Source organism: Vulpes vulpes, chromosome 13, assembly GCF_048418805.1.
Source record: "Vulpes vulpes isolate BD-2025 chromosome 13, VulVul3, whole genome shotgun sequence".
NCBI classification, from domain to species: domain Eukaryota; kingdom Metazoa; phylum Chordata; class Mammalia; order Carnivora; family Canidae; genus Vulpes; species Vulpes vulpes.
In genome coordinates this window covers 53,120,276-53,264,454 of record NC_132792.1, presented here as the reverse complement: position 1 = coordinate 53,264,454, position 144,179 = coordinate 53,120,276, and the positions used below count along the sequence as shown (strand labels likewise).

At 35.7% G+C, this 144,179-nt stretch overlaps 1 protein-coding gene, 1 non-coding gene and 1 pseudogene across 6 annotated transcripts; 1 reads left to right on the top strand and 2 right to left on the bottom strand.

Annotated features, from left to right (window-relative positions):
* Positions 1–32,635: 32,635 nt before the first annotated feature.
* Positions 32,636–130,447, top strand: PKIA (cAMP-dependent protein kinase inhibitor alpha). Of its 5 annotated transcripts, none has more exons than XM_026012796.2 (4): positions 32,646–33,015; positions 98,612–98,732; positions 123,749–123,926; positions 126,933–130,447. In XM_026012796.2, the coding sequence occupies exons 3-4, from the start codon at positions 123,776–123,778 to the stop codon at positions 127,010–127,012; spliced, it is 231 nt and encodes a 76-aa protein (XP_025868581.1). In that variant the 5' UTR covers positions 32,646–33,015; positions 98,612–98,732; positions 123,749–123,775; the 3' UTR covers positions 127,013–130,447. The 5 variants fall into 5 exon arrangements, with proteins under 5 accessions (XP_072590544.1, XP_025868581.1, XP_072590546.1 ...); XM_072734445.1 differs by having other exon boundaries at positions 32,944–33,160; XM_072734446.1 differs by lacking the exon at positions 32,646–33,015 and adding an exon at positions 75,142–75,229.
* On the bottom strand, positions 58,504–58,609 carry LOC112932668 (U6 spliceosomal RNA). Its single transcript, XR_003237525.1, has one exon. It is a non-coding gene; the product is annotated as a U6 spliceosomal RNA (small nuclear RNA).
* On the bottom strand, positions 69,873–70,023 carry LOC112932578 (U4 spliceosomal RNA; annotated as a pseudogene).
* Positions 130,448–144,179: the final 13,732 nt, after the last annotated feature.

Here is a 144,179-nt window from a genome sequence, read left to right as displayed (position 1 = left end):
CTTTTTTCCTTACTTGGGAGCAAGAAAGAACTTTTAAGCAGCCTCTCTATCACTCTGGCTTATTGATCAGAATCGTGTCACAAGTCCATTGCTGAACTAATCTCTAGAGAACAGAATCATTGCAATTGGCTAAGACTAATTGAGCTTCACTACTAGGGGTGAAGAAAGGTCCTGAAGCATATGGCCTACTGTCAACTGAACAAAATGAACATTATTTTATCCAGGAAAGGGGTAATTGACAGTGAACACTGTCCAACACCCTGTCATTTAGTAAGGAACCCCTAGGAACCTATCATTCAAATGTTTTTAATGTGCATATTTTATAGTTTTAACAATAACCCAAAAAAGTTGGTGTGATTTTTACAGATGAAAATGTTAAAACCAAAAGGTTGATTACTAGTACACAAGGTAATATAATTAATGACATGGCCAAAGTCTGACTGACTTAAAAATCTGTTGTTATATTATATACACATTATGATTCCAATAATAAATAAAATTCTAATAATTGTCCACTAAAATATTCAATTTCAAATGCTCCATATTTCCTATTCAATAATCAGTATCTCCTAAAGTTTCCAACAAAAAGATAGATGCTGGTAAATATATATTGAATTTCTATATTAGCCATATAACAGTAAGTTGTTTAATTTATAACAGGCAAATTATTTAACCTCTCTATGTCTTATTTTCCTTATCTATAACATAGTTTATCTTCTTGGTCATAGGTTTATTATAAAAATATAAATGAGCCTGGCACAGAATAACAGCTTAATATACATTAGCTAATATTCCCAGCTCAAAACTGATGCCTGTTAGGTATTAAGCAGTGTTAGGCAGTAAACAAAAACAAAACAAAATAAAAACAGAATTATCTTTTTTTTCCTTTACCTTGCTTGCTGGCTTTTCAAATGTGTTCTTTGAAGTTTTCATTCATAAGAACAACCTTTTATAGGATTAATGTAATAATGATATTTAAATGGCCCCACTCTTTTGCCAGCTTTATTTAGGTAGTATTGACACACTACTCTCTTAAAAAACATTCAAGTATATAATACAGTACTGTTGATCATAGTCATTATGATGTAATTAGATTTCCAGAACTTATTCCTCTAAGAGCTGAAAGTTTATACCCTTTGACCAACCATTCCCCATTTTCCCCATCCCCAGCTCCTGGCAATCATTATTCTACTCTATTTATTTCTGATTTCACCTTTTTTTAGACTCTGCCTGTAAGCGGTATCATATAGTATTTGTCTTTCTCTGTCTGATTTATTTCACTTCACATAATACCCTCAAAGTCCATCCATGTTGTCACAAAAGGCAGAATTTCCTTCTTTTGTATGGCTGAATAATACTCCATTATATATGTATATTTTCTTTATCTTTTCATCCATGATAGGAACTTAGATAGTTTCTATATCTTAGCAATTGCAAATGATGCTGCAATGAACATGAGGGAACTGATGTCTCTTCAAGATTTTGTTTTCATTTTCTTTAGATATATACCTGTAAGTGGGATTGATGGGTCATGTGGCAGGTGTCAGCCTGGTGCTGAAACGGGCATCTCTGAGGTCCAACATGAAGCTAGGAATTCACTTTTATTCTCCTCTCCCGAGGAGATGGAGAGCTGAGCTGCTTCCTCCTTGCTGAACAATTGGGGCTTGGTGGGTTAATGGGAATAGTGTGAAGCTATCTTTCCTACCCTCCTCATTGCATCCTTTCTTATTTTTGTATTTCACCCCAGATGCTGGAGTCCATCACCTGGAATCCTTGGCTTTTGTGAAGATATTTTTGTAAACAGATAGCTATTCAAATTGATGTTTCTGGCAGGTGAGAGGGTGCAGGTGGATTCCTAGGCCATCAGTTTTCTGCCCATACCTTTACATAGGCCTCATTCTGAAAGCTGAGAACAAAGTTGGCAGCTACGAAACAAGCTCCTTCCCATCACTTAACCAAACCCTAGCAGTTTATTTCCACTTCTAGCACTTCCTTCGCCTAGAAATATGAATGTTCCATAAGGATGCACTCAATTTGTTTGTGTTGTTTTATGACACCATTAGTCATTCAGCTGTCTTTAGCCATTTCCTTATTTTCCTACTGACCCATTACTCAAACCACCAAAACTCATTTCTCCCACTTTGTTCCTCATTGTTTCTTCTATTCTTTTAATACATTCCAGACCCACATTTTCTGTGTTCTCTGAATATACAGTAACAGCTTGAATTCCAACCACAAAGACAATAGCAAACTTTCAAATGGACAAAGAAAAAATCCCCACAGTTGTGTCTTGTTTACTGACTTTATACTTTGAATGGACTCTGTAGGGGATTATTTCTATAAATCCATTGCATAAAATATCGAGTTTTAAGGTCACTAAACACTATGATTGACCGTAGATAAACTGAACGAGACATGTACTTTGTTTTTCTTGCCTTTTAGATCCAATATTTTTCAGTACTACTGTCAACCAACTATTGTCCTCACTTATGTATCTCACTGCTTCAAAGGGCCCTTCACCATAGCATACCACAAGCCTTTATTGAATGTTGTGTATCTATCTGTGGCCAGTGGCAGGACTACGATATCACAATTGGCAATATGCATGTAATTTATCAAAAATTACTGGTTGGGGCTGCCCCGGTGGCACAGCGGTTTAGCGCCACCTGCAGCCTGGGGTGTGATCCTGGAGACCCAGGATTGAGTCCCATGTCGGGCTCCCTGCATGGAGCCTGCTTCTCCCTCTGCCTGTGTCTCTGCCTCTCTCTCTCTCTCTCTCTCTCTCTCTCTCTCTCACTCTCTCTGAATAAATAAAATATTTGAAAACAAAACAAAACAAAAATTACTGGTTGTATCTCATTTAATCCCTACTATCTGAATAAGACAAGTCAAAGAAATTAGGCCAATTAAATCAAGTTTATCCACAGGTTCTTGTGGTATCTTCCTAGACGTTATTTTAATTTTAAGAGGTGGTCTTTAGAAAATTTAAGTGCCTAGGGTGCTTCAGTGGCTCAGTCGGTTGAGCATCTGCCTTCAGACCAGATCAGGATCTCAGGACACTGGGATGGAGCCCTGAGTCAGGCTCCCTGCTTAGCAGGAAGTCTGCTTCTCTCTTTCCCTCTGCCCCTTCCCCTGCTTGTGCTCTCTCTCTCTCTTTCTCAAATAAATAAAATATTTTTAAAAATTTGAACACAAGAAATTTTAAGTACTCTATTCTAGTCACTCAGGATCATATAAGATGGGAAAGATAGGATAGTCTTTGGTACTCATATCTAGAAGCAGGGCCTGGAAATTTGCCATGTTCTTATTGATTATAAAATTGTATAACCATCACTATGCTACAGATGTGAGTGTGAAATTAGCACAAATCATATTGTAGGATTATGTGGATGAGAAATATAATAAAACACAAACTCAATAAGGTAAATCTGGGAAGTAGATTCATGTAATAAGCACACTATGAAGGCTCAAACACAAGTTGTATCTTTTGACAATGTTAGCTTTGTTCAAATAAAGCAAAGTTAATCACAATTATGAAGCAGGTTCAGGATTCCAAAGTCAGTGACATTTCACCATATGATTAAACTTGGCTTCTTACACAGCACACAGAGCAGAACATAAGACAAGCCACACAACAGCAAGATAGCAGAGGGCGTACGAAGTTAAGGAACCAAAAGTGAAGTCAGTCTGTGGGCGTGCAGTTGAGATAAGGCCTCAGTCCAGTCTGGGTCAGCTCTTGGTACTTACTGCTTATTACATTCAAGCAGTGAAGGATCTCAGTTCTGTTCAGAAATCAGTCAGAGCCTTCCGTGGCTGCTGCCTTTTTTAAGTGGTCAGACATAGAGGGGTCATGTCTGAAGAGTCTGACAGTTTGCTGCAAAAATCCTCTCCTTTTTAAAGGGATTTAATCGATGTTGGGCCCCCACACACCTCCTCTGGTTCTGTTTGTTATCAGTTCTGGGATGCCAGCTGGTCCTGACGATATCTCCTAGCTGCAGTACCTCAACTGCTTGCATCATTGCTTGACACAGACAGCTGCCTGACACAGGCTCCTGCTTGACAGGAGACATTCTATTTTGCTCTCTATGATTCCCTCTTCAGAAAATGAAAAGTTGTGTTGGGACCTGCTGACTATGCCATTATTTTTAGGGAAATTAATAATTTAAAGCTATGTTAACAGGGTAAATTGATCTTCAACACCTTCAACACAAGGACACAATAATGTCCTTGATCTTCAACAAGGACATTATTTACACGTTAAAGGTAAGTTATTATAAAGAGACACAACAGAAATTTCTAGAGTCCTGATAATATTCTGTGAAGTCACACTGATCTGTACTTTATAACTTGTATGTCTGTATGCATGTGTATGTGTGTATATATATATGAAGATATTTTTCCATGTCAAAAGCTTTTTTATTTTTTTAAAGATTTTTATTTATTTATTCATGAGAGACACAGAGAGAGAGACAGAGACATAGGCAGAGGGAGAACCAGGCTCCCTGCAGGGAGCCCAATGTGAGACTCAATCCCAGGACTGCGGGATCATGCCCTGAGCCAAAGGCAGATGCTCAACCACTGAGCCACCCAGGTGTCCCTTAAAAGATTTTTAAAAATGTGACAAGAATTTTGAAGTGATGTCTTGCTTTTTGTCTCTTTTCCATGAAATTTTGGCTTATTCATTCTAACTCCATATTCTTTTTAGACTCTATTTTCAACCTGGGATGTTTTGTTCTGGGGTTTTTCTTTTTTTTTTTTTTTTTTTTTTTTTTTTTTTAGTTTATCCAATTCTGAGTAGGCAATAACCTGGTTTAGCAGGTTTACCAAATGGAAAAATCAATAAAATACACACTAGTAAATCTGCCCAGACAAGATAAATTCATAAACCATCACAGCCTCTCTGCCACATGAGGCAGCCCTAATATGGATCAGTGATAAGAACCACTTACACCTGAATGCAATAAAAACGTTTTTACTGACCCTCAACTGTTCAAGGTCATTCTACTTTTTCCAATATAAGTAAGGGTAAAAACTAAAAGTCAGACAAACTCATAGGAATTGAGAATTTCAACACACTTAAGAAATAATTAATTTCAGCTCTTTCGTTTCATAAGTAAATAAACAGTAACCAAGAAATTAAGTGACTTGCTCAATTCTGCCAAATAATTAGTGATAGAAATGAAATCAAACCTCAAGTCTCTTGATTTCCACATCAGTACATTTTATGTCTCTAAGCTTCAAGAAAACCTCTTTTATAATCAATCAATGTTTGTGTGTGTGTGTACTTCTTGGCCTGTCCTTAGGTTTTTCATGCACTCACAACAGATTCCTCTTTAATAATAAAAAGCTTCATTGCCATATAATTATCTTACTAATCACTCTTGAAAGAACTCCTATAAAATTGCTATAGAGCCATTTTAGCCATTCAAATGTGCACACCTCTGACTAGTAAATAGCTGTTTTAATCATGTATTTTATTCATTTACTAAACATTATTGAGAACTTAATCTATGTTAAATACCACAATCAATGCTTGGTATTCAGATATAAACAGAGAAGTGGTATTTGCCCTTGTATACTATAGGTCAAGTGAGAGAAATGGATAGTAAAATAATTATCATAAAAATAAATACAGGTAATAAAGAGCCTGACTCAATTTTTTATGTTGGATTGTTGACAACTTTCAAAATGTACCACTTTCTTTTTCCTTTATTCCCCACATCTGGGCAAGCAAATAAGAAAGCCCCACTGCTTCCTCCTTTCTTAATATTATCTCTATCTATCTCTAAATCTTTCTACCCATCTATACGAAAAATGTCAACAAGAAAAATGGATTTTATTTTAGCAACCACTCAATTATTTCAGAATTCTTATTGAGTATCTCCTCTGTGCTGGAGACAGTACTACGTACTGACAATTAAACGGTAAACAATACAGACATAGCCCCACCCTTACATTCATTTCCACACGTTTCCCAGATTTATGCTTATATACATTAGAAAATTCAAGTAGTTTTTTTGGAGTGTAGCTCACCTCCTCATGAGTCACACTTCATACCTCACTTTTAGGAACCTGTTGGGACTTGAGTCTAGTGTTAAAAAACAAAATTCAGCTGAGTAAATTTAAAGATCTAATTGGCTCTAAATTATTCATGGGGCAGCATCCCACTGAGAAAGTTGAGGGGACCTCTACGGAGCTGTACAAAATGGAAGGCTTCTATAGGCAGAAATGGGGAGGAGGAAAATGTTATTAGAAAAAGAAAAGACATTAAAAAAAAGAGAAGAAAGAAGAAAGAAAGAAAGAAAGAAAGAAAGAAAGAAAGAAAGAAAGAAAGAAAGAAAGAAAGAAAGAAAGAAGGAAGGAAGGAAGGAAGGAAGGAAGGAAGGAAGGAAGGAAGGAAGAAAGAAAGAAAGAAAGAAAGAAAGAAAGAAAGAAAGAAAGAAAGAAAAGAAAGAAAAAGGAGATCCCTGGGTGGCTCAGCGGTTTAGTGCTGCCTTCGGCCCAGGGCGTGATCCTGGAGTCCCAGGATCGAGTCCCACGTCGGGCTCCCCACATGGAGCCTGTTTCTCCCTCTCCCTGTGTCTCTGCCTCTCTGACTGTCTCTTTCTCTTACTCTCTCTCTCTCTCTCTCTCTGTCTCTCTCATGAATAAATAAATAAATAAATAAAATCTTAAAAAAAATAAAAAAGATAGGGGACGCCTGGGTGGCTCAGTGGTTGAGCATCTGCCTTTGGCTCAGGGTGTGATCCCTGGGTCTGTGGATCGAGTCCCGCATCAGGCTCCTTGTGAGGAGCCTGCTTCTCCCTCTGCCTATGTTTCTGCCTCTCTCTGTGTGTCTGTCATGAATAAATAGATGAAGTCTTAAAAGGAAAAAGACAGGATTATTTCAGGTCAGGTCACCTTCCTTTGGAGAAAAAGGATGCTATTATGCAGATTATTTTACTAATTTGATCAGGAAATTTCAAACTGGTTAAAGGTCACATTCCTACAATTAAGTCTTGGTTTGCCATCCGAGGAGCAAGTGATTCCATTTTGGGCCCTTTTTTTTCTTTTTCTTTCTTTTTTAATATTAGTTACAGACCTAAAAGCATAAAGGGATGGTATGGGTAGATCCTGAAGAGAATCAGCATTATTTTGCATGGCAACTGCCTCAAGGGAGGATATTACTGTTTCCTCAGGCAATGCAGAATTAATCCCCTCAAACAGAAAAGTCCCCTGCTACTGGGGATGGGGAGACCTCTTCCACAGGCAAAGACTACCCATCATAATTTAGGATTCAATGTCCCCAGCTTCATCACAGTCCTCCCACATATCTTCAACACAATTTATAGATACCATATTCCCCCAATCAATGCCCTCACTTTAACAGTAGGCACTCTAGAAGTGGAAGCTCAGGTTGCATTGTAATTGCAATCACAATTGCCAATCACAAGATGAGATTCTGCATCTGGTTTTCAGCAAAGTCAGTCCTGTGATTACAAAAGATAAGACTCTGCCTCAGAGTACACAAGGAAGCTCTTAGGTCATCGCTGTGGCTTAAATTGGGAATTTGAATAACGAACTTTTCCAGAGGCTTTAGGAACAACCAATGTCACTATTTTTCTTAGTTTTCCACAATGCTCAGAAGTAATAATATGGAGTTACTTACATAGTTCCTTGCTTCTCAAAGTGGTGGATCACTAGTAATCCATGCAGTTATTTTGCATATCTCTAAATAGTTTAAGCCATGGATTATTGGTGCTCTTCTGGAAATGGAATTATTAGTTATAATGGAGTCTGATTAGTTATAATGGAGTCTGATTAGATCTTTAAATCTAATCAGATTAGAAATAAGCCAATTCCAAAAACTCCAGAACCAATTCAGAAAATTCATCCTTAAAATTCCATTCTTCTAGAACCACTCGTCATAACAAAATCTGTATTAGTCAAAATTCTCCAGAGGAACAGAACCAATAAGATATTGGTATGTACAGCTAGATAGGTGTATAATATAAATAATATAAATATATGTAATATAAATATAAATGTATGTAAATCATGACTCACATGATTAGGATATTGTGAAGACTGAGAGGTTCCACAATCTGCTGTCTGCTACAAACTGGAGGCCTAGGAAAGCCAGTATTGTAATTCCAATCCAAACCCAAAGGCCTGAGAACCAGGAGTGCCAATGGTATTAGTCCCATCCTGAGTCCAAAGACCTGAGAATCAGGAACACAGATGTTTGAGGCCACGAGAAGATGGATGTCCCAGTTCAAGCAGAGTACATTTGTATACTTCCTCTGCCTTTTTGTCCTATTCAGGCCCTTAATGAATTGGATTATGCCTGCCCACAGTGATAAGACCACTTTTTTACTCAGGCTACTGATTTAAATGATAAGCTTCTAGAAACATTGTCAACAGACATACCTAGAAATAATGTTCTACCAGCTACCTGGGCATCCCTTAGATCAATCAAATTAATCACCACTTGTAAATACTTGAAAAATTATAAAAAGCATAATGAACAGAACTGCCTACTCAGCGGAGGTTGACAGCTAAATAAAATATGCTAGAAGATATCTAGGTTTCTGAGAACCTCAACAATAATAAAGTCTTAGAGTAGTCAAGACAGTGAAAGCAATATTGCAAAGTTCAATATTATTCTTAACTTTTAAAAAACTACATTAGTATCTAGGGGTGCCTGCCTGGCTCAGTGTGTGGAGTATGAGATTCTTGATCTCAGGGTGGTGAGTTCGAGCCCATATTGGGTTAGAAATTAATAGCCAGGCATTCATTTTGAAATAATGTTGTAGACAACTGTAATCAAAATCATTTTCCATATATTTCCAACATTGTGCTTGACCAAATTTTCTTTTTTTTTAAAGATTTTATTTATTTATTCATGAGACACACACACAGAGAGAGAGAGAGAGAGAGAGAGGAACAGACACAGGCAGAGGGAGAAGCAGGCTCTATGCAGGGAGCCTGATGTGGGACTCGATCCCCGGTCTCCAGGATCACACCCTGGGCTGAGCTAAACCACTGAGCCACCTGGGCTGCCCCCAATTTTCTCAAAAAAAATGGCATTTATAATAAATTTACAAATATAATTTTTCTAACAGATTGTAATATTATCTGCATACTAAAATTTGAAATGTAAATTAAAAGAAAATTCAGTGCTATGTCTCCTTTATTCTATTTTTTAAATATTTTGTTTATTTATTCAAGAGAGACTCAGAGAGAGAGGCAGAGACATAGGCAGAGGGAGAAGCAGACTCCCTGCAGGGACCCCCATATGGGACTCGATCCCAGGACCCTGGGATCATGACATGAGCTGAAGGCAGATGCTCAACCACTGAGCTACCCAGGTGTCCCTCCTTTATTCTTTCCATTGTTTTTCCTTCTTTAATCCTAGAAATATATTTTCTATATATTTGTGAAATATATACACGTTAACTGTTCCTTCTGAAAAAACTAGTGGCTAACCATTAAATGCAGCGTATCTATAAACCACAGTATATTTGAGAAAAACCAATATTAGCAAAATCATTCTATTACTAAATAAATATCTAACTCTTTGTGGGTATATTACCTTTCTTTGTGTGTCTTTGAAAGACTCATTAATAAAAAGGCAATAAAATTTTGCAGACCTATTTTACAAGATCAAGAAGTATTTAAATTACAATGAAACTACTGACAATTAAAGGACATAATAAAAGTTTGATAAAAATTTTGAGCTCTGCTTTCTTTTGATTCAACTAAGATTTATTTAATTGTTTGTGGTATTTTTATCTTTGTTGGTCCAGTGAATTCATCAGAGGAACAATAAACAAGACATTTTATCATGTATTTATCAAGACAGTAATGAGTTCCCTTATTGCTCAGGACATAAATTATGTGTCTTGTAAAAGATTCATTGACAAATGTATGTTAGCTTTTCTGCTTTATTGACATGTTTTTAAATGTAAAGCAAAGGTTGTTCTCTAAAATCTATATTTTGATTTGACAAGGAAGAATAAGCTCCATTAAGTTAAAATTTAAAGTTATTTTCAATGGTTTTAAGGTAAGTTCTATCCACCTAAATAATAAGATGGCAGCCCATTAGAATAGGTGGAAATAAAATATATCTAAACATTCACAATTAAATCAAACATATATTTATACAAATAAGCATATTTTGAAATAGCACAATAAAGATAGATAAAAGATGGTAAAGTTTGTCTATTATAATACTGTAATTTTTCTTTTCTTTTTTTTAAAGATTTTATTTATTTATTTGAGACAAACATAAAGATAGTGAGAGAGAGCACAAGATAGGGGCAAAATGAGAAGGAGAAGCAGGCTTCCTGCAGAGCAGGGAGCCCAAACTAAGACTTGATCCAAGAACCTTAGGATCATGACCTGAGTCAAAAGCAGATGCTTCCCAGATTGAGCCACCCAGGTGCCCCTTCTTCCTTCTTTTTTTTGTTTTTTTTTTTTTTTTTTTTTCGGTTCAGATTTTATTTTAAGTAACCTCTACACCCAGTGTGGAGCTTGAACTTACAATTTTATTTTCTTTTAATAATTTTATATTGAATAGGAAAATGCTTTAGTGCTTGTGAAAAAGCAAGTCAATACGAGAAAAAAATCTTGTAATATAAATTATAATATAAACCCCCAGTATGATAATATAAATAATAATATAAACAAAACTCACGTAAATTTAACCTTGCACAAATATAATCATGTACAGTCTGCCTAATGCCAAAGGAAAAAAATTAATGATAAGAAATTGAATAAACAAGAATTTAAATCCATCAGGTCATGTTGATAAACATCCCTTGGGTAGAACAATAAAGTTGTTTTAGCGTCATTTACATCCATGGTTATAAGCATCCCAACCTTAAAAGATTGGTGATTAAAATATGCAGTGCATAGGGCACCTGGGTGGCTCAGTCAGTTAAGCATCTGACTTGGACTCAGGTCATGATCCTGAGTTCTGGGATGGAGTCCTGCATCAAGTCCTGCTTTGGTCTCCTTACTCAACGAGGAGTCTGCTTTTCCCTCCCGCTCTGCCCCTCTGCTCCCCGCTTGTCCTCAAATAAATAAATAAAATCTTTAAAATAAATAAAGCTCCTTAAAATGTAATAAAACAGTATAAATAATTTTAGTGGTATGGAAAATGCAAAATATCAGCTGAAAACTTGGAAAAATTATGGAGGCAACATAATCTCATATATTTTAATATACTTCTATATATGAAATTTACCATAACTTTAGCCACAAATTATAGAAACCTCAATTCAAACTATCTGAGGTTATAAGGAAACTATTTCTTTTACTTAAGGGGAAATTCAGAAATATGGCAGACTTCTGATTCAATTGACATACTGGGTTAACAATGTGATCAAACCATGTAGTTCTTTCCATTTGTCACTCTGACACTCAGCTAGTCATTGTCTGATGACTGTCAGCTCCATTCCTACCTCAGTACTCTCCTCTATGTCACAAGGGGCTCGATGCATCAAACTACATTTCCAAGGTATACATGTCAGTGCAAACTAGTGGGAGATTGTAAAATGGGAAGAGAAAGAAACTGTTTTGTTTCTTCTGGTGACGCTTTTTGATGTAGCAACCTCAGTGAGTGGCATTAGAAGAGAGAAGACCAATGCAGAAAATTTCAAGTTTTATGTAGTTTATGGTCAGTACAGGCTCTTACATTACTGCTCTGTGGCACTAGTACTGCCTTCAGCGAAAGGGATGGCACATGTAGGGACAAGGACTTCAGCCAAAGTGTGAGAGCAGCATTCTTTTCTACCTTTTGTTCCTCCTGCCTTGCTCTTTGCTACTCCAGGACTTTTAAAGGCTTTGTAACTAATTTCCTGCATTAAATCCTCCTCTGTTTGAGAACTCAGTTCCATTTTCCTGACTAGACTCAGACTGATAGAGCCAACTTCAATGATGACTACATTCTTAGGCTGGAGCAAGATGACAACAGCACCAGGCATCAATCCAGGTATGACAATGTTCACAGGAAGGTGTGTGTGTGGGGGGAATCTTTTAGGAGTGAAGATCTCTTCCCCAGAAAACCCACATCCTATAGCCCTGTCACATCTAAGTCTTAAGCTATGTTAGTAAATTAGGCTGCTTATAGCCAACCAAACATAATGTTTCTAAAGATAGACTTGTTTTGTCTCTCACTTAAGCATATAGATAAAGACATATTGAGACTAGTGCAGTGGCTCTGGTCTTGTATAAAACAGAGTCTAGTTCAGTTTTTTACTCCACTATGCTTAGGATGTGCTCTGTTCCTCACAATCCAAAGATGACTCTTCCTCTTTCATACCCATATTGCACCAGGATGGAGGAAGTGAAGAGGAAAGAATAGGATCTTCACTTAAAAGAAATACCAGAACTGCACTTCTGCTTCTGTACTGTTGGCCAGACCATAGGCACATGGACACATCTAACTAAGAGGACTGGCAATAGAAAATATCTTTATTCTGATTATTTCTGCAAGTAGGTAAAAATTAGGAATTCTATTAAGGTATAAGAAGAAAATAGATACAATCTGAAATCTATAAGTCTCAGCCAATCTGCCCATTTGGCCATTCAAATATCAATATGCATCCTTCTTTCTACAAAAAAAGGAACATTTTCACCATCTTCCAGAGGGACAAGCACAATTATTAGTGCATTTAGTAATGGTTCCAGGATCCCTTAGTAATTCAATCCTCTCCTCAAACTGCAAATGTGGTTTCTCACGGACCAGTAATCTATAAACTAAAATTATCTCCTTCCAAATTAAATAATATATAATAAGAGCTTGGAAAAGTTCCATAGCAATTTTTACATCCTGCTGGGCAGCAATAGCAAACATGCTCTTTTCTGTAGGTAAGAAAAATTCCTTCCTTAGCCAACCTGGTAGCTGCTGGTTTTGTTCTCTGCAAAGAATTCTTTGTCCATAATCCTCCATAGTTATATTTGACATGGACTTTAAAGAGAATGGTATCCTTTCAGACTTTTACAGTCCATTTCCTGCTGGTGCAAGTTAGGGACCAGACATTATTTCAAGTCAGGCTTGTGGGTTCTTTGCAAAACAAGCTCCTCAAAAACTTGGTAGAATTGAGGTTTGTTTCCAATCAGCCCCAGGTGTAGGTTACCACAGACAAAATTCTCATCTAGCCAAACTTTTCAAGGTTCTAATATTGCACCAACTGACTTCTGTATTGTGCTCATTGCACTCTATCTGAACTTACACTCTCTGAAGGCCCTATTCAAGTGTGGGTTTAGCTGGTGTTTTAGCCAAGGTCTCTCTCATATCTAACACAGAGCCAAGATTTTTCTTTTGTACAAGTAGTTTATTTGGGAGTGTGTTGGCAGAGAACAGGCAGGAGGTTCTGGATGTTGAATAGGGAAGGAAGGAAAGTGGTTTCAGTATGGGCATGGCAGATGATTGGTTTATGTGTGACTTTCTAAAGAGACTTAAGAAATGATTCTCAAAATTTTTTGGTTGAGGAGACATGAAAGAGCTTTCAGCTACTGGCTCACATCCCCCATTAGCTGAGGATCACCCCAATTTCCCTGAGTTATGAGTACTGAGGGGTGCCACTATGTCCCATGCCAAAGACTTAGAAAAGCCCTGGAGCAGAAAAAAGAGAAATACCCAGTACGATACTCTGAGGTAGACTACTGTCAGGCATAGAATTAATGCCTATATTAAAATCTTTAAAAAATAAATAAATAAATAAATAAATAAATAAATAAATAAATAAATAAATAAATAATAAATATAAATGGAGGATCCTTGGGTGGCTCAATGGTTTAGCACCTGCCTTCGGCCCAGGGCATGATCCTGGAGTTCCAGGATCGGTCCCACAGCAGGCTCCCTGCATGGAGCCTGCTTCTCCCTCTGCCTGTGTCTCTGCCTCTCTCTCTCTTTCTCTATCTCTCTCTCTCTCTGTGTGTGTGTGTGTGTGTGTGTGTCTGTCTCATGAATAAATAAATAAAATCTTAAAAAAAAATTAATGCCAAATAGGACTTTTCCCTATAGCTGTGGCTAGAACCAGAAGTGAAGGAGAGAGGAAGTGGGGCAGTATATATAGGATGTGACTATACAGATTGAAATATATTATCCTTAATCTAATTTTTGCTGCTGGACTGCTTCCCATTGTCTTGCCTTAACTTTTAAAGGAAGATGCTTACAAAAGACTTGAGGTCACAGTCAAATCTCCTTTTGAAAAGATCACAGCCATGTCTTATAACTGCTTCTGCCGTCCCAGGTAAAGAAACAGTTGGATTTTTCTACTTTGCATGGTCCTAACTTATCATACCCTCAATCAGTTTAGATTACAGGCTACAGGTAAATAGTAATATCCCCTTTATCTCCATTTGCAGGTTGGCTAACTCTAGCCTGAGTTCACCTCTCTTTTGAAAAATATACTGAAAGTAGCAAGAAAAACAGCAAAATGATAGCATTCTGAGCATCTTCTTCCATATATGAAATATAGGTTAGGTCAGCCCATGGATGCCCTTCAAAGTACAGGAAGCATTAGTTTTTCCCAATAATTTCCACCCAGCATAGAAAATCTCACTGACTCTCCAGGACACTGCATGGGTTACATTGAGCAGGGCCCCTAGATAATAAAAGAAAAAAAGAGGTCTAATATCTGGAAGAGGAGGAGTGTCTGACACAGAAGATCCAGACGAAATGATTAGTGAGGTTGAAGAGGGTGGTAGCACTGAAGCCATAGGTAGCCAGTGCTCAAAGAGGAAGAGATTGATTGTGTCAAATGCTCTGAACAGGTTGATTAAAATGAGTTCTGAAGACTGACTGTTGGGTGTAGCAGGAAGATGACCATGAGTGACAATGATGGGAAATGTTTTTTTATGAAAGTAGGTCCCTAGGCAACTTGTTTTTCAGAGAGTGCCCATCAATCCCACAGGAACTTTCCACACAGTCTCCATAAAAATAGAAAAATGAGTCCTTGCTTTTTAGCATAATAAAGATGATTTATTTGGAACAAACAGCACTGACTAACAAGATTAGTAAAAAGTAGGCCACTCCTCAAAACTAAAGGCATTATTCACTCAAAATATAATTTTTAAAGTCCCATATATTTAAAATAACACTATTGTTTAGTACAATATTTTTTTATTTATTTATATTTTTTAAGATTTTATTTATTTATTCATGAGAGACAGAGGGGGGGACAGAGACACAGGCAGAGGGAGAAGCAGGCTCCATGCAGGGAGCTGGATGGGGGATTCGATCCTGGGTCTTCCGGGTCATACCCTGGGTAGAAGACGGCACTAAACCATTGAGCCACCCAGGCTGCCCTACAATATTTTTTAAATAAATATTTGCCAATAATGGGAAAAAAGCATCAACTTCTAATTCTTACAATTATAAAATCATTATTTAAATGTCACAGGAACCCAATCAATAATTAGAAAATAAGAGTTTTAGTAATAAATAATGTTAATGATTTTATGAAGAAAGTCAATGAACAACCATGTTCCTAAATTCTTATTTTCTAATTTCCTTAAGTGCCTCAAGGTATTGTGATAGTCACAACCAATTTTTTCACTTCAATTAAAAATAACTATCACTACTCTGTATTTGGAAATGAAAGGGAAATATGTTACTACAAGGAGACTAATCAAAGAACTGTAGCTAAAATTTCTTGTTAGCATTATATATATTTATATAATTACATTTATATAATTACATATATAATAAAAATTATAACAGACTTTGAACAGAAGCTTTAAATAAGCATGATGTAGGCAGTTAGTAGAACTGTCCTACTATATGCAATTGGACTCCTCGCTCTTCTTTATAAAGGGCAGACCAGTTTCTCCAAGGGGAATTTTAAACTCATTAGATATGTGAGATTCATTATAATTAGTTTCATTTAATACCACAAAAAGGACTTGTTCACAGGCTATTTTACTCTCTTCTTCCTCAATAGATGATTAGCTAGCTTCATTTTTAAATGGAAGATATACTCTAGATACTTAAATGTAGGGCATCTCTTCTTTTCAAATCTCAGAAAGAAAGGTGTACTTCAGTTTCCCTATAGAAAGTTCTAGTATTTTGCCCCTCTTTTGAAAGAGGAACTAATCCTGCTTTCCCTATTCTTCTTTGGCTTCCTTCTTTCATCTGCATTGAGCCTCTTTATCCTTTTTCTCAGCCCAAAGGATAATTTGTCTCATTCCAGGCCATTCAAAAATTGTACATTGGGAGGTAAACAAAAACAATTCATCTTTAATTATAAAATAGAACAGCTATGACATTGGTTCCTAAATAGTATAAAATTTTGATCCCTTAGTACATTAAAAAGTCTTAGGGTTCAATGACAGACAATAAACAAAAATGTTTTGGTGAGTCATTTGACATCTTTACTAATAGGTTATTATTCATTATGGTGAATATAAGGCACATATTTGTGTTAAGCAATTAAAGTGAAATAATTGCCTTATTAAGATTAAAATGTAATTATAATACCAACTAATGTTAACTGGTAGCTTTTTAAAGTGCCCAACTAGGGCAGCCCTGGTGGCTCAGTGGGTTTAGTGCTGCCTCCAGCCCAGGGTGCGATCCCAGAGATCCGGGATTGAGTCCCACATCAGGCTCCCTGCATGGAGCCTGCTTCTCCCTCTGCCTGTGTCTCTGCCTCTCTCTCTCTCTCTGTGTCTCTATGAATAAATAAGTAAAATGTTTAAAAAAAATAAAAATAAATAAAGTGCCCAACTAGGTACTTATATGAATTGTTTTTCATTAACTCTGAATATGAAAACTTTATAAATGAAAAAATCAAGGGGCACCTGAGTGGCTCAGTGGTTGAGCATCTGCCTTTGGTCCTGGGGTCCTGGGATTGAGTCCAGCATCAGGCTCCCTGGAAGGAGCCTGCTTCTCCCTCTGCCTACATCTCTGCCTCTCTCTGTGTCTTTCATGAATAAATAAATAAAATCTTAAAAATAAATAAATAAATAAACAAATGAAGAAATCAAGACTAAGAATTGCAAGCTTGGGAATCCAACGGATCTTGATCAATCAATAAGGGATTGGCAACACTGAAGTTCCATGTGGTGCACAAGGCTCTAATCAACAGTGGACCAGCATCATACAATTGATATGTAAGACAAGTGTCTATGGCTACCAAATGTGGCATCAAGAATCAATAATAGAGGGATGCCTGGGTGGCTCAGTGGGTGAGCGTCTGCCTTTGGCTCAGGGCATGATCCCAGAGTCTCATGATTGAGTCCTACATCAGGCTTCCTATGTCTCTGCCTCTCTCTCTCTCTCTCTGTCTTTCTCTCTCTCTCTCTGTCTCATGAATAAATAAATAAAATCCTTAAAAAAAAAGAATCAATAACAGAAAGGAACTAATCAGAGTCCATTCTTGTCACACTTAGATGGGGACTGTTACCTCCTTGAGCTGCATAAAACCCAGAGTTTTAAGATCATTTATAGGAGAGGGTTTCCACAAGAAGGTAATATTGGTATGTGTGGTAATCTGGCAACAGGAGCTTGAAATCATCTTAATGTAATGAAAACAAAATATTTGTTTTAGTATTTCTTCCTCAAGTTAGTGAAGAGTTCAGAAAACTTACCATATAATGCTCTCACTGGTTCCATTCTTTACAACTTTTGCTAAATTCTGATACAAAAGAAAAAGTATATGTCCATCTACATTTCTTTATTTACAAGTATTGCTTGGAAGGAAATAAAGTGATTGGATAAAGACTGACTAAAGGGAGAGATGGAGAGTGGCTTGTTTTAGAAAAGTTTCCAGAAAGGTCTCTAGGAGGAAGTGCCAACAAAGCTAAATTAAGAGGATGAAGAAGAAAGAAGAAGAAGAAGAAGAAGAAGAAGAAGAAGAAGAAGAACAACAACAACAACAACAACAACAACAACAACAATATAAGAAGAAGAAGAAACTACCTACTCAAAAGCTCTACATGAAAAATCTCCTGCTATGCCTAGGTAAATGATTGATACCGGTGTGAAGGAGCTCAACATAAGAGAGTTGATCAGATTGATAGGGACCAAAATCTACAAGGCTAAGGATTTTATTTTATTTTAGATGTAAGTGAAAACCATTAATGGTTTTGAGAAGATAGTGAAATGATTAGATTTGCATGGGATACTAGAATGTTTAAGTAGAATAAAGGAGAAATGACATGTGGCTTAGATTAAAATGGTGGCAATTGGCAATAAATATGAAGAGAAATACACAAACACACACACACACACACACACACACACACATTTGGTGGTAGATTCCAGAGCACTTATTGATGAAGGCTATGCAAAAATTGAAGAAAAGTAAGGGATCAAGTGTTATTCCTAGGTTTTTGCTTTGAATTAGTATTTGAATATTTGAATCATGGTGGCATTCACTGAGGAAGAAAATATTTGCAGGATGAAACAGTTTGGAAGAAAGAATAATTAAATAACTGAAGTTTTCATTTTAGACATCTTAATTGTAGAGATGTCAACTAGTGTTTGTCAAACTTACCCAATGAAAAGAATTACCTAGAGAACTTATTACATAGATGGATTCTCAGTTTTTTCTGCTAGAAATTCTGGTTCATTAAGTCTGAGTTGAGCACAAAGCACTGTATGTTTTTTCACATTCTGTGGATATTGTGCAGCTATAAAAAAGAAAAAAAATGAAGATCTCTATCGATTGATATAGGGTGATCTCCAACATACATAAAAGGCAAAGTTCAAAAGAGTATAGTATGACAGTTTTCATGTAAGAAAGAAGGGACTATAACAAAATGCACATGTATCTACTCATCTGTGCAAAAAGAAATACAGAAAGGATAAACCAGAAACTAGTATGATTAGCATCTACAGGAAGCAGCTGGGAACTGAGCCAAAAGAAAGGAAGAATGGAAATGGAGTAGAAGGGATGAGAAGCAGATGACAGTGAGCATGTCTTTTTGTATAGTTCCAATTAAAACTATGAATATTTTTCACATACCCAAGTAAATAAATAATTAAAATCAATCAGAATTTGAAAGGATCCCCAAACGGAACATAAATAGCAACAAATAAACCTAACTTTATTACAAATGAGTAACAAAATCACACTGAAGGAGATAGGAGAGAACTAACTTAAGTAACTTTGGAAAATAGTACCTTAATTATATTATAATTAAACAAAAACAGTATATACTGCAAGGCTAAAGACAGAACTAACGATACACAATATTAAACTACTTAGTTTATTTTTAACATGGATACAGGCTAATGATTTTTAAATATTTTATGTGCATTCTCAAACTGAGCAAAAAATAGATAGTGGCTAATGAGCATTGCATTTTTAATTATTAAAGAAAGGAGTTACTAATAAGGAAATGGTAAGAGAGGCTGGAATAAGTCCTATGGTATTGGATTTGGAACCATTACATTAGTTGAATTCATGCATCAATTTGAACTTGTGTGTGTGTACACACCCAGATAGATAAATTTAAAAATAAGCATTTATTTGCATATGTGTATGTATGTATTTGTATATATGTTTTTACGTCTGCCTGCTCAAAGGGCAATAGGGTAATTTGGGTAGCAATGAGCACACCTCATACCAAGATGCTGATTTCTAAATACCATTATTTAATACAAGGAACAAGAACTTTATGGAAAAATGACTGACTCAAGGCTGGGATATATCTGTGTAGAAAAAATATAGGAGACAGCTTGACAGAGCACCAATGACCAAATCTGGAAAAATTTGAGAAACAAAATAATGAATGATAGCAATGGATTTTAGCCCTAAGAATAAAATAAATATCCACAAGTTCATACTGATATGTATAAATAAATAACTGAATAAATACATAAATAAAGGAGAAAATACAGCTCTTCCTGTCAGTCAAACTATAACTACTAAATGCAGAAGAAATGATGGGAACATAAAATGATCATTTGTCAAACACCACAGTAATTGTTGGAGTCAGGGATTGTTGATGGATGTTAAAATTAGTATGGGAAAATAAAACAAGAGGCAGAATATTTGAGCAATCTCAAATAATTACAAACAAAAAAAAAATAGTAACTTTGCAGTTATCATTATCACCAAGCCATCAAAGTTAGTATCAAAGTTAGTAGCAGGACATATGAATTTCTTGAACCTCCTGGAATGGAGCACTTATAAGGGCATAACATCATTCTATGGTATTCTTATCAAGAAATGCATAACTTCAGTCTAAACATGAGAAATTATCAAACAAATCCAAATTGAAAAACATTCTACAAAGTAACTGGCTAGGATTCTCCATTAGTTCAAGATCATAAAGATGCAGAAACACAGGAACTATCTTAGGTTGAAGAATGAAAGGATATGGCAAATAAATGCAACAAGGGATCCTGGATATGAACATGACTGCAGGACAATAGACAATAGACAATATTCACATATTAGTCTAAAAATTAGTTGAAAACTTTAGTCATTGTAAACTTTCTGGTTTCAATAATTGTGCTTTGATAAAAAAAAAAAACTTAACATCTGGGGATGCTGGGTAAAGTGTACATGGGAACTCATGCTTCCATGTTTGAAGTTTTTTAGTAAACTAAATTTGATAACACAATTTTGTAAAAACTCAGTTTAGACATTTCTTCTTTCAAATTTCTTTATGAAAGAAATCTCCCTGTTTAGGGATAATGCTAATTCAGTGAAGAAGATAAGATTTGCACAGAACAAAGCTTACTTAGCACTCATAAGGTATGGCACAGGAAACAACTTTGAATGGCCACTTAAAAACATCATATATTTTAAGTGTCACAATGAGTGGAATATTTGAACGACACAACTTAGGAGGAGTTGGTGAACAATAGAATCAAAGAATTTTCTCATTGTAAAAACTCTTCTTGGGACACCTGGGTGGCTCAGTGGTTTAGCGCCTGCCTTGGGCCCAGGGCATGATCTGGGAGTCCCACGTTGGGCTCCCTGCATGGAGCCTGCTTCTCCCTCTGCCTATGTCCCTGCCTCTCTCTCTCTCTCTCTCTCTCTCTCTCGGTCTCTCGTGAATAAATAAATAAAATCTTAAAAAAAAATCTTCCTTTTCCAACTTCTTAGCTTCAATCTCTGCGAAAACACTTCAGTGACAGGAAGTTCATTATTTTAAAATGCAATATTGTAAAATGTCTCTTTTACAGTTGAAAGGTTCTACTTGTTAAATTGCTCATCCTTAAAAAAATAAATAAATAAATAAATTGCTCATCCTTTTATCAACCTAAACCTGATTAATTGATCTAAAATCTTCAGTGTGGAAAAGACTAGTTCTTTTTATAGGACAACTCCAATAGCAGATTAGAGTCATCACCTTTGCCTCCTGGTCTTGTCTCATCTGATCTGTTTCTACTCCTTCAGTTACTTCTTACAGTGTTTAGATTCTAGACACTTGACTGCACTGATCACTTTCTTGAGCATAATAACCCATTTGTTGAACGTGGTATTTTAAGGCTGAAAGAAATTGTTTCTTTCATGTAAAAAATTCAAACATAAAATTTCCAATCAATAATTCTTCACTTAACATGATTCATATATATGAATTGATAAGTACAATGAGAAATTCTGGATTATTTCATTTTTAGAGAACTATTGTAATAGATACTTATCTGTAATGTGCAGGCAATGTGAATTATCTTTCTGTGCATCTATGCACATCTGAATGCTGCATTTGATGCTGCTTAATGATGATATGAATGTGAAATCCTGTTATGTATGAAATTGAACACAAAAAAATTCTTTGTTCCCAATTAGACATACATATACAAATTTTTATGATCTATTTTTAGTGTATTTCTCACTTTCGTTATTCATTTTTGGCACTTCAGTGCATTCACCATACTATATCATAAACATCAAAATATATTACTTCACTTTACCTTTTATGAGATTACTATACTTGCCAACCAATATTTGAGATTTTAAATACGAGCAAATCATCCTAAGCCAGTTAAGCACAGAAGAGTCTCAGTAAATGCAGTTGAAAGTGTACACACTTAGGTTTGAGCAAATTCTCTAAGCCTTCATTTTTATTTGTGTAAGATAATAACAATATTGAACACATAGGTGGGTGGTAGAAAACCAGCTATACGTAGGTGCTACATGTAAAGTTTATTTGACTACCTGACAATAAATATTCATTAACTATTAACATGATGATGATGATGATAATGAAGCTACTTGCAGGTGTCCTTCTTAGGCCTGTAAGCATGGGTAAATAAACCACAAGATCATGTCCATGTACATTTACTAAAACTAAACTGCCTTTGCCCCCTTGCTCTCAGCTCCCACACTCCATCTGTTTAAGGACCTCTCAAGACAGCTCAGGCCTCTCTTCTATGAAACTTCTGTGAACTAAGTTTTTAGAATGAACTTCAATTATGTTGCTTGCACTTATATCATGCACAAACTTCTGCAATAAAATTTATAACACTTTATTGCAATTTTTGTCTCTATATCAGATTGCAACTCTTTTAAGGAAATAAAGTACATCTTATTCCCAGAATCTGAAACAATGTCAAGCACATAGTAAATATTCAATAGTTTTTTTTTCTTGTTATTTTTTTAATGAATGAAACGGTAAAGAAAAGAAGAAATGTTTGTTGAATGCTCTTTTCTCTCTAGGAGCTGTGCACACAGTCTTAAGAATGGACTTTCTCATAACTTGTATTATTTTGTATTTAGTAAGTGAAGATTAATCAATGGCAGGCTTTCTCCTACTTCTATTTATATAATCATTAATTGAAGAAAAGCCATTTCATCCTTCTCAGTTAAAACATTAAGGATTTTAATATTTAAATAAAGATCAGACTAGCTTTCTTCCATAATTCTGCATTCTCATATTTAAGAAGAATGTCAAAATTTTAGCTTCTGTGACCATCATCTTACAGATTGAGTGAAAGTGTCTTCTTTTTTATTTAAATATTTATTTGAGAGAGAGAGAGAGCATGAGCATACCTAAGCAGGCAGGAGGGGCAAAGGGAGAGAATCTCCAGCAGATCCTTGTTGAGTTCGGAGCCCCTGCCTGAGACTCCATAACGGGGCTTGATCCCACCACAACTCTGAGATCGTGATCTGAGCTGAAACAGTCAGATGCTTAACTGACTGAGCCACCCAGGCACCCCAAGTGTGGTCCTTAACATAATCACAGATTTTGAAACTAATAGAAAAGTATTCAATATCTAGTTGTTTCAATTTCTTTTGGTCAATTTCTTGACATTTCTTTAAAATTAATTCCCATTGAACACAATATTTGCATTTTCAGTCTTTTTTTCCCCCTCTAAAAACAAGGAAAATTCCTGGTGACAGTTACAGAATCATCCACGAGGGGGCAAACATGCCTCATATACACAGTGAGAGGAAATTAGCAGTAATAAACTGCTTACATTGGAGGAAGAAAAAAATGGAAGTGAAGTCAGTAATGAGATTTGGCCCAGATTAGAAAAACAAAACAGGGCTACATATTTCTTAAAAGATACGATGTTTGTTTAATTTCTGCTTTTTGTTCTTATTTCTGATGCTAAATGAAGTACATCTGAACATCAGAACCAGGAGTAACTTGGAAAGCACTAGAAAACACTGCAAGCTCTTATTATACTTATTTCTATCATAGCATTGTTAAAATTTAAAAAGTTTTTAAAAAATTTCTGAAAGACTTATCAAAAATGCATACTTCACCTTAGATGATGTCATTAATTTAAGGGTCAAGAAATTACAGTCAGGGGATCCCTGGGTGGCGCAGCGGTTTGGCGCCTGCCTTTGGCCCGGGGCACGATCCTGGAGACCTGGGATCGAATCCCACGTCAGGCTCCCGGTGCATGGAGCCTGCTTCTCCCTCTGCCTGTGTCTCTGCCTCTCTCTTTCTCTGTGACTATCATAAATAAATAAAAATTAAAAAAAAAAAAAGAAATTACAGTCAGGAATCAAGCTGAAACACACACTGTGTATTCTTGCGTGATAGAGTGAACCATGTGGGTTCTAGTTATGTTTGCTCTTAACTTACCACCATCAGTCAGGATTTTCAGCTCTTGTGATCCAATATACAGTTAAAAGCAAGTGTGGTGCTCAAGGTCTAATTCCTCAGTTCCCTGCTTACCCCAGTTAGACTCTATGGTTCATCACTAGAATCACTCCTTCCTGTAACCTCTGAAGTCCCTTGGCCCTCATTCTCAGTTGGATTAGCTGTCGAAAATGTCAGCTGTTGCAAAATAGAAACTTATGCCAGTTTAGCACCTATGCCAAGCAGCTAAATATGGCTGAATTAAAATAAGCAATCGCTAGCTGGTCTCATTTAATTCGTAATCACTAACCCTATGTGAACTCTTAGTATGGACCAGAAAACTGACTAATGAATTAATTTCCTTTCCCTCTTTCTTATGTGACAGTTTCACAACTTCTCTTTCCTTACATCTCCAACACCTACTCCTCTTTCTAAATTCTCAGATGCTTCCTATTTCACTGAGAATACAGGTGGAATCAGAATAGAATCTTCTTAAGCTCCAAACATCAAGTCTACCAACCTCGTTGGGGCAACCAAGCCACATGCTCTGCCTTCCCTCCCTTGGCAGAAGAAATATATGTCCCCTGATCTCAGGCCAAAACCTCCACTCTGTGCTGGATCTCTTTCCCCTTACCTAATTAAGGATTTCTTTTCTACTGTATCCCCTCTCTCCCACTCATATCAATTATTTGTTCTCTACTAGATGTTCCCATCAGCATTCAAAGATGTAATACCTCCCATCTTAAAGGAAAAATACCTTCTTTGCTTCCATATCCCACTCTAATCAGTGCCCCCATGGCTCTGCTTTTTTATACCAAACTAGTCAAAAAAGATAGTTCTACTTGATGTTTCTACTTCTTTCCTCCCATTTGCTGATTTTTATCCTCTCCATTATACAGAATCTATTCTTGTCAAGGAACTCTATGTTGCCAAATCCTATACTAAATTATAAGTTCTCATCTTAATCCACTAGCAGCATAAAACTAATAATCACTCTCTTCCTTCTACTACCTTTCCACTTGGCCTCTGGGACATTTGGTTTTTGTTGTTGTTGTTGTTGTTGTTGTTGTTGTTGTTGTTGTTGACTTCTTTTACCCTTAACTGGATCTTCCTAGATACTTCCTAGTGTCCCATTGCTCAGTCCTCCAACATCAAGTATGCTCTGCCTACATTTACTTCCAAAGTAATTTCATCTGGTCTAAAGACTTTAAATACTATGATGATTCACAAATTTTCTGCTACAGCCATGGCATCTCTCTCCCTGTATTTCAGACTAGTATATCCATTGTCTACTTCACATCTCCCCTAAGATCTGATAGGCATCACAAATTTAGCATGTCCCAAAACAAACTTCTAATCCCTTAAAGCTCTCTCTTGACCATTGTCCAAAAGGTCCTAACTTATTTTTCACTCACCTAACTTTCTAACCTCATCTTCTAACAATTTTCCCCTTTGAGCAATTCACTACAAACAAACTAGCCCTTTCGTCTAGAACACATAAAGTATAAGCCCACCTACCTACATATGCCAAACTTATTTTTCAATGTAGGGTTGACCCTTGAACAATATGGAGTTAGGGATGCCTATATCCTGTGCATTCAAAAATCATGTGTAACTTTTGACTTCCCCCAAATTTAACTACTACTAATAGCTTACTGTTGACTGGAAGTTTTACTGATAGCATAAACAGTTGGTTAACACATATTTTGCATGTTACATGTATTACATATTTTATTCTTACAAAATAAGCTGGAGAAAATGTTAAGAAAATTAATTAAGAAAACCATGAGAAAATACATTTACAGTAGTACTGTGCTATAAAAAATACACCTATAAGTGAACCCATGCAGCTCAAATTCATTTTGTTCAAGGTTCAACTGTATTTCTATTGCTTGTTCCTAGACTTCTTCCAAATCTCTGCTCAAATGTCCATGGATACCCTATATAATTGGGACCCTTGCATCATTACACTGCTTTTTCGTGGCTCTTTCCAAAACTAAAAAGCTACGTTTATCTGTTTATGGTCTTCTTTCACTGGAATATAATATCCACAAGGAAGAGATTCATTTGTTCATTTCTGTAACTCCAGTTCCTAGAACAACAGCATGTATTGGACACTCCATCAATACCTGCTGAATAAATATCAACTTCCTGCTGACCATACACAGTTCACAGAAACCTGTATTTAAGTCAAATTTAAATTTCCTTTTTTTATTAGCCTAAATTGGATTTGAGGAACTGAATATTCCCTTTTCATGAAAAAATGAAGAATTATAGAAACATAATTCTTTATAAATACTATTTAATAATCCATTCATTAAAATAGGAAAGTTTTTATTAAAGAGTACTTTCTGGGATGGCTGGGTGGCTCAGCGGTTAAGCGTCTGCCTTCAGCTCAGGGCAAGATCCTGGAGTCCCAGGATGGAGTCCCACACTGAGCTCCTTGCATGGAGCCTGCTTCTCTCTCTGCCTATGGCTCTGCCTCTCTCTGTGTGTCTCTCTTGAAAAAATAAATAAAATCTTTTAAAAACTAAAAAATAAAGAATACTTTCCTCAGAAGGGATTTATTAGTTTGGTCAGATTCTTTAAAAGATTTGAAGTCAAAAAAAAATTTAAAGAGCACTATGTAAGTAGATTGTTTTACTTCATGACTTCATAATAATGATTTTTTTAAAAAGGTTCATTTGAGAGTTACTTACATCACACTATTGAATGTATCATATGCCGTCACTAAGCAGTTCACTTAAGCCAATATACATTTCACAATTAAATACAGGGTTCCGATTACAGAATACTCCCTGTATTATGTTGATCTGGTATTAGATGTCAACTCCTTACTGGTAAAAACAAGGTGAATTTGTAGCAATGTCTAAAGAAACAGTTTCTGTTCTGTTTGTGGTTGCTTTCCCTTCTTTCCATTGTATCTGCTGATACTGTTCATTATCTAATACCAATCTTTTTATACGTAATTGTTATCTTATACTCTTGCATCAGTGTTTTCATATTAATGGAGGAAATCTAAAACTATCAATAATTATTTGAATGCAACTTTTACTATAAGTACAGCTTTGCTACCCTAAATTACATTTGTACATGTTTACATGATATATTTTCTGACTTCATTGAAAGAGATACTTGTCATAAAATTTTAAGATTTCTGTGGAGCATGATTAGTCAACCCAAACCGATCAGCCACCAAACACACTCACACAGACACACACACACACACACACACATACTATTATTATTATTGAAATTCTCCTACCCTTACGTATAAATCAAAATTATGTGAAGCAATATTGACTGTCACATACTAAATGCCCAATTCTTTCCTAGTAAACCAAATTCCCAGCGTTAGGCAGACTCCTATGGAGTGATGAGAGCAGGAGACCTGGCAAGTCATTGGGTGACAGATGCTGGAGCCAAATCACCCTGACAACTCCTCTCCATAATAAATCTGAGAAGCTAATCTCTGCTAAATTGTTAATGGCTGCTAATGAGATACTCTATACTTGGTTACCACTCCTTGACAGTGTATTTGCATTTAAATGAGCCCCTTCTGGAAGGACTCCCTAACCCAAAGGACTGGTTCCACTGCTGACAGCTTCAGGCACACAGGGCCTCTGGCTCTGGTTTCACATTGTCCTTTGCTGAGACTCATGGTATCATTAGGCCATTTGATCTTTAACTCCAGAATATCTGAAAGGAAGAATTGCAGACTGCAAAGTCATGAGCAAACGATTATTTTTTTAAAAGACCATGCAATGAAAAGTCATAGGGTAAAAAAATGATCTTCACCTTACTCTAGCTTCCACTCATTAATTTATCTGGCATAATGGTGTGTGTCAAGTTCCAAGAAGACAGATTCAAGCTCTATATGTTGACATAAAACATTTCTCATTTATTATTCCTTTTCTCTCTAGTTCCCTTATGCCTCTTGACATGGTATAGTATCTGAACAGTTAATTTCTGTCTTTTTTTTAAATTTTTGTCTTTTGCCTAGTACCATCAATACTGATTCTCTGCCATGAGTAAAAAGCACCTGGCAAGAGTGCTTTGATGGATGAAGGAGTCTAAATTATCATGAGAAACTATCTATGCTTCCAGTGAGTCTGGCTTTATAGAATGGAAACTATACCAGGAAGGACAGCAGACTATGCTCCAGGACTGTCCCAAGTCACCACATTTAATCTCTGCTTCAGACAAATTAAAGGAAAAGACCAAATATCTATTTTCACTCTTAAGGACAAGCCTATATAATAGCCATTGTTCTTCTTATTTCAAAAATGAGACAAAGTCAGATCATGAATGAAAGGATCCAAGCCTGTCTGTTCAACTACAAAACCCCTGGACTTCAGAGCCACCTCAGTCTTCCGGTTCCCTTCACCTACCCATCCTCCTTTTCCTTAACATTATATAGACTTTCACCTCTAGCACCGGGTACCTAGCAAACCCTGCATTTAAATTACAATGTTTTTAAAGATTTTATTTATTTTAGAGAGAGGAAAAGAGAGAGACCGTACACACACACACAAATGGAGGGAGGGGCAGAAGAAGAACAAGCAGACTGTGCTGAGAGAAGAGCCCCACATGAGGCTCCATCCCAGGACCCTGAGATCATCTGAGCTGAAGTCAAATACTTAACTAACTGAGCCAGCCAGGCTCCCCTAAATTATATATTATTAACCACAAGATTTAGCATATTGTCTCTTCCAAGGTATTTAGAAACTTAAAAGCAGGTGGAAGCCTGCCCAAGTGGCCAAGGGTACCATTTGTCAAGCACAGGCTCCCCCTAATGCCTGCACTGGGCAAGTCACATCATTTCAGTATATCCTCAAAAACAAAACAAAACAAAACAAAACAAAAACAAAAAAATCTTCTGTGGTTGAGATCCTAACCTTTTTACCACGATCCCCTTTGACATTCTGGAACAGTTTAGTTAACTCTTCATAAAATAATACTTTGGGGAGCCTGAGTGGCTCAGTTTTTTGAGCCTCTGACTCTGGATTTGAGTTCAGATGGTGATCTCAGGGTCCTGCGATGAAGCCCCAAGTAGGGCTCCATGCTCCTTGGGGAGTCTGCTTGAGATTCTCTCCCTCTCCCCTGCTCCTCTCCATGTTCTCTCTCTCTAAAATGAGTAAATAAATCTTTTGTAAAAAGAAGAAGGAAAAAAATAACACTTTTAAACTCATAAAATATATTTTATTTCAAAGGAAAAGAATTAGCAATTTTTAAATACAGTTATTAAAATATTTAAGAAACCAAATTTGTGATATAGAAATGCACAGGTATTTAAATTCCCTAAATAACAAAATGTAACAATGGTTCTATTAATTAAAAATATACTTAAAAATAGTGATATTGAGGTAATGGGTTAACATTATTTTGCAATGCATGTGCACTGGAATGGAACAATTAAGCAAATGGATGAAAGATTGTTGGAGCCACATTTCTTACTGTTATTGTAGGAATTTATGGATAAGCAAGGGGAGGAAGCTAGAATGATCTATGTATTAATGGATTACACTTAAAAACATTAATATGAACTCTTATTTAGCTCAGTATAAGTACTGATAGTTACATACAGAAATATTTATAGCTATGTACACATGAATGGGTTAGTGAAAATATATATTTATCTGCTGTTTCCTAGAGCCTAAATAAATGATAGCCCCTTGGCAACCACCATACCTATAGCCCAGATCTTGCTTTCTTTTCTCTTCTTCTTTTTTTTTTTTTTTAAGATTTTATTTATTCATGAGAGGAACAGAGAGAGGCAGAGACATAGGCAGAAGGAAAAACAGGTTTCTCACAGGGAGCCAATGTGGGACTCAATCCCCAGATCCGGGATCACGACCTGAGCAGAAGGCAGACACTCAACCGCTGAGCCACCCAGGTGTCCCTCAGATCTTGCTTTCTTTCTTTTTTTTTTTTTTAATTTTTTTTTTAATTTCTATTTATTTATCATAGTCACACAGAGAGAGAGAGCGGCAGAGAGAGACACAGGCAGAGGGAGAAGCAGGCTCCATGCACCGGGAGCCCGACATGGGATTCGATCCCGGATCTCCAGGATCGCGCCCTGGGCCAAAGGCAGGCGCTAAACCGCTGCGCCACCCAGGGATCCCCAGATCTTGCTTTCTATTACCATCCTCCAAGAAAAGGGATCAGGGCTTCTTGGAGAAATGGCTGATTCTAGGACTGGGGTAGGAAAATACAACATGGGAGCACCTTGTAATGCCAGAAAGTAGCGAAGTAATACACCTACACACATCAAACGGAGTATGTCATAGGAGCATAGAAGCCAACAAAAAGAGCTCCCAATGGCTAAGCTGGAACAATTTGAACAAAATAAAGTAACATTGGATTATGACTCAAAGTATAAAATAAACATGAATGAGTCTATACTGCTATAAATAAATAATTGCATAAATTAATATTTAGAGGAGAAATGACAATCTCCTGTGCAGAAGAATTTCAAATACCTTATGTACATAATCTGCCCTACAGAAGGTGGAACATGAGTTTACGCATGAGCTTCACATAGTGACTTCCTTCCAACAAGTACAGTATGGAAGGGATGGAGGAGTAACTCTACAGTGGAGAAATCTGAGATACTACCTCAGTTAGGGGATCAAAGTCAACATCACAGTCAAAAAAAAAAAAATCACAGTCGAAAATCACATTGATTGTACATACTCCTGATGTGATGTTATGAAAATGGCACTTTATCTTGTGGTCGTCCTCCCAATAAACTATAATCCGGGTCTTATCATGAGAAAAGCATCAGAGGGTTTACAATAGTGAGGCGTGCTACAAAATACTTGACCACTATTCCTCAAAATTGTCAAGGTTATCAGAAAACAAGAAAAATCTGAGAAACTACCACAGCTCAGAGGAGCCTAAGGGGACATGACAACTATAGGTAATGTAGTGTGCTGGATGGGAGCCTGGAAAATAATTGAAGACATTAGGTAAAACTGAAGGAAATTGTACAGATTTCAGTTAATATTAATGTAGCATTATTGATTCATTAATTGTAACAAAGGTACTATAGTAATGTTAGATGTTAATAGAAGAAACTGGGAATGGAATTTTTGGGAACCCTGTACTACCTCCTTATATTTTCTGTATACCATTCTAAGAATATATAATCTATTAAATAAAACCAAAAAAAGGGTGATGATGTTTGATTGTCACATCAGAGTAGTAATTTTGAGAGATCTATAAAAACTGAAATAGGAAATTATCTGGGACTTCTATAGGTGACAAAGTCAGTCACAGGTATAGCGAATGTTATTGTGGTTCACTGTCTGCATTTGTATTTAAAGGAAAGGTTAAATGCTAAATTTCAGTTATAGGTTAGTAAAACTAAAGATGTAAAACCTCCCATCCACATTCTACATACCTTTTGATACAGATTAAGAACCTCCCAGTTTATGGTGATATTAATGACTTAATTTTATGAAATTGAGGCTCAGAGGCATGAATTAGGTTGCCAGAGCTTCCAAAAAACATTCATTCTAGGGCCAAGAATTCTTAATGATTTTTGTTGGAATTCTATTTGTTACACTACCTCTCAATTTTGGAACTGGGAAACAGAGGGATGGGAACTCTTCATGGATCGAACGTGCTTCCTTGGCTTGCCCAATGCACTGCTTAGGCTGCTATTCAAATCCACAAGGTGAAGCCGGCTTGGACCTAGAGATGGGAATTCTATCAGTAGGAATGTGAAGTTAGTTAAGTAAGTTAAGTAAGTTAAATGAGGAAACCACACTCAGATTGAACTCTAGGTGTCAAAGAACCTCTCTGCTTGGGAATGGCTTAACAATGGGAGAAACACTGGCTCCACCATAAAGACAGCAAATCCTTGGCCCTTTTTCCCCACCCCTTAAATCCCCAAACTGCTGAGCTGGCAGAGAGAAAGAAAGAAAGGCAGGGAGGGAGATAGAGAAAGGAGGAGAGAGAATGAGAAGAGGTTAATGGCCAGTGCCAATTTAAAGAGGTTAAGAAGGGACTTACATGTGTATTTGCTTACATTATTCCTAAGGCCAATTCTGATGAATCCTTCGGTGGGGAAAATACAGCCATCTGTTAATGTGGGTTCTGCTTCTTGGCTTCAAATGTTACAGCTGTCACCAGAGCAGCCAGCCCAATTGAGGGATGGGGCGGGGGGGGGGGGGGGCAGTGTTAGAGGCAACATCTGTCCACAAAGTGCACCACTAAACAGCAACAACATCCTGGGGCCAGCCCTCTCTGTTTCCTCGAGGGCTTTCTTTGGTCGGTCCTACTTCTCCACTCCTTGGGGAGTTTCCCGTTCTATTACGTAGGCAAGAGGGTGAGAGGTCCCAGCTTTCACGACTGTGAGTGGTTCGGCTGTGTGTGTGTGTGTGTGTGTGTGTGTGTGCATGTGCGTACTTGTGTGTGCGCGCGCGCGCTGGGGGAAAGTGAGGCGTGCTACGAGGGGCTTAGAGAGATGGATTGATTGCCAATTTAAAACATTTCCGGAGTGTTTAAATGTTTATCTTAAAAGACAATCCCATAGTCTCCAATTCAGCGAAATGAACAATACTGATAAGGAAAATGAAGAGGGTGGGAAACCCACACAGTCGCCTGGAGCTGTCCATGCAGCGGGCGTGACAGGGGAGCTCCGGGAGGGAAGGCGCTTTGCAGACAGAGTTTTCTCCGGCCCTTCTCCCTCGGTCCACAGTCCGGCTACGCTTCCTGCCCAAAAGCATTAATAGGAAAGAAACCCCAAACCCGGAGGGGGAGCGGTTGCCAGGCGCGGCTTGGAAGAGCCCTCCCCGGCGGCCGAGAGAGGTCCCTCTCCCCCCGCGACTGGCAGGGAATGTGGCGATCCGGCCCGGGCGGGGGATGACTTCATGCAGCCGGAGCGCGGCGGCGGGAGCAGCTGCAGCAGCCGGCAGGTGGGGTGGGGGCCGGCGGGGCGGACCACGCACTGGGCCCGGCGCGGAGGCACTGCGGCCCCGGGGCGGCGGGCGCGGGGACTGGCGCCGACTGGGTCCCGAGAAGGTAAGCAGCCCGGCTGTTCTTAGCCCCCGGCTCGGTTCTTTCCGCTCGGGTAATCGCGGGGTCGGCCGTGCACCGGGAAGGGAGAGACCCCTGCTGCATTCTGCAGTGGAAAAGGAGCAACAACTGGAATTGAAATGTTAATCAGGCAAGTGCTTGGAGATTGCGGGAGCGGTGGTACTGGGCAAACAAAGAAGGCGGTCAGCCTCTCTACTCTAACAGAGAATCGGCCGTGTCCAGCACCAGACTCGCTTAGACGTTGAGGATCAAGATGTGAGATGATCGGAGTTGCACTTTTATCTTTCTGCTTCGACCTTCCCTCCCTTGGTTATTTTCGGGGTTTGGAGCAGCAGGTCCTTGGAGGCATCTTGGGGAAGTAATCAGAAATCTTTCCTACCTTCCTCTGTCCTCTCCCTTCCTACTTATCCGAATGGGTCTCTGCCCCATTTCAATGTCAAACACCTACTTCAATCCTGAACCTTTAGGAAGAGTCTCACATTAGAAGAGAAACTTCTCTTATCTCTTGGAGTTTAGCTTGGGTTGAGCGGCACTTGTTTCCACCTTCTCCCTTCGTTTATCATATTCTCTCTGTCAATTACTTCATCGATTTCCCTGGGAAGCCGGGTCCATTCACACGCCAGCTCTTGTCAGCTTCTATCGACAACCTCTGTTCCATGACTGATTTTGTCAAGGACCTACAAAGGGCATTGCCCCACACCAGTTCTAGTATTCTCTCTGTATGCTATTACCTGTGTCCTTCCCCCAAATACAGGACACGAAAAATCTATCTTTTAGCCTAGTACCAACATGGTTCCCGATAACTCCCTTCGCCGTAGTCACTGCGGCTGCAAGAGGATTTCGAGGACAGCAGAATCTGTTGGGGTGTCAGAAAGAGGACCATACTTATATTTTCTCTCTGTGCATAGGCATAGATGGAACTACAAATGTGAATGGGTCTATCCAGTTATTCTTGAAGCTTTTTTATTTTAGTCCCGCTGGGTTGTGAGACATTTACCTGGGTAGGGTTTGGGGTTGGTCCTCCCCAAAGAGCAAGCAGTATGTTTGTCCAAGGATTCCCCAATAACCTCAAAAGAGTTTCCAGATAGGCTTTCCCTACAGGCATTCAGAAAGCCACCGGAGCTGGCCAATCTAAGCCTCAGGTTATTTGAGCATTCTCAAATCACTCTTCCCATTTAGGGGTTCTGACCACTTGTTCTAGGATTTCCCCAAAAATCTCTTGCCACTGAACTCAAGTGCCTTATTCCTGTTGCCACCTAAGGATGTACATTTGAATAATATGCTTTGAAATGGGTAAGATGGCTGTGATGGAGATTGCAAATGTGTCACTTCACCAACAGAGAACAGTTGCAAATAAGCCAGACTGGAGTGTCTGTGTGCCAATACTCTATTTAATGGGCGATCTGTTATCTTTAAATTTGAAATTAGACAGTCTGACTCAATAGCCATGTAATTTTATTTTAGCAAATTAAAAGAGATCAGTGAAAAAGAGAGGTACGGTTGATAGCTAAAAATTTATCTCTGCTTCCCTTCCTTCTTAAATACTGCTTTTAGACAAAGATATTAGTTATGAAAAATCATGTTCATTCTAGTAGACGTCATTATTGCTTTTCTGAATACAAATTCTTTTTATAAAATACACTTTAGAAGGATTTGAGTTGGTTTCTTTGTCTCTACCTTTAGTATACGAGGCAGAGGGAGTGGAGGGGTGGGCAATTCCCACTCCAAGTGGCCCACTCCAGGAACTCTTTCCCCTGGATCGTGAAAACCTCAGCACCAATTTTTTTTTTGGGCATGTTGTAGTGATTATTATTATGTGTTGAGTGGGGTTTGAGTTTCAAATATTAAAATTTCAAGATTCAGTAATTTTGAATCAGGCACACCAAATAGAAAGGGGAACAAAGAGCAAGAACAACAAAACGCTTTTTTCTACCACCTTTCTTTACTCATCTTAAAATATTTAACTATAGAAATAATTATTCTGAATAATAAGTGATAATAAATATTAAGATAATAATTCTTTTTAAATAAATTATGAAATACAGATTAGTATGATTGACCTTAAGCACAATAAAAATTTCTGTACTTTGAGGTTTCTTTATGTTGACTACTAGTGCATGAGAACATCCTCATAATAGAAATTGAAAATGTCTATTACTTGGTTTCTGAAGGAACTGAATTTTTTGGCAAGAAATGGGTCAGAATTAGGGGATTAGTGCTGCCTAACCTGGCATCAGACCTGCCACTGATTTTACAGGTGAGATGACTTCACTAAGTTATGGACCTGGGTTGGAGAAGCCTTTTGGGGAAGAGAGAAAGTAAGTTAGAAAATTGAATTTTTCATTTCAGTGCAACTAAGGTAGATAAATAAATTTAAAGGATTTCTGAATTTGGACTTTGTTATGTTTAAATAAAACAACTTTTCTGAGAAAAATGTCTAACTCAGAGCTCTAAGAAGAAATATATGTATGGCTTCATGATTGAAACTGATTTATGACTTTATTTCCTTTTTTTTTTTTTTTTGGATGTTTCCCTGGGAAAGAAAAATTAATTGCCTGGTGTTCAAGAGATGGAGGAGGAATGAAAAACAAGAGGATGTGCGGTATTAGATGCTAAATGAACTGCAGGCATTATTTGTAGGTTTGACAAGATAGAATGAAGTCAATCTTCTGCTTTCTAACCAAGTTAAAAAAAAATACATTTAGCATGGTGGGTGGTCAGTGTTATTAGTAACATAGTACAAATTTAGGCATCAAAGTTGACCTCTAATAACCAAAGGCAATTTCTGGTACTGTCTTACTGCTATTAGCTACAATTGAAATAGACTTATTTTGAGATTCTGAAACAAGGAAGAGCAAGAAAGAAGTAGAAACGATAAAGCTAAAGAAGTGTATTTCTATTCAACCGGTGTCTCCACTGAAAATATGTAGAAAAAAGTGCTATTTTGAAAGTTGTCAATGGCCTCCTAACTGCCAAATTTATGTAATATTTCACTTCTTTATTGTGTATTTTTTTAAATATTTAATTTATTTATTCATGAGAGATGCAGAGACATAGAGGGAGAAGCAGGCTCTGTGCAGGGAGCCTGATGCGGGACTCAATCCCAGCACCGGGATCACGCCCTGAGCCAAAGGCAGATGCTCAACCGCTGAGCCACCCAGGTGTCCCACTGTGTCTTTATTTTTAAGTTCTTATCCATGTTATTTTTAATAAAATACGTTTAAAAGTATTATTAATATGTAATATGCATCAGGCACTGATTGATATATCTCTTTATCTAGTTTCTCACTAATCCCCTTAAGCTACCCCATGATCCGTCTAACCAAGTGGTCATTATTTCCAGTTTGTGCCGCGTGATGTCCCGCTTCAATGTCTTCATCCGTTCCTTTCACACACCCTGTATATGCTAAAACCTTGATCACATTAGACACTGTCTCTTCCATGTTGCTTTCCCCATACCCACCATCCTCGTGTCAGATGAGTTTTCTCCCTTGTCTAAATTCCTATTGCACTTTCTATCTTGGTCTATTCTTTAGTGTGAACATGACTTGTTCTTTTACAATAGCTTTGGAGAGCACGGTTTGTGACTGACAACCTTTATTACCTATAACTCATGGTACAGTGACTAGCTATATACAGTTCTTCCTTGACTTACAGTAGGCTTACATCCCAATAGATACACTGTGAGTTGAAAATACCCTAAGTCAAATGCATTTAATACACCTAATCTACCAAATGCCATAGGTTAGCATAGCCTACTTAAAGGAGCTCAGAACACTTGTATTGACCTGCAAATGGGTAGAATCATCTAGCACAAAGCATATTTTATAATAAGCACTGATTATTTGATGTAATTTATTGAATACTATACTGAAAGTAAAAAACAAAATAGTTATGTAGGTACAGAATGGTTGTTAATTGTATTGGTTGTTTACCCTCATGATTGCATGGCTAACTGGGACCTGTGGTACACTGCCACTGCTCAGCGTCATGATAGACTATTGTACTGCTTGCTAGCCTGGGGGAAAAAAAATCCAGATTCAAAAGCTGAATTGTGGTTTCTTCTGAATGTGTATCTCTTTTGCATTATCATGAAGTTGAAGAATCATACGTTGAACCATCATAAGTCAGGAACCTTTTGTACATGCATAGTAGACATTCAGTCAGTAGACTTCATTCTAGTGAAGAAATTGGTTATTATTTCCCAAGGGTATATCTCTACCTACTCTTCACCATTAGTCAAGCTCAGCTTCCAAAATGTGTGCAAGTATTATTTAGTTTTTAAAAATACTTACATAATAATATAGTGAAAGCACATTCAAATAATTATATTTAACAAAAGTTAATGTGAGCTTACATGCCATTAAATGTATATTAGCTCATACATTTTAAAAGTATGCTAAGCTTAACAAAACAAAACAAAACTTTAAAGAAAATACCGTATCTGTTCTCAACATGCTTGCATTCTACTGAAAAAGAATAAGCAGGAGAAGTTACCTTACATATATAAGTACTCGTCCAATTTCAAGTCTAGAAATACTTGCCTTGAAAAACTGCTAGATACTTTTGATCTGTGGTATCAAATTTCAACCTTCTACTTTATGTTAATTTTACATCAAGGAAACCGAGACTCAAAGATGTCACCTAAATGTTTAGCAGACATTCTTTCCACGTTACCATGCTGCTCTCTGAAGTGTTTTAATTATTATTTTTTAAAGATTTTATTTATTTGTTTGACACAGAGAACAAGCAGGGGGAGTGGCAGAGGGAGAGGGAGAAGCAGGCTCCTGGCTGAGCAAGGAACCTGATGTGGGGCTCCATCCCAGAATCCTGGGATCCTGACCCAAGTGAAAGGCGGGTGCTTAAGCAACTGATCCATCCAGGCACTCTATGGTCTTTGAAGTGTTAAGAGTAAAGGAAAGCCTTATAAAAATGTAAGGTCAGAGCCATCAGAGTAGTTTAAAATTGTTTTGTAATTAATTTTTCCAGTGTTTCTTAAACTTTTGGGTCTTAACATTCCTTCTGATTATTGAATAAAGGCTGCACATTCATTCCACAAGTATATATACAAACAAATGTACACATAGAATTTTGCATACAATTGCAGATGTTTCTTTAAGGACCCACTAAAGTACTCCTTAGCAAATAGTTTAAGAACATCTACTCTGGACTCACTTTGACAATATGTGTGTCCTTCATTAGCCGAGACATTTTTGGAACTTGAAATGACTTTCTCCTTCTATTGTTTTCCCTGCTTTAGAACCTAAAATGAGAGCTCTTCATTATCACTGGCACAAAGGCAGCTAAGAGGATTTGGAAACAAGTGCCAGTAAGAAAAGTGATTCAAAGAACCCTGATTCATGGAAAAGGAATCCCAGAAGGAGTTCTGAATATGTGTAATACATTCCAAATGATTTATTTAGGGTTTTCCAATCAAAACCATTTTTTACGAAAAAAGAAGCAGTTCTAGACTTAGAGTACTGTAGTGCCAAATATGTAGAAGAACATTGCCAACAGTTGAGCGGTGTAGGCTACTTCGAAACATATTTAGTTTTCTTAGGATGGATGTATGTCTGCCTCAAAGTTACTATTTCTTTCTGGTAGTGCTGTCTGCAGTAATGTATCTGCTTTTGCTAAGTTAAGGGAAGAATGACAAATTATGTTCATCCCTCCTAGGTTCTAAAACAATCGCCAACATAAAGTGCATTAAAAATTCTTACCTGATTGATACTTGAAGAGACTAGTACTAGCTGTCAGGGTTGCTGATGCTAGTATTCAAAGAGAAGTGTTACAACATTAATCTAGAAAAAACAGAAATGGAGAGAAAGAAACCTCAAGAGGCCAACTTAAACTGTTGCTTTTCTTACACTTCCCAAAATATGATAATAACTATAAGCTCCTAGAATAAGTGCAGTTTTATGGAAACTATAAAATGCCTAATGCAAGGTAAATTCATATTTTATTTTATAGTGGGTTATTATTATTTTTTATTGTGGTAAAATAGAAATGACAAAGTTAACGTTTTAAGCATTTTAAAATGTACACTTCTCTGATATTAAGTACATTCACCATGTTGAGCAACTATCACCACTATTCATTTTCAGAACTTTCTCATTATTTCAAATAAACTGTACCCATTAAACAGTTACCCCTCACGCTGCCCTCCTCTTAGGCTCTGGTAAACTCTGTTCTACTTTCTGTGTCTGTGGGTTTGCCTATTCCAGCCACTTCATATAGTGGAACCATACAATATTTGTCCTTTTATGTCTGGTTTCTTTTATTTAGCATAATGTTTTCAGAGTTTATCCATATTGCAGCATGTGTCAAAATGTCATTACTTTTAAGGCTGAATAATACACATATATATGTATATTAGATATACACCTTGTATATATTATATATATACACACACACACCATATATATATATATATATATATACATATATATATATAATCTACAGTGTTTTTTAGTTGCAAAACATTTTAGGTATATTGCCTATTATATTAATGATATCTGGTACAAACACTACCATATAACCTTTAGTAGATGTCTAATATGTACAAAAAATGAGGTGTCTAATATGTACAAGAAATGTGCCATGATTTTATTAAGTGAAAACCCTTTGATAAATATTAAGTTCCAATTGTTTTATGATTTCAAGGTATGTGGTAATGGACACAAAGTTACACATCTTTATATGTTGGTGCTTTTACTTTTGTTTGTTTTTATTTTGTTGTTGATGGTGCCAAGACACAAGATTCATGCTTTAACTTTTGATGGAAAAATTCTTGGAGTGCTGTTGTTGGGTCAGAGACAATGCACGAACATTTATAATTTGAAAAAGTACATTGACTACAAAAAAAAATCATAGGGGATCCCTGGGTGGCACAGCGGTTTAGCTCCTGCCTTTGGCCCAGGGCGCGATCCTGGAGACCCGGGATCGAATCCCACGTCGGGCTCCCGGTGCATGGAGCCTGCTTCTCCCTCTGCCTGTGTCTCTGCCTCTCTCTTTCTCTCTCTCTGTGTGACCATCATAAATAAATAAAAATTAAAAAAAGAAAGTTAAAAAAAATCATAAACTTCTTCAACAGATAAGTATTTTCTGTAGCCATTTCTAACTATCTTAAAAATGATGCAAGTAAAATAAGGGAATCCATTTATCATGATTTGAGCAAGGAAATATTCTTACTCTTTTCATTTCTAGTTTATGGAGGAAATATATTTATACACAAGTCTTGACAGATTACAAGTCTCTCAAACACTCATTGCATCATTTCAAAGATATTACAGAGTACATCACAGATGTCAGTCAAGTCTTATAGCAACAGTGTAGAAAACTAGGAACGTCTGTAGCTAGTTTTGTGTGTGTATGTCTGCTTGTTTGTTTTTTTTTTAGATTTTTAAAATTTTTTTATTAATGAGAGGCAGAGACATAGGCAGAGGGAGAAGCAGGCTCCATGCAGGGAGCCCGATGTGGGACTTGATCCTGGGTCTCCAGGATCAGACCCTGGGCCAAAGGCAGTTGCTAAACCACTGAGCCACCCAGGGATCCCTGTGTGTTTGTTTTTTTAAAAACTCCAGCAATGGGTCATTTGAATCTAAATCCAAATGATCTGTTGTTTATTTCAAACTTATGTACCTGCATTGTAGTAAATCTTTTATTTTGTTGGGTTGGTGTTTTTCTTTAGTTTCTTTTTAGTGTATCCTTTTTAATTTATACTGTTAGGAGTGTTGTATGTAAGCTAAACTACAGAATATTGGTACATATGAAGTATAACGGAATTGGCAAGACTTTTCCCTTCTCAGAAGATTGTCTTGGTTTGCATTGTCCAACAGAGGAGAAACAAAGAGCCTGCTGGAGATTGCATCATGTTGCACCCGAATTAGACATTAACATACTAAAATGTCAAGGATGAAGTGACATGTTTATAACATATTTTTGAAAAGCTACTTAAAACTGAAAGGTTGCAAGAACATAGATAGATATACCCTAGACATTTCACAACAGTATTTTAAGGAATGCCTTTTCTTTGGTTGATTGGGATGGAGAACCTATTAATAAGCATTTCTCTAATACATTTGTCTTTATTGCTGTCTGATCAAAACTTTAAAAAGCAGGCATTAAACAAATAAGCATTCTGACCTTTGCCTAAGTAAGCAAAAAGAAGGCCCATACCTTAATCAATGCACTGCCATGTTGATAAGACTGAGGGTAGAAATACTGGTGTTTTTTTTTGTTTGTTTGTTTTTGGTTTTTTTTGGTTATTACAATCATAGCAGCAGTACAACCTACTTTGTTCCTTCTGTTGTATACTGCAGAATCTGACTGCATAAACCGAAAAATCAGTAATATCTTTAATGCCATTTCTAACACTCCTCTCCATGATTTTTCACACTCAGGTTCTCTGATAATTGAAATGTAGTGAAAAACAACCAGGGTGTTAATATATTCTATCCATTCACAAAACTTAATCTTGCTAGGACTTGCAAAAGTAATGTTGAATATGAATTGGTAGGTACCCAGTGGACTCACTGAGAATAATCTGTCTCAATAATCAAATACAGATTTAAATACTGTTGAATTTTTTATTTTTTTATTTTTAGAAGATTTTATTTATTTATTCATGATAGACACACACACACAGACAGAGAGAGAGAGAAAGAGAGATAGAGGCAGACACACAGGCAGAGGGAGAAGCAGGCTCCATGCCAGAAGCCTGATGCGGCCCTCGAACCCAGGACTCCAGGATCACGCCCTGGGCCAAAGGCAGGCATTAAACCACTGAGCCACCCAGGGATCCCCACTGTCGAATTTTTTAAAAAAGATTTTATGAATTTATTTGACAGAGAGAGAGAGAGAGGGAGAGAGAATGCAAGCCAGTGGGAGAGAGAGAGGGAGAAGCAGACTTCCTACTGAGCAAGGAGCTGGATGAGGGGCTCATCCAGGAGCCCTGTGATCATGACCTAAGCCAAAGGAAGATGCTTAACTGACTGAGCCACCCAGGCACCCCAAAGACTGTCAAATTTTAAATATTGTAAAAATTTAAAAATATTTTAAAGATTTGAAAATTTGTAATCAACAGTAATATATGAAAATTTTAGAAAAGTAAATTACACATATGAGGTTTATTTATAAGATAAGCTCCCTGGAGAACAATGCACTTTTAGGAGGCTTCATTCTGAAAAGACTGCATTTGCATTTTTTAAACTACTACCCTCCAAAATAAATTGTGACAAACCATTTTTCATCCAAATTAATATCTCATCTTAAGGAAGTGAGTTATTCTTGGGGAAACGCCTTCAACTAATTTGTGCTTTACTGCAGTTGATCAAGCCAAAATGCAATAGGGCTGACATTCTTCACTACTGTGACACATTCATATTTACTAGGATTGTCTAATGGTTAGAGGCTTATAGTAACCTGAGAACCTCCATTGATAAACGTCAAGACATGGTTGGTGCTCCTATAGAAAACAAATCTAGGTTTCATTACTTATATCATCTCCATCTTAGAGAACAAAATAAATAAAGCATGAAACACTAGTATTTGGTATATTTTATAACTATTCAGGTTTCTAGGGAGCTTATTAATATCATATACTATGGTTAGCACTAAGTAAGGAAATGTACACAGTTATTTTAAAACAGTAAAATATCAAGAGCATAAAAATTTCTCCAAGTCAAATGATTAGTTTTATATTTGGCTTTATAGGCATTTATAAAATATTTGTTGAACAACAAAATAAATCAATACCATTTAGTTTTGAAAGCTGCCCCAACACAAAATAATTGGCATTTTACACATTTTCATTGTGATCGTTTTCGTAGGTGTGGTGGAGATGAGTTTTTTTCTTGCCAAACTGTATCTTCCCTCTGAGGTTTTGATAGGTGGAATTAGAGATGATGCACATTAAAGCTTGAGATACATTTAGTAAGCAGTTTAAGACACTCAGCCAAGCACAGTCCATTTACTCAGGATAGAAGAACATGACATTACCCTTCTTTCTTCAACTACAATGGATTTGGACTTTTAGAAAATTCACAATGCAAGATACAGGTTTTTTTTTTTTTTTTATACAGGTTTTAATAATAAACTATTAGTCAGTGATTCTCTTATCTCCATGCCTTTTTCAATCTCATTTATTATAAAGAACACAGTCATGGAGAAAGCAAAATTTCAGTTGACTGAAAGCATTTTTCACCTGTATGTAGGTTTGAGATAATGATCCTGTAACATCTTTACTAGGGCTTTGTGAAGTCACTATTTCACCACAGAAATTAAATCTGACACTAAAATGGTCTGACGCTAAACAGTCCATTGAATAAGTGGAAGAGTGTTGGCATCTTTTAAAAAAAAAAACAAAACACTAACTCGTTCAGGCCAAAACCCGAAATGTTTGAATTTCCCCTTAATAACTAAAGAGGAAAATTAAATGACATGGTAGTACAGTGTTATGAAAGCAAAGGAATTGAGTTGATTTCAAAATGTTTGAGTATAAAATTAATGTATTTTGTTCAATTTGATAATTTTACTCAGAGCTCTCAGGCTGCTTTTGATCACTTTCAAAATGAACCAAAAAGCTCTAAACATCATCTTCAAAGTATGCTGATAACTAGACCTTTCCCTTCTATTTGTTTATTTTGGGAGTTTGGGCTACCACTTATGTCCAATTCATGTATTTTAAGAAGTGAATTTGAGCTTTGAATTCCAACTAGTTTGAATCCCACCTTTATCATTTACTAGCTATGTGACTTAGGGTAAGTTGCTTAACTGCTGTGAGTGGTTTCTTGGTATTTAAAACAGGAAAATCACAGAGTTGTGAAGATTAAGGAAGAGAACATAGGGCAGCCCCAGTGGCCCAGCGGTTTGGTGCTGCCTTCTGCCTGGGGTGTGATCCTGGAGACCAGGGATCGAGTCCCACGTTGGGCTCCCTGCATGTAGTCAGCTTCTCCCTCTGCCTGTGTCTCTGCCTCTCTTTCTCTCTCTCTCTCTCTCTCTCTGTCATGAATAAATAAAATCTTAAAAAAAAAAAAAAAAGCTGGGATAGAAATAATTATAAAAAATGAGAGAGAGAGAGAACATAAAAGACAACTTAGTGCTGTGTCTGAAACATTGTAAAGGTTAATAAATGTGTTCAATTTTTGTTGTTTTTATTCTCATTGGCAACTTACAACCAGACCTCATTACCATAATTTTTCTCAAATGTTTATGAACTCTTTTCCTACTTCTCCCATGTTAGTTAAACTAAGCCTTGAAATGACCCTGAGCCTCATGGGGAAATGTCTCTGTGCAGGTAATGCCACTGGTGAGAGAGGTTGGAGTCAACACAAAGCAAAGCTGTTGGGCTCTGATCTAGCAGTAGCAGTGGGAATTAGACTTAGCTTCTATTTTTAACTCTGCAAGTAGTTGATTGGATGACCTGAGAAAAGTCAGTTGGCTATTAATTCTACATCTTATTTTTTTCTGAATTTTACCATATGTCTAATTACTCTTGTCACTAACATCAGAAATTATATTAAGGTTGTTGAATAAGGGCGATGATGTCAGAAGCAAATGTCAGATAAATTGGGGAGGCTCCTGTACTTAAAAGATCAGTTGACTTTTTTTTTTTTTTTTTTTTGTAATACAGTGTGGAAGTTCCCGGGAGACAAAAACTTTAATTTATGGAGTGGTTAACATTTACTTCCACTAACGAAAGTCTTTATAAAGAGCCTGATAATTATCTGCCTTATTAGACCCGTGTGTGTGTGTGTGTGTGTGTGTGTGTGTGTATGTAACAACTGAAAAAGTTTATCATTGTTCATATCATTAAGTTGTCCAAAAAGGAAAATTAACTTGTAACTGCATTGTGCATCATATACCAAGGACTCTTTTTGGTATATACTATCTCTTTATTTTACTGAAGCTCAAAGAATTTAGAGAGAATATATAAGCATTTTAATATTTAGGGTCTTGTTCATTACTAGGTGCTACTGATTAGATTTGATCAACACAAACACCTTTAAACTGAAATTAAAAAATCAAGCCTCAATTAATGTGAAAACTTGAGTGGAAACACCACCTATAAAAACTGCATTGTTAATACACATACCTGCTTTAGTATGATCAATTGTGGGGTTTAAAAAGCACAAAGGTTTTTTTTTTTTCTTTTTAAGATTTATTTTTTTATTTGAGAGAGAGAGAGTGATACACCCAGAGGGTGAGGGTTATTTAGGGGCAGAGGGAGAGGGAGAAAGAGAATTCTCAAGCAGATTCCTCGCTGAGCAAGGAGCCTGATGAAGGGTTTGATCCTATGACTCCGACAGAGATCATGACCTGAGCTGAAACCAAGAGTCAGTTGCTTAACCCAGGCATCCTTATGTATTTTTTCTTAATATGTTTTTTTTATTGTTGATATGAGTCATTTGGTTTAAGGAAACCAGTACAAAAACTGTCTAGAGCTTGTATCTAAGGCATAGTTGTTCACAAATGAGAGGTGATCAACAGCTCCAGCCAAATTTGCAATAATTTGTTTTGGTTGATAGAGTCTATTCATGTGTACCTGGTAATAGAATGACTATATTCTTTCAAGTAAAATGTAGAAGTCATTATTAGTAGGAGTGTGTCCTAAATTTCCAAACCCATATTGTTAATCCCTGAACACTGAACTTATTAGCTATGAGGCATAGATTGTTGGTATAGTCTAATTCTAAGATGAGAAGTTAAAATAATGAAAATACCAGTTTTAAACATGTAAATACATGTACACACATATATCCGAAATAAATTTATATATTTTATATATATTATATATTAATTATATTTAATCAATCGTGTGAATATATATGCATGTATATGTGTATATTTTCATGAACATTCTCCTTTTTTTTTTAAGATTTTATTTTTATTCATGAGAGACACAGAGAGAGAGGCAGAGACATAGGCAGAGGGAGAAGCAGGCTGCCTGCGGGGAAGCCCAATGTGGGACTCGATCCCAGGACCCCAGGATCACGCCCTGAGCTGAAGGCAGACACTCAACCACTGAGCCACCCAGGCATCCTAAAGATTTTCATTCTATTTCAAATATTTGATTATAGTTGGATTTCATTTAAAACAGACGAGTTCTTGGAGAAGCATTTGAAGACTCTGTTTCCAGAGATGTTTTGCAAAGGAAATTTATCTTTTCACTATTTATTTTTCAAAAGTTAGGATAATATTTTTAAAATTTCAATATGAATCTTTAATGTGTGAATATAAATATGTATTTACCTACTCAGGTTGATATATACATGTGTATGTATGTGTTTATTCAACTGAACGTTTTTAAACTTGATCTTACCGAGTTGTAACTACCATCCAATTATGTGAGAATATATTATAGTTGCCTGTCAGCTTGGAACATACTTTTGTTTCATTTGATTATTTTTTATGTATTACATTCTCTGGCCTTCCATCAGATTTTCTGCTTTGAAGAATATGTTTTACCATGTACAGAACTCATTCTTCCATATATTCATGCTATAACTTCCAGTGTCTCACAAAATCCTCATTTGGAGTGTTCTCATTTTAACGGTGTTTCAGAATAGAGACTTGTCCCATTGTAAATTATCAGATCTATCTACTCATTATGTATCCTTTGCTTTTTCTGTGGGAGAATGAGCAGAGAAAGAGAGGAAGGAACATTTCAGTTCTTTTTCTACACTTACACCTAATAAAATGTAAACTAGAAACATGAGAGTAACAGTTATATAGCTCCAAATCAGGACATGGACCCAATAGACTACAACTTTTTTCAAGTAAGAGAACCAAGCTTGGTCTGACATTTATTTCAGTCTTCCCTGCCACCCTCACACAGGTAGTATAATATTAACTAGATTTTTTAAAAAGTCACTGTTGATCAGTGATGTCTATTTTTAGTTCTGCTTCATTAACTGTTATTATAACACTTTTAAACAGATACTTATATTAACAAATGCCATGACCTGGGTTATTGGGTTTCCTCCTGCTTTATATCTGATAGCTTTATGATTTAAAAATACTTAAAAGGCCAAGGGGCACCCGACTGCCTCAGTCAGTAGAGCATGAGACTCTTGATTTCAGGGTTGTGAGTTTGAGCCCACATTGGGCATGGAGCCTACTTAATTAAAAATGCTTAAAGGCCAGATCTCTCAATTAGAAAATACAAGAACAATAAAAGCACTGTTTCAAAAATTAATTCTAGAATACATTTCTCGACATATAGTTTTGTAGATGTATGTTTGGATGTTTTATAAATAAAAGTAATATGACTAATCATGTATTAACTTATACTATCAGAAATTCCCTTAAAATCCTTTCTAGGACATGAATATTTATGACAATCTTTATTGTTTTCATTTTATTAACTTATTGAAGTATTTCATATAAACTGCATCAATTATAATACTAATTTAGGAATTACAAAATTATTTATTTGTGAGAGAGAGCTGCATAGCAAGGGGCAGGGCAGAGGTAGAGGCAGCGGATCTCAAGCCGACTCCCCACTAAGCACAGAGCGCAATACCAGCCTTTATCTCACAACCCTGTGATCACGACCTGAGCCAGGTGCTTAAACAACTGAGTTACGCAGGTGCCCCACTAGTTTAGGAATTTTTTTTTTTTAAGATTTTATTTATTTATTCATGAGAGACACACAGAGAGAGAGAGAGAGAAAGAAAGAGAGAGAGAGGCAGAGACACGGGCAGAGGGAGAAGCAGGCTCCATGCACGGAGCCCAATGTTGGACTCAGTCCCGAGTCTCCAGGATTACGCCCTGGGCCGAAGGCAGGCGCTAAACCTCTGAGCCACCCAGGGATCCCTAGTTTAAATTCCCTAGGAATTTTAATTCAGTATGTAACTTCTGTTGAAGTTGCTATAACTTTAGGGTCAAAATTAATTTGAAGGTTATTGGTATTATTTTTCTGGTTTCTAATAACTGCTGTCTCAAATGCATTATCAAGACAGAATTTTCCCAGGCTTAAAGTTTCTGCCCTATTAATTTCAGACTGAGATGTCTCTTGGACATCAGTAAAATGATATATTTTAGAGCATAGCCTAAAAACTATTAATGTTTAATCATTCTCCATATGTCTTTTACCAGTTATTAACAGAATATTGAGTAAGCAACAATTCTAAAGTATTTTCTCAGATTTTTATTTAAACTCAAGTGTAAACTATATTTCTTTAGTGCTTTAATATCTACCACCTTATTTGAGGAGAAGGAAGCTTTCTAGGGCTTTTATGTCAGCTTCCAAGTGGAGCAGTATTTATTTAACATTTTTCATTTTCATTAAAAAATACTAACTAAAAATTTACATGGTCTAATTAAATATAAATATTAGAAAACCTATGAAACAATTGAAATATTCAAACACTCAAAAACAGATATCCTTTAATTCACGAATTTCTTTTTTTTTTTTTTTTTTTTTAAATTTTTATTTATTTATGATAGTCACACAGAGAGAGAGAGAGAGGCAAAGACACAGGCAGAGGGAGAAGCAGGCTCCATGCACCGGGAGCCCGACATGGGATTCGATCCCGGGTCTCCAGGATCGCGCCCTGGGCCAAAGGCAGGCGCCAAACCGCTGCGCCACCCAGGGATCCCCTAATTCACGAATTTCTAATATATTTATTTAGGTTATCTATGCTAAACTTTATTTCATTAATCTACATAATAGCTCATATATAGCCTTCATCGTTAATTATTATAAGATGCTTAAAGTAGGAAACAATATAGAAACCTATTACTTAAAATTTCCTTTTTGAGGGACACCTGGGTGGCTCAGTTGGTTAAGCGTTTGCCTTCGGCTCAGGTCCTGATTTTATGATCTTGGGGTCCTGGGATTGAGCCCCCTATTAGGCTCTCTGGTCGCTGGGGAGTCTGTTTCTCCCTCTCCTTCCTCTGTGCCCACCCCCCCCCATGTGCACTCTCTCAAATAAATAAATAAAAATTTTAAAAAATATTTTATTTATTTATCCATGAGAGAGAGAGAAGCAGAGGGAGAAGCAGGGTCCATGCAGGGAGCCTGACATGGGACTCGATCCCAGGACTCTGGTCTGAAGGCAGGAGCTCAACCGCTGAGGCACCCAGGGATCCCGTCAAATAAATAAATAAATAAATAAATAAATAAATAAATAAATAAAATCTTAAAAAATTTTCCTCTTTGAGAAATGTTACATGAAAAGAATGTTAATAATATATAAAGTATATTGGTTTTGAATATCACATAGATAGATTTTGAAAAAGACCCAAAGAAAGTTTAAAAATCAATTATCAATAATTAAATAGAAAGTCAGGGTGACCTTTACTTCCTTTCAATCACATTTGATATTTCCAAACACATTACAAAGTGTATGTATTACTTAACTGTTTAAGAAGAAATATGCTGGTTTGGATGTGTTTTGTAACATCTAAACATTCCTGAATGTTGCTGAATGTTCAATTTTTATACAGATTTATGGAAATTCACACTAGTTGAAGGAAAGTTTAACTTCATCCTGAAATAATAGTGATAAATTAAATATTGAAAGCTATATATTTTCAAAGCATTTTAATATTCATTCTCTCATTGGACTATCCTAACTCTCCAAAGTTGGAAGAGCAAGGATTATCTTCATTTTGCAGAGAGGAAAACTGAAGTTCATGATGCTTAGCAGTTTGCCCACTTAAGCAATACCCAGAGTTATTAAGTAATAGGCCAGAATTCAACTTGTTTCATGCCATGGTCAATCTAGTGCTTTTTCTCTATGCTACAAGAACTGGACATGCTTAAGGGTAAACACAAAAATGGAAATAGGCTTAGATCTATTCCTACTTATAAGTTTGCCTGTAGACCTCACAGGAGCCTGACCAGGAAAATCTACATTATTACTTTCATCAACTTGAAGAGGAGATCATGTTAAACAGGCTTTTAGGTTTAATTTTTAAAAATCTATATTGTCTGTTTTTTTCACCATATTCCAGTTTGTGTATTTGCCAACTTCTATTCTAGAGAATTATGTCTCCTACCTAAAGGATTGCATTGCTTAATAAACACTGATGATGCTAATGGTTTACCTGAGTTAAATAACATACTAATCTAGTTTCATTGACACAATGCTAACATTCATGAGTTTATATCATTTTATTTACACAAGCACACACTCACTTACTAGGTGAAAGTTAAGCGTAGTAATTTTTGCCTCGAACTAGAACATTATTTATATAATTTGCAACCTAATTGGAGCACTTGGTCATATAATCTATAATTTTAAAACATAATAACATAAAATTCACAGAAAATTCTCTTCTGTAGCTACATTGGATAATTTTGTAACGCATTTCTACTAGGTTTCTATTAAGTATGAAATTATTTTAAACAAGTCATTTATAAGATCTGCCTCAGTATTTTTGTGCTTCTAAAATATCACCACTATAATCTGCTTTTTTAAAATAGTCTGACACCTACCGAGTACTCTTTCACCTCCTACAAGAAAGCAAGAAAAAGAAAGCATTTATGTTTTTAATTTTAGTGAAGGGTTCTTGATTTAAGAATTAGTCATTTGCTGTCATTTGAATTTCAACTATTCTGTAAGTACTTGAGGTTCTTTTTGTATGACTTCTATGGTTTTCACATATGTCACCATTAATTTCATCTTTCACTTGGGTTTAATAAAATCCAAAAAGTTTATTTTCTACTATTTCTTAGTTCCCTTCATTTCAAATATTCAGTGCCTCCTCAAAACAACATTATGGTTTTGAACTGTTTATCAACAACAGATAATGCCAGGAAATGGTGATTCTAGTTTTCAGTTAAAAAAATAAGATAAAATGAAAAACTAAAGGAATAATTACTATAACATTTCCCCCCTCCATTTAGCTAATCAGGCATTCACATCAGTGAATATTAGATTTTGAGACTATGGATCCAAGTTGTAAATGTTTTACATATTCAGAGAAGTGAAAAATAATATTTATTTTGCTTACTCTGTGCTAAATGATGTTCTAAAACCAAATAGATTCCCCCTGACAACAATCCTAAGAGGTAGACATTATTACCTGTTTTACGTATAGGCAAACAGACAAAATGATTAAGTTATCCGTGGTCACACAGCTAGTAAGACACGGATAATGTATTTAAAACCAATTTAAAGTATCTAAAACTTGTTATTTTGAGATACCACATTCCCAACTCCTATTATGAATATGAGGGTTTTTTTAGAAAAATATTTTATTTATTCATGAGAGACACACAAAGAGAGGCAGAGACGTAGGAAGAGGGAGGAGAAGTGGGCTCCATGCAGAGAGCCTGATATGGAACTCCATCCCTGGACTCTGGGATCACACCTGAGCCAAAGGCAGACGCTCAACTGCTGAACCACCCAGGCGTCCCGAATATAAGGGTTTTGATCTCTACTATTTGTTATACATCCATTTACTTGCTTGTGGGAAGAAACGGAGGGAAGGAAGGAGGTAAAGGAGGAAGAGCTGATGAAGGTAGGAGAGATGTCAGAATTCTGCCCATTTGTTGATATTGTGTGCTACATAATGTAGTTCAGTTTAGGGTCTTGTAGCATTTTCAATACAATAAATAATTTTAAATTTCATCAAGTGAAGTCTCTGGTAATATTACCAGATGGAGACAACTGGTAAACTTTTATTCACTAATAATCATAATTGAAATGTTATGGCAGTCTCATATTTGGAACAAAGACAATTCTGGTAATTTTCACAGCAATAAATCTATCTTAAAATTATTATGAAAAAATGATTATGAGGTGTTTTTTCACCCTCAGTACTCAGCTTATTTAATTTTAGTTTTTAAAAAGCCCATAAATTTTAGTAAGATTGAAGTTAGGCTTAAATCATAGGAAAATTAAAGTTTAAAATCTGTAACAGAAGGAAAGTACCCCCCCTTCCATCCCATGCCCACCTCTGTTCATTTCCACCAGAACTGTTCCATCAAGAAAGGAGGAATTATTCTGATTGGTCAGAGTTAATGGACCATTCATTGAACCATATTTTTAAAGGTACACAGCAATGGTTCTCATGTTCTTTTTTTTTGCCTATAATTTGATCCTGTAAGAGCAGATAAGTTAAGTAAGGATCCTTGAAACCTAGATGTCAGTCTCCTCTCTTGCATGCCTTGCAGCAGGGGGTGCTTAATCCAGCAGACAATGGACCCTTCTGTCTTTTACCCTTCCTGCTGTTTCCATGCAGATGAGTCAAGCTCTATTTGAGCCTGGAAAATCTTACATACTCTCTTGTCAACTTCTTCCTTCAGTGTGTACTCAGAAAATGGTAATACGCCTCAAGTAAGTCTTTAACATAGCTCTGAATTCAGGGTTATCAGGAAGTAATACCAGATTTCATGTATTCTGTACTTTAATAGATCATTGTATTTATAGTTAACATTTACTCTGGATTATTCATATGTTCTTGTGCAATTAGAAACTATTTCTGTCTTCAAGTGCTTAAAGCCAGGAGAAGTATGGATATTAATCAGGGTAATTTAGAAATTGTATTTGTTTCTTATGTACTACTCACTATCCTAGGTACTGATGGTAGAGTGCTAAACAGAGTGGTTATAAACCACACTGATTTTTAGCAAGATTGTTAAGAAAGGGTAAAATTCAGGCACCTGGGCAGCTCAGTGGTTGAGCATCTGCCTTTGGCTCACATCGTGATCCTGGGGTCCTGGAATGAAGTCCTGCATTGGGTTTCCTGAGGGGAGCCTGCTTCTCCCTCTGTCTAGGTCTCTGTTTCTCTTTTTGTGTCTCTCATGAATGAACAAATAACTTTTTTTTTTAAAGGAAAGGGTAAAATTCAAACAGGAAAGGGGAACAGAAATCATACGCAAAAAACAAATCTCAGCTTAATATGCATGGTTGGCGTTTTGGGTACAGAACAAATCTAACACAGGAAGTTTAAGATTAATGATATATAGGTCACTGTAGTTGAACTTTGTTTTATTTAAAACAAGCAAATTTTTCAAACAAAATCAACAAATTACTAACAGTAATGATACAACTTTATAGTTTATTTTATTTTATTTTATTTTATTTTATTTTATTTTTAAGGAATCTCACATCCAATATAGGGCCTGAACTACAATCCAAAGATCAAGAGTTGCATGCTCCACCAACAGAGCCAGCCTGGTGCTCCTATAGTCCCTTTTTTTTTTTTTAAATAATAATAAAAAATAGGGTGCTTTCACTTATGAATGTGATCATTTTAATATTTTGAGAAATCAGCCTTCAACATTTTGGCAATTAGTTTTTTTTCACTGATGAAACTTTGAATATTTGTGCATTAGTTTTATTTCATGCCTCCAAAATGGGATAAAACTTACCAAATTTTAAGTCACAAACCAGTACATTGTCTGTTGATTGTAGGCTTCCACATTAAATCATAAGAAATGGTAGGTAAGAGGAATCTTCATCTTGAAAACATACCCAAATTTAAATTCTGAAACTTTTTTTTGATTGATTAGTAGATGTTGGTGTCACAGCATCATATGCAGTGACAGAGGGAATGGCCAGGTTTTTATCAGCACTCATCTCACACTAAATTTTGAGAATTTAGTAGTTTTTAAATTAGTTTTTCACCTCCTGACAGGTGGCTTCCAACTCTAAAAGTATCTTGACTTATTTCCGTACCATACATTCAAAAAATAGTTACTGATTACATATACTATTCTAGATACTGCACTGGTCACTGGGGAGTGAAGGATGACAGTCGTGGCTCTCAAGAATTCCCCAATGGAATGAGCTTTTGCTTCTTACTCTTCAAGTGGCATCAATTCTAAGCAACCAAAAGTATCAGGGATTTAAGTAGCATTAATACCATCATTAAAAAAAAAAAAAAATACCATCATTAAATGTAGATTAGGCCAGATGATTTTTCAAACACCAGGTTTAATCAGAGAAAGTACAAGAATGTTCTTTGGGCTTTCACCTTGATGAGTGTAGTTATCTATCCTTGGGATGTAATAATAGAACTCAGTGAGTAATGCATCAGCTACAGCCCTATGGATCCAAAATGAACAATAGTTTCTCCAGCCGTTGACTTCCAATAGACAGCCAAGGCACTTTTAACTTTCCCTGCCAAGAAATCACCAGTGAACAGCAATGATGGTAGATGTTGACTATTTACTGCCACGACGTTGAGAAAATTAGTGCGCTACATTGCACTACTTGTCAAGCATTTTGACATCTTGGAACAGAAGTGCTGTTTAAATATAAAGAGCATTTTCCGTTGAATTGCTGTTAGTCATCCCTGTGAGGAAATGACCTATCAAGTAATAGACCAGAATATAGGAGAACTGCCATGATAGAAGATTGATTTCTGCTAAAGAGACCTTAAAGTAACTATGTGTTTCAATTTGTGGTTGTTTACAATCATTTGTAAATTACCAAGGTAAAAACCCAATATAAAAAAGCTATTTGAATTCACTTTCCAGCACAATTTCCTGGGCTTTCCTGCCTCCTCCATCCCCCACCAGCCCCTTCTCTTTCTGGCTCTCTCTCTCTCTCTGACCAGGAGAGAATGAGTCTCAGGCTTAAATGTGAATCGGGAGGTCAGAACGCTTGTCAAAACAATGATGTGGGGGGCCTCACCTGATAATTTCCATTTCTAACAAGTTCCTAGGAAATACTTTTTGCTTGTATATATTTGATGAACCATTGCTCAAGGTAAAAGGTTTTGGGGACTTGGGAAGAGGAATGAGAGACTTATGAAAAGCTGAAGCTGGTCTCTGATCTTGCTTACTGAGGTGTCCAAGAGGTTGGGAAGATAATTGCTCCTGCCCTGGGGAGTCCATTGAAAGTAAACGGCTGTCCTCTGAGTGGGTGATTGGCCTAGGGCAGCCTGTACAGCACTACTTTTCCCACTCTTAAACCCAGGTTTATAGTTTAAGAAGGCATTTTACCTCTCTTTGCTCCAATTTTCTCAGGTGCAAAGTAGTAATGGTACTTTCTCTTCTCTGTTATTAAAAAAAATAAGACAAAACAAAACAAAACAAAAAACACATAAATCCTGATGGTACTTTTACTTACATTGAAAATTCCCTGGATTTATTATCTATTACTCTGATGTAGTTTAAAAAAAAGTTATAAAAATTTAGCAAAATCTTTCCATGAAGATTTTCAGCTTTTAATCTTAAGTATTTAGTTAAAAATACCAAATACCTGTTCTTTAGTGCCTGGGGCTAGACATTTCCTTGTCTCTAAGAGAGAAGGAGCTACAAGGGTACAAGTACTTAAAGAGACTCTCTAAAAAGCCCTGTCTAATCTGTACCACCTCCACTGCCATCAGCTTTCCACTTTATCCACTATTCTTCTTAAGGTTTCCACACCAGGAACGCCAGCCTCCTGGCTGTGCTTTCAAAACACAGCATTCTCCCATTCAAAGGACCTTGCATTTACAATTTTATCTGCTAGAAATGTTCTATAAAAACAGTCCAAGGATCCCTGGATGGCGCAGCGGTTTGGCGCCTGCCTTTGGCCCAGGGCGCGATCCTGGAGACCCGGGATCGAATCCCATGTTGGGCTCCCGGTGCATGGAGCCTGCTTCTCCCTCTGCCTTTGTCTCTGCCTCTCTCCCTCTCTCTCTGTATGACTATCATAAATAAAGAAAAATTAAAAAAAAAAAAACAAAAAAAACAGTCCATATGTGTACAACTAGAATATTATAATAGAAGATATAATAACAGGATAAAACTACCCTCAAGTCTCTGCTCAAAAGCCACTTCATTAGTGAAGGCTTGATCATCCTATAAAAAAGAACTTTTGCACATGAACATCCAAGTGCAACATTTACCCTTGCACACATTAATATACACATGCTCTTATCTCATCCCTGATAAACTTTTTCTCCAGATATTTGTCTCCATCTGACAGACAATATAGTTTACTAGTGGTTTATTTATTGTCTTCTTCACAGCTAGAATGCAGATTCCATGATGGTAAGGTCTTGGTTTTTCACTGCAGACCTACAACAATCACTTGCATATCAGAGCCACTCAGTACATATTTCTAGAATGAAAGGTGACATTTTTTAAAGTTTTATTTATTTAAATGATCTCTACACCCAACGCAGGGCTTAAACTCACAACCTTGAGATTAAGAGTCAAGTTGGTCTACTGACTGAGCCAGCCAAGTTCCCTGAAAGATGATATATTCTTACAGTAGATTATCCACTACAAATTTGGTATCTCTTGTGTTACTTACTCAGGTGGCTCTTACACTTCAGTTTTACTTAACTATTGGCAGTTCTTTAGAAGCACCATTGCTCATGTATGTTATTACCCTGAATGTTCATTTCTGAACATTTTTGTTGTTTTTCACATTCCTATGTTTTCTTTAAAATAAATCAGATGTCCTCTTCTCAAAAAGTAATTCATGATAAACTTGTTTATCATGTGTCCCCTTTCTAATTGTAACCCTTATTCTGGGACTTCACCTACTCATTATATTGTCTGTCTAGTAGAAAGTCATGCCAGTTTTACTATGAACCACTTGAAAACAGGATCTGTTCACTATTTCTAGCATCAAAAGCACAATGCCTAAATGCCTGGCACATGGAACTACTCGTAAATGTTGAATGAATGAACAATAATCTTCCTTTATTTCCCCTCATCATGATAAGATACTCTTTGTTACTCTACACTCCTAAAATTGCCCTGGGATATCAGACTAACAAGGAATGCTCAAGAGAATAGATACTTATGACAATAACCAGTCAGAAGATCAACTAAGCAAAGTCTTAAACTAGAGTAATTCCCAAACAAGGACAAGGAAAGAGGCATTCAGGCTCATTTAGATAGGGGTAGTAAGATGCTGGAATCTGCACCGCCATGAAGAAAACCACTGCTTCTAATACTAATGAAAGTGAATCTTTCAGGTATGTGGCAATAGATCATGATAAAACTCTTCAGAAAATCTGTTTCTGGACTTTACCTCATCAGACATCACTTGGTGTGTGATGAGGTAAACATTAATTTTACTATGTAATTGGTTTAGAAACTATTCCCCTAAGGGGAGAAAGATTCTTAGTCTGATTTTGCTGCTTCAACGAAATACCACCAACTGGGTGGTTTCTAAACAACAGAAATGTGTTGCTCACAGTTCTGGAGACTGGAAAGTCCAGGATCAAGGTGCCAACATGGTCATCTTATGTTGAGGGTCCTCTTTGGAGCTCATAAGCTGTCACCTTCTCCTTAATGTCCTCATTTGGTAGAAAGGGCAGAGGATTTCTCTGGAGCCTCCTTTATAAGACACTAATCCCATCTGCGATGGTTTTACCCTCATGACTTCAACTCCCAAAGGCCCCATCTACTAATGCTATATCACATTGGACATTAGGATTTTGACATATGAATTTGGTGGGAACACAGACATTCAGACCATAATAGATGCATAAGAGTCAAATCTTGTTCTAAAGTTTACAGCCTGGAAGATAGGCAGAATTTGGAGATGTTCAGATGGTATATATCTTAGTCTTACATCTTTGAAGATGGTAATGACCCATGCCAGCAGACAGATCCTGCATACAATTGAGAAGAAACAACTGTGCATTGTGAATGAGAGTGTTTGCCTTGGCAGAAAGGTGTTTCATCTCTTTCTTCTATGAGTGTATTATGCATAATGTTAACAAGACACTTAAATATGGGAAATCTGAAGCAAACAATGATAGACCAAAAAAAAAAAAAAAAAAAAAGCCCAGGGAAGGGATCCCTGGGTGGCGCAGTGGTTTAGCGCCTGCCTTTGGCCCAGGGCGTGATCCTGGAGACTGGGGATCGAATCCCATGTCGGGCTCCCGGTGCATGGAGCCTGCTTCTCCCTCTGCCTATGTCTCTGCCTCTCTCTCTCTCACTCTGGGACTATCATAAATAAATAAATTTAAAAAAAAAAAATTAAAAAAAAAAAGCCCAGGGAAATAAGGTGAGTCAGTGTTATCAAAAGGCAGAGGTGGTCTATTGGTAGCCCTAGAAATCAACTGTGAATAATTTAAGTTGATTAAACATAGCATAAAAAATGTGGAGGAAAAGGTTGGTGAGATCAACTAACAGGCAAAGCAAATAGTTTTCTCAACAGTAACATTTTTGCTATATTAAAGAAAGTCTGTATATGATAAGAAATTGAGAAAATAATTACAGCAGTTCCTTTCTCAGAAGGCTAGTTCTAATGAGAACTCTACCTCAATGTAAGCTGAATCAGTTATTTTAAAGCACAAGTAAATAAGTTATGGCCTCCAGGCCAAATCCATGCTTGAGCTAAGAATGGTTATTATGTTTTTAGACAGTTGTAAGGAAAGAAGAAGAAAAAAAAAAGAAGAATATTCACTAGAGACCTAGATAGCTCACAAAGACAAAAATATTTGTTACCTGGAGGGTTTAAATTTTTAAAGATAAAATTAATTTTCACATTCATTTTATATATATATAAATGAATATAATAAACAGATAAAGAATAACAAATGAATATTATATACCTATAGTGAATGTGAAGATTTATATGTACACAATTCATCCTTTTGTAGGGCTATGCTAATCTTCTCTGTATTGTTCCAATTTTAGTATATGTGCTGCCAAAGCGAGCACTATGTACACAATTGAATATGTTGTAAGAGAACAATTTTGTTTTACACATTGTAGGATTTCATACCCTACAGGGTGGATTGCTGGATGAGAGAAAGAGGAAAAAACTATTTACTGGTTTCATAGTTCATTGGAGTCAAGAAATGAGAACAACGAACCAAGTTCACTTCATTTTTGCAATTATAATCTCACAGAAGAAAATGAAGTAAAAAATGTAAATCTGATTGTGGGAGATACATGGAAGGATTGAATGAAAAAGGCAATGAAAGGGTATAAATCACTTCTTTGAAAGCTCTAATAGTAGGAGGACAGTAAGAAATAGTAATGGAGGTCCTTGTGGTTATTGGTAGGTTGTCTTACTACTTGAGTCTGAGATTTCTCTGCTACAACTGCTACTGTCCTTGCCCCAAACAAGTGTCAGAAAGGATGAGAATTCTTATCTTCGAAGCTCTAGCTGATTTGTTAAGAGAGATGTTGAACAAATAGACCCACAGACACACTGCATCTCTTTTGGAAGGTAGTATTTAAGTTTCTTCTGTTTTTATGTGTAAAACATTTCAAATACACTTCCACTACTCAAATGTCCATAGGGCCTAGCAAATTTGGCCAGATTACAGGTAAGAGAGAAGGAAGACGGCTGTGGCAAACTGGAGAGATTGGGCCCTTCCTAAAAGAATTAAAATTATATTAAATTTTTTTAATTAAAGATTTTATTTATTTATTCATAAGAGACACAGAGAGAGAGGTTGAGACGTAGGCAGAGGGAGAAGCAGGCTCCATGCAGGAAGCCCAATGTGGGTCTTGATTCTGGGTCTCCAGGATCACGCCCTGAGCCAAAGGCAGAGGCATCCCAAGATTATATTAAATTTAAAGAAAAGAAATAAATCATTTACAAGTTTTCAACCTCTTCTCTCCTTCCCATTAATCTTACCTCTTTTTTTTTTTTTTTTCTGGCAACTGAAAGGGAAGGAGGACACCTTTCAGTTGTTACCTTTCTTGAAATGGTTCATTCTAACCCAATTAATTCAGCCTGACCTCAACATTTGTGGATTCTTGCATTTCCCCTATGAATCCATCTACTATCTCCATCTAACTTCCCAAATTCCTGATGACAAATAATATTCCTAGTCATAATTTATTGAGAACTTAAATGCATACTAATTAATTTTTCAGTGGCATATAACTCTCATAAGTAGTGCTTACATTTTACAAATAAAAATAAGGAGACTTAGAGAAGGTAAGTAATTTGTCAAAAGATGTACAGTTAGCAAGTGGGCAGTTCTAAGATTCAAGCACAAAGGGTTCAACCTCATGCTCTTAACCATGAAGTTTAATCCTGTTGGAAGAAGTTAACCCCTATTCAAGGGAAATGAGTGGCAAATGCTGGCTCCCTTTTGTTCAACAGCTGCCAGAGCGGAAAGTTTCATGGAAAAGTATCCCCACGGAACCTTTCTATTTCTTTAACCATTACATTAAACAGTAACATATCCTTGTTAAACATAATCTCTCTCAACTTTTTTTTTTTTTAAGTAAGGTCTATGCCCAACATGGGGCTTGAAATTATGACCCCGAGATCAAGAGTCACATGCTTTACCAACTGAGCCAGCCAGGTGCCCCAAACATAATCTCCTTTTTCTTTTTTAATTTTTTAATTTATTTATGACAGTCACAGAGAGAGAGAGAGAGAGAGAGAGAGAGAGAGAGAGAGGCAGAGACACAGGCAGAGGGAGAAGCAGGCTCCATGCACCGGACCCCGACGTGGGATTAAATCCCGGGTCTCCAGGATCGCGCCCTGGGCCAAAGGCAGGTGCCAAACCGCTGCGCCACCCAGGGATCCCCATAATCTCCTTTTGATTCAAAAGTTTCTAACTACTTCAGAAACCTCAGTGAATAATTTACATTTCATTTTTTTTTTTTGTCTTTCACTCTCAGGACATTTTTTTCTTTCAAGATTTTGTTTATTTGACAGAGAGAGAGTAGAAGCAGAAGGTGTGGCAGGCAGAGGGAGAGGGAGAAGCAGGCTCCCTACTGAGCAGGGAGCCCGATGTAATGCAGGGTTAATTGCAGGATCCTGGCATCATGACCTGAGCTGAAGGCAGAAACTTAACCGACTGAGCCACCCAAGCACCCTGTTTTCAGGACTTTTTAAGAAAGCATAACATTGCTTTCTTTTAAATGGGTAGATATTTTTATAATTTTTTCTATATGTTTTAATGTGAACTTTAAATAAAGTATTGGAAATTACCAACTGTATTAAACTTTACATAAATATATCACTTTCCTCAACATTGACTTAATGTGAATTATAGTTCATATTTTTTTCTGGTTAGTTTAGAATTATTCAAATGATGCATGGCAAAGACATGTTTTAACACTAGTTTTTACTAACTCAAACTTCCATGTTCCCCATGAATAAACTAAATTTTCTTTATTCTTAATATTTTCTGATCTCTTCAGTTCAATTGAAATTTGGATTTTTCAAATGATTCCTCTAACATTTCCTTTTTTAAAAAAAAAACTATTTTATTTATTTATTCTCAATGAGAGGCACAGAGAGAGAGAGGCAGAGACACAGGCAGAGGGAGAAGCAGGTTCCATGCAGGGAGCCCAACGTGGGACTCATCCGAGGTCTCCAGGATCACACCCTGGGCTGAAGGCGGCGCTAAACCGCTGAGCCACCGGGACTGCCCTCCCCTAACATTTCCACCAGAAATTTAGCTTTCTCTATCTCTAGTGAAAGAAAGCCAGTCGGCTTCTTACATTTATGTCACTTTCTGATTATTATTCTACATCCTCTGTCCTCCCCTAATTTGAATTGAATGTCAGTAAGTAATATTGACCCTCTCTCTGTTCAAGCCACTCCTATATCTTCCAGAAACAGTGCCCACTTACACTTTCTGAATGAGGTCAGCTAGGGCTCGTCAAGCTCCTTATCATTTTTATAGTTTCATCATCTCTAGTTATCTATGCCATGACCTCATTTTTATTCCATATCTCAAAATTCAAACTTCCAGGACTCCAGTGCAACAATAATCAGAAGTCTAATGAACTTGAGGTAACCAGAAATTCATATATTGTAAGCATTAGTAATATAGAAGTCCAGCTCCTATCTGTTCTGCAAATTAATGTATGGCTAATATTAAAATTTGTAGTCTGCTTTTTTCCAAAATATATTATATTCCTATTATACACCATCTCTGGTTTCCTTCTTTTCCCCGTTAGTGACAATTTTAAAAAACAATTTGTTTTCCAAACACTAAATGACAACTTGGGTTTAAAAAAATGCTGTGGTATGTGCTGTTAAAAACAAAATACAACTTAGAAAATGTGAAGCTCCAATTGGCTTTATTCAGCAAGCCATGAATCAGGCAGGATCCCAAGTAACAAATAGAAGGTAACTTTAAGAGCTGCTGGAATGGAAAGACTTTTAAATACAGAAAGAGATAGAGCAGGGAAATCATGAACAAAAGGAAGGGTTATTTCAGGCAGAGTCACATTCCTTTGGGGGAAGGCAGAGTGGATTACCTCACTAGTGCTGGCCTGGAAATTTCAGACTCACTGGTTAAGATTATATTCCCAAGAGAGGTTGGAACTGCAGTCAGGTTAGGTAGATATTAAGTCTTGGTTTACCGACATGGGGCTTAGCCCAAGTGACTCCATTTTAGGTGTGCTGTTTCTTTTTTAACAATATCAAATATCAAGTCATCCCTCCTTCTCATCCTTGCTTTTGTATCCCCACTTACACCATCATAATTTAAATTCTGTTACTTTAAACTTTGGCCCTTATAATAGTCTCTTGTCTACCTCTTTACCATTTCTTCCCCATCTGTTAACCTTCTAAAATACAGTAATAACAATCATGAGGAATGATATTCATAATTAGATGGCTGCTTGCTTTGCTTATGGACACTTCAGAGATGCAGGATGTTGGAGAGGGTGCCCTCACCACCTGCTGAATTACACCCAAGGTCTCAGGAACTGGAATCTCTACCTTCAGAAATGGGAGATCCAGCACAGAAATGGAATGAGAAAGTGTCATTGAAGGGTTTATGAACCTTTTGATGATTTCTCAGAAAATGTACATACACATATACATTTGCACAGAATTTTGAGTGTGATTTCAAAGAGATTCTCAGAAACCCTCTGTGTCTTGAACACTGGGGAAAGAACTCTTGTTCCAGACATTATAAAATTTATTTTTGAATAATGTAACATAACTCTTTCAACACAAACCAGACAGCTGTGCACTTGGACCAAACGGTTTATATCCCTTATAGTATTGTTTCTGCCAAATTGTCCCATCTGCTTTGGCTTGCATAATAGACAACAGCAAGAATTTCTTTTCTATCTATTTGTAAAGGCCCTCTTCGATCCTTTATACATAGACTATACAAATGCACACAATGTCTTACATATTATTTCATAGGTTAACAAATGCATGGAGTCCAGTGTGAAGTTCCATGGACTCTAGGTTAACAATGATCTATAAAGAATAAACTAGTTCTTTGTAAACAAAACTCTATATATTTCTCACACTCTTGCACTCTCTTATCATTTCATAAATTCTTTCAATGTTTCTTCTGTATAATTTGTACTAAAGTGAAACAAAATGAGATGGTTCTGTTTTGACTATACCTGCACAAAAGTGTTAGGATTTAGGCCTAAAGGTTGGTATGGGGGTGCCAGTGATAATCAGAATGAGAAAATTTCTTTATGAATGTGGTTTTCCTCCTTCAATTACTTGGAGATTGTTTCCAGAACATTCTGAATTTAGCTTTAATTAAGAGAATCAGTGTTAATTTTCATTATGGTTTTGTTTCCTCTAACATTTCTCTGTCATTTCAGTGACCATTGAAAAATCCAAAATAAACTTCATACCCTGGCACTTTAGGTACTTCAACTGTTCCCACCTATTGCTACAGTTCCAACAACTCCTCTTCTTCTACACATAGGCCCATGCTGCTGTTAAACCACAGAAGCCTGTCTTCTTTCAAGTGGTACTGAGTTTCCTAATCTGTGTGCCACTTTTTATTTGTTTGATTATGCCAGGAATTTGATATTCTCAGATGCAGTGCGTATTGAAAACATTATTATAACATGTTAATACATTAGACAAATATTAAATGACACCTAAAGATGATTATGTAATTATAAAACTGGCATATATACATATATATATATATATATATATATTCTTATATATTCAAGTCTTTCAACACTAACCTCACCTTCTATATTCTCATGATACTTAAGATGTGCTTTGCTTTGTATTTTCTAGGCCATTGTTTGTGGTATTCTCCCTTCCTCCATATTTCATCTGCCTGCTATCCCTTTCCCATGTAGTGACCCTATTTGGAGAAGGCTGGTTTCTACTCTTCTCATGAGTTCCGCTGGCACCCTATTCCAACTTCTATTATATCACACCTCATTTAACTCCCTGTTCATTGTCTTATTTCATCATTGTGTCCCCAGTGCCTAAACAGCACCTAGCATGTAGAAAGCATTCAAATAAATGAAAGTTGATGATATTGAAATATAGGTATAATTGAGGGCACCTGGCTGGCTCAGTCCGTAGAGCACACAACTCTCGATTTCAAGGTTGTGATTTGGAGCCTCATGTTTGGCATAGAGTTTACTTAAAATAAAATAAAATAAAATAAAATAAAATAAAATAAGTATAGGTAAAATTGGTTTTGAGGAGTTAAATGATAATAGGTATTGAAAGTCATAGAAATACTTATACCTTTGACCCTGTACTTCAGGAGTCAAAAAGTTGAATGCTTTCAACGGTCACACAAATGATGTAAATGTGCCATGTGGACTGAGGGAAGGCAGTGGAAACAGGATACTATATATGCCTCATCTATACACATTCAACTTTAATTTTTATAAATACTATAAATAGACAAAAAATCATAACCCTTGTCTCAGTCTTATTAAATTGTACTAAAGAAACAATTCCTTAGAAGAAAAATGGATATTCATAACAATATTACTTGTGAATTTCCCCTGTTAAAAGGGGGTGGGGAATGAGCACAAATTAAAAAGCACAAATTAAATAAGGAACATATTAAATTAAATGTGGATTATATCTGCTAAATGCCATATATTCTTTAATATTAGAATAATTCCCCCAAACTATATACTATGGAAAATGCTTTCACTATTGAATGAAATAGAAATTATATTTTAAATTTTTTATTTAAATTCAATTAACATATAGTAGTATATTAGTCTCAGAGACAGAATTTATGGATTCATTAGTTGCATATAACACTTAGTGCTCATAACATCATTGGGGTGCATGTGCACCTTCAAATCACTATGTTTGTATCCTTTGGAAAAATACCTAGTAATGCAATTGGTGGGTTTTAGGGTAATTCTATTTTTAACTTTTTGAGGAGCTGCCATACTGTTTTCCAAAGTGGATGCGCCAGATGGCATTCCTACCAACAGTAAGAGGGTTCCCCTTTCTCTGCATCCTTGCCAGCATCTGTTGTTTCCTGAGTTGCTAATTTTGGCCATTCTTACTGGTGTAAGGTGGTAGCTCATTGTGATTTTGATTGTATTTCCCTGGTGACAAGTGATGTGAAGCATGTTTTTATGTGTGTTGGACATTTTTTGTCTTCTTTGGAAATGTCTGTTCATGTCTTTTCCCCATTTCTTAACTGGACTCTTTGTTTTTGAGTGTTGAGTTTGGTAAGTTCTTTATAGATTTTGGATACTAGTCCTTTAACAGATGTATCATTTATGAATATCTTCTCCCATTCCCTAGGTTGCCTTTTAGTTTTGTTGATTGTTCCCTTTCTGTGCAAAAGCATTTTATCCTGATGAAGTCCAATAGTTCATTTTTTCTTTTGTTTCCCTTGCCTCTGGAGATGTGTCTAAGCAGTAAGGTGCTGCGGCCACAGTCAAAGAGGTTGCTGCCTGTATTCTCCTCTAGGATTTCGGTAGATACCTGCCTTACCTTTAGGTCTTTCATCCATTTTGAGTTTATTTTTGTGTATGGTATAAGAAAGTGGTCCAGTTTCATTCTTCTGCATGTGGCTGTTCAAATTTCCCAACACCATTTGCTGAAGAGACTTTTTTTTTCCATTTGATATTCTTTCCTGCTTTGTCAAAGGTTAGTTGGCCATAGAATTGAAGGTGCACTTCTGAGTTCTCTGTTCTGTTCCATTTTTTTAAAGATTATTTATTTATTTATTCACGAGAGAAAGAGAGAGAAAGAGGTGGAGACACAGGCAGAGGGAGAAACAGGCTCCATGCCCGGAGCCTGACATGGGACTTGATCCTGGGACTCCAGGATCACGCCCTGGGCTGAAGGCAGATGCTTAACCGCTGAGCCACCCAAGGATCCCTGTTCTGTTCCATTGATCTGTGTATCTGTTTTTGTGCCAATACCATACTGTCTTGATGATGACAGCTCTATAATACAGCTGAGCAGGAAGCCCTAGGTGGGGCTCAATCCCAGGACCCTGAGATCATGACCTGAGGTGAAGGCAGATGCTTAATCAACTGAGCCACCAAGGCGCCCCTTTGGTTTTCTTTTTCAACATTACTTTGGCCATTTGGGGTCCTTTCTGGTTCCATACAAATTTTAGAATTGTTTGTTTTAGCTCTGTGAAAAATACTGGTGGTATTTTGATAGGGACTGCATTGAATGTGTAGATTGTTTTGAGTAGCATAGACATTTAAACAATATTTGTTCTTCCAGTCCGTGATCATGAAATGTTTTTCAGTTTCTTTGTATCTTCCTCAATTTCTTTCCGAAGTGTTCCATAGTTTTCAGAGTACAGGTCTGTTAGCTTTTTGGTTAGGTTTATTCCTAGGTATCTTACAGGTTTTGGTGCAATTGTAAATGGATCAATTCCTTGGTTTCTCTTTCTGCTCCTTCATTGTTACTCTATAGAAATGCAGCAAGCGTCTTGCATTAATTTATATCCTACAAATTTGCTGAATTTCTTTATCAGTTCTAGGAATTTTTTGATGGAGTCTTTTGGGTTTTCTACATAAAGTATCATGTCGTTTGAGAAGAGTGAAAGTTTAACTTCTTCTTTGCTGATTTGGACACATTTTATTTATTTTGTTGTTGTTGTCTGATCACTGAGGCTAGGACTTCCAGTACTATGTTGGACAAAGTGGTGAGAGTGGCCATCCTTGTTATGTTCCTGACCTTAGGAGAAAGCTCTCCATTTTCCCCTTTGAAGATGATATTGGCTGTGGGTCTTTCCTCTTTGGCTTTTATGATGTTGAGGTATGTTTCCTGTTTCCCTATATTGTGGAGAATTTTGTGTTTTGTTTTGTTTTGTTTTAAAATTTTTAATCAAGAAAGGATTCTGTATTTGTTAAATGCTTTTTCTGCATCCATTGAGAGGATCACAAGGTTCTTAACCTTCTGGACCATATGTGGAACATCACGTTGAGTGATTTGCAGGTGTTGAACCACCCCTGCAGACCAGGAATAAATCTCACTTGGTTTTGGTGAATAATACTTTTAATGTACTGTTGGATCCCATTAGCCAGTATGTTGGTGAAAGTTTCTGCTTGCATGTTTATCGGGGATATTGGTCTGTAATTCTTCATAGGGGGTCTTTCTCTGGTTTTGGGATCAAGGTAATGCTGGCCTCATAGAATGAGTTTGAAAGTTTTCCTTCCATTTATGTTTTTTGGGACAGTTTCAGAAGTATGGGTATTAAGTCTTTACAGGTTTGGTAGAATTGCCCTGAGAAGCCATCCGGCCCTGGACTCTTGTTTGTTGGGAGATTTTTTATTATCTTCCTGTTTCAGTGTTAGTAGTTTATATATAGAAATTATTTTTTTTAAGTTCAGCATTTAATAATTCCCAATCCCAATCTCTGGAGAAAACTTTTGGGACTATCTTTCAGAATCTTAGAAAATGATACCAAGAAGCAGAAACAGGTTACTTTACTAAGAACTAAAGAATATGAATTGTGAGCTAAGCTAGAAATACCATTGTCATAGCAACCTCCAAAGATTTCATCGAAAAAGCATGGCTTGGACTTTTTTTTTTTATGGAGATGCCTAACAAGATCCCTTTTGAAATAGTTCTGATATAGTGAGATACAATAAGTTTGAAAATGAGTTTTACTAAAAATTGTGATAAACTGGCATAACCTTAAGATCAAAAGTGGGAATCCTCAGTGTATATATTGTGTATACTGATTACATTTTAGTAGTAAAATGCTGATGTGATGCCAGTCTGTCTTCCCTGCAAATAATAATTATTTAATAATAAAATATTAATAAGATTATAATTTTATCATGATAATAATGGTTATTTTTAATTTAAAAAAGCTTAGTTCTTCTCAAGAGAGATTTGATGTATTTTTCCAATTCTTTATGAAGACTTGGTTATATGTTTTCAGTGTTCTGCTTCGATACTATATATTACCTCTGTAAACAGAAGCCTATGGAAATACTGTTACCATCAACAGAAATTGTTTTAACTACTTTCTTGGAAAGGGTATATTCCGTCAGTCTCATTGCCTCAGTTGTTAAGCTGAATTGCCATCTTAAGTGACAAATCTTTTCCATGTCCAAGCTTCCTGAAAGATTTATTATTTAATCCCATTCTGTTTGGGTTTAGATCAAGAATGCCCTGTAGATTATTTTATGAAGGTTTGCTGTAATTTGCAAAAGCTGGCCCAGCCTCCTAGCCATGTTGTGTTTTGAAGATTTCCTGAATAGCTAATGAAATCCATGGCTTTGTATAGCAACTAATGCAGTAAAATTACTAATTTTTTGGTCATGCTAAAACCATGAGTGGTTACTTGACTTCACTTGGAAAATCTGTTTCTCTGATGGCATACTCCCATGGTGATAACTTTGGGATCTTACAAATATGTTGCCTAGATACAGGGCCATATAGTTAAGGAAGAAGAGATTGTTAGTAATTACATTAAAGAGGATAATATTAATTAGCATTTTTTTCAGTTGAGGTAAACATATGTAAATCAGAGTTTATCATAAATAGCAATATACCTTAAATATCATATTTCTCATATCACATACAAAATGAGTGTCTAGCTTTCTATGCAACATAAAAAAATACATATACATAGTTAAATCACCTGTTTCTCAAAATAAGGGCCTGTGTAGCAGCATCAAGAAGCATTAAGTGAGCCAAAATGAACAAGGTGTGGGTCTGAGTTTGAAACCTGTGCAGTTTAGGCCTCATTACTGAAGCTGGCACTAGATTGTCCTTAGAATTAATACCTGTTCATTCAGTTCTCAAACCAATTAAATATATACCATAAATATCTTGGTTCTTCTAACCCATTTAGTATGTTTTGTGAAGCCACTGGTAAAACTAACCTTTTTAACCATCTACTGAAGACAGAGGTCATGTTATAAATAAATGGAAGTACTGACTTCTACTTCATATTTTAGTACTTTTTTTTTTAAAGATTTTATTTCTTTATTCATGAGACACAGAGAGAGAGGGAGAAAGGCAGAGACACAGGCAGAGGGAGAAGCAGGCTCCATGCAGGGAGCCCGATGTGGGACTTGATCCCTGGTCCCCAGGATCACACCCCGGGCTGAAGGTGGCGCTAAACTGCTGAGCCACTGGGGCTGCCCCATCTTTTAGTACTTGACCACAAAATTAAACCTCAGATTTTTAAAGAAGTATTTAGTTATTATGATTGTGTATGAATGGGATCTATCCACTCATTCAACACTTACTTAGTGAGCTGCTGCTTGATACAAAAGATTCTGTTAGTGAGTTTAAAAAAATGTTTGAGGAGCTTCCTGTCCTGTTAGTCATGTAGCTAATCATCATTCATACTGAAGTTCTGAATCAGGAAAAAAAAATAAGAGTTGAACTAATATTGTTAAGTTTTGCACACAGATGGCCATCAGGAGCAGAGAAGGGAAGCCTTTATTCACTGAAGAATATATGACTTCTCTGTAGTAAATTAATGTAGCTTAATCGTCTGTTTTGATTGAGGAAAAATTAATCTAACAAATCATCCTGTAAAGCCCTGACTGCTTTGACTCAGATAAAACTTGTTGCCCTGACTGCTTTGACTCAGATAAAACTTGTTGCTAATTTGAGGCTTTCTAAAATTAAAGTCGAAAGATAAGTTGAGTAATTAATAACCTTGAAATTTAGGAAAGTGACTGATGTGGACTAGCCAGGATGTTGTTTGCACCAGTTTGATTTACATAATCTTGCCCTAGTTGCTCTTTTAAAAAATCAGCCAAACAATAAAAAAAAGTGTTCTACCTTCAAATATTAGTAAACCTCCTGAAGAAGTTTTCCAGATTAATCTGAATGGATTTATAAAATGTGTTAAAAGAATGAGGGACGTCTAAATTTAATTTCTTTAACATACTAGCAATAATTGCGCCTTGGATAAACCTCATTGGCTACAATACTGCCACTGTGCAAAGCTTCTTTAACTTACTAAACAGCAACATACTTTGTCCAATTTACTTATATTCAGTTTAAACCAGAAGCACCTTTATTGTCCTATTTCTTTTCTAAATTTCTAATATTAAGTTGTTTTCTTTTCTAAATTTCTAATATTAAGTTGTTAAATATATTCATAAAATTATTAATAAAATGTTTTCATTAAGTATCTTACATGAATATTGAGATAAATAGCTTTGAAATAGCTGAAACTGGGGATCCCTGGGTGGCGCAGCGGTTTAGCGCCTGCCTTTGGCCCAGGGCGCGATCCTGGAGACCCGGGATCGAATCCCACGTCAGGCTCCCGGTGCATGGAGCCTGCTTCTCCCTCTGCCTGTGTCTCTGCCTCTCTCTCTCTCTCTGTGACTATCATAAATAAATAAAAATTAAAAAAAAAAAAAAGAAATAGCTGAAACTTCTCAATTACGGTAACAAAGTATTATTTCAAAAAGTGTATCTTAAGAAAGGTTAAACTGCATAAATATAATGTTTAATCATCTTTCTCAAAGATAAGAACTTTCTATCAGAAATATATGACACAGGGCAGCCCCGGTGGCGCAACGGTTTGGCGCCGTCTGCAGCCTGGGGTGTGGTCCTGGAGGCCCGGGATGAGTCCCGTGGCGGGCTCCCTGCATGGAGCCTGCTTCTCCCTCTCCCCTCTGCCTGTGTTTCTGCCTCTCTCTCTATCTCTCTCTCTCCCCGTGTCTATGAATAAATAAATAAAATCTTAAAAAAAAGAAATATATCACACATTAATAACCTTGTTATGGAGATGAGATTCTCCCTTTAGCAGAAAACAGGGCATATGTGAGTGACTTTTTTCCCTTTGGCTATATTCCTAATGCATTTCCTATCATGGTCTCATGGTGTAATGCATTTAAAGTGTGCTCTTAAGCATTTGTTAGTTAAAGATACTTAACATAAAGACCCAACTTGGGGCCATCAGAGTGGCTCAGTGGTTAAAAGGCCAACTCCTGGTTTCAGCGCAAGTCATGATCTCCTGATTGTGGGATTGACCCTTCATTGGTCTCTGCGCTCAGCATGGAGTCTGCTTCAGATTCTTTTTCCCTCTATCTCCAGCTCATATTCCCTCTTCCTCTCTATCTCAAATAAATAAATAAAATCTTTAAAAAAAGAAGACCCAATCTGAGCTTGCTAAGTGGTATAAAATTAATAAAAACTACATCTCATTTTTGGAATCCAGGGTATTATGGGATTTTTTTGCACACTTAGCTCTTCAACTGATTTGTTTTGGAATCTGGATAAATTATTTGGTATCTTGGTTAAGTGAGCTTGTGAAGAAATTTTGATATATACAACCACTTCACATAGAGCTAATAGCTATGTTTGTCAAGTATTTTGTGGGAAGAAAAGATTATAGAGCAAAGAATGCTGGATTTCCTTAAGAGCACTGCACTGTAATGTGTACATGAAGACTGGGCAATTACCAGTGAGAAATAGGCCTGACAATAAGGGCCAAATATATGCAACTCTTTTCTTTTGGTGAAAATCTGTCCTAGTTTCATGCTATTATATCTTAAAATAATATTGCATTTTCCACTAATGATACTATTATAATTCATGGGATATGTTTCCCACCAAAGACTCTGAATCTACATTATACTATAAAGGCAAAGGTATGATTATAAGATATAGACTCAACTCATTAAAGTAGTAAAGTGTATTCTAAACCTAAAGGACAAATATACACATTGTGCGGTAGTTATATGAGTCTCCCATATATTTGGAAAAGATATACATCTTTATATTAAAACTACATTTCTACTGTATTGTAAATTATAACTACATAAAATTAACACATTACCTTTAATTACCACTTATTTACACCAAGCTTGTTCTCTAATAAGAAAGATATATGTTTATGAGTGTTTGTGTGAGTTAGATGACTGGCATCTTTTTAAAAAACTGACCAAGAAGGGTTCCTGGGTGGCACACTCAGTGAAGCGACTTAACTCTTGGTTTCAGTTCAGGTCCTTATCTCAGAGTCATGAGCTCGAGCCCCCATTGGGCTGTGCTTAGCATGGACTCTAATTGGGACTCTCTTCCCTCTCCCTCTGCTCTTCCCCTCTGCTTGCAAGTGCTCGCTTTCTCTCAAATAAATAAATAAATCTTTAGAAGAAAAAAAAATGTCTGAGAAAGTTTGGAGTTATGAATTTGCATGTAGCATGGAGAGGTAGTCAGAGTCATTCTCCTATATTTCTTTAATTCTAAGGTACCATATGTTGTATGATATGCCATTATATTAGTAACACTTTTTTTTTTTTTGGAAAGAGAAAAAGCTGGTATAACAAATGTGCACATTAGAAAAAAACTGGTTTTATATATTTTATAATGATAAAAAGGTACCAAAATGGAGTAAATATTTTTATTTACCTTAAAATTAAATTTAAACTTAAGCTTAATTTCCACAGCAATCTTTAGAAAATTTTATTATGCAATAGTTGTTGAAGATAATTTATAATTTATTACAATTGATTTAGAAATATCCATGCATTTTAAAATTCAAAACTTTGGCTAAAACTATCAAATATCTGAAATTTCCTCAATGTATGAGAGGTTAGTGTCTCAGTTGATTCTATAGTGAGCTTCATGGAAAGTACAGCAGGTAGAGTGCTTGCTGAGTAATTTATTGATGGTGAATGATGCTCCCAAATTTGCTCATGATTCTGTTCTGATCCTTTGAAATCATTGAAATACCAAAAGAATGAGTATACAGCTATTAGGAAGAATATGAATATTTTAGCTTGCTCAGAGTCTCTTTGAAGCAAAGGCACATGTTGTGCATAGATATAAAGACATATATTTTTGGGAAAATAATTCTAGTTACATTTAGAATGTAGTGAACTCTCTCTGGGATTTCATTTATTGCTGGTGAGAGTTTAGAGTGCTCTAGACATTGACATGGTGGCCTATTTTAATCAGCAATTACAAAGATTAAACCCTAGATATCAATGAGTAGAACATTGGGTAAAAATCAACTTTTCCCCCTTGTACAAGACTTAGATGCATCCTATCAAAGGACAAAATTAAATAGGCAAGGAAACATTTATTCAAGACTACTGCAGTGGGGGAGACATTGGACTCAACTCTGCTGAAACAAAAGGCAAGAGAGTTTTTCAGTGCTGGGGTGAACTAGTGGAATAGTACTGGAGGACACCAAGTGGGGAGATTGGTCAGGGGCACTCCATCTGTGTTTTCTAACTGGTACTTATTGAAGTAGACTCTTACTGTCCCACAGAGAATGGGGGTGCTATCTTTCTTGATAATGTTTCAAATATATGGCTCCCAGGTCATTGAGAAAGATATTCCTCGGTTGTAAAACTGTCAAGATGTTAGATTTACATCTCTTGGGGTGCCTGGGTGGCTCAGTTGGTTAAGTGTCTGTCTTTCCCTCAGGTCATGATCTCAGGGTCCTGGGATTCAGTCCCGTTGGCTCCCTGCTCAGCGGGGAGTCTGCTTCTCACTCTCCCTTTGCCTCTGCCCCTCACTTGCACACTTCCTCCCTCTCACTCACTCTCTCTCAAAAATATAAATAAAATCTTTTAAAAAAAGAAAAAGAATGGGCAGCCCGGATGGCTCAGTGGTTTAGCGCCGCCTTCGGCCCAGGGTGTGATCCTGGGGCCCTGGGATCGAGTCCCACATCAGGCTCCCTGCATGGAGCCTGCTTCTCCCTCTGCCTGTGTCTCTGCCCTCTGCCTCTCTTTCTCTCTCTCTTTCTTTCTCTCTCTCTTCTCTCCCTCTCTCTGTGTCTCATGAATAAATAAATAAAATCTTTAAAAAATGAAAAAGAAGATTTACAACTCAAAAGGACAGAGAAAGAATTTACAGTTGCAAGTTTTCTAAAGCAAATGTTTTACATAAGGAGAGGTTAGGGTCCTTTAGTCAGGAAGAAACCTGTCTAAAGTTTAGTCAAGATGAGAGGAAATGTTAAGGCTGGTAGGTCAATCTAAACTTGGAATACAGATATAGATCTGTTTGTCAATTCTAGAAAACCTAGAAGAACAGAAAGCTCTCCTAATCTCCCATCCTCCTGAATCTGATTTAGTTGTTTCACTTATGTGTTCTCACAGGGGAACAATCTTGCCAAAATCCAAGAATTACATTTTTTTGTCTCTTTACTACTACTGTTTGACACTAGACTATAAACCTCATGAGGATAGGGATCCTGATTACATTTGTAATCTCAGGACATACTGTAATGTTACCTCACTTTATAGTACCTCAATTGATGCCTGCTAAAATAAACTGAATTCTAAAAAATTCAGAAAAGTAGCTGAGCTGGGAAATAAGAATGTAGGAATTAATTACAAAAGAATTAAGAGCCTTTAGTTTGGTAAAACTGAAGGTTGTAAGGAAAGATGATCAGAAACCATGTATTCCTAGAAGGTATGAACTGTTCTAGTAAATCCTAGAAAACCAGAAGTGGGCCACGCACAATGAAGATAATAATAGGAAAGGGAGCTTACATTGAATGTTTACCATATAGTAGATACCATGCTAGCATATCAGATTTAATCCTTTGAAGGGAAAGGAAAGCATTGCAAGCCTCACTTTATAAGTAAGGAAACTGACATCTAGAGAGGCCATTTAATAATAAACTTAAATTATAATAATTTAAAGTTTTAGAAGAAGGGGCAAATAATCAGCACTTTAAACTTTGTATATTAGGTTACACTCCTAAGAAGGGATCATCCTCGAAATAGAAATAGAATTAACACAGTAGTAGATGTATCTTTAAATGCTAGAGACAGGAAAGTTATAAAGAAAACAGATGATGTTTGGGGTACCCTCCAAGAAACTTGTGAAGGTGATGTCACCACAGGAGACTGTCTCTTGGCAGCACTGTCAGCTATGTATTATTGGGTTGTCATTAGTGGGGCTTTTCTCTTGTACTTAGAACATTCTCTATGATTCTTCAGAAACAAAATATCTTTGTTTCTTCGATTCTATTATAACTGAAAAAGATGGTTTAAAAGAAAAATCTTTTTTTGTTTTTTTCAGATACACATTGGGAGCACTATATGTTAACTCTAACTATATGCTAGAGATGTGCTGGTAGTCCCCTTATATCTCCCTACATATCAGTATGGGAAATATTAAGGCTGCTGATGCCAGTCCCATCTGGATATTTCTGAATGAAGAGGAAGGTCTGGGACAAGAGCAAACAGGTGAAGAGAATTTAGTTAATAATTCAGTTTGATCTGAAAGCCTGATCAAATTCAAATACCCATGTCAGACTTACATGTCAGGATTATATGGAACTTATTTTTTCAAAATAATATAGATTTACACAATTTTTCTTCAGAATTTGGGGTAAGAAGAAAAACAATAATTTAATCTAGTCAATAAAAGGAACATCTTCTTTATGTTTCTTTGAAATCCTTTGTGAATTCCTTGTCATCTCACTGATTTTACCCTGTTCTAAAAAAAAGCATACTGGGAAAAAGTAAGATCTAGTGCTTTTCCAGTGTACTCTTGGCATTCTTCCAAATCTTCTGGAAAACACTATTCTATCATTTATATTCCTATTGAACTATGAATTGCAATGAGGAACCCTCATTGATATTATACAAAAGCCTCTTAGACAAAAGTATCAGGATATTCTTAAAGAAACTATATACAAATGGGTATATTTAAAATAATTGTAAGTACATCATTAAGCCCCAATAAGAATGCAAGGTTGCTTAGCAACAGGATCAGGCAACCTTAACGTGAAAAGGCATGGAAACAATGGTGAAAAGTGATCGAAATCTTAAAAAGGCAGGTTCTTTGAACTAAATTTTTGTGAAAAGATAAGACAATGAGGAGAATGAGTTTTTCTTTTTTTTTTTTAAAGATTTATTTATATATTCATGAGAGACACATAGAGAGAAAGAGAGATAGGCAGAGACATAGGCAGAGGGAGAAGCAGACTCTTTGCAGGGAGCCCAATGTGGGGATCAATCCCAGATCCCGGGATCATGACCTGAGTCAAAGGCAGGCGCCCAACCGCTGAGCCACCAGGCATCCCAAGAATGAGTTTTTCATCTAAGAATTATTTCCTGAGATTGGTGCAGCATTATTTCAAGGCTAAACATCATCTACTTTCTGTAAAGTAGATAAAGCAATAGTACTTCTAGTCTTCACATAATTTAGAATACTTAAAAAAGACTTTTTTAAAATCAGGGTTAGCTTGAAAATACATAATATTTCCGTGTTGTCCCACTAATTATCATTAAAACCGTAGAGATATATAAAGGTGCTTATAAAAATAAACACTGCAAGTATATTTGATTAAACGACAAGTGTTCTATTTTTATGTCATCATATACAACTGGACAAAAAACCCTCAAAAATTCGATTCTTATCTTTTAAATTTGAACATACACCTGCAAACATACATTATCTAATTCTCATTAACAGTTTTTAGCAAAAGAACCGACAAAGCACTATCTCTTTGGAAATATTAGATTGACTAATTTTTGACTAGTTTGACTGACTGGGCTAATTTTATACTATAAAACCTGTAAAGCTGCTAACTTGGTTCTACTGGTAACAATGAAAACAAATCTGGTACATGTGGGCTCTCTTGATGTAAATGCATAAACACTCAGCAAATTCAATCAAAGAATAAGGTCAGGTATCCTGGATGGGGAGGCAGAAAATCCCAAGTCTGACCCTACTCTGACCTCTGCTTTCAACAAGTCACTTAACCATTCCATACCTCAACTTCTTCTTCTATACAAGGAGACCTTCAAAATTCTTGCCAGGTATAATACTCCTGACATCCATGTCTATTAATTCTTCTTCTCATGGAAAAAGTGGTTGTTTTATTGGATTGGTTATTTGGTTACCATCTTTATGAGAATATTAAAAGTAGCAGGCCTGTCCTGTTCACATATCCATTCAGTACTGTTCACCTATCCAGCAGAAAAATTACATTATTGGTTTCTTTTTTGCTTTTTCTTTGTATCTGATTGTATGTTTCAGACTTAATTTTTAGTTCTGGAAGCTTAAAGCTTGCAGGTGCAGATGAAATATGCCACAGATTTCTATACCAAAGCCATTCTGTTTTTTAAACTACTGGGTTTTTTGCAGGTTTTAGAAGACACCTAGATGAGCACCTCTGTTTACTTTTCTTAAGAAGTTTTATAACATCACCAAAAGGTCATCCTTAAACAGTCAGACAAGGTCAACAACAAAATCTTGGAAAATAGCCAGTCCATCAACAAAATAAATGCAGTGGACTATTTACAGACATTAAGTTTAAATAGGCAGCAGAATACAAGAGTTGGGGAAGGGTATGGGAGAGCTACTTTGCAGACATAGCAAAGAAATAGTTTCAAGAGATGCCTCATAATATTAAACTGTTGAGAACCAACAGCAGTAACCAAACCTGGCCCCCAGTAATTGGTAAAAAGTATATTTATAAAGAAGTTGGAAGTGACAAGTCTAAGATGAGTCACAGAAGCAGATTCACGGGCCACACCCACACTGGGTCCTGTATTCCATTTTCAAAACAAAGAGAAATTGATGTAAATATTTTAAGTGCAAGGAAGTGAAACTGTGGTTTTTAATCCCACCAGTTGATGCCAAGCCAGGTTTTCTATTATGCAACTGAGGATGTAGTTTCATCCTGATAGCAAGCAGTAGAGATGGTACTCTTTTCTTCCCATGAAAATACCACTTCTACTAATAATTTTAAAGGAGAAGAAAGCTTTTAACAGAGAACATATTAGAAAACCATTACGCATTTAAATCCAGAAACTTAATATTGACACAAGAAGCAAGTAAATTTAGGAAGAGAGAGAGCTACAGAAATTGTCAGTGAAGACTCTGCACCGTTAGTTGAAATTTTTAAAAATATAAACAGAATGGAAAATTCTCTGCAATTGGTACTTCATCCATGATTCAAGGAAGTGACTTAGGAGAGAGAAGTTTACCAGGACGAAAAGCAACCTGCTGGGAAATATAGATACCACTAATACAGAAATAATGATATAAGATAGAGACATTTTTTGTAATAAAGGATTTCACCATCTTTCTAAGAGGATTTTATTGTATGATACTGTTGAATCATATTGTAGTTACATCTATTAAAATTTTTAGATTATGGAACACTTAAATATATACTTAGGAGAAACAGTCAATAAATTATACACAATATATTACAGTAGTAAATATTAGGTTCTTGTCAATGAATAATTTTACAGTCTTTTTGTGGTCTTTTTAAAGAGACTAATTTTCAAATAAAAATTCTTTCAATTTGGGAAATGAGAAATTTCAAATAAGATCAGCTCGATTTCTACAAGGCACTTTGTGATGCTCAAAGTGGGCAGGTTACGAAATGGTGTGCGGCCAACGCCATATGGGAATGTGCCTGTTTCTTGCAGTTTGAATCACATTATACAATGTGTCTGTAATATACAGGACCACAAAGTATTTTATAACTTATGCTTTTCAAGCAGACTCTTACACAGGAATAGCAGTCACCTTCAGAACTTCCTTGTCTAATTAGAATAGACCTGAGGCAAAACTACAATGTTTGCTTAAGTTTCATCAAGCCCCACTTTCTGAGTTTTTCCCCTGTGAGTCTATTTATCATTCTGTCTCCTTTGTTACCTAACACCCTCTGCAGAAACCCTATGCCCTCGAGTTCTCTTCCCTCCTACACATCATCAGAATTTGCTTTCGATCATTCCGGCTAAGGAAAAAATGACTAAGATCTTAAGGTATGGTGGGTATTTGAATTTTAAGGGCAAAGAAAGATTTAAGGATGAGGTTTGGAGATAAACAGGTGCGATTTGATTGTCAAGCATCTGTTAGTAGAAGGGAAGACGTTTTTAGGCATCTGCTTTTTCTTGTATCTCCAGTCATAAGGCTAGTCCTGCAAGCCATATATAGTTAGAAGTAATTGTATGAAAGGATCAAAATACCAGTAAAAAAAAATAATTTCTTGTTAGTTCATAAATAAGATGTAGATTAATTAAAGGACACAAGAATTATTCCCTGTTCCCCTGAATACAAACTAGCTAGCAGGGAAAAGGAGTTTGATAAACTAGCCTTGGTGTTGGTGAATGGCAAGGAAAATTCAGTGTGGAATTACAGATGGAAAGTATGTCAAATGATAGGTGTGTGTATCCATATGTGTTTGTATAGAAGCCATCTCTGTCATCTAGGAAAAGACATTTAAACCTTGCAAAGTTAATGCACTGAGAAGAAGCTATAAACTTCATCATTTTATTGCTAAATTGGGCCATATTTAAGAGATGAATCAATAGCAGTGACTTCCTTGAAAGGTCTCCTAAAGATATTGTTTTTTTTTTTTTTTTTTCTATGGGACTGGTATGCAAGGAAATTGCTCTGAAAGAACACAGAGAGATAATACTACCTGTCAAGGATTTGGGTAGCATTAATTGAGCAAAAACTAAAATATGATAGAAAGTACAGTTTTCTTTATCTTATCACAAAGTTAAAATAAAGAAGTGAAAAAATCTCTAAATTTTATTTTATATTTAGCAGTTATGTAAATTAAAACAGATTGATCTTACTACTCATTATGGTAATTCAGTTACCAAAAAAAAAAAAAAAAAACCCCACAACAAAACAAAACATATTTGCTTGGAAATGATTCCTGAACATGGATGCATTTCATATTTAGAAACAGATGACAAAAGAGGACTGTTTAATTTACACGGGCCAGTATTTAGTAGTTATTGATCATTATTTGTGAAAATTAAATTAATTTTCTGATATTCCATCATTTTCTATTTTTTTAACAAAAGTAGGATTTTATTTTTTGTCAGATGTTCCTTTGTTAAGAAGTGAAGAAGAGGGGCACCCTGGTGGCTCAGCGGTTTAGCGCCTCCTTCGTCCCAGGGCATGACCCTGGAGACCTGGGATCGAGTCCCACGTCGGGCTTCCTGCATGGATCCTACTTCTCCCTCTGCCTGTGTCTCTGCCTTTCTCTCTCTGTGTCTCTCATGAATAAATAAATAAAATCTTTAAAAAAAAAAAAAAGAAGTGAAGAAGAAAGGAGTTACTAATTCTAAGCAAGTCAGCTCCTTGATTTGCCTGATAATTATGAATATGAATAGGGGCTTTCTCTGTAGTACAGTAGCTCTTAATCACCAGAAAAAAAAAAAAAAAAAAAAAAAGGCTGGCTCTAACATATTCTACAAAGGAAAGTGTGCCAAGACATAGTCAGCAATCTTTTAAAATTTTTCTTAAGTTTAAAAATTATTTTATTTTGCATGAATTCTACATTTCCTCTAAATTATTTTTTACTGTGGAACATATGATGCTATAATACTAAATTTATGAGTAAAAGTGTAATAGGCATCATATATCTCTGCATCTTACACTGATGACATTTAAATTCAGACAATAAATTGTTATCGTTTCATAAACTAGGAGATAATTGCTCTAATAACAAGCAGAAGTTGACAGGAACAATAGATTTTTCCACTCTTTGCTTTTTATTGTTTGTGTTTACTCTAGTTGGCCAATTAATGGCAACACATGACAAAATTTTCCTGACTTCTGATTAATTATCTATAATTTTACTGGTTTTGTTACTGCTAAAGCTCCACTTGTTCTATATGTCATATCTTACATTACTCATCCTATTTTCTTCTTTGACCTTCCTTGTATTCAGAAACCCCATGTTATTAACTTGTCAGGTAGTACCTGTTATAATCAGAGAAAAAGCAAAGAGGAATGAATGTAATGCCAATATAACCATTAATTAGAACACATGTTTTAGGGTATTAAAACAGAAGAGGATAAGAAATGATAGTTTAGTTTTTGGATAGCTATATAGTATATAAATGGAACCCCAAATGGCACCAGGGATAATTAAAACCAGAGTTTTAATATATTTGATACACATCCAATTTGTGCCCATGGATGACAAACAGCTAGTAAAGGAGAATTAAATAGATATATTTCTGGACAAATGAGGTTAATAATTTTACTATTTACCTCAATCATTTCTTAGGCTTTCTTTGTTTATTATGCTAGAAATTATATGACATTATCAGAGTAAAAGCATTACAATGACTTCACCATTGTGGAACATGAAACAAAATGAGAAAAAAAGGCAAGGAAGGAATATGAGTAAAGCAAGAAGGAAAAAGAAATGAAAGAGCTGAAAGGTTTATATCTTGGCTGTTAGGTGCTAGGAGAGTTTACTTGTGCTTTCTTATTTAATCTTCAAAGTTCTCTTATCAGAATGGTATTAACATGCCCATTTTATAGACAAGCAATTGAGGCTTTTCAGCTACTGGTTGCATTTGATTACCTGCCAGATTTTCAAGCCTGTGATGGGGACAGTCAGGTCAGGAATTTTAATCTTGGTTAAATTGTGACCTAGTGGAAGTACCATTCTGCAAACTCAGTTTTGACTCAAATTTTGACATTAAAATGTTGCTTGTCTTTCTCTAGGATGGTAGTCTGTGTTTCAAGAACAACTATAGTTCCCCTATAACAATATTTATGAATTGTTTGTGCCAACTAAAGATTTTGGTTCATTTTTATATTAACAAAGCCCTGGAATTACATGCAAAATGCTGTGAAGTTATTTGTTTATTTTTATGGAAGGGATACAGAGCTGTTACCAAATTCCTAAAAATCAATCAAATATTATCTAATAATTTACATTAAATGGGGTAATGAATATTTCTTCTGGATCCAAACACTATTATAATATTAATTATTATTCTTTTAAGATTATTTATTTATTTATTTATTTATTTATTTATTTATTAGAGACGCAGAGAGAGAGAGAGAGAGAGGCAGAGACACAGGCAGAGGGAGAAGCAGGCTCCATGCAGGGATCCTGAGGTGGGACTCGATCCTGGGCCCCCAGGATCACACCCTAGGCTGAAGGTGACACTAAACCACTGAGCCACCTGGGCTGCCAGATTTTATTTTTAAGTAATCTCTACATCCAATTTGGGGCTCAAACCCAGAACCCTGAGATCAAGTGTCACAGGCTCTAAGAACTGATCCCTAGAATTATTTTTAATACTTACAATATCCCTGAAATATCTATTAACTCCATATAACTGAAGCATAGAGAAGTCCAAATAAGTGACAGGGATGGAATTGAAATCCAGGTCAATTTCAACTTGAGAACCACTAATTCTATGCCCTGCACTGCTTCTCATTGTAGATAATAGTACATGTCCATTTATTTCCTTTATTCCCTTTTGGGAATCAAAGAGCAACCAGTACAGATTATTTTTTAATGTAAATGATATAATAATAATGCTAGCCAACAGTTACTGAATATTCATATTGTGCTCAAAGCTGAGCATTAAGTACTTTATGGGCATTCTTTTATTTAAATCTCACATATATATTACCTACGTGTGGAAGTAGGTAGTATAAATGTTCTAAAGTGATTGAAATAACATGATCAGGTAACAGTAGTGAAACTGGGAACAAATTTCTTAGGCTGATGGTTGAATTTTGAACAAGATATTAAGAGAAGGGATGAGCACCAGTGAGAAGATTGCGATGCTATTCATAGGAAGGGAATGCACTAATGTAAGTGTGGGCCCTAGTAACAGGAAAACTGGGGTTCTGATGAAAACTGAAAGTAGGTTTCTTCTTGCAGTTTGAAAAAATATATATACTGGTATCTCTTCATCTCTTTCCTGTTTGAAAATGATTGTTTTATGGATGTGTTGAAGTAACTGATCCAGATTCTCTTTTAGATTTAGAATAAATATTTATATCACAGATGTAGAGTCCATGGAGCCATTTTCCCAAGTTGATAAATACAACCCCACCCTCCCAACCTCCTTTTAAACCTCCTTTATCCACCATGAAAATAGAGCTACCTTAGAACCCAGCAATTGTACTACTAGGTATTAACCCCAAAGATACAAATGTAGTGATCTGAAGGGGCGCCTGCACTCCAGTGTTTCTAGCAACCAAACTATGGAAAGAGCCCAGATGTCTGTCCACAGATGAATGGATAAAGAGGATGTGGTGTACACACACACACTGAAATGGAATACTAGTCAGCCATCAAAAAATGAATCTTGCCACTTGCAATGATGTGGATAGAACTAGAGGGTATTATGCTAAGCAAAATAAGTCAATCAGAGAAAGACAATTAAATGATTTCACTCACATGTGGAATTTAAGAAACAAATTAAGATTGTAGGGGAAGAGGGAAAAATAAAACAAGATAAATGATAAGAGACTTTTAATCATAGTAAACAAACTAAGAGTTGCTGGATGAGGTGGAGGTAAGGGGATAGGATAACAGAATGATAGACAAGGAGAGCGCATGATGTAATGAGCACTGGGAGTTATATACAACTGATGAATCACTGAGCTCTACCTCTGCAACTAATATACATTATATGCTAACTAATTGAATTTAAAGTAAATAAATAAATAAAATGTTTTGCACTCTGGCAAAAGAGAGCAACAACAAACACAATTTCCTTTTATCTATAGTTATTATTCGTCTAGTCAAGAAGACCCAACTTGATATATTCATGCCAAAGTATAAAATGAAATTATAATTTGATTAGTTCTTCCTATAAAATTTTATTGATTACTACAATATATATTATCACATGAAGATTTTTGGCAGTATTATATATCAGCTTGATAACCTAGATCATCGGACTGTGTTCTCCATTTATTTATTTACTTTTTAGAGTGGATGATGGGAGAGTTAGAGGAAGAGAGAGAGAATCTTAGGCAGGCTCCATGTCCAGCGCTAAGCTCAATGTAGGGCTCAGTCCCACAATCAGAGCCAAAATCAAGAGCAGGATGCTTAACTGACTGAGCCACCCAGGTGCTCTGTGTTCTCCATTTAAATAGTAACACACAAACCTTTCAGAAGGAATATTATAATTAATCCCCCCAAATAACTTATAATTCTGTATGCTCTGGTTTCACACACATTTGGCATCATTTTGACTTTCACCACTCATTTAGTGTGTTTGCAAGCCTTTTGTTAAGGTAGCTGGTACACAGATCATTTCCTGATTGCCACATGTGGAATAGTGATTCTATTTGCATTTGAGAGTTACTAGCATTTACAACTAATAGAGTCTGGGACTTGAAGGAAAAACAGTGGTTCCTTTTGGTACTCACAGAAAAGAATATTTGTAAATCTGCATTACTGATCAAAGAAAAATGATTTATTATTATAAATTTATGACACTTCCTTTTAAAAAAAAAGATTATTTATTTATTTATTTATTTATTTATTTATTTATTTATTTAAGAGAGCGCAGAAGCAGAGGAGAGGGGAAGAGGGAGAGGAAGAAGCAGACTCCTCACTGAGCAGGAAGCCCAATGCGGGGCTCGATTCTAGGATCATGATCTGAGCCAAAGGCAAATGCTTAACTGACAGAGCCACCCAGGGATCCCTATGACACTTTCTTTTAAGCCAACCATAAAATGTTAGACTACCACCTATAAATTTACTGTATTATATATAACTATATTATAAATTATTATGAATTAACTATAAACTGTCTTTTTTCTCTACTAAAACAAAATAACATTTGTAAAAAAGAAAAAGAAAAAGAAAAATGGTTTTCCTTTTCACATCTTGAAACTATATTCTCCTCTTCTTTGAAAATTAGGTTTGAATAAAATGTATTTATATCTCATTGAAATCTTGGCAAAGTCAGCTTAGCCATCCCTTTGAGTAGTAACTTTCTTCACATTGAAATATCTTAAACATATGAACTTATGTGATAAATATTACTGATATGGATACTTGATTCATCAAGAATATGTTGGAAACGGAGATGGACAGTGACAGAACAAAAGTAATTTCTAATAAACATTACCTTGATATTTAGACCATTAGCTAAAAAATAGTGTAAAGAGCATGAAAACAGGTTTTTTTTCGTTTCAAGGAAGCAGAATATTTATTTGCACATCACTTAACATTTATTAGGCATGTTTTTTTTTTAAGATTTTATTTATTTATTCATGAGAGACACAGAGAGAGAGGCAGAGACACAGGCAGAGGGAGAAGCAGGCTCCATGCAGGGAGCCTGACGTGGGACTCGATCCCAGGTCTCCAGGATCACACCCTGGACTGAAGGCGGCGCTAAACCGCTGAGCCACCTGGGTTGCCCTAGGCACATTCTTATAATCTGGAAGGTTCTGTACATCATTTAATTTACACATCCCTCTCTAATAGTGTTATCCCTCTTTACAGATAGGAAACAGGCTCACAAAGATTAAGAATGTTACCTAATTCTAGTAAGTAGGAAAACCTAAACTGGTCTAATCCAGAGCGAAGCTCTTTTCTGCCAACAATGTGGATCTTTATCTTTGATAATTAATGAACTATTATGAGCCTTCTTTCAGAAAAATGCATAAAGCAACAACACAAGGGATGATAGAATACTAAATGATTGGTGGGTTTGGAGTTCTGTTGGTAGATTTTTTTGCAAAATCACTTTCCTCTGAGATAGTATGCTCTAAATATTTTCTCTGAAGAATTTCCTAAATTATACATATCAGAAAACTATTTTTTTTCAAGGCTAAAGAAAAAAATGAGTTTTTTTATGGAGTGCCTGGGTGGCTCAGCCAGTTAAGCAGCCAACTCTCAATTTCTAAGTTTCGCGTTGGCCTCAAGCCTGGGTCTTGAGATCAAGCCCCATCTCAGGCCCCCTGCTCATCAAGAAGTCTGCTTGAGGAGTCTCTCTCCCTCTGCCCCTTCCCCAGCTGTTGCTCACATTCTCTCTCTAAAATAAATACAATAAATCTTAAAAAAAGAGAGAGAGAAATGAAAGTTTTTAAAAATATACTTAGGGGCCACTATTATATACTCTACATCTACCAGAATTGAAGGTTAGATGTGTCCACAAACTGTTCATTACATTGTGACTTCTTTCTAATATTGTGAAGTAGATATAGTTTAATAATTCTGAGGGGAAACAAGAAGAAATCTGCCTCTTGGTCCTCAACATCATACTTTTAGCCTACCCTATTCTTTCTCACTTGTGCATGTTTTCATGATCCTCTCTCACAGTCTTCTCTCCAAGTGCATCTTACATAAATGCAAGCCTTGTCAAGCAGCTATTTTGTGCCAGGTAGTCTTAGGGTCGGTTGTACCCATATATGTACAATTTTGGACTTCTCTGGTAGGGTCCTTGCAGATAATACAACATAATGGCTAAGAGAGTTGGTGATCTTCTGAGTCCAAATACTGCCTACACCCCTGACTAGCTGTGTAACCTTGGAGCCCCTTGAAAGCATCAGATCTCTCATCTGGAAAATGGGGAAATGCATCTATTGTATAGAGTTAATGCAGAAATTAATATAAGATGGTACATGTTATGCATTAGCACAGTACCTAGCTCTTATTAGTAATAGTTGCTCTTATCACTATTCACTTTGTATCCCCAGTCTCAGCTAAGGGCCTAACATAGATTAGTTTCTTAGCAAATACTTAAGAGATTGAACTAGTTCTGAAATTTAAGTGATGCATCAATGCAGAGTAGTAACCCGTTTCCCATCACTTCTCCCACAGAAAGGGAGAATAGACAGAAAAAGCAAACTATTACATGTGTTCTTTTCTTACTCTAAAGCTCTTACCCAGCTCCCATCAATAAAATAATATTCCTGAACCTCAACAGTCTTGAGGTTCAAATCACACTATTTGAAAATAATTGGGTTTCCCTAATCTAACATGCCTCCAGGACTACAGGGTAACCAGGCTTATATTAATGCAATCTAGTTGAAACTAATGATGATAATTAACCATTTATGAGCTCATTGGGGCTTTTTAAAATTTATTATCCACACTTTAAAGAGGCACAGCTATTCTGTCTTTTGTAGGAGCCACAACAGTCAAGGTAATATTTTAAAAAACACAAATTAGATGATATCATTGGCTTGTTTCTCACCTCTAAAGACTATCTACTGTGAAGAGACTAAAACATAAAATATTGAGGGAGGCTTATGGGCACCATATGCTTTGGCCACTTCTTACATCTTTCCCCAACCTTCACCTGGTTCCAGGCACATTTGCCTCACAGCTTTGTACTCGCTGATCCTTTTACTTCCCTTTGCTCATTAATGGCTCAATTCAAATGTTGCCACTATTGTTTTGGTCAGAGACCTGCTTCCTCGGTGCCTCTCTATCCCATCATCCAGTTAAACTTCTGTCACTACGAAATTTGTTCACATGTTTACTCTGTTTCCCCTTACCTCTAGGGCATTTGCTAAAGAGCAAAGACTTCATGCTTTCTCCTTAACCACTGAATCCTTCAAGGCTTTCAACAGAGACTGGGGTATGGAAAGTGCTGAGGAAATGTGTGTTTAATGAATGCTAAGTATGTGAATGAATTTAAAAAATGTAAAACACTAGAACAAGAATATTTCTTTCAAAAGAACAGAGAAATAAATAATTCCATTCAATAAGAATCAATCATACTTAATTACTGACGTATGACTTAAAAGTTTGTATTCAGTAAAAAAGTTCCATTGCTTTCTGGTTCCTTACAAGTTATTAACTAAATTTTGCTCACTTTAAGGCCAATCTATGAGACATTATTTAACTTGTCTACTCTAAACTCTTGAACTTACCCAGTATTAACTCAGCTCAGGACATTACTGGTTACTGATGGTGTGACACTGGGTAAATTATACTTTATTTCTCAGGCCTATTTCCTTATTTATAAGATAAGAATAATAATAAGGCTTATCTCATAGGTTTATGAGAAGGATAAAATCATATATATATATTATATATATATAACTCATAGGTTATATATAAACTCATAGGTTATATATAAACATATAAACTCATATATATATATATATATATATATATATATATATATAGGTTATATATATATGTGTGTGTGTGTGTGTGTGTGTATATATATATATATATATATATATATATATACCAGCACATGGAAGTATTACTATTGCTGTCATCAGTATTTTTTTTTAAGATTTTATTTATTTATTCATGAGAGACTCAGAGAGAGAGAGAGAGGCAGAGACACAGGCAGAGGGAGAAGCAGGCTCCATGTAGGGAGCCCAACGCGGGACTCCATCCCGGGACTCCAGGATCGCACCCTGGACTGAAGGCAGGCACTAAACCGCTGAGCCACCCAGGAATGCCCTGTCATCAGTATTATTATGAGCACTAAATGTTGAGAATAATTCTTCATATAGTTGTTGGTTTTTTTTTCCCTTCATATAGTTGTATATTCCACTGAAGATGATAAGACTAATAGAATATTTAGAAATCAAATTAAAGAAGGGGAGCCACTAAAATATACTGATACAGAAGATTATAAGGGTGTAAAAGCATAAATGCATAAAAACAAATTTGTTTTTGTTTTCTTTTTTTTTAAAGAAGGAAAGAACCTAGAAATATGAGGACAAAAACTATCCATTGGCTCTGCTGACATGGAGATAGTGGGTGACCTTCATAAGTAAAATTTCAAGGCAGTGGGCAAAGAGGTTGGGGTGAGACAAGCCAGTTGGAAATAAATTATAGAATAAATGGGGTGTGTGAAAATGGAAACAATAAATGAAGATAAGTTTGAAAAGCTGAGCCATGAATTGGATAAAAAAGGTAAGCAGAGGGATCCCTGGGTGGCGCAGCGGTTTGGCGCCTGCCTTTGGCCCAGGGCGCGATCCTGGAGACCCAGGATCCCACATCGGGCTCCCGGTGCATGGAGCCTGCTTCTCCCTCTGCCTGTGTCTCTGCCTCTCTCTCTCTCTCTATGTGACTATTATAAATAAATAAAATTAAAAAAAAAAAGGTAAGCAGGGATCAAAGGACAATGCTGCATGTGTAGTTTTTAACATTTTAAGTAGGAGTGATTAGTTTAGAATAGGTTGAATTTTGATAGGAACAATTCATAAGGAGTATTTGGATTGTAGAAAATGCAGTTCTGTGAAGTACTTGAGAATATGAGAGAAAATGAATACCCACCATGTGTGATATAAATTGCTTTTTAACTTTAACTCTTAAAATAAAAAGGAATATAAAAATCAGTGCAAATGCTAATGAATTAATTGATTTGATAGTAAGTTATTTACTGACTTCTGCTTTCTTAATGAGATATGAGGCAACTCATCTGCTGAGAACAAGGGAAGTAGAGAGAATAGAGAGAAATTATTGAATAGAGTGAGAGATTTGAAAAATTGAATAGAGTGGAGATTCGTTTAAAAAAAAAAAAGTCCTTTAAGAATTAGAATTTGGATGCCTGGGTGGCTCAGTGGTTGAACTTCTGCCTGTGTCTCAGGGTGTGATCCTGGGATCAAGTCCTGCATTGGGCTTCCTGTGGGGAGCCTGCTTCTCCCTCTGCCTATGTCTCTGCCTCTCTCTGTGTCTCTCATGAATGAATGAATGAATGAATGAATGAATGAATACATAAATAAATAAATTAGAAAATTATTGGTAAGTCAGAGCCATATTTCCAGTCTTGAAAAACCCATTTGAAATTAGTAATCTTTAATTTATTGGGATACCAATTTGCCCTGCCATGTGTTTTTTTTTCTCCAGCCACCTGGTTATAGATTATGAAGAGACAACAAAGTTAGAGATGACAGTCAAGAAATAATACAATTAGTATTTTAAATACATATGTGATGTTTGACCTCAGTAGTTATCAAAAAAAGTCAAAGAAATGGAATATGAGGTTTCAGTTTATTACTTTAGCAAAATAAAAAAAATTATATGATATGTTGGCAAAGTTCTTGGCAATATGATTTGATTTGATCTTTAAAAAGTAATTTGGCAATGTCTAGCAAGATAAAAATGTTATAGGCTTTATACATTAATTCTAATTCTGGAAACTTACTCTAATAAATAATTTATATTTAGGAAATTATTATATAAATAAAGGTGTTCATTGTTATGTCATTTCTAATAACAAAACATTAAAACATCTTTAATAGTCAACAATAGAATGTTTTAGTTATTTGTATCTCCTTCATACCAAACTACAGTTATAATTACAGTTATAGTAATTACATTACTAGAATGTTTAATGAAGAAAGAAAGAAGAAAGCTGATTTCAAAATTGTGTCTACCTTGTGACAACTATGTAAACATATGAATATTTATTATAAATTAAACCAAAATAAAGATCTTAAAAGCTCTGTAACACTGGGGATTTTCTGTTTGTTTCAAACATATTTTTTAACATGGTACTTATTATAATTTTGCTTTTTAAGAGGAGTAGTGAAGGAGTTTTCTGCTCTTTTCTTTAGACTTTTTGGTTATTGCATCATGTTACATTTCATACCTTTAAATAAAGCCAACAATTCTATCATCAGAGACTAGATTTATTTTACAGTTCACATTTCCAAGTTATTTGATATAAAAAGACCAGATGTACTCATAAGTGCTTTAAAAATATCATTTCAAGATCCACATTTTCGTGCTTAGTCTTACCTAGATGAATATTAAGAAGACTACTCAAAATTGCTAGCCATTCATTTCCACTTTTCTCATTTTTATTCACTTATATTCACAGAAGTGATAACAAATGAGTCTGCAGGTACATCTTCCAATTTCTTAAATCCTCTATTATCCACATTATGAAACTGCACTGATATGAATATTTCCAGTATTTTCAGAGCTCTTTAGAGGCTGACTTATGCTTTGACTCTCTGTAATAAGTATCTTATGTAAGGTAAAATTTGGACTCAACTTCTGGAAGCTTTTTAATTCTTAGTTCAAAAGTAAGAGATCCTTAGTTCAGCCTTGTGATTAACAATTATTTGCATAGTTGGAAGTTCCTAAATTATTGGCTGATGGATACTTGGCAGGACTCATGTCATTTCTCAGAAGTTCCCTATTCAACTCTTTCTCTCCACCCCCCCAACATACACGCATATACACATATTGTACTTCAGAGCACAGGCTCTGGCATTATAAAGTCTAAAGTTATAATTCCAGTTCTGCTGTTTCCAGTCCATTTCGTTTTAGGTGAGTAACGTAATCTGTGAGACTTTCTATTTTCATCTGTAAAATGGAGATTCCAATTATAACCTCCAATCTTCAAAACATCACTAATCATTTTTTTTCATCCCTAATTATTTTAGAGTTTCTTTTCCAGATTCAGATTCTTTTTTACAGGGTCAATATATATGGCTGATTTTTATTACTATTTTATTATTTAGGTCTTGCTTTTCCCTGAGTCTCCAAGTCTCCATAATGAAATGTAATTTCCAGTAAATTGAGTAGCTCTTGTTATCAGCAAAGATTTTAACCGAGTTGATTATTTTTCAATGCAACACAGATTAGTATTTTTCCTTTTTTTTTTTTTTTGCCTTATGTAGATGTTAAATAAAGATTCATTTAATAAATAATTAATATATGAGTGCATGGATGAATGATTAAGTGTTACTTCTTGAGAAGGTAGAACAAATGAGACAGTGGAACAGATGAGAAAAGGATCCATGGAAAAAAATGGCCAACTCACTTTTGTGTCCAGGGTCAGACTAAGAAGAACTTCTCTGCTTTGAAAAATGCAGAGCAAAGGGTGGCTCTGGAACCAAGCCACCTAGGTGGCTCAGTTGGTTGAGCATCCATTTCTTGATTTTGGCTCAGGTCATGATCTTGGGGTTCTGAGATGGAGCCCTGAATTGGGATCTACACTCAGCAGGGAGTTCGCTTGAGGATTCTCTCCCTTCCTTTCCCTCTGCCCCTCCCCTACTTGTGCTCATTCTCTCTCTCTCTTTTTAAAAATAATTAGAGAGAGGGAGAGCGAAAGAGAGCACCAGTGCAGGGGGAGGGGAGAGGCAGAGGGAGAAGGAGAAGCAGGATCTCTGCTAAGTGGAGACCCCGACTGGGGGCTGGATCCTAGGACCCTGGGATCATGACCTGAGCCAAAGCCAGACCCATAACTGACTGAGCTACCCAAGCTACTCTAACTCTCTCTAAAATAAATAAATAAATCTTTAAAAAAAAAAAAAAAAGGAAAGGAGAACTTTTTAAATAACTTTAACTACTTTTAAAGGTTGATAAAATCCCCTGATGATTTTTGTATTTGGCAGCAATAAAAATAATGTGGGCTTAGTCCTATTAGAGATAGAATGCTAAGCTACAATCACATTAAATATTAAATGACATTATGTACTCTAAATTTATGGAACATTTCTGATGGGTCTTTTCTACAGTCTATCGTGCCTCTAAGTAAAATGTTTGGTAATCTAGCTACAAAGCTATAAGTCATATGACTTTTAGATACCTACTGTGTCAAAGATTTCCCCTGTGTAGGTCATATTTTGCCATGGAATGGATTTGCAAAAGTAACACACATGCCAGTATCACTGGCAATTACAAGTGCCAACAAACTTCAATTTAAATTGATGAATATACAATCAAATGATAGTATCATTTTCTTATGTTTTATGGGCAAAGGTGGTTAGGATAGGATATGTATTAACAATGAAGCCTTTATAGACTGAAATAATAATACATCATTTTGAAAACATAAAATACATTATCCAAAGTTTTTTCAGTATCTTCCATTAATATTTCACTGTACTTTAGACATTGCCTACAACCAATGTTTATGATAATCTCTGCCCTCTGAAGTGGAATCATGCCTGTAGTACACATTAGTCATGTAAAAGATTAAGCATGGAAAAGAATTCAGTATTTAAAGACAGTTTGCTTTGATTTATGTAGTACTTCTTCCAAAAAAGTGGTACCAAGAGTCATTGCTTATTGAATTGGAATTACATATCCTTTCTAAAGTTTTTTTCTTTAACATCAATATCAATGAAAGTAAAGCAAAGTTACATATTCGTTAAGAAATACAGGCAAAATTATAAAACAAAAAATAGTTATGTTCATAGACTATTTTTAGAACAGTTCTAATTTCATAGAAAAATTGAGAAGATAGTATAGAATGTATCCATATTTCATACACTCATTCTCCTCTATTACTAACGATTTATATTAGAATGTTACATTTGTTATAATTAATTAACAAATATTGATATATTATCATTTACTAAAGTCCATACGTCAGTCATATTTCTTTAGTTTTTATGTAATGTTCTTTTTCTGTTCCAGGATTCTATCCAGGATAATACATTACATTTAGTTGCCATATCTCCTTAGGCTCCTCTTGGTTTTGTTAGTTTCTCAGACTTTCCTGGTTTTGATGACCTTGACAATTTTGAGTAGTATAAATCAGGTCTTTGTACAATACCATTAATGGAATGTGTTTGACTCCTTTCTCATGATGAGATTAGGATTGTGTTTGGGGGCGGGGGAAGACAGCAGAGTACAAGGGCCATTTTGTCAGATCACATCAAGGGTACATACTATCAACATGATTTATGACTGCTGAAAGTAACCTTGATCGCCTGGCTGAGGTAGGACTTTTCAGGTTTCTCTTTTGTAAAGTTAGTCTTTTCTCCAATTTCATACTTTATACTTTGGAAGAGAGTCATTATGCTTAGCCCAAAGCTAAGGAATGGAGAGTTATGCTTAAGGTAGAGTATCTATATAAGCTATTTGGAATTCTGCATTGGAGATTTGACTGTTCTTCCCCATTTAATCATGCATTCAATTATTTATTTTTATCAATAAGAACTCATGGATTTTTATTTTATACTTTGGGTTATAATAATACTACTTTATTCACTTTGTTGCTTAAGTTGTTCTAGTTATGACCAATCTGAACTCTTTCAGTTGGCTCTTCTGCTACTCTGATATGTCTTGATCCATGTAAGTCTGTATTTTTAGTATTTCCTTTTTTCTGAAAGATGGTCCAGGCTTATCTTATATATTTACTGTCCCAGCCCTAGAATCAGTCATTTTTCCTAGATCCTTTTATTGTAGAATGGTACTAAACACAAAGGTCTGAGTGGGTGGTATGTGCATTGCTGCTGGAGTGTCTTCACTTCTAGTCTTTTTAGCTGACTAAGCAAAGAGACATATGTGTTTATACTAACCATGTGTGTCAATATTAAGCTAATCATGAATGTATACTGAAGTTTCCAACTCTGATCTATAACCATGTATATCCTTCTTGCCTCATTCCTTGCTTATTTTTAAATTTCCAATCCAACAAAACACTTGAGTTTTAAAAATGTAAAAATCAATACTTTTTAAAAAAGATTTATTTATTTTTAGAGAGAGAGTGGGGAGGAAGGGCAGAGGGAGAGGGAGAGAATCTCTAGCAGACTCCCTGTTGAGTGTGTAACCCAATGCTGGGCTCAGTCCCATAACCCTGAGGTCATGATCTGAACCAAAATCAAGGCTGGACACTTAACCAACTGAACCACCCAAGGCATTCCTCAAAGTGTGAAAATTAGTACTTCCAACATCAATAGACTACCAGACATCTGCTTCCAACAAGATGGAACATTTCTCCCAGGTCCTCACACTTAAAACTAAAACTCTGAATATAACATGACAAACAAGAATAGGAAGATATTGAAAGATGCAACCAGAGATGGACTTACTAGGGACCTTGGGACTTGAGGAATGACATGGTGACTTCTATTTACTACTGCTTCCCATATATTCTGAAGAGTACATTGCAGGAGCCTCCAATCCATAACCACCAATAGAACAAGAGACAGAAAAAGCTTCCAGAAAAACCTGTCTCTCCAGCCAAAGTATGAGGAAAAGGATTGCTAACAACAGAAAACCATTTTGGCAATACATATTGTGCTCAAGCCAAAATGCAATGGAAAAATTGCAACCACCACCTATGCCCCTTGGTTTCAGCGGGACCAAGTGAAGAACTGATCTTCCACACTCCTACCCTCCAAAAAGCAAGCAGCACTCTGACTCTCCTACTAGGGTTATTTCAGTGTGGTCCATCAGTGGGCTGAGCCTCCACACCTACCTATCAGCAAAGAGACTTAAGACAGGACTAGTTAACACTGAACTGCCTTCACACAGTCTTAGGGTCCAATTTGGGAGCTTAGCCTCCACTTCCACTTGAAATCAATATAACAGAATGTTGCAAATTGGAACTAGTAGGCACTCCACTTTCCCCTGACACCTGGTGTCAGTGAGACCCAGTAGGGTGCTGAATGCCTATATCTATCCTGAAGCAATAAGATAGAATTGAGATAGAAGAAAGGCTAGTTGGTGGGGCTAGTTGGCAGTTTTCATCTTCCCACCTGGGTGTCAGTGGAGCACTAAGTCTCTACCCACAACCAGCATCAATGAAATGGAATGTGATGGTGTGAAGAAGGACAGTTAACACTTTACTTCCACCTCTCCTCATGTCAGGGAACCTGCTGAACCTCCAGTCCCATTCACAAGGTGATATAAATGGTCCCACTTTTGAGGGCAAGTATCAGCAGGGCAAAAGGAGAACTGAATTTCTATGCCACCTGTCTACAGTGAAACAATGTGAGTCAGTGTCCATTTTTGCTGGGATATTGTCAACAGGGCCCAATGGAAAGCTGTATATACCTATTTCCATCTCCAGGCCTCATGTCACACCTCAATAGAGGGGTCTTCCTGCTTAAAATAATAAGAAGAAGAAGATTAAATAAGATTCAGAGTCCTATAATACTCAAAATATTCACATATAATTGAAAATTACTTATGATCTCAAGAACAAGGAAATCACAAAATGAATGAAAAAGACCAACAACATGCATCAACATCAAGATAAGTCAGATATTGGAATTATCTAACAAAAATTATAGGCCATCATGTAAATACTTCAATAAGCCATTACGTATTCCTTGAAATAAATGGGGGAAAAATAGAAAATGTAAGCAGAGAACTAGAAATTAAAAAACAAGTGAAAATTATTGAACTGATGAGCATCTGCGTTTGGCTCAGATCATGATCCAGGGGTCCTAGGTTCGAGTCCCATATTGAGCTCCCCGCAGGGAGCTTGTTTCTCCCTCTGCCTATGTCTCTGGCTTTCTCTGTCTCTCATGAATAAATGACTTTTTTCAAAAAGTGCCCAAATTTTTAAAAGACATAAACTTGCAGATTTAAGAAGCTGAGAAATCGCAAACAGGATAAACACAAAGATTTCCTTGCTGAGACATATCATAATTAAACTTATAAGTAATAAAGATAAAAAAAATCTTGAAAGTAAACAAGGAGAGAGCATATATTACTTGCAGAGAAACACCAGTTCCAATGGCAACATGTTTATAATCTGAAACTTGGAGCCAGAACATTGGCATAACATTTTTCAAGTACTGAAAGAACTGTCAGTCACAAATTTTATGTTTATTTTTTTGTTTGATTATATTATTGGACTACTAATTAATCTTTCTATATCCAGAATTGTCATCACACTTCCCCAGCATTCCAGCCACAGTGTCTCCAGACTGATTTTCTAAAACTGAAACAAACAAGCAAATTTTTCTTATAAAAATACCTGATCTTGTTATGCAAATAAATTTTTCTCTAATTTTAACTTTCTAGTTAAAATCCTTCAATGGGACAGGGGAGTTGGGGCTGTGACTCAGTAAAGCAACTAGATCTTGATCTCAGAGTTGGGAGTTTGAGCCCCATGTTGAGTGTAGAGATTACTTAAAAATAGTATCTTTAAGAAAATCCTTCAATGGATTCCCATCTTCCTTAGGATAAAAATCTCACATTCTGAACCATCTTAGTCTGTTTGCACTGCTATCACAAAATGCTGACTGGGTAGCTCATGAACAAAAATATATTTTTCCCACAGTTCTGAGGCTGAAAATTCAATTAGGGTGCCAGCATGCTGGGTCACAGATTTGTCGTTGTATCCTCAAGTAGCAGAAGGTGCTAGGGAGCCCTGTGGGGTCTCTTTTACAAAATCACAAATCCCATTCAGAGGGCTCCACCCTCATGACCTAACCACCTCCCAAGGGTCCCACCTATGAATACCAGTACATCGGGGAATTAGGGTTTTAACATGAATTTTGGGAGGACACAAACATTCAGACCATAGCATTTACTATACACACATGGACCTTTCACGATCTGGCTTCTAACACTCTCCCCAATGTCTTCTTTCCTTATACTCTGGTGAGCACTCTTTATACTGATTGTATATAGAACTCTTTTCTGGTCTAATCCTTAGCTATTCATTTTCATGCTACCATGATTTTCTCTTTCCTTTGCTTTAAAAATTCACTCATTCATGTTACATATCAGCCTATACTGTACACAGTGCACATAGAAGTGTTGAAGAGTTAATGGATCTGGGTGTAGCTTTCAACCATGACAGAGGGGGGTTAGAAGATAAGTACTTCGAGTTTCTCACCCATTATAGAGATAACTCTGAGTCATGCTCTACAGATTCACAGAATTCCCATGAACTCCCACAGTAGTTCCCCCAGAGTAATCTGTTCAGTAATGCACCACTATTGGCCTCCTTCCATGCCTCTGTTCTCAGTTTCCACTCCACTTCTGAGTTTCCTGGGACTACCTCCCAGATAAACAGTTTGCATTCAAATTCTCTTAGGTTCTGCTTCTAAGGGAACTTAACCTAAGACGATTTCAACAATTTATAGCTTCCTAATAATCCAACTCCTGCAGACACATCACTGTAAAAGTACCAAGGCATGGCACATTATGTCACTCTTCCCAGATCCTAATGTAAACCATATAGGAAAAGGCACGACTTTGAAGAGAAAAATAATTTGTATGAAAATGGCCAATGGATAAAGAGAAGGTAATATAGTGCCATTTGTTTTCCATTAATGATGCTGGAATATATGGCAGATGGTCTATAACAGGTGTGACTATAATTTGAGGAGACTGCTTCCTCAGCTACTCAGAAAACTGCTATTATTATTTCTGAAGCACAGCGTCAGGACTTTATTTCTTTACTTGCAACCTTTCCTTTTACCTTTGTATTTATTTTTCTAAATCACTGACTAGCAGTCAACAGATTTATTCTCTCCCCACCACCCCATCACAAAGAGACACGTGTGTGTGTGTGTGTGTGTGTGTGTTTCCCCGAGACAAAGACACTTTTGTGTGCAACAGTGCTTAAAAAGACAAGCTCATGGTGCGCATGTGCAATGGATAATACACATTAAAGGTCTCTATGTTTATTTTATGAATAAGTTTAGTCAAATTAATAATTTACTAAAGATGTAGATGAAGACTGAAGAAGGGAAGTAGATTTTGAAGAAAAAGAAAACTTGCCTTTTTTGCTTTTTGTGTTATAATGAACAAAGGATAATGGCTTTTTTTTCTTTTCTTCCTTGGCTTGAAGGCCCAAAATGCAACCTGTACTCTTATCATAATATGTTCACTTGTGAGGGACACCTGGGTGGTTCAGCATTTGAGCGTCTGCTTTCAGCTCAGGGCGTGATCCTGAGGTCCAGGATCAAGTTCCACATCGGGGTCCCTACAGGGAGCCTGCTTCTCCCTTGCCTATGTCTCTGCCCCTCCCTCTGCCTCTCTCTCTCTCTCCCTCTCATGAATAAATAAATAAAATCTTAAAAAAAATGTTCACTTGTGAGTATTCAAACTTATAAACTGTGGATTTCCCTTAAGTTATTATATTGTTTAGAAGACCTAGGTTTGGACATTTACTTAAAATTTTAAAATTGAGATTTATAAATACCAATAATGTTCCTTTCTCTTGCCATCTCCATTTCAGTTTCTTGAGTTTCTGGAAGGCCTGGTTTCTCCAAAGGAGCAGTTTCTGGTAGAAGGTGTGATCCAAGAACAAAAAAATCAAGTATAGCCAATGAATTAAGGACAAGAAGGTTTCCAATCAGGTAGGAACATTTATCTCACATATTCAACCACCTGTTCTGAGGGTTGGATATAATTACTTGGAAAAAGATAGATGTATAACCTACAAGGAAGCTGTTTGCAATTCCCTTGGCAGTGGTAGTGTTTATCAGAGAGTACCTTGGAGGAAAATGAATGCAATAACAGTATGATGCTTTTTTCCATTTTTAGCTCCTTGTTGCCTAGTACATGTAGTGATCTTGGTGACTAGTTTAATCCTAAGAGGTTAGGCATGTGGAACAGCAGATTAATCTCTTTGTTACTTTCTCCTAGGACAAATCATTGACTAGGTTGTCTTCATGATCTTCTAGTTGCCTATTCAAATTAATGGCCATGATGAATCAAGTAGTCTTTTAAGTGGGGAACAGATCTAGTCAATGTTGTGAAGAAATCAGCTTGGTTCTTGTTGGGGCACATCTATTTTTGGTCTTGCCAAAAAGTAGTGCACATAGGGAGTTAAAAAGGAGGAAAATGGGGCATAGGAAAGAGGACCTCATTTACCTATGCATGTTAAAATACAACTAATGATTTTATTTTTCATTAGCAAAATTTGAGTTAAAAACGTAAAAGGAATAATAAAGATGACTCATTATATGGCAAGACAAAAGACAGTAGTGACATCCAAAAATCAAGGGCCTCTCCATTTCACTCACAGTTATATATTCAGTATTTAGCCCACCACTTGATCCTACTCGCTACTCAATATAAGACCGTGGGGAATGACTTATGGATGAATGAATGAAAAAAACTTAACATGTTAGAAAATATGTTTATCCTTGTATTTCCTTGTGTATTGACTCTTATATTCTCAGGACCTAGCACTGTACCTGACACATGAAATGTAAGCAATAAAATTTGTGGAAAGAATGGATCAGTCCTCATGATTCTAGGGATAATTATAAGACCAACACAGACTCCATATTTGTGAGGGCCTATGGCCTCACAAATACCCATGAAATGGGTAAATACCCATGAAATGAAAGCCTAGATAGATCTCACACTACTAATAAGGCTGAAGAATTTATCTAGTTAAAATTTTTTTTTTGAAGTATAGTTGACACACAATATTACATTAGTTCCATGTGTACAACATAGTGATTCAACATCTGTATATGTTACCCCATGCTCACTACAAGTGTAGCTCCCATCTGTCACCATACAACACTATTACAATATCATTGACTATATTCTCTATGCTGGGCTTTTAATTCTTGGGACTTGATCATTCTCTAACTGGAAGTCTATATCTCTCACTGCCTTTCACCCATTTTGTCAGTCCCCTCACCACCTTTCGCTTTGGCCATCATCATTCGTTCTCTGTATTTATAGGTCTGATTCTCCTTTTTGTTTGCTAGTTTATTCATTTGTTTTTTTTAGATTCCACATTTGAGTAAAATCATGATATTTGTCTTAGTCTGATTTGTTTCACTTAACATACTACCCTCTAGGTCCATGCATTTTGTCTCAAATGGCATGATCTCATCCTTTTTGATAATTGTGTAATATTCCTGTGTGCATATGTGTGTATACGTGTGTGCCACATCTTTCTTATTCATTCATGGGATACTGATGGGATACTTAGGTTGCTTCCATAACTGATTATTGTAAATAATGATGCAAGAAACATAGGGTACATAGCTTTTCAAATTAGTGTTTCTGTTTTCTTTAGGTAAGTACCAGTAGAATTATTGAATCATATGGTATTTCTATTTTTCATTTTTTGGGAAATCTCCATACTGTTTTTCACAGTGGCTGTACCAATTTATATTCCCACCAACAGTGCAGAAGGGTTTCTTTTTCTCCACATCTTCACCAACACTTTTTATTTAGTGTCTTTGATTTTAGCTATTCTGACAGGTGTATGGTGATAGCTCATTGTGGTTTGATTTACATTTTCTTGATTACGATGTTGAACATCTTTTCATGTGTCTATTAGCCATCTGTATGCCTTTGGAAAATGTCTATTTAGTTCTCTGCCCATTTTTTGATTGGATTGTTGTTTTTTTTTTCTTTTCCTTTTTTGGGAGTTTTTTTTTTTTTTTTGTATTGAGTTATATAAGTTCTTTATATATTTTGGATATTAACCCCTTATCAGATATATCATTTGCAAATATCTTCTCCCATTCAGTAGGTGGCCTATTTGTTTTGGTAATGGTTTCCTTTTTTTTTTTAAGATTTTTTTTATTTATGATTTATTAAGATTTATTTATTCATGAGAGACACAGAAAGAGAGAGGCAGAGACATAGGCAGAGGGAGAAGCAGGCTCCATGCAGGGAGCCTGATGTGGGACTGGATCCCCGGACTCCAGGATCACGCCTTGAGCCAAAGGCCTACATGCTTAACCGGGCAGCCACCCAGGCGTCCCTGGTGATGGTTTCCTTTGCTATGCAAAAGCTTTTTATTGTGATGTAGTTCCAATAGTTTATTTTTGCTTTTGTTCCCTTGCCTTAGGAGACATCTAGAAAAGTGTTGCTGCAGCTATCAGAGAAATTACTGCCTGTGTTCTCTTCTAGAATTCTTATGGTTTCAGGTCTCACATTTAGGTCTCTAATCCAATCTAATCCAACTCAAATTTAATCTGAGTTCGGCTTTGTATATGGCATAAGAAAGAGGTCCAGTTTCATTCTTTTACATATAGCTGTCCTGTTTCCCAGCACCATTTATTGAAGAGACTATCTTTTTCCATTGCATATTCTTGCCTTTTTTGTCAAAGGTTAATTAACCAAATAAGTGTGGATTTATTTCTGGGCTTTCTATTCTGTTCCACTGATCTGTGTGCCAGTACCATACTGTTTTGATTATTACAGCTTTGTAGAACATTTATCTAGTTTTAATCATTTACATATCATCCCATTACATTTAGGCATAGTACCTACATTAGACATACTATTAAATGACTCAAATATGGATAGAAAATCCCCTAATAAACTTCTGGGCCATATTATTTACAACACATAATTTCTGGAGCATTTTTATAATGACAAGGTAAGGGCAATTTCAGAATCATTCACTTCTAAAGTTATTTATATTTTTTCCACAAGTATAGCCATAGTACTGCATCAGCTATTTCTCTGTAACCTGCTGTTGCTATCTTTTTTGCATTCCTAAGGGAAAACAAAAACCATTTAATTAAAGAAAGAAATGTAAATTTTAGCATAATGCAACTTCCACAAAACCAAACACACACACACACACACACACACACACACGCACACACAGTCTCTGTCTCTCTCAGATACGAGGATGAAGTAAAATTCTAAAAGAGTATCCGGGAATTCATTGCAAAAAGAGGAAATCCACTCATATATGATTATTTTAGTCTTTTATTAATCAGTGGTATTCTGATGTACTTATTAATAAAAACTAAGTTGCTAGATGGGGAAATAACTTTGTAACATTTTTGTCTTTATATGTATTTATCAATAATGTATGAGATTACTTACCCCTCTCCATTCTTTAATTATATTATCTTGGGGCAGGAGATTGTAGTTATCAGGGTTTTTAAAACTTTATTTAAATTTAAATCCTTAGGGCCACCCTGAGTGGCTCAGTGGTTTAGAGCCTGCCTTTGGCCCAGGGCGTGATCCTGGAATCCCGGGATCAAGTCCCACATCAGCTCCTGCATGGAGCTTGCTTCTCCCGCTACCTGTGTCTCTGCCTCTCTCTGTGTGTGTCTCTTGTGAATAAATAAATAAAATCTTAAAAAATTTTAAATAATTAACATATGACATATTATTGGTTTCTGAGGTAGATGTCAGTGATTTGTCAGTCCTATATAATACCTAGTGTTCATTATATCACATGCCCTCCTTGATGTCCATCACCCAGTTACCTCATCACCCCATCTTCCTCCCCTCCAGCAACCCTCAGTTTGTTTCCTATGATTAAGAGTCTCTTATAGTTTGTCTCCCTCTCTGATTTCATCTTGTTTTATTTCTTCCTCTTTTTCCCTATGATTCTCTATTTTGTTTCTTAAATTCCACATATTAGTAAGATCATATGGTAATTGTCTTTCTCTGATGGACTTATTTCACTTAGCATTATATTCTCTAGTTACATCCATGTTGTTGCAAATGGCAAAAAAAATTTTTATGGCTGAGTAATATTCCATTATATATATAATATTTCATTATATATATAATATATATAATATATATAATATTTCATTATATATAATATATATAATATTTCATTATATATATATAACACATCTTTTTTTTTTAAGATTTATTTATTTATTCATTCAGAGAGAGTGAAGAGAGAGGCAGAGACACAGGCAGAGGGAGAAGCAGGCTCCCTGCAGGAAGCCTGATGTGGGACTCGATCCTGGGTCTCCAGGATCACACCCTGGGCTGCAGGCGGCGCTAAACCGCTGCGTCACCGGGGCTGCCCTATAACACGTCTTTTTTTATTCATTCATCTGTTGATGGACATCTAAGCTCTTTCCATAGTTTGGCTAATGTAGACATTGCTGCTATGAGCACTGGGGTGCAGGTGCTCCTTTGGATCACTGCATTTTTATTTTGGGGGTAAATACCTAGTACTGCAATTGTTAGAACACAGGATAGCTCTATTTTCAACTTTTTGAAGAACCTTCATACTGTTTTCCAGAAGGCTGCACCAGCTTCCCATCAACAATGTAAGAGGGTTCCCATTTCTCTACATCCTCACCAACATCTGTAGTTTACCAACTTGTGAATTTTAACCATTCTGACTGGTGTGAGGTGATAACTCATTGTGGTTTTGATTTGTATTTAGCTGATGCCGAGCAATGTGGGGCATTTTTTCATGTGTCTGTTGGTCATTTGTATGTCTTCCCATTTCTTGATTTGATTATTTCTTCTTTGGGTGTTGAGCTTGATTAGTTCTTTATAGATTTTGGATACTAGCCTTTTATCTGATAAGACATTTGCAGATACCTTCTCCCAATCTGTTGGTTGTCTGTTTTGTTGACTATTTCCTTTGCTGTGCAAAAGCTTTTCATCTTGATAAAGTCCCAATAGTTCATTTTTGCCTTTGTTTCTCTTGCCTTTGGAGATGTGTCTAGTAAGAAGTTGCTGCGGCTGAGGTCAAAGAGGTTGCTGCCTGCGTTCTCCTCTATGATTTTAATGGATTCTTGTCTCACATTTAGGTCTTTCATCCATTTTGAGTCTATTTTTGTGTATAGTGTGAGGAAATGGTCCACTTTTATTCATCAGTTGTTTTTAAAATTCCTAGGCAGCCACAGGACTAGTATTACTTAAATAAATTGTCCCAAAGTAGGAGGTCTCCTTATGGAAAATAAAGTCCTCATATGAATAGGGAAAACTTTTATAGTTGAAAGATTTCAACTTTTTTTTTTTTTTTTAAGATTTATTATTCATGAGAGAGAGAGAGGCAGAAACAGAGGCAGAAACAAAGACATATGCAAAGGGAGAAGCAGGCCGGGCCGCTGAGATCACAACCTGAGCCAAAGGCAGACACTTAACCACTGAGCCACCCAGGAGTCCCTGAAAGATTTCAACTTTACAACCTTAATGAATAAATACATATGTGGGTCAAAGTAGACTTCCTTCTCTATAATTAATGACTAGAGGTTATCTTTGGTATATAGGAGATTCTAATTTTAAAAATACTATTATATAATACCTAATACATATAAAAGAACATATTTAAGTATATTGTTATGAGATATAATAATAAAATAAACTACATACACACCACTAAAACTAAGAACTAGAATCCAAACTGCTGAATCATTGTGCCTTACCCTCATCCCCCTTTCCTGCTTTCACCAAAGAAGTAACTGTCCTTGGTTTTATGTTCAACATTCATTTAATTTTTATGTATGTTTTTTAACTATATATGTGATTTGCTTATCATTGACTTTTATAAAAATAATTTCATATTTTATGTAGTCTCCTCTGCTTGCTTTTTTTCACTCACCATTATGTTTCTAAGGTTCAGCCATGTTGTGTTAGTGCTCATTAATTTTACTACTGTATAATATTTCATTGTAAGTAGAAGAAAATATGCTTATTGTTTACTCTGTTGGTGGTATTTGGGTTGTTTTGGACATATTATGAACAGCACTTACATGAACATTTATTTTAATGTTTCCTGGTACATGTGTGCAAAATGTGTTTTAACCATATGTAACAAAAATTAGAACTGGTGATTCAGGTAATTCTCCTCCTCCTGGAGACTAGTGTAGTTAAAAGTCTACAATGGTAGGTCTATTTGTGCTAATTTCTCTTACTAACACCGAAAACTTCTTATCAGTTATATAATTTTTCCATTTGAGGTTTTGGGTTTTTCCCTAATGATGTTTTTGTTTTCTTTTGTTCTTTATCAAATGTCTGTGAATCTGATAGTCTCCTGTGTATTAGAATAAAATCAAGATTCGTAAGAATGAAAATATGTTCTTAAGAAATTTATAAATTCCTACTTGCATTCAAATTGGGGAAAATCAGCCTGAAATTTATAAACAGAACAACAAAACAAAAAGCTAAGAAACACTCACACTCAGGAATACAAAACAGTTGCACGTGTTTATCCTATAAGAAGTCTATAATGAAACAACAGGATATGGGACGCCTGGGTGGCTCAGCGGTTGAGCACCTGCCTTCAGCTCAGGGCCTGATCCCGGGATCTGGATCGAGTTCTACATCAGGCTCTCCCTCTACCTGTGTCTCTGCCTCTTTCTCTCTGTTGTCTCTCATGAATAAATGAATCTTAAAAAAAAAAAAAGAAAAGAAAGAAAGAAAGAAACAACAGGATAAAGACTACATGTCCAAACCAAAATACAACCTTGTAAATCATGTTTCCAGTCAGGTCATGTAACAGTGGGGCAATTTAATAAATAAATTAAAACAATTCTTCTTTTCAACAATTTCCTAAGTCAACATTTGGAATAATGGAAAACTTATCTTTAACTCAAAGAAACCTGGGCAGTTAGGAGTTAAAGTAAATGTGTTGTCCTACTGGCCTACACCTGGCTAAAAATAGTATTAAGACTTGAGAACACCCATGGACACGGAACAGACTATCTAATTATAGCTTTTTCTATCGCCAAAAGCTTTTAGAAATATGCTATCTTTTGTGAAAACGTAGCCTTTGTAAAGGGCACATGGACACTAGGTCAGTGACTTTTAGGCCTAGAAAAGCTTTTAAGTATTTTCTTAGTTTGGGAACCCATATTTTGAAGTCATTAAAACTGAATCCCGCCCCCCCCAAAAAAAAACTGAATCCCAAGAAATTCAAAATTTTGCCCAGCATCAAATGGTAAATAAGTAATAATAATGGCACTCAAACCACCTCTGCCTTCTAAATCCATTGAACATGGATGGCATGTAATAGTAGCTTTCAGTACCTGCTTATTTTCATTGCCCTCAACAATGCATTCCTTCTATGCCTTGCCTTTCTTGCTTCTTTAATAGGGGTGATAACTAACTGCAAAATTTAGTTATAACTAAATTTTAAAATTTTTGGTATTTTATAATTCATTTTGAACTGCTATTTCTAGTTTAAAAATGTGTAAGGACATTTTCTTTCCTTCTTAAAATGCCTCTGCCTACATTTATGATTTTTTACTGTTGAACTATTAAATAGCAGTAAATATAGAAACACATTCTAGTAGAGGAGATGTGTTAGGAGTAACATGGTGAAGAGTAGAGTTGACATAACTTAAAGGTAGATGGGGAGAGAAGGAAGGACAAAAATGTGATCTGTTTGGAAAAAATTAATGGCAAGTTAATTTTTGGCTATTGGTTATACTTAATACAATATAGCATAACTTAATTTAAATTCCAGGTTAACCTCTGTTGTTTGCAGTGCTACAGATTAGGGAGTAAACAAAACAAGATATTTTTTATGTTCCACCATTTTGTATTAATTCCCTAAAGATTTCTTCAAGACTTTTTTTAAAAAATAAAAGACAAAAAAAAAAGTCTTTGAATTATTTTCCCTGCTTCTTTGCACTTTAATAAGCTGATAAATGGAATTCAGCTATTATTGTTAACCCTGTCTCATAATTTTAAAAGCACTAGAGATGGCGTGTGTGTGCACAAACACACATAGAAACACATTTCCTATCAACTACTGTGCTGCCTTTGCAGACAATGAAATAAAGTTCTCAATCAAAAAATTATTGGGACCCTTGGGTGGCTCAGCGGTTGAGTGTCTGCCTTCAGCTGAGGGCGTGATCCCGGAGTCCCAGGATCGAGTCCTACATCGGGCTCCCTGCATGGAGCCTGCTTCTCCCTCTGCCAATGTCTCTGCCTCTCTGTGTGTGTCTCTCATGAATAAGCAAAATCAAATAAAAAACTATTATTGTCATTTAGATGAAAATCAAATATGATAGTGGGGTCAGTCATTAGTAGGTTTAAAAGCCATCCTAGGTAATTTATATGTGCAGCAGGATTGATAGGTCTTGCTTTAGATAAGGCCCTTAGATGGAAGTATAACCAAGCAGGGCTCTAATTTCATATATGAGATGTTTTTTTTTTTTTTAATTTGAGTACAGTTAATATACAATGTTACATTAGTTTCAGGTGTACAACATAGTGATTCATTATCTCTACACATTATGCTGTGCTCACTACAAGTATAGCTACCATCTGTCACCATATAACACTATTACAAAATTGTTGACTACATTCCCTGTGCTGTGCCTTTTATTCCTGTGACTTATTCATTCTATAAGTGGAAGCCTGTATCTCCTACTCCCCTTCACCCATTTTGCCCACCCACCCCTATAACTATCAGTTTGTTCTTTGTATTTATAGGTCTGATTCTACTTTTTGTTTGCTTGTTTATTCATTTTGTTTTTCAGATTCCATATGAGTGAAATCATATGGTAGTTGTCTTCTGAGACCTGTTTTATTTAGAGTTCTTTGGCAAATGCTTCTTTGTGTTTTTATACTCTTAAGCTATGCTATAAAAATATCAAAAGTTGGTGTGAATTAATGAGGTGATATGCAAAAATGAAAGCCTAGAATTTAGGAGATGCATGTGGTCAAATAAGTTTGGTGGACACAGACATTATGGAAATTAGATAAAGACATTAACAATTCAGAGTGCTGAAATAAAAATCTTCTAGTTATGTCAGTACAAATCCTAATTTGTACCACAAAGGTAATGAACTCAAAAAATTTTATTTTTAAAATATTTACTTAGTACCCTACACCATACTTATAACCCCTTTCTGAAATTTGAAGAACAAATAAGAAAAATAGAAACCTCTATCCTTTAGTAGTTTATACTTTGGTCAATGGAATCTCTCTATTTTGAGATCTTTTAATTTCTCAGTTTATTATATTTCATCATATAAGTGGTTTTCTCATTATTAAAATCAATGTTTATCGCTTTAAGTATTTCTTAAATAAATGTTCCTTCTAATGAGATTGAGTCATAACAATTTCCAATACTGATAATAGAGTTGATAACAGAGATGCTTAATATTGATAGCAAAGTGATTTTGGGTTTTTTTGTTTTTGTTTTTTTAAATTTTATTTATTTATTCATGAGAGACACAGAGAAAGACATAGGCAGAGGGAGAAGCAGACTCCACGCAGGGAGCCCGATGTGGGACTCGATCCCGGGACTCCAGGATCACACCCTGGGCCAAAGGCAGGCGCCAAAACCCCTGAGCTATCCAGGGATCCTGCAAAGTGATTTTGATAAGCTAAAAAATGTCGTGAGGTTTTTCAGAATAACAATTTGTCTCCTAGACAAAAAGGCACTTATTATTTGTCTTCTCACCTTATAAAAAGCTTCTTATAATAGTGATTTTACCACATTTTAAAATTCATATTTTAACATAGCTTGCTTTGTATTATCTCATTTTAAAACTATTATTTATATAGCTACTATATATTATGTAAATATTTATATATTTTTTTCAGTAGCTGGTTAATACATTTTTAATTTGCTAAGATATTTCTTTAATTTGTGTTGCTATTCAGCATTCCTTTTTCTCTCTGGCGCCTATCCTACTGACTTCAAAAAGCCTAAAAAATCCGAAAATCCCATATAAAGTGATGTATGGAAAATCTTAAAATATAATGATGGTAGAGAAAAAGAGTATTAAACATTGTCCTGAAAATCATTCCATTAACAGAGAGATTAATCAGTAATTCTAACATTCAGACATATAATAAACACAAAAAACATTATAATACTGAATGATATTTTCCCTTTTTCATTTTTTAAAAATATTTTATTTATTTGAGAGAGAGAACATGAGGGAAGGAGAGCAGACTCCCTGCTGAACAGAGAGCCCCAGTCTCAGCACCCCAGGATCACAATTAAGGCAGATGCTTAATTGACTGAGCCACTCAGGTGCCCCTGAACAATGAGATTTTCAATAAAGGGAGATATTAAATACTATATAGAAAACTCATATCTGCAAAGCAGATAATTGGCAATGATGATACATATATTAAAATACATGAAAACATAATCATAGCAACTGTTTTTCTTTTGGGCTGAAAAGAGGCATATTGGAGTTGTATAAGCACTATTTCAATTGGGATAGATATTTAGACATTATGCAAAAAATACTTGATTGCAGAAGAGCAGATATTAGCATGTGTGTGAATGTGTGTTTTCAGTTAATGCATTTTCATTCATTCAGAAAAGAATGCCAGATTTACTTTAAATGTGACATTGTGAAATGTTAAAGTGCCGTTTTAGACTTTTGCTGCTGCTGCCTTGCCTTTCCTTTAGCATTCACCAAAAAATGCCATCTTATCATCCATCCAAGTTAGAGATCTAGAAGCAATCCCAGAATTCTCACTGAAGGGCACTCTACCTTCATGCTGCCCACTCAATTAGTCACAAATTCCCGGCCCTCCTATACCAGACAGCTCTCTCCACTGTATGCTTGCTCTTTCACTCTCTAGGCCCAACATAACTCTCTGAGATTGAACAACATAGCAGTTGATGAATTGTACAAATATTGGTGTTGGAAAAATTATTTAACCAAGTTTATATCTCAGTTTTGCAGATTTTTTTTTCATATTTTGAAATCATTTTTGTTTTAGGTATCAATTTAGTAAGTCCTTCTCAAACTCCTAGTCCCTGGTGAGTGTGCTTTTACTATCACAAGGCTGAACAGCCCTGAGACGTCTAAAGATGAGGACCATCACCTGTATCAGTAGACCAGATCTATGGGAGTTGGAATGCAAAATGTTTCTAAAACAAATATAGAAATCAAGGAAGAAATGGTGATGTCAATTATTTTGTATCTCAGATGATAATATTAAAAAACCAGGTACTGTAGGGATGTCAATAAACTATCATCCTATGTCTTAAAATAGTATATGAACTGCTTCCATACTTTAAAAGAAATATTGCTGACAATCAGCTACTTTTATTTATTTTTAAAGATTTTATTTATTTATTTATTCATGACAGAAACACAGAGAGAGAGGCAGAGACACAGGCAGAGGGAGAAGCAGGCTCCATGCAGGGAGCCCGACATGGGACTCCATCCCCGGGTCTCCAGGATCATACCCCGGGCTGAAGGAGGCGCCAAACCGCTGGGCCATCAGGGCTGCCCAATCAGCTACTTTTATAAGTGATTAAATCACCTACCAGTTTCATGACTTAATGTTTCCAAATCTGTGTTGTTTCATCTTTGAAAGTGAGATAATGAGAATACATATTTGATAGAACTGTTGAGAAATTTAAATTATATAATTCTCACAAACTATATAATTTTGTGTGGAATCTGGAATATAGTCAATATTTTGTTATTTTTGATAAAACACTAGTAAACAATAATGGTTTCATTATTTTTATGGTCATTGTTATAACTTGGAGCAGACCAGACAATATTACTGAGCTTGATTTGACCTTTCATTGTTATTTTAAAGATGGAAAAGTTAATGAGTTATTTTGAAAATAAATGTGTCAGTGTCCTAACATCCTTTCAAAAGCTAAATATTTATTTGATATAGGGAAAAAATAGTCTTAGTTCAATGAGAAGGTATGGATTTTAAAGGTATCTTTTCTCCTTAAAATCCTACAGACCCAAAAAAGGAGAAGATAAGACAAAGGATTTAGAAAGTATTATATAACTAAGAACAGCACCAGCCCCAGACTTTTAATGCTTTTGCAATTTTGATGTGAAAAAGCTCAGGCTCCCATTCTAACATCAGTACTACCACAGACTGTGTAAGACATGGTCAAGTCGATTAACCTCTTTCTGCTTTAGTTTCTTCATCTGTAAAGTGCAAGTAATATTACTTGTCACTTGCCAACCAGCAGTACTTCTTCAGCTAATTGATGGTCTCAGCAGGGATGTTGCAAAGATTAGCAGATAAATGATTTATAAACCCCTTGAAATATTAAATAAGTGATGTAAAATGCTTTAACAAGAGAAGGACAGAACAGATCATTCCATGTATTAATTTGCTATTTAATCATATATACTTAATTAAAAACAACACTCTAAAAAGAGAGAGCTGTTAAGTACAGTGAAAATAGGAAAGATTACTAGGAACTCTAGAGTGTTTTTTGTTGCTGTTAAATCCTATTATAATTAAGAATATATAGAAGAAAAGTATATTAGAGGAAGTGTTTATAGCTCACCTCCTCAAATTGATGAAAAGTCTTCAAGACAGGAAAAGAACTGAATAAAAATAAGGAAACATGCTATCTCAGCCTATCTTTACTATTGACAATGGTATGACCTTGATAAGTTTACTTAACCCATGAGAAGTTTAAGTAAGATAATTAAAATCAACTCTACAAAATGCTTTTTATAGGTATGTGAACAACATAAAAAATCCTGAACCAACCACTCTGAGGAAGTAAAAAATTTAAGACCCAAATCTCCAGGAAAATAAAATAAAAGAGAAGAGCAACATAAAAATAATTAATTCTTGCACAGCACAAATTAAATGAACACTATAATAAAATTCATCATTATACCTGGAAATGGGAAGAGGGTGTGGTTTATAAATTCACCTTGAGAGATGAGCAGGATTTTGTTGTCATTGGATGAAAAGAGCATTTTAGGTTGAGAAAACAGCATTAGAAACCAATAGAGGGGCGCCTGGGTGGCTCAGTCAGTTAAGCATCTGCCTACAGCTCAGGTCAGGATCCCAGGGTCCTGAAATCAAGCCTTGAGTCCTGCTCAGCGGGCACTCTGCTTCTGCTTCTCCTTCTTCTGCCCCTTCCCCTGCTTGTGCTCAAGCTCTCTCTCTCTCTCTCTCTCTGTCAAATTTAAAAAAAGAAAAGAAAAGAAAACCAATAGAAGACAAGTGATAGCTATGAATGAACCTTAGTATACGGGAGAGAGATAGTTTAAGGAAAGATACTTGTAAAGTAGGTTGGCTTCACATTCTAGAAGGCCATGCAAAAAAAAATTAAACTATGTTTGGTGGGTTCCAAGGAGCCACTGAAGAATTTTTGAGTATTTTTATGTTTTATAAAGTTCATTCTGGTGATAATGTAAAGGGTAAGTTGGAGAAAAATATATTTAATTAAGAAAGTAGTTATAACTTCAGTGTCAAGAAGAAGATGATGAAGGCAGTGACCAGAGAAAAAATGGAAATGAAGAATATAAAATAGACATTGAACAGATAGAATTAAAATAATGAGGTTTGAAAAATGATTAGCTGTAAAGATGAAATGTGCATAATTATTGGGATGGAGTAATTGAAAACAATTTTAAGATTTCTATCCTTGGTGCCTGAGCAAATAGTAATAATATGCACTAAAATTATTAAATAATGTATAGTTTTGGGGGTGGAGGTGGAGATACAGCAAAGAGATCCCATTTTGAACTTAACTAAATTTGAGTTTTGAGGACAATCATGGTGGAATATTCAATAGGCAATAAAAATTCTCAAACTAGGGGTACCTGGGTAGCTCAGTGGGCTAAGTGTCTGACTCTTGGTTTTGGCTCAGGTCATGATCTCTCACTGGTGAGATACAACCCTATTCTGGACCCTGTTTTCAGTGGGGAGTCTGCTTCAGATTCTCTCCCTCTGTCCTTCTCCCACTCTCGCCTGTGTATGCAATAAATAAATAAATAAAATCTTAAGAAAAGAATTTCTCAGGCTATACTTCAGAAAAATATCAGGCCCCAAATATTATAGATTTGATAGTCACCTATATACAGGTTAAGAGTATGGAAGTAAAAGAGATTATCAAAAAGAACATAAAGAACAAAAAGAAAAAGAATAAATATTATATAAGAGGTAAGCAGAGGAAAGAGCAAGAAGAAATACCAGAAAAAGATTATGGGGAAATAAAGAGCAGTAACTTTGGTAGCCAAAGATGAAAAACATTTCAAGAGAGAAATAGCAATGTAAAATGCTGTCAACAATTTTATATAGATTATTATTGTGAAAAACCTTGAATTTTGTGATTAATCTGTAATGGTTTTTCTTTAAGAAAGCAATTTTGATAAATTAATAAATGTGTGAGTCATATTGCAAAGAAAATAAAAATAGAGAAAGCAGGAAAAATCTGTATCTACCTCTTTTCCTATAAGTTTGGGAGTAAATGAAAAAAATATGTTAATGTCCTAAAGAACATAAAGAATTAAAAGATGAAATATATTTTATATATAACAGGGAAAATGTAAGCAATCTTACAGGCATTGGAGAAATAGGGAAAAGAAGTAAAGGGCAGAACTGAAGTAACAATAATGAAAAAGGAGATAGAATAAAAAGTACTAGTCAGGTATTAATGTTGGGCAAAAGGACTCTTGAATAAAGAGATGTACAATTTTCATGTGAGGATAAAGAAAGAGGAATTGAAGAAAATTATGTAGGATGACCTTGATCTTCATAAAGTCATCGGGCAAGATTTTCTGTGGAAAATAAGAATTTGAAAGAAGCACAAATTCTGAAGAAGCACAATAAAATAAAGAAATTGCTGTTGTTAGAGATGGTAAAGAGGTCAGCTAGAAATGAACAAAGCTACAAATGAGTAACTTTGAAGTCACTTGTTGCCTAATTAGACACGGAAATTATTTCCTAAAGCAATATAGCCTATACTTCTGGCTTTGTAACATTTTTAGGCTGAGATTTCTTATTACAAAGTTTTGATTTGATAAGCATTGTGGAAAGGAAAAAAAAAAGATTTGAATCTGAGCTAAAGGAAGTTCCAGAGAATAATTTAAGTGATGATGCAAATGACTAATTATGAGTTTACAAAAACAATGTGAAAATGTGCCCATGTCAAAAAAAGGAAGTATATATCTATGTATATCCCGATAGATAGATAGATAGATAGATAGATAGATAGATAGATAGATAGATGATAGATAGATGGAAATAGAAATATAGATAGATGTTTATTGGTCTATATATCTAGATAGATAACTATACATAAAACTTTGAATGAAAACATAAGGGTCACAATTATCACCTGACTGGGATCAGAGATGAATTGATGAATAGAGAAAAGATTGAGAAGAATAATCACTAGTATCAAATACTGGAACATTTTTGAACCTCAGAAATTGTATTATACACTGAAAATCAGGAAGAAAGTGAAGAACTTCCTTCAACCAAGGGCGATTGGATATCAATTCTAATAATATTAATCAAAATTTTATTGTGAAAACCAGCAAGAGACATTCTATTTTTTTCTCATATTGGGCAAAATTCATTCTAGCAATGTTTTTGTGATAAAAAGGTCAATACCTTAGGTTCAGAATAAAAACCTAATTTGACTTCACCTAGGTAATAAAAATTGCCATCTCTGTGATATAACTCAGTATATGAGGCTGCTTTTTCAAAGAATGCTTTCAATGGGACCCTATCCAAACTCTTCTGAAGTGCAATACCTGTCCTTGTTATATACTAAATAATACTCTAGAGCATGCAGTATCATCACCTGGTGCAGGAATTTAATCATGCCTTAACAGAGAAGACTTTTGTAGAATTTTTAAATTGTAGCTTAAATTAATAGGGCTGTGTTTTTTATTTCTTCTTTGCTGTCATTCACTCCAAAGTGTGACTAGAATATAGCTCAATTCATGGAAAAAGGGAATCAAGGCTTCGAGTACTAGAACTTTGTTCTGAGCTCAATACTTAGTGTGAAACCCTCTGATTTGTGAGATTAAGGGGTTGTTTTTTTGGAAATAAGCTATTAGATTCTTAAGCCTGAATTAGATAAACAAGAAGAAATTACAACAGGAAAGAAAAAGAGAAAAAAGATAGTACTTAGCATGGAAATAGAATAGCTGATATTTCCAGAGTATTTTAGGAATCAAAAATTTGCTCAGTTAAATTCTTTACTAAAGAGTTTCCTTCCATAATCTATAGTGTTGATCAGACAGCTTCCTGGTCATATGATATCAACAATTCTCAAAATTTGGTCCCTGGACTCCTGCAGGTCGCCAAAACCCTGTCAGCCAGTCTCTGAGACATTTCATTGGGTTCACAGATTCAAAATAATTTTCCTAATAATATTGATGATAATTGCCTTTTTTTATTGGCCAACACTTGCATGAATGGTGCAAAAGCCTGGTGGGAAACACTGCTGGCACATAACACCAATCAAGTCAGCAACACCAAGTTCTACTAGTAACCCTGGTATTCTTCACTATCACATATTCACAGATAATATTTTTAAAATGCTAGATTTACCTACAGATATACTTGATGAAGCAGTAAAAAATGCTAAATTTTTATCAAATCTTGACCCTCGAGTACAGATCTGTTAACATCTTTGTGATGAAACAGGAAGTCACATGAAGCCCTTCTGCCAAAGTACCAAAGTAGATGGTTGTCTCAAGTAAAGTACTTGGGTGACTACTTGGGCTGAGAGCTGAATTAGCCACTTTTTCATTAGTCACCATTTTTACTTGAAAGAACAACTGACAGGCAAACTGTGGTTTTTCAAACTTGGATATTTGGCAGAGATTTTCTTGAAAATGAACAAAATGAGCTTGTCACTTCAAGGGGAGCAAAATCCAACTGTATCTGTTGCCAATGATTAAATCTGAGCTTTCAAACAAAAATTACAGTTTTGGAAAACTTATTACCTGCCCCTGTGAACCTCTCAGTTTCCCAAACTTTAAAGACTTTTCTGATGAGATAGGTAGTGTTACTAACAAATGTGATATTGTATAATATGGTACTATTTGGAATTTTTGCATAACCCAGTGAACCAGTTATCTTCCAAATGACCAATGCTTGATACTAAAATATATATATATGTATATATACATTTATGTGTGTGTGTGTATATATATATATATGTATGTATGTATGTATTGCAAAAGATCCATTTAAAGTGCAAGGTAGACCATAGATTTTAATAAAACAGAGTCCATAGTCTGTTTATTGATATGGTTGAGTTCCACATTGATAAAAAAATCCACAATCATCTGAAAAGGCTATTAAAACTCTCCTTATATTTCCAACTAAAAAATCTGTGTAAGGCCAGATTTTCCTCATATACTTCAACTAAAACAACATATTGAGACAGATTGAATGCAGAAGCAGATATGAGAAACCAGATGTCTTTTATAAAGCCAGACATTTACAAAATTAAGCCAGAGAATTGCAAAATGTAAAATAATGTCATTCTTGTCACTTTTTTTTTCCTTTGGAAAATAGATTTCATTTAAAACATATTATTTATGGAAACATGTATGAGTTTATTATTTATATTTTTAACTGAATTAATAAATATTTAAAAAATTTTCAGTTTTAATTTCTCATATGATAAATATAAGCAGATATAATCACATAAACAAAAGCTCACTAGTGTTTTCAATAATTTTTGAGAATGTAATGGATATCTGAGACCAAAATGCTCCAGAAACACTAATGTAGACCAAGCCTTAAGCATATAGTAAACTACTCAAAAGCTTTTAACACACTTCCGATGATTTCATAAAGTAACAATTGAGAAGTTATATAATTGCATTTGTAATATGGGACAGGAAGAATTTTCCTTTTCTTTTAAACTTAAAAGAAATCATACCATTCATACTAGAGAGGAGACTTCAGTGCCTGCTGATGGCATTCTCTCCATTCTTTCTTCCAAGTCTGTGAGGCTCATTTCATATGTCCCCATTTACAGGAGTAAAATTAGCATGTTATCCAGTCACCATTTGGCTCATGACTCAATGTCACTATAAAAATCACTTTAGCAGCTTCATAGGCCCAACTTCTTTTAAGATACACATCTATGTGGAATGCTTCAATTTGTTTAATATAGGAGACGTAAGTACATACTTTTCCTAGCCTCTTGCAATCTCTCTAATTCTGTAAAATCTACAAGGGTAAAATCTTTTGGTTTATTCTCTTAAATAATTTGTATATATGATATTTAAAAAGGTAAAGAGCATAAACAAGAAAGACCAACATGAATCATGAATTCAGTTTAATAGTCCATTATACAAATGAAGAATCTTTAGAATAACAATATTCTGTTTCTTTTGTTAAAGAGTGAGAAAGTGAGATATATCTTTCAAGAAGGGAGAAAAGAAAGAGCAAGCTTGTTCCTTAGTCATGAATTTTGATTGGCTTTTTAGATATCAATATTTGGAGATTTATGCTTTAAAATTTAACGTAACTTTAAGTGGTACAGTACTTAAATAACAAAATGTGGTTTTTTTCCCTCTCTAATCAAACTATGAGTATTAGTATAATTGGCTGTTTTGTATAACTGGATACAAAAGGATATAATTTTATCCTGTTTTGCCATTTTGCTTTATCCACAAAATTCTAATTATAGCAACATAAACAGGAAACTTTAGTGGAGCCCACTTTGAGTAAATTTTGCAGGTTTTATTCTGATTAGTTTATTTTTATAAGGCCAGAGTGTGTACTAATTAAACTCTATTAAACCTCTACCAGCTGTTGACATTAGATTTTTTTAACCTTTATCATTTTTTGGTTATTAGACATAATCATTTAGCAATAGCTTCCCCAGAATATCTAAGCAAAACTACAAGTCATTATACAGTGGAGTATTTGGTGTAAAAGATATTTCTGGTCTCTGATAGTCATTTCACTTAACGGAAGAGCTGTGTCTAAATGTTTAATTGAAAGAAAAAATAACATAGCTGCCATACATGAAAAAATATCTTTTTTTCAGCATTTAATGGGAATTCACTATTATCATGGAAAGAGAGAGAGAGAAAAAAAAAAAAAGACTACACAGCACCTATATATTTTATTTAAAAATGTAATTGTGTTCTTCATTCACGTATTTATGTTTGCTATTTGTCAGCTATTTTTCTTTTAACTGAAAAATAAGTCTATTGTCCAGAGAAAGAAAATGTAATGAAAGTGAAATACTATTTTTATGATGGCTATTACTATAATAATAATTTTAATGGACTAAAGTGGAATACACAATACTTAGCACATCAGTCTAGTAGCTATGTTTTATAAGTACTTAAGGAGAGAAGTTTGTAAGATTAAGCTCTTCTCACATTCAGCATTAGTGTCTTTCAAGCCAATTGAAAGCCATATATATACATTTTGAAGGTGAACCTAATATACATTTACACCTGTCATAACCCCATTTCTTATTCCATGTGCTTATTATTTAAGAGAACACTAAGTGAAAATTCAAATTAAGTTGTTGGCTCCCCTCTTTATACATAGAATTACTGCCAGGATCTTTTAACATTCCCAGATATACAAATCACAACACAGTACACATTCTTTTAATTCTTATTTTCTCATGAAAAATGTCACATTTTTTACCTGTCTCATTCTTGATATTTCAAATCTCCTTAAAACTATTAAAAACAAAGTAAATTAGATATTAAGACCTGACAGTCACATGTATTATTATGACAGTCTACATAGAAAAATGATAATGGCAAAAAAATAAGAATTTCTATTGCAAAATGTAATGCTTTCTATGCAAAACCCATAGACTTGGGTTAAGTCATATACTTAACTGCTAAGTAATACTCTGTGTATTACTTAGCAGTCACTTAATAATCTCTAAGATTTATTTTCCTCATCTGAAAATGAGGATATTTTTGTCTGCTCCATAGCATTATTAGATGAAAAATGATAGCAGTTGTGCTTTTTTAAAAGCCTGTGTTTTAAAAACCCATAAAGAGACTAAGAGTGAGAGACAGTAACAGTGATTATGAGACAAACTTATTCCTGTAACTTCACCTTTCCTTAAACTTTTATGAGATAATATTTATTAGGCTTATATGCATGTCACAGAATTGTCTAGTCCTCAGATTCTCCACCTATAAACATTTATGAATTTTTAGGATTTGGTAATTTAGTATAAATAGGGAAGAGGGAAGTTTTCTGTGGCTACTGAAGGATGCAAAATGTTTTTTCTGTATTGTTTAGTTGTATTTAATATACTTCATTCAGCACTGAGTATATGCAAAGGACTCTACTAGAAATTATATGTAATTAAAACATGTAGTTCCTGCTTTGTTGGAGCTTATGATCTGTCTAGGAGGAGAGGTAATTATAATGCCAGTTAGAATTTAAGTGCTCTGTAATAGGTACAAGTCAAGGCCCAAGCAGAAGTGCCAGCTGAAAAGATAGGGAAAAGAAGACAGAGAGAGATGGCACTTGGCTGAATTCTGAGACAAGTCCATTTCAACAAGCAAGTTTGTCAGAGGAAGGCATTTGAATTAGAATCACAGGCTTGAGCAATAGAGCAGCTGAGAAACTCTGGAAAAATATTGTGCCTTATTCTGCAAGGGACCTAGCGTAAGAGCTAGTGGTTGAAGGTAAGGCAACAAAAGTAAGTTCTTTCCAGATTGTGGAAAACTCAGCAATAATCCTGAGATCTTTTCCTGTGTTTTACAAGGAGTAAAAATGAATGAGATCAAATAAAAACCAACATGACCAGTCAAGTGATTACACATGGCTATTGAGTGAGAGAAAAAAGCACAAGTATGCTCCAACAAAGTGTATTAGTGAGGCCAGTTTACTCTATTTGTGTTTCGTTGTCGTCTTATTTTGTTTTATTGAATTTGAAATGCTTGTGCAGAACTAGGTGAAAATATCTATTTAGCAATAGATATTTTCTCATGAAAAATGTCACATTTTTTACCTGTCTCATTCTTGATATTTCAAATCTCCTTAAAACTATTAAAAACAAAGTAAATTAGATATTAAGCCGTGTATGTGTGAGGAGCCTAAGGAAAAAAGTCTGAACAGGAGATGCATACTTTTGCATTATCCATAGTGAGGAATTAAAAGCCACAGGATTAGATGAGTATTTCAAGTTCAAAAGGAAAGAAGTAAAAAAGGCTAAGGACTGACCCTGAATTCCTACAAAATGTGCTGTAGGAAGAGAAATCTGAAGAATACAAAAGTCAAATAGGATGGAATGAGGATAGTAAGGTGACAGCTGTGGTGTTTTGTTTTCTTTTATCAGTACCCACCATGTACCAAATATTTTGTTAGGTTCTTTAGATACATAATGCAGATAAATTGTCATAGCCACCTTAAGAACTAAGTATATTTATCACAATTTATAGATAAAACATTGAGTACAGAAATATGGAAAGTCTAGATTAAATTACAGAGAGCTATAATAATACCTTTAATAATCTTGCCTCTGTAGCTTGCATTATGTGCCAGGGTAGAGTTTCAAGGAGAATGTAACTGGCAATATTAAGTATTATTGAGAATTCAAACAGGATGGGCACTCTCCAGAAACTTAATAATTAAGCAGCTATTTAATGTTAATACAAACCATTTTAGTGATCTATAAGAAAGTAATCTCCAAAAAAAAATATACTACATAAAAGCCAGTGGAATACAGAAATTTTCAAGTTTTGTTCAAGGAAAGTAAGAAAATAAAAGTAGCTGAAACCTTCTGAGAAATTTAATAAAGAAAAGAGATAGTTATGCAAAGATGTATCTTTATACAGGTATAAAGATGTATAAAGGTTGAAGAAAGAATATTTCGTTAAATGATTGGAGTTTTTTGTTGTTGGTTTTGATTTTGGGTTTTTGTTTATTTAGTAAGAGGACTTGAACATGCTTATAGACTTATGGGAAAATGCAGAGGATAAAGAAGAAATTATTATTGAGGAAAAAATAATGGATGGAGCAAGGTCCTACAGGAGGTGACAGGAAATATAATTAATATCATATCTTAGAAAGAAAGAGCCTAGGTCAACCAGAAAAGAAGAAATAATGTTTTACAGAGAAATGTGTTTGAGAGAGGAAGAAATTTAAAAGAATTTGCAGTAGATGTCCTATGTCTTCTAAGAGAAGGAAGATGCAAAGTCATCTCTTAATGCAAGTGGTATCTGGTTGTGTGGCCTGTAAAGCATTTGGAATCCTTCCCACAGAGAAAAGCATATGAAAGAGTCAACTAGAGGTGAACTAAAGAATTTCTGAACAACTCAGAGTGTATACTAATAATAGAATCGAAAATTTCTAGTTGAGCCAACTGGCACAATTTTGTGACTTTTTCTGGTAACACTCAGTTACCCAGTTAATGAGATCAGAGAAAGTGCTCCATACTGTTTTCCTAGGTGAAGCTTATTAGGAAGATCAAAGTGACAGTAGGTCAAAGGAACTTCTTGATGCCAATAAGAAGTTACATAAAATTGGTCAGCAACTGATCCAGACTGGATCTAGAGGAAGCTTAAAAAGGATTAAAGGAATTAAAAAAATCAGTGTGAAGAACAGATTCATTAAGAAAAAAAGAATAAGTGAATATTCTTTTTTCAAGAATAGGTGGTTATGGCTATGAAAGAAATCTCCAAACTCGAAATTTTTGAAATGAGATATTTTTAAGTGATCGTTGTTTTTACATCTTCGCATGAAGTGTCATTAAGCATCATGCCATTCAGCTGTCCTATTACTTATTAGAAAATGGAAGACCAAGAGGTCAAGTGATTTTCCAAAAGGATCTTCTGAGGAGCATTTTGAAATTTTAAGTAAAAAGTAGTCATTAAATCATATTCCCTTAAAAATAATAGTAGATATAGTTGAGTGAATGGAAACCAATGTTATTGATAATATAATCACAGTAAGTAGTCGTATACATATTTTTCCCATTTCAAATGTATATTATGCTATTCTTCCCTCCTTTCTGTTTCAGCTTCCTCTTAAAGAAGAGAAAATATAAAAGTTTTCTCTAGATTGAATTAGTAGCTCCTCATCAATATGCATTGGGGGAACTAAGTCTAAAAGAATGTGCTACTGACTGCTTTCCTAAATTGCAGTGTAGATGGCATCAAGTTATTTCAGAGTGTGTGCATGCCATGATGATGTATGGGTTCCAACTTTTACTTCCCCCATATTTCTTATTTTTTTAAAGATTTTATTTATTTATTCATGAGAGACAGAGAGAGAGAGGCAGAGACACAGGCAGAGGCAGAAGCAGGCTCCATGCAGGAAGCCCAATGTGGGACTCGATCCCAGGATCACACCCTGGGATGAAGGCAGCGCTAAACCGCTGAGCCACCTGGGCTGCCCATATTTCTTATCTTTTGAAAAGATTCCTTTCTCTTGATTATTGATATGTTCTTAATCTTAAACTATAAAAAATGTAATTGGAATAGGAGGGAAATGATTTCACTTTAAAATTCTGTTTAGACAATACAACAGAAATTTATTGTTTCTTCTATCCATCTTTCTTTTGATTTTTAGGGAAGAACATAAATTTAAACAGAAAAAAACTAAAGATTTGGTTTTGGTAGTTTTTTGTTAATGCATATATCATATTTTACCCTGAGGGACACCTGGGTGGTTCAGTGGTTGAGTGTCTGCCTTTGGCTCAGGTTGTGATCCTGGGGTCCTGGGATTGAGTCCCACATCCGGCTCCCTGCAGGGAACCTGCTTCTCCCTGGGCCTATGTCTCTGACTCACTCTCTCTCTTTCTTTCTGTGTGCCTCATGAATAAATAAATAAATAAAATCTTTTTTAAAAAAGTACCTTGAGGGATCCCTGGGTGGCGCAGTGGTTTGGCGCTTGCCTTTGGCCCAGGGCGCGATCCTGGAGACCCGGGATCGAATCCCACGTCAGGCTCCCGGTGCATGGAGCCTGCTTCTCCCTCTGCCTATGTCTCTGCCTCTCTCTCTCTCTGTGACTATCATAAATAAATAAAAAAATTAAAAAAAAAAGTACCTTGAAAATATTTTATTTCATTGAGTCTTTAAGCATATATATTACAAGTTTGGAAAAGTCACTTTCACTGGCTTTTTTTTTTTTTTTTTTTTTTTAGGGCGGGTGGGGCAGAGGGAGAGGGAGAAAGAGGATCTTAAACAGGCTTCACACAGGGGTTGATCTCACAACCCTGAAATCATGACCTGAGCTGAAATCAAGAGTGTGACTTAACCGATTAAGCCACCCAGGCACCCCTCATTGACTCCTTTTTAAACTTGAACATTTTATTTCAAAGATTCAGTCAAGAAAGATTGTTATTCCTCTCAAGCAATGACTTAACTAGGGGGCCAAAGGGAGCCATCCTCCTGGACTTGAAGCAGTTATTTGGTCACTGACATTGCTTAAAATTGCTTGCACATGGTGATGATAAAAAGCAAACTGAATTTTGGTTAATTTCATTATTAGACTCTGCAGACAATGTACTTGCATTCTGCTTATCTCTAGGATGGACCAATTTCCATTCTGCCCCCAACCTTGGTATGCTACTGATCTCAGGTTCTTCTCTCTGCCTTTGAAGACTGACTGAAATAGTATTAGAGAAGGAGAATTTTATGATCTAAACCAGGTGTCCACAAATTATGGTATTCAGGCCAAATCTGATCCTATTACTATTTTTGCAAATACAGTTTCTTTGACATTTAATGTAATTACTTTAACTACTTTTGCACTACAACCACAAAACTGAGTAGCTGGAATAGAGACCATTTAGCCCTCAAAGCCTAATTTATTTACCATCAGGCCTTTACAGAAAAAATTCCCTGATGTTAGATCAAGGATTAAAGCATTACTTGCTCTGTGGACACCTAAGCAAGACCATTATTTCACGTTCATATTGTAGGCCAATAATTTAGTAAGTGTCTTTGTTAAATGTTACCATTCACCAACCTTATATTAGTTTTTCTTTGTTTTGTAGTCCCTGCTATGTGGATATTTGTTAGCAATGACTGATGTGGAAACTACATATGCAGATTTCATTGCTTCAGGAAGAACAGGTAGAAGAAATGCAATACATGATATCCTGGTTTCCTCTGCAAGTGGCAACAGCAATGAATTAGCCTTGAAATTAGCAGGTCTTGATATCAACAAGACAGGTGAGTTGCTTGACACACATCTCTCTCTGAACATGGGATGATTTGTAGCATTTCACTAAGTAGGATTAAAACATGAAAAATCACCTTTGAAAGTAATTTAGTAGAGTTATAAACAGTCTAAGGAAGATAAGTCAGGGACTAATCTCTTAATCACTCATACTCCATTTTCAATGACTCTTCTTTATAGGGTTTTCCACTCAAATGCAGAATCCTTAATCTTATTTTGGTAATGCAATCAATAAAACACATAGGTTTTTAAAAAAAAATCCTAATCTCTATAAAAGCTCTGAAATTTCTATATAGAATATTTAACAAAATTGGAGCCCTTCAATATCGGCCATCTATAATATTTCAATAACCATTTCAAAGGCACAGGGTCTCTGGGACCAATTCTATTGAAAAAATGGAAGTAAAATTACATCAGTGTCTTTGGTAAAAAGGTCTTACAGTTTTCTTTTCATGATAGAACTAGTGTGTGGAAAATTTGTCTTATTATTGGGCCTTGCACTCTTCCTACCCAAGTAATCAGACTTTACCAATGAAAAAGTAAAACAAGTTTGTAATATCAAAGTATTTCTGAGTATTTAAATAAATCCCAATAGTTCTTTCATTCATAGCTTTTGCAAGATTTAAAACTGGATGTCTTTCCCTAACAAATCTTGTGTAAAAATAATCTTTAAAAGTGAAAAAATGGAGTTTACCACAGAGGAACCACAAAGTTGTGTACATGAAAAGCACTTAGGAGTTTCTGACTCATGGTAACCACTCAGTACTTCTTTGCTATTAGAATTTTTATGATGGTAAAGCTTTCTGGTTATTGGAAAACGGAGTCAGAGTTTTATGTTAATGAAACAGCTAAACAACATTACCCTAAAATACCTAGGGATAGTACTTTATTCAATGGCTAAGGGTCAGCAGGTCACAGATTGGTCTTTTCAAATTCAAATTGAAAATAAAACTTTACTACCACCACCTTGGAAATATACAGGCTTATGCATACTTTAGGTTTTGTTGTTTCTCTGTTATTTACTACTAGAAGTTACTTAGGAAAGCAGCTGTCAGAAAGGACTTAGGGAATTATTGCAATTTGGTTGCATGAAGTAAGTAAAATTTTTTCTGTGGTCTTTGAGAGTTTTCTAATTTCTTTTATGAGATTTATATTTTTATTTGTAAATTAATATTCTATTTTAAATAATCTGCATTAATTTTAGACACCTCTAATATTATTGATAGAGCAGTTCTATTTCTTCCTCTTCAGTCTTCACTGAAATTAAGACTCATCATCATTAAGACCTAGCTTATACAAGAGAATATATTAAATTATATAACAAGTGAAATAAATTGATTTCATATTAATAAATATAATAAAATACCTATATTTTATATTAGCAGTATTATTAAACAAGTTAAATTAATCAAAATATATTTATGCTATCAAATGCCTTCTTTTCTAAACATTTCTATATTTTAATTACTATTCTCCAGGCTCCTGAAAATTTTTGTCCAGCAACAGGCAAAATATAAACAGTAGTAACTTTTTTATTATTCTAAGTACAAAGAACTAAATATAGTAACTGCAATTATGACAAATATATAATGACAAATGCAATATCAATAGCTGAATATTATGAGGGACTTCTGTAATTCTTGAGTGTTTCAACTTCTTTTTAGTTTATACTCAACAATATTGCTGTCCCATGTTTATTTCAACTTTCTAACAAGCATCTATTTAGCCACGAATCTGTGACTGCAGCATTATGCTAAGCCGTGAGAAGTGTTTTCTGACACCTAGAAAGTTCCAAGCTCCATGGAAGTCAAATTCCTCATCTTGTATTTATGCAGTCAGTTTCATCCTTAAATATTCTTCTGTCTTGTATCTGCCCTAATTTGACTTCATTCTTTTGGTTACCAAGAGCTTTTCATATTTATCAAGTTTTTGTTGTATGCTAAATCTACACATCTCAGATTCAGGCCATCTACACATTTTGGGAGGCTATTCATTGCTGTAATAATGAAAGTAGTTTGTGAACATGATATATAATGCCTGGTTATACTCTGAAAACCCCTTTAGAAACAGAATATATATATTTATGTAGAACTGCTTTTAATTTCCTTATAGTATCTGGTGAAATGTTTTGTGTATACTCATTAAGAATAAAGGAGAAATTGCCTCTTAACACATCCATTTAAAGAATGGAACAGCCTACTCACCTCTATCTATTTGAATTATGGTAACAAACACTCAGCAAATATTGATATAGTTTATGTTCTTCAAGGGCAGACTGGAGGCCATAACTATCTGGCCAGAGACCCATGAGCTAACATAATGTCCCTTCATCTTGTACTGTTGCTTTTAATTTTTTTTAAGATTTTATTTATTTATTCATGAAAGACACGGAGAGAGAGAGAAGCAGAGACACAGGCAGAGAGAGAAGCAGGCTCCACGCAGGGAGCCTGATATAGGATTAGATCCCGGGTCTCCAGGACCATACCCTGGGCTGAAGGCAGCGCTAAACCGCTGAGCCACTCAGGGTAAAGTAACTAAACATCTGAGAAAGCAGGTGGGTTCTCAACAAGTAATATAAATAACGTAAAATGCAATTTTAAATATTTCTTAAAATAAGACAGGAGTGAAATAGTAAACTGGCTTCCTATTCTGATTTCTGCCTAAAATCACTTTCAATTTCTGCAACCTGTGAAACTCTAAGTGTCAAAACCTGGCCTTGAGATTTCCTAGCTATTTATCAAAAGCATAGGTGATCACTAAGCACTGTATAAATTATTATTTTGTTTTTGAGCCATGCTGTCCCTAGTTCACAGAACCAGAATTAGCCAGCCTTTGAAACACTAATTGAAGAATTGATTACCAATAAAATATTCTTGTCTCTATGAGAACTTCAGACTTTTTGAGTATCTCTGAAATTCCCAATATGATATCTTAAGAGTCAGTAAATATAGACAATAGTTTTTACTTTGCCTTTATCTTTTTCTCATTGTCTCTTACAGAAGGTGAAGAAGATGCACAACGAAGTTCCACAGAACAAAGTGGGGAAGCCCAGGGAGAAGCAGCAAAATCTGAAAGCTAAAGCCCACTTTGATAACTTCAGCAACATCTGACAATGTCTCAAATCTCCAGGCCTGGCTGGAATGCATTTGTTTCCATGAGTGAAAAAGGGGGGGGAAATATAGCTGTGCTGCATTGTAAGAATCTGCTCATTATCATGTTAAAAATGGGGGCAGAGGCTGTGGCTGCAGACAGACTTTTCTCTACCTCTGTCATTAGCAATGGTTGAAATCATGTGGCTTGTGTTTGGATGTCATTTTTGTATGGATCTTTTCACTTGACCATATGACAAAATGCTTGTAGAGAGTAGCACTGACCTAGATGATGATTCTTCCTGTAGCATCTGGCCCCTCACAATGTCAGAGGATTTAATTGTGTCTAATTGCAAAAGGTTGGTTGAACCCCAGAGTTTAAATATCTCTGGTCCAAGTATTCACCCAGTAAAAGAACCATCCAGAAAGCACTGTTTTTTAGCATTATGTATCTGTGTGTTCCTGCTGTGTTATTTACACTGTTTTGTATTGTATAATAGATGCTCAGCACTGCCCCCTTCTTTGATTGCTTATGAGAAACAAAAATAATGTATGTTACTGTGAATTTTTATACCACTCATTTTTAAAAGGGCTGCCTTTTTCCTTCTCCACAGTGTGGTGGTGTACACAGGATAGATCGCACTTTTTTTAAACTTAATCTTTCCCCTTGATTCACTGTTGGTGAATTTATTAAGTCTAACCAATGAATTAAGACTCTTTTGCTTTATTATACAGGCATTTGAAACTATCTGTTAATGTGAATTTTACTTGAATTCAGTCTGTTTGGTGTCTGCACAGACCAGAATTCAATATGCAAATTTTGTTTTATTTTCAATTGGAGAACTTTTCCCAACTAATATATTTTTTAAAAGTTTTTAATTAGGATTTTGGATAATCAAGATGGTGGGAAAGACAAAACAAGATAATATTAAGAACGGGAAACATTTTGTTCTTATGGAATCAAACTTCTCAATGTTGTATGCTACTATTTAAATTTGGAGGACAACTTATCTGCATGGAGCTGTAACAGATGGAAAAAATTATCTTGCAATCATGTGGACACCAATCACAAAAGTAAAGCCCTTGCATTGTGTTTTTCATGTCTTTTTTCAGCCCTATCAGATACAAATGTTATTATGCACTTTTTAATGTTTGTAAACTTTTACTAACAATTAGTGTGAATTGCATTCTGATACAATAATAATTATCATTAGATGCTAACAAAATACTGTTGATAGCCTCTGCTGTGTTTTGACATCATGGTTCTTCTATGGAAAGTTTCTGTGAGCTATGTAATCCCATTGGTCAGTATTATAAAATCATTTATCAGTAGTAATAAATAAGGAACCAGTAATATGCCAATGGCTCATGGATAACTGGACAAATAACAGATAACAGGAAGACCCTTTACAATAAATACCCCACTTAATTATCCTCAAGGTCTTAGAGATAGTCCCATGTGAGGTAGGTTAAGCAGCATTTCCACAGATAATCTCCATGGACATACTGGGAATTCAGCCCTCCTCTGTAGCTGCTTATAGGATAAAAGGCCAGTTTGCCCTCATTTCCCCTTATAGTATTTTCCAAATAAGTAGGATAAGGGTGGGTATCATTTGGTCCTCAATCAGATATTACTAGAAAAAATGTTAATAGAATGAGTCTCTCAGAAAATAGAAGGAAGACTAAATATTAGAGTACTTCATTCTAACCAGTTAGGGTCCAAAATCTCAAGTTAAAATTAAAATAAATCCACCTGTTAATAGACTTACAAGTGGGAAGAGAGGTTCCTAAGCTTTTTTAGAAAATCTCTGGTAGTCCATTTAAAACATCCAACCCATAAAATCACTTTTTCAATATCCTCATTTACTATCCTCATGGCTTTCTTGTGAATCTAGATAAAGTTCTCTCCATCCTTAAAGTTGTGGAATTCCAAACTGATTACCTGTGATTTTGTTAAGTTTAGGACTAGTGCTGAGTGTATGTGGAGAGTTTATATTCCTATGTGATATACTATTATTAATGCATGTGGTGTCATGCTTGTCTTTGAATATATAATAGTGCTAAATTGCAAAGTCATATGGAGCTTTTGAATTATTTTGACCTTTTACTGCTACTTTGTCTGCTATATTCAAACCCAGAGGCATTCCCAAGCTAGAAGATAAAAATCAACTTTCCAAAATGTCCACATCCTATAAATGTTGCTCAGCAAAAGTCCACAGTGTCTTCCAAATTATATTGTAATATCTTTTACTTGCAAGTCAGTAATATACATGGGATTGAATTTTTAAGGAGAAAAGGAAAGGGTGGAAAACTAAGGCATTAGGTTGAGAATATGCAGTGAGTGCCTACTAACCAATGGACATTATGCTAATCACTTCCTAGCACATTTTCTCACATTTTATTTTTTCTCCTCAGATAATTTGATTAAAGAGGTAGTGTTATCCCATTTCACAGATTAAGAAGTTAAGGCTTAATAAGGTATAACTTTACAAGTTTAAAGAGCTAATAAATGATGAAAATTAAGATTTGAACCTATTTTTATCTGTTTCCAAGGAGCTTTCTACTGCACATGCCATAAAACTAAGCTAATTATAGAGCATCTTTATCTGTAAGGGAACATTTAGAGATAAACTGGTTCAATCTCCATATTTTAGAGAGGGAAGTGACTCTTGGAAGAGGAAATTGTTTTTCTCAAGGTTACCTAGAAGGGTAATGACACAGATGTGACCAGACCATACATAGTGCACTTAAAAAAAAAAAAAAAAGAAATTCAAGTAGAATTTATTTTGCGTGTTATACTCCCCCAAAATATTTTTCTGACATATAGTCTATGAATTTAGCATGGTTCAGAATTTTTTTGTGACATGCTACTCATTTTGTTTAATTAACTAGAAATAGGAAAATTTCAGTTTTTCAGCTCATTTGTCATAGGTATGAACTTGTCAAATTTACCTTCTATTAATTTAAACATCCTATGCCAACATACTGTTGTTCTCATAGTCCATAGAAATGTTTTTGTAATATATAACAGGCAGTCTTCAATTTTTAGGCAACACTCCAAGAACTGCTCACTGTAAATGCCCTACACTTGAGTCTTACTCAGACACAGTGAAAATGCACCATTTTTGAAGACGAATGATATTGCTCTTTCTCTTCAGAGAAGCAATAATGGGTAAAGAAATGTAACTGCTAGGGTAGCCAAGCTTCTGAGTGAAGCTTGTGGCAATAGGAAGACAATGTATAGTTATCAAGTAAATACAGGAAAGCATCTATGATTTATGATGTCTTAATAGGCCCCAAATTGTTCTTTAATTAAAGAGTGGCAGTCTCTGAAGTAATTTGTGAGCTTGTATGACTTTTGTATTTAGTAATGTTGCATGCTCACATAATTGATATTAAAAGTAATACATTTTTTCTGAAATGTGCACAGTCTATTAAGAGTATTTATTGAACATACACTATGTATTTGATGCTTGAGAAAGTGCTGCGAGTGAGAAAGGAGAAATTCAAAGCCTCAGCCATCCTGTGGTAGACATACCAGTATTCGGCCTCACTTTTTCTGGGCCTTTACTCCAATAATTTTCACCTCCACTTCCACTCTGGTAGCCCACTTCCTGTACTTCATCATCAATCAGAGCCAACTATTACATCCTACACCCCTATAGTTTTCACTTGCTCATCTGCAGGGCAGTGATTTTGAATCAGGAAAAAGATCAGTGTTTATCAGAATCCCTTGAAAGTTTTACAACACTCCTTCCTCCACCCATATACATCCTCTTTATCTCTCTCTCTCTCTCTCTCTCTCTCTCTCACTTCCCCTTGAGAACACTCCCTGTGCAACTTTGTCATTTTTTTCTGCCGCCCCCCTCCCCCACCGCCCTCACCCTCACCACCTGAGAACCACTAATTTGGAAAAGCTGCAAAGTTTCCAGAAGCTCCAGCTCTATTTATGCCACTGAAAAGTTTTAAAATGAGTCAGTAACAAAATGGAATGCTCACAGACACCCATGGTTTTACTATACTGAGGATAACATCTTGGGGTAGAAAAGCAGAGAGTTTAATTTCTTTTATTGAGTGGTGTCTCTTTTCATTATATTATTTTTATCACATAAAGGCAGTAAGGACCAAGAGAATCCAAGGTGGGACCTAGGAGAAAGTAACATCAAATAATACCCTGAGTTCAGGCAAGGTCTTAGGCAGAAGTGGTAAAAGAGGATGTAAATCTTTAGGCTCATTTTACTTAGGTCACAAGGATAGAACACTACACAGGGATTTGGAACAAAATGCTAGCCAGTGGGAAACAAATTTGTATTTTCTCTGGTGTTTCTTCTCTTTGTATATTTGTTGTCTCTAGGCCAGAATGTAGGGATTTGGGATCCTGGCTATCTCTCACTATGAAGTCAAAATTAACAAAACTATCTGACTATAACCGGGTAACTTTCTAGTTTGCACCACCTCTACTTTCTGATTAAATCAAGATGGATGTTTCTGTAGCAACTCTCCTCCCAGTCTGAAATCCACTGTTAACCTCATCAGTTCTCCTGATTTTCTTACTTTCTTGTCTTTCTGCTAGCTCTGCTCCATCAAAACCAATCAAACCATCAGCTTTCATTCTATTTGTCTTCAGAATGACTATAACAAGTTTCTAACAATGCTTATTCATTGTTCACAACTGCATTTTAGACATGAGTGCTGTGCAGCTATTTTTTGTCATATCCCTAGGGATAGAGGAAGTTTCCCACTACTGTCTAAGACGTAGGTTTTCCTTTGACATTTTAAAACCATTTTCTTTTAGGAGGTCTGTTAATTATCCTTTTTTCTTCACTCACTTTACCCTTTTCTACAAATGTACTCAAGTTCTCAGTTCCACTCAACTTCCATACTTGTATTTCTCAAAATAGTAATCTTTGCTCTTGTTTTCATATTTCTCCTCATTTCTTATCCTTTTGCAATCTGACTTCCAATTAAATTTTTCATATTACCAACAACATCTTTAGTAGTTCTTGGACTCAGTATTGTCATTGAAGCCCTAGTCGATGTGTAAATTTGAAAATGATGATGTTCCACAGGAGTCAAGTTTCTCCTAAAATAAAATTTAATGGTTCTATAATTCTAATCGATAGTTTGGCAGGGTGTAGCTGCATAATAAAGTCTCGTTAAGGATGGAATCTTTGTATCCCAAGGAAATAATTCTCCAGGTTCACATCTTCCATCATATATGGATGTGCCCTTTCTCTTCCACCACATTCTCCCCATAGTGTTTGCTACATCCCCAGGTCCTACAGTGCTCATTTCTTCATGGGGGGGGGGGGGGGGGTTTGTACATATGTAGGCACTAACCTGGAGCCTGGACATCCAGAGATGGACAAGATGAGCCTGTGATGTTTTAGTTCTGTATTCCATTATACTCCAGGATGACTGCCAGCAGTATCACTAGTTTTACAAAGTAGCCATGTATAAGCAAAACCACTCAACTTCTTTGTACCACTTGTTCTCTGAATTAGACATAAGTAAGTATATTAATTCCATTGCTCAAATATAATGGGTATTTTATGTATGTTTAACAAATCTATCTTATAGCATTTAATCTTGTTCACCACGGAATCTTTTTGAGATGCTTTCTATACTTTCCTACCCACTCACCACCCGCAGGTATATGTATGCATGGATGTAATCCTTTGTTCCCTTTTCTCTGGCAACTCCTCACTTTCTTTGCAAAATCTCTCCTCTACCTCAGTAGTAAATACTGTGGTTCCATGTGATTCTATCTTTATTCTTCTCTAATCCTAGTGTTCACATGACCTCTTCTAGGCCAACATCATCAACCACCCCTTTTACTATGATGAATCCCAGAGGTCATTCCTGATCACCTGACTTATTGGACAGCTCAATATGGATTTCCCAAAAGCAGCTTAAAATTCAACATTCTAACATTAAATCCAACAAATGACCCCATTCACAAAACTGCTGTTCTTCATATGCTGCAGATCTCATAATAATAGAAGTGCTGGTTTCTCAGCAACCTTAAATCAAAATTCTTACAATTCTCTTAAGTCTTCTTCCTCCAATTTATTTTTCAGCCCATCAATCCTAATTCTTACTTCTTGAAACTTCCCACTTTTTGTCTACATTACAACCTTTTAAATCATCACTTATCTAATATAATGCAATAGCTTGATCATCAGGACCTGCCTCGTCTGACATTCTATCTCTCAACCAGATGTATCTGATTGTTTGACTCCCCTAATTTAAAAAATCCTTATACTTAGCCAGACAAAAAAACTTTTTCATATAAGTGCCACATTTTATTTTTATGTAACTCCTTGCTCTGTATTAACCGTTCTCCTGTTCCTAAGATGGTCTTCTTCATGTTTGACAGCAAGTTCTCATTGGTTCTTTCAGATTGTGTCCCATTTCACCCTTTAGAGAATTTTTGACTTGCATCCCCATTCTCAAGCCCCAACCTAGGAAATTAGCTGTTCTATACTCCTTGATCCCCTAACACTTGATCTGCAAATGTATCTTATTAGATCATAGCTATTTGTTTACATGTGTATCTCTCCAACTAGAATATGAGCTCTTTCAGGGAAAAAACCCTCTTTTATTCATCTTTGTCTCCTCATTGTCTATTAATATTCAATAAATTTGTAAATGAATGTCTGCCCTGCTGAAGCTCACAAGGTAGTTAAGAAACAATTTACATACAGATTGATTAGGAAAAAATGCAATACAGAGATAAAGTTGATAGTTGAAAATAGTAAAGCCTGCATAATATTGCCTTACAGTAGGTAAAAGCTTATTTTTTTTCTAAATTATGAAATAGTGTAACTTTTTATTTTTTAAATCAATTTAAATTTGTTTTAAGAGGGATTGGGGAGGGGCAAACAGAGAGAGAGAGAATCTCAAGCAGGCTCCTTGCCCAGCAGGCTCCATCTCAACCCTGAGATCATGACCTGAGTTAAAAATCAAGAGTCGGATATTTAACTGACTGAACCACCCAAGTGCCCCATTAATGTAACTAATTTTAAATTTGATTCTCAAACTGTATGCTGCACATTTACAAACACAAATTTGATATGACATACACCGATGAAATGTCCAATAGGATGAGGTATAAATAAATAAGCAAATTAGAGTAAGCCATCCAACTAAATAGTAACTGTGGTAAAGGTATTTCTTGGCATTCTGTTGTTTAAATACCCTTCAGTTTGCTAGGATTGAGAATAGACCAAAAAAAAAAAAAAAAAAAAGAGAGAGAGAGAGAGAGAGAGATTGTATCATAGTCTTCTAGCCTAAGCAACACATTTGTCGGACAGCAAGATCTCTGGGGAGGCTTTTGGTCTTTAAACAAGAGGACACTGAAGTTTCTAAGAATATGCTTCATAAAAATAAAATCTAATGTACTCTAGTAGGCTAAAGAAATGAGAGTTTTGATAAGATATGATGAACTTCAAAATGGCAGCAACTCATAGAAAAAAAGGAGAAAATAATACAAAGGGACCAAGAGACACATCTGTATACACTCAAGAAGGAAAGGACACTGATATATATGTACAGAACCTTAAGGTCTTTTTCCTGAATATTGTATCTTTTAGAAAACACAAAAATAAAAGTAATCAAATTAACATTGGAAAATTTGGCAGGACTAAAGAAGAATTATATATACCTTTTGACTCTGAAACTAAGAATAAGAATGGCCAGGGAAATGATGTAGGTTATTCCTAACAGAACACATGTTTGCACTTTGGCTACCATGATTAATTTTATACATTTCACTTGAGTAGGATGGTGTCACTATTATAACTGGCTTGTTGAATTTTTTTTTTTTTGGCTTGTTGATTTTTTAAGTTTTCTTTTATCCCACATGTTCTTTAAAATCCATAAAACAATATATAACCATGAATCTTAAGGGCAAAAAATTATGTAAAAATAGCTACAGCTAGGGAGTGACAACTTAAAAAGAACCTACCTTCCTGGATGGTCCTAAAAAAATCCAGTAAATCATTAATTTTATTTAGGAAATATTTGTTAGCATTTAGTAAGTTTAAGTCACTGTGTTCAGTGCAGCAAGGAGTAAAATTAAAAAAAAAAACACAAAATCTTTGACTAATAGAAACTAGAATAAGTGACAGCGAGCAGTTTCTTCTGTCAGGATTCTCAGCCTTTTCCCATTGCCATTCAATTAATATGTGGAATTTTCCTTTAATAACACTGCATAATGAGAATTTACTTTTTGCCCAACTGATTCCCAAGCCTTTGTAACACAAAACTGAAAGAAAAGATCTAGACACAGGTTAGAGCGATAAGAAGAAAAAGACTTTTTTCATGAACAATACAAGGGTTGTTCTTTGCTGAAGCTAAGAATTAGGGGACAAATTGGAAAAGCAATGAAACTGGGGTTTCTAAAAGAAAGTTTGGGGGACGCCTGAGTGGCTCAGTGGTTGGGTGTCTGCCTTCAGCTCAGGGCATGATCCCGGAGTCCCAGGATCGAGTCCCATATCGCACTCTTTCATGGAGCCTGTTTCTCCCGTCTCTGCCTCTGAGTCTCTCATGAATGAATGAATAAAATCTTAAAAAACAAACAAAAAAAGGTTTGAGAGGGGTGATTTCAATGAAGAAACATTCAAAGAAAATTAAGATTAAAAAACAGCATTTTTATAGCCTGTGAACTAGACCTTCTAAGAGATACATGTAAAGATTGAGAATACGTCTCAATTATTTTTGGGTTTTTGGTGAGACTTTTTTTAATGTGGCTCCATGCAAAGATAGGGCCACAGGAGACCCTAAGCCTTATTAAAGTATACTTTAATAGTAATGGCAAAACAAATACATACATGTTTATTATAAATAAGTGTCTGAATATGATGAGCAATAACACATGAACATGGAACATCCTGCACATATCCTGGGGGAGAAATGTCACTCAAGAGGAAAAATCATGGAGAAGAATGTGATGGAATTATTCCTTGAAATATTTATTTCATTGAAGAAAAGAGATTAGATATTCTACAAAGAAAAAAATGATGTAAACTGAGGTTCACATGTAGGACAACATGGGGTCACATGTTTTTTAAATAATCCAAGTTTGCTGTAGCACAGTATATGTGTTAAGTCTGAGGTGAGACATTGCGATGTGGCTGAAAAACCAGCTCCATGAGATCACTCAGAGGGAAGAGTGTGGGCCTGAGAGCATGTCTCAGGCACAAAGATCCTGAGACACAGAGGGCATCCATGCCAAGGAGCCTAACATACAATCGAAAGAATTCTGAAAGTGGGAGTTAAGTTTTTGAAGGTAGGCTAAGGGCTTGGAGATGAATGTAGGACATATTCCAAGGTTAAGAATCCCATGGCTGAGAAAACCAAACGTCAGAAGAAAAGTGAGAAGCAGCAGGGATACATACAAGAGGCACAGACAGGATCCTGCTGGGCAAAGCAGCTGCTGTTGTCCTTCATCCATGCTTTCCACTTATGTCCTGACACACTGCTCAGTTTTTAAAGGCACCATACTTCTCTGCTGACACGTGGTGCAAGTATAAGAGAAAGAGGTTTTTTAATTTAGCACTACAGAAAGATGACCTTTTCTCAGGAAAATAATAATGATCAGGTTCTGAATCTATACTGAACATTCAATTAAATTGCCTCTATTTCTCACAATTACTCTGAAATATGAATACACTTCTCTCCTTATAAATGACCAACCTAAGGTGCAGGAAAGTTAAGTGGCTTCTCCAAGGCCATGAAGTTTTTGTGTTGCAAAGCTAGCACTGAAACCTATCTTCAACTTCTCTGATGATAATTTCCCATGGTCCTTCAATCACATCAGAGCTGTCCAATAGAACAATTATAAATGCTAAATATGCATTTTTACATTTTCTAGTAGCTATATCAAAATAAAAAAGCAGCAAATAACCCAATATATTGAAAAGATTGAATTAATATATACTCAGTATAAAAATTAATAACATTTTCTCTTTTTTTGATACCAATTCTTCAAAATCCAGTGTTTTTTTTATACCATTATCTCAATTCAGGCTACCTTCATTTCAGATGGTCTGGCTACCATATGTCACATTCATACCAAAGGGCACTTATCATAGGGCACAAACTATATGCCCTTTTCTGTTTTCTGAGGATTAAGTAAAGAAGGGATTCACTTTTAGGACAAGGGGGGTTGTAGATTGTGCATGTTTGTATATAGTTCTTTCTCAGTGATTCTCAACTTTGGTTTCCTATCAGATTCACCAGGAATTTTTTTTAAGATTTTATTTATGTATTCACGAGAGAGAGAAAGAAAGAGAGAGGCAGAGACACAGGCAGAGGGAGAAGCAGGCTCATGCAGAGAGCCTGATGCGGGACTCGATCCCAGGACTCCAGGATCACACCCTGAGCTGGAGGCAGGCACTCAACCACTGAGCCACCCAGACATCCCTCACCAGGAATTTTTAAACATATTAAGAATTGGGCCTGATTTCTATAGATTTTGATTTTTTTGCAGGGTAAGGCATCAACCATTTTTTAATCTCTGCTGAAGTATAATAAATATTTAGAAATGTTTATAAATGTGCAGTTTTATGTACTTCCATAAAATGAACACATGCAGGTAACCACCATCCAGATCAAAGGTCAGAGTATTCCAACACCCTGGAAGTCCTCATCAGGTTCTCTTCTAGTCACCACTCTCTGCAAAGGGCTACATCCTCTGAGAATGATAAAATGGTGAATCTCCATCTGTTCTTACAGAGCAGGCCCTGGAATTCAGCCCAGAACTGTCACCTAATACATTAATGCTCATTGCAGGTTGCTCTTCTGCAGGGTTCTATGCTCAGGCTTCTCAGGTCAATCTGTAGCCCCAGAAATAATGAAGCCCATGCCAGCCCATTTATCTTCTAGAGGATCTCTACCTAAGGAAACACAGGTCCTTCAGGTTATTTCCCCTGGTCCATGTAGTTTCAATCTCCACTCAGCCTTGAACCATTGGCTCTGTCTTCATTCAGCCCTTTTTAGTTGCATGATCTCAAATATTTGGTCTTCTCTCTTCCTGCACAATCCACCTATTTTCTCACCTGAGTTTTATGTTCCTCATTAGCAACAGATCATATGTATAATAGTTTTGTGAAGCCAGTAATAAAGATTTCAATTTTCTGCTAAACAGGCTTTAATATGAGATCCAAGTTGATGACCTTTTCCTTGGTACTTAATTCTGCAACCTTCTGCTCCAGACTTTCTCATTACCACACAGCTCCTCTGGTCTTATAAATGCAATTCTTTGGAAATAGCACTTTTTTTCTCTCTACCTGCCTTTTACCTGTTCCAGATTCAAGTTATTTCAAGTGCATTAAATTTAAGAAAATTTAACTTTATGTCTGCAACAGGTATTCCCTCATTGGCTTAATCAGAAAAAAAAAATCAATTAAGACATATCCTAACTCAAGCCACCTGAGCAAGTATAAAAGTGGATTGAATCTGTGAATTCCATGCTACAATAAGTCCTAACTAAATAACTTCTCAAAATATTAAATATCTAGCAATATTCAGCATGCCATTTGTTGGAATTACAATTGCTTCACAGTATTGTTTTTTTTTTTTTCCCCTGCTCTCAGAACAGTGCCTTGTTGTACTTTCAGCCCATACAAGAATATTTTGAATGAGTCTGACTCTGCAAAGACAGCATTTGCAGCTGAAAATAGCAAAACATGACCATCTGTTCTCTCACTTCATGGCTCAATCTGACAACATCCTAACACAGTTGTCTTCCTCCTTGACTCCATTCTCCTCGGCCCACCCGCCTCATTCCACCAGTTTCCTATCTGAACTTCTTCACTTACACTGTGTCTTTCCATGTTCCTCTCTTTCTGCTCACATACCACTACTTTCCTCCATTTTATTGCTTTATAATTCTTACAACCCTCAAAAATACTCAGTTGCCTTCCAATCTCCATCCTCTCAAGTCCAGCTTTCTCCCCTAATTCCTCTGCCTCACATTTTCTGCACTCTACTCAGCCTTACCTAACTTTAAGTGAGAAAAAGAGAAAAAGGAAAGAAATTCCATACCTAGGCTTCTAAAGTGTACTGGAAATATGCAAATAAATCCTATGTACCGGGGAGGCATAAGAAAAATGAACAGGAAAAAGGCATAAACAACACTGCGACAAGAGCAATTTTCACCTCTATTACTATAGATTTCCATGAAGTCATTTATCAACTATAGGAGAGGTGGGAGAGGATACCCAGGGCCACCAAACTGCCATGACTTTTTGTACAAATTTGTCAAATATCAGAGAGATACATTAATTTCTCATCTGTCCAGTCACTGAAACTCCAAATGATTGATAATTTTAGGAAACACTGGGAAAATATATTTAGGAGAGACTGAATTTAATAGCATGGGCTCAAAACCCAGATTTCTCACAAATTTAATGTATGATTTCTCCCAATTTACTCAACTATTCTGGGGATCATTTCTTGTCTATAAAAGGAAATAATAATAGCATTTCTTAGAAATGTTGAATAATATCAAGAAGAATGTTAAAAGGTTGAGATTAGTTAATACATATAAACCACTGAGAATAGTGCCTGGCATTTCGTATAGATGTTAGCTATTAATGTTATTGCTGTTGTGTTGTTATATGAGATATGCAGTCTTAGATCATTCAGAGAGCATAGTCAAATGGCTTTTACTTCTTTTTTTTTTAAGATTTTATTTATTTATTTATTTATTTATTTATTTATTTATTTAGAGAAAGAGACTGCACACAAGCTGGGGTGGAAGAGGGACAAGCAGACTCCACACTGAGCAAAGAGCCTGATGCAGGGCTCCATCTAGGGACCCTGAGATCATGACCTGAGCCAAAATCAAGAGTCTGATGCTTAAACAACTGAGCCATGCAGGCACCTACCTCTTAATGAGTAGTACCACCCAATGGCATAGAGGTTTAACTTATTCATTTATTGAACAAAAAAAAAAAAATGAGTTCCTTTTATGTGGCAGATACTTTCAGGATGCTAACTAAACAATGATTTAATCATAGGAATGATCTTCAGCCATGTAAAGCTCAAGACTGGTAAAGCCTGGCTTATTTGGATCCTAGCAAATAAAATACTTAGAGCATTTCCTCTAGTCTTGTAGGAAAGCCAAATTGTGAGGAGCAAAATTCCAATTAGGAGGAAAGAGAGACAGGGAAACTATTTCAGGACTTAGAGTCAATTCAAGTTCATCTCTAATTTTTTCTTACAATTGTTACCTTTGCAGTTCCACGATGTCAGTAGATAGTAGAAGGAGACATAAGTTCTCATAACAAAATAAAAAGCAAAGTGAAGAGCAGTTGGCACTAAGACAGGGGGTACTGCTGGACAGGTTTAGTCATTTGATGATAATAATTTCCTCTGTTATATTTTACTAGCACCTCTGAGAGCTGTTTCTTTTTAGTCTTCTGATTCAAGTACAGACAAAAGCCCATTCTCCTGGTTCCCCTTGATAAAACTGAGATTAGGCAGAGTCTGGTAAACACTGAAGAGACCAAAGAGAGGAAAATAGAGAGTATAGATTGATTGGCTTACTAAAAGAAGGTTTCTCATTTTTAATCTAGTTGACTTTAGTCTAGGTTATCTCAAGGTTTGCCCACTGTTCATGAGATCCTCTAAAGGATAGTGAGATTCTATCCAGAAAATTCTTCCCTTTGCATCTATAGACTCTTCCTCCTATCCCATTTCCTAAACTAAGAGATTCCTCTTCTACTAGTCAGATAGGTCATGCAAGCTATCTTTAAATAAGTATCTATATTCATTATACAGTAATAATTACATGATTAACACTCACACATTATTCATATGTACTATTTTCTTGTTAATTTATAAAGAAAAAAGGTCCCAAAGCCCTCATAATCTCAACCAGCATATACAGGGATTATGAAGTTTACTAGTCTATATACTCAATCAGAAAAGCAGACTTTTAAAATTTTATTGCTATAAATAATAAATTTAAAATAAAAAATATTTTCCTCTTAATCCTAAGTAAATTCTATGTAATAGATATTCTGGTTAATCAAATATTTGTTATAATTGTCCTTGAATAAATTTTTTTGTATTAAGGCATATTTCTCAATCAGATAGGAAAATCAAATTATTTAACAATAGTTAGATCAGGTTTTTACTGTACTTATCTCAAGACAAAATATATACTTTTATATTTTTCTATGTTTCTACATTTTTCTATATTGCTATTTTCTACTTTGCATCTCTATAGATATCAATAAATAATAAGTAATAGATATCTGCCTCCTGGTGGCCATATGCAGTTCTAAAAGAAAAAAATACCCTATGTCTCTTAAAACACACAGCGATTTTGTTTCAGAATTTTTTTTAGAAAGCTGTTCACTCTGGAAAGCAACAGTGGGTCAGCTTGATATCCACAAGGGAAAAAGCAGCAATGGCAGCCAACATCAGTGCCTTCCAAGGACACTGTGGAACAGTTCCTAACAGTTCCCTTTTAGATTCAATTGGCTTGCAAGCCATATACACACATAAACTCCAAAAAATCCTCATTAAAACCAGTTTTGATAAAATTTAAAAGTTTAGCTGGCAATTCTAACATATTTATTACAAATATCTTCCCTTAAGTCTCAAGGTCCTAAGGTTACAGTGCAATATGCCTTTATTACCTTTAGCCAACCAGAATATTCTTCATAATATGTATTAACTCCTAATATACTCCCTGATGTAAAGTCTCTTGTGTCAATCTGATATGGACATTGAAATGTATGCTTCTAAAAAAAATGAAATGTATGCTTCTTTAAGTACCTTTACTTTGTAATAGAATAAAAACCTTTGGGAAGTATCAAACATGCCTTGACAGGAACATAGATAGCATTGCTTACTAAAACCATGTCAGAAATGCAAAAGGTTTTGTCAAAATAATAATTTACTGAGGCAATTTTTAAATCTATGATTTATCAAAATCCGAGTCTATTTCTGAAGGGTTGCATCAGTAGAAATAATAGTAAAATGTGTTGTATATCATGTCACTAATAAATATTTAAGTGCTTACAAGCTTATGATACAGAACAATTTTTGTTTTTTGTTTTTTGTTTTTTTTAAAGATTTTATTTATTTATTCATTCATTATTTAAATAAATCATTATTCACTGAATGATGAATGAATGAATGATGGAGAGACATACACACAGAGAGAGAGGGAGAGACACAGGCAGAGGGAGAAGCAGGCTCCATGCAGGGAACCTGACGTGGGACTCAATCCCAGGTCTCCAGGATCACACTCCAGGCTGCAGGCAGCACCAAACCGCTGCGCCACCGGGGCTGCCCTGATACAGAACAATTTTTGAATAGAAGTCACATGATTCAACAGACAAAATTAGTGGCTAAAATTAATTTGACAAAATCTGTAATTTTGAGATTGTAAGATGAATTTTTTTTTGTATTTTTTTAAAAGAATTTATTTATGTATTCATGAGAGACACACACACAGAGAGAGAGAGAGAGAGAGAGGCAGAGAGAGAGAGAGAGGCAGAGACACAGGCAGAGGGAGAAGCAGGCTCCATGCAGGAAGCCCAATGTGGGACTCGATCCCAGGTCTCCAGGATCACGCCCTGGGCTGAAGGTGGCACTAAACCACTGAGCCACCTGGGCTACCCTTGTAAAATGAATTAACTCAAGATTAAGCACTTACAACACTTTTGATTGCACTATGAAGATTTAATTGGGAAAGTGATACAGAAAATATTTATGAGATGCCGCGTATCTCACAATGTTCCTTTGATTAGTGTTCTATAGAAGGGAAAGGATTGGATGGATATTATCTTAATATAATTAATAAACATAATAAAATTAACTGAACCTTAATCACTGAACTTTTTTTAACTATTGTTTTGAGAACATAAGAGTTGTAATAGCATAGAAAAATGTCCTCTTAAATAATTGAAGAAACAATAAACTCATTAAAAGAAATAATATATTTGACTACCAACAACAAACATTATTTACTCATGACAGGGAAAGGGGAAAGCAAAAGAATAACTTTACAAAGGAAAAACCTGACAAAAATTACTGAAATTATCCTTCAAAGAAGAAGGAGAAATAAAGACTATCTTACAAAAATAAAAATGGAGTAATTTGTTGCCAATAGATATGTCTTGCAAGAAATGGTAAAAGAAGTTCTTTAGAGAGAAGGAAAATTATAAAGATCAGCAACTGGGATCTACACAAAAAAAAGAATGAACATCGAGAAAGAATAAGTGAAAGTAAAATAAAAACTTAGTTTTCTTATTCTTAAAAAAAAAAAAAAGAATTATTTATTTTAGAGAGGGAGAGAGAAGGAGAGCACTTGAACAGGAGGAGCCAGAGGTAGAGAGAGAATCTTCAAGTTGACTCCTGCCCCCTGGGAGCTGGGGGTGGAGCTTGATCCCAGGGACTGAGCCACTCAGGAACACCTGTTTTTCTTATTCTTAATCAATCTAACAAGTAACAGCTTCTTTAAAATAATAATAGCAACAATGTATTTGATTTGACAACAATGATACAAGGGACAAAAAAGAGGAATTATTTGTTATAATGTACTCACACTACGCAGGAGGTGACATAGTGTTACTTTAATGTGGACTTCAACTAGTTGTAAATGAATATTGCAAACTTTGGCCAACCATTAAAAAAGGTAAAAAGAGAAAAACAAGAAAATAAAAATAAATTATAAGAGAGAAGAATAAATGGAATCAGATGAAACGGTCAATTAAAAGCCACCAAAGGGGATGCCTGGGTGTCTCAGCGGTTGAGCTTCTGCCTTGGGCTCAGGGTGTGTTCCTCTATCTGAGGATGGAGTCATACATCAGGCTCCCCAGGAGGAGCCTTCTTCTCCCTCTGCCTATGTTTCTCCCTCTCTCTCTGTGTCTCTCATGAGTAAATACACAAAAATCTTAAAAAAAAAAAAAAAAAAAAAAAAAAACCACAAAGACAGAAAAAGTGTGGAACACAAAAAAGAGAATGGGGCAAGAAATAGAAAACAATAACAATAGTTATTAATTCCATTAAATCAATTATCACTTTGGATGTTAATGCTATAAATGGACCAAATAACAGAGATTTTCACAGTGAATCAAGAATCAAGACCCAAATATATGTTGTTAATAAGCAGCCCACATTATGTAATAT

Coding starts and splice junctions, on each gene's coding strand:
- PKIA (XM_072734443.1), top strand. CDS start 32,857: ATGACTTCATGCAGCCGGAGCGCGGCGGCGGGAGCAGCTGCAGCAGCC. Junction 33,016..123,748: donor GCCGACTGGGTCCCGAGAAG/GTAAGCAGCCCG, acceptor TTTGTTTTGTAG/TCCCTGCTATGTGGATATTT. Junction 123,927..126,932: donor TCTTGATATCAACAAGACAG/GTGAGTTGCTTG, acceptor TGTCTCTTACAG/AAGGTGAAGAAGATGCACAA.